At 39.6% G+C, this 134921-nt stretch overlaps 3 protein-coding genes across 3 annotated transcripts in view; 1 reads left to right on the forward strand and 2 right to left on the reverse strand.

Annotated features, from left to right (window-relative positions):
* Nucleotides 1-24238: 24238 nt before the first annotated feature.
* LOC306743090 (TOX high mobility group box family member 2-like) lies at nucleotides 24239-95924 on the forward strand (the record flags this gene model as incomplete). Its single annotated transcript, XM_079225571.1, has 9 exons — nucleotides 24239-24343; nucleotides 51220-51312; nucleotides 59771-59830; nucleotides 73475-73729; nucleotides 88891-89121; nucleotides 91631-91711; nucleotides 93769-94167; nucleotides 94806-94945; nucleotides 95882-95924. The coding sequence occupies 9 exons, from the start codon at nucleotides 24239-24241 to the stop codon at nucleotides 95922-95924; spliced, it is 1407 nt and encodes a 468-aa protein (XP_079081697.1).
* Nucleotides 95925-101240: 5316 nt separating this feature from the next.
* On the reverse strand, nucleotides 101241-110875 carry LOC306743691 (large neutral amino acids transporter small subunit 1-like). The gene is made up of 11 exons (XM_079226238.1): nucleotides 110783-110875; nucleotides 109604-110137; nucleotides 109323-109448; nucleotides 105804-105909; nucleotides 105604-105648; nucleotides 105037-105160; nucleotides 104816-104919; nucleotides 104197-104293; nucleotides 103677-103826; nucleotides 102563-102737; nucleotides 101241-102290 (listed from the first exon to the last, which is right to left on the reverse strand). The coding sequence occupies exons 1-11, from the start codon at nucleotides 110856-110858 to the stop codon at nucleotides 102214-102216; spliced, it is 1614 nt and encodes a 537-aa protein (XP_079082364.1). The 5' UTR covers nucleotides 110859-110875; the 3' UTR covers nucleotides 101241-102213.
* A 9714-nt stretch (nucleotides 110876-120589) lies between these two features.
* Nucleotides 120590-134921, reverse strand: part of LOC306743099 (N-terminal EF-hand calcium-binding protein 1-like) — a gene marked incomplete at its 5' end in the record, with an annotated part of 15432 nt that continues 1100 nt past the window's right edge. Inside the window, 11 exons of the mRNA XM_079225581.1 lie at nucleotides 120590-120708; nucleotides 121739-121830; nucleotides 122000-122077; nucleotides 122208-122320; nucleotides 122553-122606; nucleotides 123737-123816; nucleotides 124028-124286; nucleotides 126888-126985; nucleotides 127181-127206; nucleotides 128055-128163; nucleotides 132706-132730. Of these exons, the coding sequence (XP_079081707.1) occupies nucleotides 120680-120708; nucleotides 121739-121830; nucleotides 122000-122077; nucleotides 122208-122320; nucleotides 122553-122606; nucleotides 123737-123816; nucleotides 124028-124286; nucleotides 126888-126985; nucleotides 127181-127206; nucleotides 128055-128163; nucleotides 132706-132730 (963 nt within the window). The 3' untranslated portion in view covers nucleotides 120590-120679. The remainder of the gene's footprint in view (nucleotides 120709-121738; nucleotides 121831-121999; nucleotides 122078-122207; nucleotides 122321-122552; nucleotides 122607-123736; nucleotides 123817-124027; nucleotides 124287-126887; nucleotides 126986-127180; nucleotides 127207-128054; nucleotides 128164-132705; nucleotides 132731-134921) is intronic.

A 134921-nucleotide genomic window follows, 5' to 3' on the forward strand; every position in this document is an offset into this window, starting at 1 on the left:
CTTTAGAGGGTAAATAATTTCCACAGCGGTGAGGAAACGGTGACTGATTGGAAGCGTTTGACCTTTCAAACTTTGCATTGCTTTAAAAAAATCTTTTTGCATTCTTTGTACTGCATTTAAAGCAACAACTGTCGGTCTGGCTTCAAGATAGATTGAGCTGCAAGACCTTATTATGGAACTTGGATTCAGATCAGATAGATGGATGGATAGCCCAAATACATTTCCTTCAGATTAAACACACTGCAGCTTCAGTAATGATGGCAATTAAAAAAATAAAAAACACAAGCGGAAATCCTAAACAAATACAGATACATTTATAAAAGTTAGTGTTTATTTATTTTTAATATTGTAAAAGAGTGAGGGGGAACCGGAGAGTGGGTGCTGTGCTTCTGTGGCGATGCTGTCGTTTGGGGTGGCTGTAACCGCCGTATGAAAGCAGTGCAGAGCAGCGGCTGTGATTCAACCAATGAGGCACGCTCATCAACGTGCAGTAACGTGCACTAACATGCACTAAAAACAAGTGTGGCCAGCTCAGCTATGTCAACATATCAAGGAAAAGCTCAGATGACAATACACACACACACACACAGAGGGAGGGGACTTATTTCTCTGCTCATGTAGACATTAGTCCATATATGTGCATTGATCATAAATACTATATTGTTAATTATAGTTATAATAGTCGAATACAGCTCCTTTCATCCACTTTTCTTCATGCTTCGAAAACAAGCAAGCTCTCTCATCTGGTCTCCCTCTCTCTATCTCTCTCTCTCTCTCTCTCTCTCTCTTTCTCTCTCTCTCCCTCTCTCTCTCCCAGGTCAAAAATCAAGCTGTTCCACTTATCACTCCCCCTAGAGCCCTGGAGAACTGTGCAGCATTATTCTGTCGCATTTGTATTTTTGGGTTTGTGTATTTTATGTGTTCTGAAGCTGCATCATATTTATCTTAATGGAAATCTTTTGGTCCAGTGTAGTGTGTTTGCCCTCGTTGGCCCCCGTAGAATATAACTTAATTAAATCTAAATTGTTGCATGCAGAATCACAAATGCACAAACACTCAAACGTAAATATGCATGAACAAAGAACTTTGACTCATGCATAATTAAGCCAACTTCAACTGAAGTTGCAAACTCTCTTTGAAATGGATGCATCTATGCCATTATAGGGAAATAATTGTGGCCACTTTCATCCCCTGCACAATTAGTCTCTCTTCTGTGAAGTTGTCAATCAGATGAAGGACAAGAGCAGACCCAACCTTTGTCACTGGAATCATTCCTATGATTTTTTCAACACTGGATTAGAATGAGTTCCCAACAGCTGAATGTCAACATCTCAATGTGTCCTTAAGGTCTATTTCACGTCATTAGTGCATGTCTTTGTGTTGATTCTGTGACACTACCAACATGTGCTGCACGTTGAGGGGCGTCACAAGCAGTGTGTCCTATGAATGTTTGTCCAACACAGAACCTGCTTGAGACAGCAGTTCTATTTTAACACAACATTATTTATGAGCATTGTAGTGTCAAAATGAGCTATACCATTTATATGGAATCAGGATGAGTTATTATCATGACATATATGAGTCATCACAAGGCTGTTGCACAAAATAGACAGATTAATCCAAATATTAATAATTTTATTGACAAAACTATTTATATACAGTATTACCTGGATTGTATTTTAGTATTACCACTTTAAACTGAACACCTTAAATTCCTTTGAAGATTACGATTGTTTGTGCGGAACTTATTGATCATCAAAATATGACACGTTGTTGTTATATTTTAAACTCCACTATTTTTATGTAGGGTTTTATTTTTATAAGTGTTTATTCAAATTAGCTCAATGAAAATGATGAATAAATTAGCTCCATCTTGACCAACAATAATCATAACACATGTTAAATAGCCTCTGGCAGTGGCTTTCCAAAATAAATAATGTTGCTTTTAATAATGTATAATATAATATCCTGATCACTTCTTGACTTTTTGCTCGCCACCAATCATCATAAAGTGACGTCTTGTCTTGTCTTTGGTGCAGAGTCAGTCTCTGTGGCTCTGCAGCGATGCCCAGTGAACCAAAGCTGCAGTTCGAACCCCCCACCCCCAACCCCTCCTAATAAAACTGATTTGCTCTGGCATGTATTGTTTTGGAAAATAAATCAGTCGACTCTTTCCACTTCATGCACTCATGACATCATTTGTTTCCCCTCTTAACTCAATTATTGTCACTTAGTTCATCTATACGGCAACAATGACCTGTAGCTACAGTATACAGGGCCCTTCCCACTCTCTGAAGCGTGACGGAAAGGACTAGGAAACGGTTACGCCTTGAGCCTGTAAGTTTGTCAAAGTTAAATACAAGCGAGCATATTATCCGCCTTATTTTTCTGTCACCCAATCCTCTTTTTCCCGCCTCGAAAATAAGCTTTAAGGTAATTGTGTCATTGTGTCATAAAGCACAGGGAAAAAATGGTAATCCATTAAATTGTACTCAGTGTTCTCTGTTGTTTTTGTAGTGCAGAGCGACACCACAGGATTTTGTGAAGGTGAATTATGAATAATTGCCTTTGATCCAGAGAGCCTGACGAGTAATAACATTTAATGCTATAGCTGATCAATGAAACTGAGACTTTTTATGTCCAGTTTGTCAGAAAGTGCCAGCTTGTTTATTATCATATTCACAAAGAGAAGAGAATTGTGATTCACAAAGGTTATATTGCTGCAAAGTTCTTACATTTACTTTTGTTGACTTTATTTTAACTCTTCACCTTTGTGTTCATCTTGCGCTGAAACATGACGTTGCTGTTAGTTTAGAAGCAAAAAGTCGTCATGGTGAATAATTTAGCGTTAAACATGAGAGGGCCAGATGTTATTGAACACACATTAGAAAAGGTCTTTGTTGTGTCAATTAGTTGATTAAGTATCATCTACTCCCCTGTTGCAGCCAGGAACCTGATCTGTTTTTAAACGGATTCATATTACAGGGACAGTGAAAAGCAAGAGAAAGGGGACTTTTCAATTACATTCAAAATACATGTCAGCATATTTGACTGACTGTCAGCCATCATTTGATCAGGCTTTTACTTTAATTGCATGCATTTAATTAAGTATAATCATTTATGGTGGAATTTAATCAGTGTTGATTCAGCAACACACTGTGTGGAAGGCAAACAGACAGCCGAATGCGTTCAATTAAAGTGTGAGAGGTTTTATCATGAACAATATGTCGGGGTTTAATTAGATTCCTTCCACTTGATTCAACATTTTTATATTGTTTACATGCAGGTCAAATACATCAGCTCAGTAAGGAGGCAAACAGCTGTGTAATAAAAATGGAATTACTGAGGGAAAAATATGTAGTTATTAATGCTAAAAAATGAAACACTGGAAGTAATAAACACGTCTCTCTCATATTTTAAGAGGTTTAGTTGAAATCCATTCAGGGAACTAAAACCCTTTTGTTTTTAAAAACTATTTCTTCCAACATGAAATACCTTGCTCCTATATAACATCTCTAGGATGCCTACTGTGCTGTAGATAAGATCATTTGCAGAAAAGAGGACAATGACAACGAAATACAAGGTTTTCTTCATGAGAAGGATCATGGTATAGGGGTGTGGCAAATCAGGGAAGAACACGTCATGGCTGATAAGACCAGATCAAGAAGAGAAAGTGTGTTTCTGTGGTATTGTTTCAAAGGCCTCTCTTTCTGCCCAGATTAAAATGCAATTAAAACTAAAATGGTATCAGCAGCGATGATCAAATGTTTCTGTTTCAGGTGTTAACATTTTTTCTCTCCAAGTTATATATAACATTTAATTCTGTCACGACTAGGCTAATTTGAACAACTTAACGATAATATATTGTTGGGTACTTCAATCTATTATATGTATTCATTCATTCTATTAATATATGCATGTGCTTTACATGGAAAGTCGGTCAGTTAGTTAACAATCAAATAACTATTAACTAAAGCTCCGAAATATATGTCGGAAAGTAAACAGCATAAAATGGAAATACTGCAGTAAAGTACATCAACATTGTACAACAGTACATTTCCTGACTCCACCACTGAAAGACACAGAAAAGCAGCTCTGAGCTGAACCTTTGTGCTTTTGCCCAGCAGGAAGTCTTCATCCTCCTAAATATTTAGCAAGCACCTGATTCTCAGCTGATGGTCCAGACCGTCCAGACATGACCATATAAGGTCAGGAACATCACAAGACCTGATCCTGCACCACCTGCCAGAAGGCCGCACATCAACAGCGTGTCTCCTTCTCTGTCAGACTCTCTGGTTCACCTGCAAGAAGGAAATGATTTTTACAGTGAGCCAGATTATCCCTGAAACTGATAGAAGATATGTCACCTGTGGATTTGTACAAATCTTTGCTTTGCTGATCAAACACATTTTAATCCAAAACATGAGTACAGATTATAACTGTTATGGAGAATTTCTCTCCATCAGCAAAGCAGGAAGAAGCACGCAGACTTAATTGTTTGCCAACAACTAATAAAGCTAGTGTTGTTTTGAAAACAATAGGATGTAAGGAAAAGGCAGTTATGTCGCAAATGATTATTAGATTTTAAAGGGTTTGGTCAACCAAACGTGGCTTGAGAGCAGTGGGGCTGTACTTGAGAAGATGAACCAACCCGAACATCAATGGGCTCACGGCGAACAGCTGTATACTTCTAGCTGTGCTGGTGGCATGGCTCGAGAGATGGCAACGTTGCCAGTCCACTTTGGTCCGGACTGAAATATTCTGAAATACAACTATTGGATGAATTGCCATGAAATCTTGTCCAGAAATTCATGGTCCTCGGAGGATGAATCCTACTAATTTCTGTGATCCCCTCGCTTTTCCTCTGGCCCCACTATCTGATGGGTTCCCACGGAGTTTGGATCAGGATGAATTGTAATAACTTTGGTGTTTTTTTCATCGAGCGACATCACCATGTACCTTTTAAATTGGTCATGATTGAGAAAAAAAAATTGAAAAATGTATTCCATCAGCCTCAACTGAACATTGTGCCTATGTTAGCATGCTAACGTGCTAAACAAAGTTGTTGAAAAGGATCAACATTGTTGATACATGAATACATTGTTGTGATGATAAGCACAGCCTTATACAGCCACTATGTTTGTAGAGTTTTCGTCTTGCTGTTGTTAAGATCATTTTAATTAAAGTGACTCTTGGCAAATTTTCTGTTAAATACTCTGTGCTCATCTCCACAAAAAAATCCACAACCAGATGTTGGTTTCACGATCAGAACCACATGGGATTTGGCTTGTTATGGTTTGCTTGACAGTACCATGCCGGCCTGTGCTATTCTCACCCCGTGTCATCTCAATGCTAATCCACAAATGAAACGCCACAAATAAACAGAAATAGAAGGCGACTCTGCAGGAGACCGGCATAAACAAAACCTTCTCTTATTTTCTTTGCTGACACTGTTTCTCGGTGAGAAACGGGGAAAACCATGAGGTGGTTTCTTTTATCCTGTGTGCACGACAAGGCGCGTGGGTGTTCACCTAACAGATGGACGCCCTGATCTAAATTATAATCAGGTTATCCAGTGAGAAGAGGGACAGCTCATCATAGATGGGCATGTCATTTGCATAAAAGTACACACTGCTGTGAAAACCCCCATTGCCTGTGACATATGCCTTTAGTTTACTTTATCTAGGAATGTACAGCGCCAGGACAACCATCGTGAAAAAAAAAAGATTCACAACCATTATCGAGAAGCAGTTCACTCCTCCTATTTGTTTTTCGTAAATACCGCAGCTCTGAGTGTTGTTAATACTTTGTGTATCAGTTTGTTCTTGTTTGCCAGACAGTGTTCAGCAGCTGCCTCTGGGGCTTGTCTGCAGTCAAACAGGCTTCCTCCTCTCTTTCTCTGTTTTCTGTCAGTTTTAAGTGATAGAAGACAAGGGTGAGGGATGTCAGCAACAAGCAGCTGTACAGGAGCGTGTTGGTGCTGGTCTCTCAAGGCACATGTGAGAGCTGTCACTTTCCTTCAGAAATCACAGAATCTCTCGTCTCAAAACACAAAAGCAGGCATGATACATCTTTGACCACATCTAATTCAATTTGTGAATACTGTTGAGTGTAAAAGAAAGAACACAATTGATTTCACATTAGTAACATCTATGTCATTAAATGTGTGTGTGTCAGAGTAAAACTGTTAAATTAGAGAAAAAAAAGAAAACAAATCTTACTGTGTTTATTTCCTCAGTTTCCTGTGCTTACTCTTTTGTATCGTAATGGCAATATTTTCACAATGTTCCCCACCATCTGTGGGAATGTGATACCTTTCTATAGCTGAGTGAAAGAGGGGTGGGGGGAGGAAGTGGTGTTCTCTAATCCCAGAATCCCTCACATCGAATCATGCAAATTTGGTGCACTTTGAAGCGAATCCAGCTCCTACCATATGCAGAGTGAAAACAACAATCTATTATGCATGCATTGCACCAAGCTTATGGTAATGTTATTTCACTGCTATTCCTATAAAGTCAAATTTGCAGATGTGCAACATATCTAAAGTTTCTTTTAAAATAATATTTGTCTCATTGCGGTGTGTAGTTGTGAATACCAACGTTTGTGGAGGTGGCTGCCGTGCTGAGGTCTGTTTGTGTGGCACAATGGAAGTGATGTTTGAAAATTGGATTGGTGATATTTTCTTCCATCAATCTGTGTTTAAGAGCTTGTTTTTCCCATATTCACTCTAAGTATGTTCTCATGATTTAAGTTCTGCTCTTCCAGGAGAACAACACAATTGAAAACTTCCTGCAATACAATGCTGTTTGTTTTTCATGGGGTTTGTTACTCCCCCGGCACCAAGCAGCTTAGTGTTCATGATGTCTTTGTCGTGTTATTCATCAGTAACAGACCATGTTATCCTGTCAGAGCAACATGGTGAAGTTAGAGAGCTGCATCAGCCACAAATAAACTTTAATGACCAGGTATATGTTTAAGCTCCCAGGCTGCTCATCACAACAAACTGTTGGATGCTCTCGCATTATATCTCCCCAGCCAAAAAGCTGTCAGCGCGCTTTGTTGCTCTCTGTCTACGGGTGGATTAAGAACACAACATCAATGATATTTCCATTTGTTCAATGGATAATTAGGGCCCACGACATGCCAAGAATAATTTCCCATCTTGGCTCAACCTAATTTGGGGGAGGAATCATGCAAAGTGTAATTGGCAAGACGAGATGTGACTAGTGTCTCCCAAGCGGATCCATGCTTTGCTACAACATGGAGATCTTAATGAAGAGCCCGGCAGCTCACTTGATTATGTTGTGCTGTAATATAAAATCATATGCATAAGCTTTCCAAAACTATAAGTAAACTAAATTAAAACTTAAGTCGTTACTTCTATCTGTCTGTCTGTCTCATTTAATTATTTGTTTATTTTCTTACTTTGCAAAAACTTGTATCTTCAGGTTTGAAGTTGTTTCATCTCTTTCTCTGCCTCTGAGCAGATCCGAAAGTAGAGACCTTACTGAAAGTAACATCAGCAGGTTTGAGACCGCTTGGGTCAGTGTGGGTGGTGTTGAAGAAGGGATGGCGTACCGTTGAAAGGAAACACACACACACACACACACACACATATACACACACACACATGCACACACACACACACACACACACACACACACACACACACACACACACACACACACACACACACACACACACACACACAAGCACACTTTGTGGTGTACCTGTGACAGTACTGTTATGAAAGATGACAGTGTGTCAAGCGGTTTCTTGTCAATTATAAAACATATTTCACACACTAAAGCACTGTTTTCCTGCCGTGTTGCATCCAAACCTTGTAAGTAACAGTTTCGAGGTGTCACTCGACACACTTGATGGCAGATTCTGAGATGGTTAGATATGGAAATCTTTTAAAACCGAATTCTGCCCTTTAAAAATATTGTCTTGCTACTGGCTTGTTCCAACTCTTTTAAGCTATGTGATGTTATTTCAAACACCAAACCAAATGTTGTTTTTTTATCAAATATTCTAAATATTTAGTGAATAATTTTATACAAATTTCCTCAAAATTCAGCCTGACTTTTTTTAATATTCATTTGAAACTTTGGGATATCCACCATGAAATAAAGCTTGTACATTGTATTGACTGGAGTGGAGAGTGCTTTACATATTAGAGGTTTCTGGATGTAAACATATATGACACATATACAACACTGACATATACACAAAATATGTATGCAGTAGACACCGTCACACTCACACAGCCATTATGCACACAGAGCTTCATAGCCCAAGCATATAAATCCACAGGATTTGGGGAATAAAACTGTTAACCTACTGTTGAGAGTAAGTGCAGCTCGGCAGGGGCGGCTGCATATCATGCAGGATGAGAGACGGGACGTGGGGTGGCTTTATCATTCAAACTGGCCTCATGGAGCCCAGTGCTCTCTGCCAGCCAGACTCCAAGTTATTCTATGCCAGTGGAGCATTGATTTTCCACACTGTTAGCTCACATGATTCCCCCTTTCCTCAGAGGAAAATTGCTGCAATGAAAAAAAAAAGACTCCCTGTGATCGATTGGTCCATTGCGCTACTGAATTCAGGTTACAAGCTGAGGGAGATGAGCAGAGAGGGAGAACAGGGAGGGAGAGGGAGCGAGAGAGAGGATGAAGTCGGTGCACAGCAGGGGGGTTTGCATGTTAGTCTCACTGAGGTAAATGAGGACTTGTAAAATTAGGTCTGAGGAGGAATAGCCACAGTTATAAAGCAACAGCAGTAACAGTGCATAGGTACTTGTTTTACACCCTTATAATTACAGAGAATAATCACAATTTTCACATAATTTTGTACATAATAATAACTAGTTGCTGAGTGTATTTAATATATCCTTGCAGATACCTTACACTAGAGTGGAATTATTTATCACTTAAAAATTGTCAACCTGTAATTGCTCTCTTTTAAATCTTTCCAAAAATACTTTACACTTGAGTTTGGCTTATACATTCATGTTTGCTGGGTACTTGCATCAAGATCTTAAAATATCAGTGCAATCAAAGCTGCTCATTGTTTTTGGCCATGCTCTTTTCTTCATGTAACACCATTCTATAGTAAATTTTTCACACATCAAACCATTTCAGAAAAAGCCAGTAATTATCCCAAAGTTCTGGATACAGAGCCAACAATAGTGATAAGCAACGGAACACAACAATGCCGTTTTCTTCCTTGACAAAAAACTTGGCAACAAAGAAAGAACATCAAGTGCAAGGAGACAGCATGGAAATAGTACATGCCATAAACAACCAGTCACTTAGTCATTTACTATTAATCAATAATGTTCTGTCTTCCTCTTAGCCATTACTTCTACTAGTTTTAAATGGTATACATTTTCATTAATGTCAATGGATTCTTCTTTATTGTGCCATCCTGCATGCTAGGTGAGCATCTCACTCAGCCTCTTAAGACCATTATGTTGACAGTGATGCATATGAACTTATCTTCACATGATGAATGTTAAGGATGGAGAGAGGCACAATGGCCCATACAGAAGCTCATCTATGAGTGTGAAAAGAGTTGTGTTTTATCGTGAAACATCACATCATGCATACATGTATATACTGCACATGTTGGATAGATTATTGTTGGCTATGCTAGTGGCCAGAGTTTGACTGATGGTGGATTTTAATGGTGAATGTAATAACGATAGTTTGGCGAAGGAAAAAACGAATTAATTGGCCGATACCTATAAAGAGCTGATGGTGTTGCATTATATAGTCGAGAAATTCACTGAAAACAGGTCAGATAGGAGTTGTCAGCTTGCTGTATCTGCTCTTCATGGTACAGCAAAGTTTTAGCCTATATTGTCTCACACTATTGACATAATAATGCAATGAATGTTTTTTCATGGAGTGGAGAATGTATAATATTTATCTAGAACATAATTTAAAGTCTATCAAGCATATATGGCTGGAGCGCACTGAGTGCCAGCACTCCCCCTCCTTGTCTAAGTGTGAGTGTGAATGGGGTCAGCAGAAGTGACATCATTGTGTGTATGAAGCCTCCATGCAAAACGGTGGTGTACAACCTCAAGTGACTGGTGGCGGCTGTGCAGCCATTGGCCACCATCGGAGCCCAGTTCTGCTGACAGCGATAGTTTGTAAGACAATGTTTCAAAAGTATGAATAGGTCGACCTCAATTAGTGGACATTGTACTGGGGTAGTGGCAGAAGTCAAACACATATCTCAAAACAAATACAATTAATGGCTATATCACACAGTACGAAAACAACCTGATTTTCGCTCTGCAGTATTTATTTGAAAAAATATGTATGAATAGGTGCCCTGGAGGACTACTTTCATACACTATAGTCTTGAATAGCCAAGAGCAGGTAAATATTAGCCCTTCTCCCACCAGCGAAACCCAGATCTGAAGATTTTTTACAACAAAAGTGGACTTTGAATTAAAATGTGTCCACCACATTAATTGTGTTACTATGCGACCATGCCACAGTCTTCATCTGCATGTAGATGAAGCGGCATAGTGCTCTGCTTCGGGTCTAGTTAAGTTGTTGTTGTTGTTGTTGTTAAAATACTTCCATAAACATTTGATGTTGTTTGATTGAGTTTCCCTGTTGCCATGCATAAATCAAATCCATAAGGGCAGGATGATATAAATTAAATACTGCTTTTATTTATTTCATGTCAGAAAATACACATCATGTGAAAGTGATAAGTTAAAGTTATTTTTTTTCAACCTTTTTTACAACATAAATCGCAGTTATATTTAGATATAATATTAAGTATTTTATTGTTGTTTATTATTATTATTATTGTGTGTATTAAAGTAACTGTCAATCAACTGGAGGGGATAATAGTGATTTTTAGTCCTTTATTTTCACTTTGGGGGCTCCACTTATATTACAAATTGAACCTTTTTTTTAAGGAGACGAATGTGTAGATTCCACACAAAACCATTAACCCTGCTTCTTAATCATATGCATTGTAATGAGAGGATGATCTCAAGTAATTGATTAATCTAATCAAGTTATGTAGCTTCTTCCTCGAAAGTTTGCTTGCTTCACCAGCTGTAAGTAACCTTGTCACATTCTCGGTGTATGCAAATATTCATACAAGTTTAGAATCAGCACTTATCACAACACTATTCCAATTATCTACAGACATCTCATCTTGATCTAAAAAGCCAGCAATCATTGTTTTCATATTTACCTAAACTGGGCAATTCCTTCTTTTTGGGGGCCAAAATGGGTGCGAAGCATTGTCACTTTAATTACAGGAATGTAAATATTTCATATTGGCTAAATCAGATCTTGTGGCTGCAACATTCTTGTGAATGGAATTGTATCTGTACCTCGGGACCATTAGTGGCACTAAGTTCTGAGGCAGCCTAGAGGACGGTAATTAAGTCCACTCAGCCGTGACTAAACATTTTTGACATTTTTCCTAGTCCGGAATGAACTGTCAGTGTGCAGAGAGAGTAACCATCTTGTCACTTTGTGTTTGTATAGAAATAGCAGAAAGCTGGGTGCTGCGCTGCGAGTCCAGAGTTTCATATAAGACATTTTTCATTATCCGGGGGAAAAAAAGGAATGAAATACAGAAAAAGAGAAAATGCTGCTGGCTTAAACATGGGTTTGTCTGTCCGTCTGTATGACTGAGATAGATTGAGAGGAAGAAAGACACAGAGTGTAACCCATTTCTAAGTTATTTAATTTCACAACAGTTCTGACGACAGAGCAGCCTAAAATACAGTATGTGTAAAAAATGTTTTAATGTTTCGAGCTCAGAAAAGAAAAGTAGGGCACATTTGACTTTGCTTTGCATCACGGTTTCCTGATGGATCAAAGCTGTCAGAGTAGCCGAGTTTCTCATAGGTGCTTTTGTTAGATCTTCTCTATATTTGTTTGGACCTTCAACCAAGGTATGTGCGTCTGTGTGTACGTATGTGTGTGTGTGTGTGTGTGTGTGTGTGTGTGTGTGTGTGTGTGTGTGTGTGTGTGTGTGTGTGTGTGTGTGTAATAGCACGTTCATTAGCAGAAACTGAGGTCGATTTCAACAAAGTTACTGCATATTGTGAAACATTTTGCATCTCATATTAGTAAGATACCAGGGTACTAATATGTCTCTCCTCTTGTGCGTGCAGATATAATGAGTTACGGTGGTATCGAAAACGAAATCCAGAGATAACAAGGTGACTTTGAACTTGCCTCTGAAGATATTCCACTGGCATTCTTAAGAAGAAGAAAACAACCAATGCCTTAATAGCCAATACAAGCATTCCATCAACTTTGGTATGCTTGAGTAAATTGAATACCCCTGCTTTGCCTTTTGTTCTAGAAAATGCATCAAATTGATTGAAAGAAGCAATTACGGTACCAGGGAGTGGTATTGATTTTATGAAAGTGTGCAATTACTTTAATTGGAATAACCGTGTCTCGATTAGATGTTTGTAGTAGGCTATGTTTAAAAAAAAAATGTCTGCATTTTACATAGTTGTTTTGATTTTGAGCAAATTCCATTTCCACTGCAGTCCGAACTTTGTACCTGATTAGCCTGCTCATTTTCTTCTGTAACAATTTTCTCTGGGGATTCAAACTACGTTCAATCAACATGGGTTCAATGGTAATGAAAAAGGTGAATGGGGACATTAGTGAAATTTATTTTTCCAATGTCACGTGTTGAATAATTCTTCTACACAATGCTGGATTTGATTTGTGCATTGAGCACCCAGCGAAAGCCCTTTTATTAGCAAATAAGACCGTTGGTTTTCTGAATGTGTTGGTTTCCAGGTACCATTCAAATGCATCTTCTGTTTCCTTAATACTGAGTCAGAACCAGTAATACTGAGTCAGAACCAGTAAGAAGGGAGGAACATGAACAGTGAAGTCAAGCCTTAAATCTGGCTGCATACCATGTGACTTGACATGGAGCAACTGAATGAGAGAGAGAGAGAGAGAGAGAGAGAGAGAGAGAAACGGAAAAATAAAGAGAGAGACAAGAGAGAGAGAAAGAGATAGGAATGGAAAATTAAAGCGAGAGACAAGAGAGAGAGAGAGAGAGACGGAAAGGGAAAAAGAAAGAGAAAGACGAGAGAGAGAGAGAGAGAGACAGAGACAGAGAGAAAGAGACAGAGAGAGAGAGAGCAATACCCCTATAAAACCATCTCTGCTTTCAGTTCAAATAGGTCCTATCATCTCCATGACAACAGTCGTAATGGTAACATGGAAATATATTAATGTAAAACCATGGCAACGTTCTCCAATTGAATTAAGCAGCACCTGTGCACATTACAGAAGAAGATAAAAGACAAAAGGAGCCAGCTTCTGCTTGCCAAGCAGCTGTGGCTTTCAGACCTTAAAAACCCATCTACATTTCCTGAACACATTTGTTTTCCAATGTTTCTGTGCGGCAAATTACCGTAGCGTTAAGCGTTTTTTGAGGGTTTCTCTTTCGCATTTGTGCAAACAGATGAGAAACTGGATAATTATGTTCTTTTTTTTTTCCCTCGTCGACTCTAAACCCGGCTCTTCTGCTAGCCGGATTAAGAGTATGTGTGTTTTACCATTAAATCACATAATGGCGGGCCAATCATTCTGATAGGTAAAAGGGCACAGTGTTTGTGCACAAAGAGACATGTTAGACGCACAAACCCCGGTACATTGTGCTCCCTTTCATTCAAAACAGAGGGTGTGAGAGACTGAAAGTGGTTGTGTTCCGTGTTCTTTTCTCTGAGCTGAGCTGAAAAGAGAAAACATTATCTACATCACCATGCCATCAAATCTGATGGATTTTTATCCCTCTCCCCTCCCTCTCCCTCCTCTCTCTCCCTAGCCTCTGTGTTCACTGGTAATGGCAATGTAGCATTCTCTCACCCCAGAAAATGTGAGTCTGTGTGTGTTTGTTTGTGTCCGTGAAAGAAGAAGAAAGAGGGGGTGAGGCTGGAGAGGACACACAGCCTAAGTGAAATTACTCTTAAAAGAATATTGTTGTGTTGAACAACATGTTCAATGGCCATATTTTATTCATGCTGGCAGTCATGACCAACACAAAGCTCCATAGTACTTCGACTTTGGCTCAACTCTATCTGCCTCTGAGAGAAAATGCTCATCCTGTTGTAAGGTAGTGTAGATAAAACTCTAATCTCCAATCTCTCAAGGGATCTGATGAGAAACTATTTTCTGCATCTTGCTTTCCATCGTGCAACAGTGCCTCTCCTTCCAGGCTGACAGAGGTCTAAACCATCAGCACTAAGTGTGCTTACACATTATGCCTGTAGGCCTCCCTACAGGCATCTTCTTTGCAATAGGTCAAAATTGCATAACCATCTCTTTCAAATCATCCAGCTGTTTAATGCCAGGAAGGAGGGAAAGTGGAGATTAACAAGTTCACAAACACTGAAAAACATAGTCGAGTCTGGCTCTCCATCAAACATGGAGTACATCATTGTGCTGCACAAGAACTGTGCACTGCACCAAAAACCTGTTTGATTTCAGTCATTGTACGATGACACTGATGCTCACTTTGTGGAAAATTGCAATAATTTGTCAGATATATTGCAGGCATGAAATTTTTATTTTTATTTGACCGTGAAACACATCTCTCAGTGTAAAGTATATTGTAATCACCGACATTTCTCACCACATGAATCTACATGTTGAGTGAGATTAGAAGGTGATTTATCCCTTAATAAAGACAAGGTGAGGAGGTATTATGAGCATAGCCTTGAATTATGAGTTAAATACTTAATTCATGTTGTACTCTACTGCCTGTTGGAAAAGTGTAAATGTATTTTATTAAATTTCCAGTAAAAAATACATATATTTTCAGTGTATGGTCGATACTTTTGCTTGGATAGACACAATGCCTTTTCCCAGAATGAGACCTTTCTCAGGTCAGAATAATGCAATACTTCACTCAAGATTTAGGGAATTTCTGTCAATCATAAATACATTTGTGGCGATTTCAACATTTGTGGTTACTTCAACTTAGTCAATAAAAAAAATACCTAGAAGTATTTTTAAAACATATGTTTAAAAAAATCTGTAAATCTGCACCATAGCACCTTTCTCAGCAATACCGCAAAAACAACAATTGTACTACTAATAAAGCTCATTTACTTTATTATCCAGCAAATTATATTTTTTAGATGCCTTTAAAATCCATTATTTTTGATAATTATCTGTTTGTTTTTGTTATCAACAAGAGAGTTTGATCTTACTGTCAACCATATTTCAGCACAAAAATAACAGTTTGGATGCTTGCAAACTGCTAGACTGCCAGACATGGCTACACAGGTGTACTATTACCAGCATCAGTAATTGGCCTTACATGCACACGCACACACATACACATGACAAGCAAGACAGAAGTTAGATTTATACTTTAGAAGTACAGTATGTTTCACTTTAACCATTACAGAATAAAACGTTTTAAAAGGAAATTTGCAATGTCCAACCTATCTATTGGAGTTAGTAGGGATATTGTGTGAAAAAACGCCTTGTTGTTGTTGTTGTTCCTGCATCCAGTGACGTGACAGCGATCCTTCAGCATCTGAGCTGCAGATAGCAAACACCGACTGGTGGAGCCTTTGCTCAAATTGCCCTCCGATGCCAACAAAAGGATCATTCTGTTCTGACCACTCACTCTGACCAAACCAGAATTGCCGATTGTTGGAACAATGGAAAGACTAATAACCAAGACATGCTTGAGTTATATTTAGTTTTGTTTGTTTTATGATGAGTTTACAATGCCTGTTTTAATTCGGTGTAGTAGAGTTTTTTGAATTTAGAAGGTTAAACTGACCTCACACAACCTGAACTGTCATAAACATAAGAATAATGAAATGAAGAATATCTACAGAATATAACGATTTATATTATCAGTACGCTGTATTTTTCACTTTTGATGTAACCTGATGTCTCCTTTATTGACATTTTGTGAATTAATTGTATTTTTTATTTTTTAATTATTTTGTATGTATATATATATATCTATATATATATAGATATATATATCTATATATATATAGATATATATATAGATATAGATATATATGAAGATATATATAAAATATATAATATAGCACGCAGTGGGAAATGTATTTCTTCAGTGGACTACATGTACCATCAGTATTGATTTTTAAGGATGAGGACTAAATAATCTGTTGAAATGTGACGCTATCTAGGATAAAGGGTGTGACTGTGGTTTGCTGAAGTGTAAACTTCCCCAATTCCAATGAAAAGCAGGACATATCCGCCCACTGTGCCAACTGCCCTATGATTGGACAATTGTGGTTTAGGGGCGGGTTTAGAAAACCATCAATTGATACTATTGTGAGGTATCAACATCCAGTATAGTAGATGATAGATCATTTTTGTGTAATTTTCCCTTATTGCCCAGTAAATTATAGATATATTTGAGGTCAAATATACTTTTAACATCCTGTATGCTCGGATTAAATAAAACGTTCAAAGTTCACTTGCAGATTTCAGGCCATACAAACCATCTCAATATCTCTAATAAATTTATGGTGGTTCTTATTTCACAGCCTACAGGACCTGGATAGAGGCCAGTGCAGGCATCATCCTTCAACCCAGATAAAGATCAAGTATGCTTCATTTAATCAGTGGCTGGAACATGAGAAGCAAAAGCATTGTTTCACCACCATGCATGATAGAGATTACAGGATCTGCATGTCTTGACTTCAACAGTGAGTGAAAATAGAAAAGGTTTTTGCAGAAAATAGTGCTCTTTTGATATCTGCAGATCTGCATAAATTGAGGATTTTAGTATCAGTTCACTGCGAGGTTGTTAAGGTTAACAACTCCTAAAAAGGGATGATACAAAAATAAAATGTTGACTTCTGACCAAATAAGTTCCAAAAATGTGCATTCACTGGAAAATAAAATGTATTTAATGCGTGTTATTGCTGTTGGGTCGCATTAAGAAGATGACTGAATTCAAATTAGCCTCATTTCTTCTTTTCTCTTTTTCTCCATTTGGTAAAAACATCTATAATTTGAGCAACTCAAAAGGAATCCTAATTGCTTATCTGAAAGGGACAGTGATTGGATGCTTAAATTTCTTTATATAGGGATGACTCACAATTCCTCCGCTTGAATGGCAAACAATGGCAAATGATGCCATGATGCCATGTGTCTGCTTGAGTAGGAATGAGAATAGGTCCTGTTTTCCGACATATGCATAAAACATGCACTCAGTCTTATGCATGAGATAAATTGTATCCAAAAAAATTAAAAACCTGGACAAAAGTCATGAATTGTTTTGGTCACCGAACACTGGCTTTCAAAACAACAAACACTTTCTGTTTTTTATACAATGTAAAAAAAAAGAAACTTTCACATGACATTATCAGCATGTGTAAATGTTGGCCTTTTTAATGATATGAAAACACTGAACTAAGCTTCTGCAGACTGCAATACATCCTTCCCCAAATGAGAGCTGAAATGTTATAGGCAATTAGTAGAGTCTCTAGAATTTCCTTGAAATGAAGTGCTAAATGAAACGTGGTCAGACTGACAAGTCTGCTCTCTTTTTCACTGAAGCTCTCTGTCTTCCTGCAGCCTCCTATGCAGGGGAAAAGGTATACACATCTCTTTAACCAAATCAAGAGGCAATGCATGTAAGGCCTATGGGGATTTTCCTTAATTATTCTTCAGGGTGATTTGCAAGGTGGATGACACAATGAGGACATGATGCCAGTCAAATAAAACACTTGCATGTATCTTCACAGAAAGCTGAGATTCACAGGCGTACTGTACTGTATCTGACTTCTGTTACGGAGTCAGCATATACCATGAATGGATCAAATCAAGAAAAAACTACGGACATAATCTTTTAGTGGTTCAGATGTCATAAGCTTAAAGTTCTGCAACAGTGTACGTGAGCTGACCTCTGAGGGAAACGGTCATGACCTCTTTGTCTGCAGAGCTGCATTGAGGACATTATACGATCATTATATCTATTCCAATAGGAATCTGGGAGGAAGAAGAGGCCGGCTTATGTTTCACGCTGTTAGAACAGTTAGAAAGCCATTCACTAAAGATGGACAATTACATGTTTTGTCCTTGGGGAAATGAATTATCCCATAATCATTATCTTAACTGCTGTTTGTTCTTTCAGGCCAAATTGTTGACACACTCAGGACACACTGCTGGTTCCCATGCCCTGCTGAGACAAGCAGGGTCAGGGCAACCTGGCACAGGGGTCAAAAGTCAGCAAGCTGGGCCAGAAGAGAACCCTCACGTTTCCTCAAGGTGTTTTCTGAGATTAAAAATCTTTGTTTTTGGAAGTCCTGAGGTTTATACATTTTAACCGAGTATCCACCCGACCCCCAAATCAGGGTAGGAAATTTACATATTTTTTAAGGGCCAATTTTTGCCCCCACCTACTGAAATCCAGGGGCATTTCAATACAAATTTGGGGCACTTTCTGAAACTTGTGAAATAACATTTAACCTTTGTTCAAAATAATAAATATACGTATTTAGGCTTAAAGTATATGAGCAATTGTCATCAAATGGCAACAATAAGACTATTAGGCAGTAGTCTACAGATTCAAAGTGTTGCGATTTATTCCCCGCAAATTGTCCCCAAAGGAAAACTTCGTCAACATATTGTATCTAAGAAGATTAAGTTTCATCTCACTTCAATCATTGTTATTGCAGCAAAATGTGATTGTCAAGCAAACAAACTGACCAACATGTCATCAATGTTGTCATTCGAGCTGGATGCGCCGAAGGCGGGACTTGTCTCCGTGCAGGTTTAATTTACGCCTTCCACCATGGAAATAACCACTCTTTCTGCTTTATACTTGTTGTGGAATTCCCAAAAACATCGGAACGTCAAACGCCCTTGTGTCTGTCTATAATATTACCCGTAGCCACACAGCTAGGTGGATGTCACGCGAGGAAGTGCGTCTGAATGACGGCCGCTTCCAGCGCTGCTAGAGGACCTGTAGCCAGTTTGATGCTTTTCTAAAGTCTTTGAGAGGCGCCGTGTCCGCATGATGTCCTGTGTGTTGCGCAACAATTATGGGGGCATTTTTTGCCCCTCTCCTAGTGATATCAAGGGCAAAGTTATATTTCTAAGGAGCAGTTTTGCCCTTTGCCCTTTGCCCTCGTGTATTTCCGACACTGCCCCAAATATATGTATTTTATTATTGCACCTAAAGAGAGTCATGTTTTACTATTCATACTTATTAATTACATTCAAAGACAAGCAGTGCAATTATTCGCAGTACATGAATGTTGATTCTAAGTTAATAAACAATCTTTGACAATTATCTCTTGGCCCTGAGACAAATTTAGCTCCAAATGCCCTGCAGGCTTTCTGTAAAGCTCATTAATGCAAACAGGACAACAGACAGGTTAGTAAGAAACAGAACTCAATGGGACACTCTGTTCAGGGTACTTTTTATACACCTCAACACCATGTAATGGTATAATAATAAACCCTAAACCCTTGTATTGTTAAATAAACTGTAACATACTATATTGTTGCATATATTCATATATTGTATTAACGACAGACTGAACATTCTTACTTTATGTGTTTTTAGAACATATTGAGTGAGAGCAACATAATCAGAGTGAGTTTACACAATAATGGTATCATTTGCATGTACCCGTAGCTGCCCTGATGCGTAGCTTGCAAGAACAGATCAAATTATGCTAAATGTAAAAAAAGTAAAACAGTACAACATGTCCTGCACTTCTCTGTGTGTGTTGTGTACATCAGAAACCCAAACTGGTTGTCATCTGTTGGTATTTATATCAACTGCTAATATATCCAACAACTGCATATACTGTACAAATCTTTACTTGTTTTAAAGTTCAGATCACATCATACAAATAAGTATATCTGCGATAACAAATATAATTTACAAATGCAAAATGCTGCTGATAAGAAAAAATCTTCTGAAATATGTTCCTTTGGCATATTTTCATCACATGTGCGTCATCGGAAGAAGTTAAAAAACAAATTGGATGTCTGTAACACTTTCACCCACAGGACGTGCTGCTATACTTAAATATTATGCCATGTCCTTCTTTTTTTGTAGCACCATGTGAGGCAGTTGATGGAGACGTCTCAATGTTAGAAAAGATATTTAAGCTGTATTGAGCCACTCTCCGAATCTGGACTCACCTAGAAATCGAAGATAAACTAAAAGTGAAACTGCTTATTGTGTAGTCAGCCAATAGTCAATGAGCGAGTGTGAAATGGTGAAGAAAAACACAGAAAGCCTGCTTGGACCACTTCACTGTTTCTCCCTTTCATTGCTTTCTTTGTCATGCTCCCTGTTGTCTGCTGAGCTGCGACCATTCATTTCTGGTCTGCATATTGTTTATTTATTTTATTACAAACAGACCTTTTCACTCGCCAGGCCATTAGGTTTTATTTTTTTACTTTACATTCCTAAGTAAAACAAGACAAATAACTGAATCAATTAAACAACTAGTGAGAGTGTCTGAAACTAGTTAGACCAGCTCCATGTAGATTCATCTTTACATGTTACCTCATGCAGATCGCTGGTCGTTTTTTTGTTTTGTTATATGCAATATCTCAGAAAAAGCATTGAAGGACGATCTTCATTTGCTAAATTAAATATAATGAATACCAGAATACATGGCTATATCAAGTAAAGCAAAACACTAAGAAATATAAAAAAGCAAGATCAAGAAGATAATAATTAAACCCTGAAATTGTCTCAGCCCTATTAATGAGGTCAGCTCAAAGGGTTTCTAGCTGTCCTTTAGAGGCTTTTAAACCAGCAATCTAATGCAGTCCACTTTGTGTTGGAGTGGTTTGCCAAATTGATCAGCAATTATGTATAAAACTATAACACACTGTGTGTGTGTCTGTGTGTGTGTGTATACGTATATATGTGTGTATATGTATATGTTTATTTATATATGTGTGTATGTATACGTATATACAGTATGTGTGCGTATGTATATACTGTATATGTGTATATATACGTGTTTATATATATGTATATGTGTGTATGTACAAGTGTGTATATACACGTGTAAATGCATGTGTATATAAATATGTATATATATATACTGTGCATAAGTGTTTACACACGTCTGTTTATATATACGTATATATATATATATATATATATATATATATATATATATATATATATATACGTATATATATGCGTACAGATACGTTTTTATACATATATGCATGTAAGTCTGTCTATATATAGACAGACAGACTTAAATGTCAATTATTGAATTGATTGTGAGAGCAAATCTCTGACGTGATTGTTTGTGAAAGCCTTACAGTACATATGCTTAGAGGCTAACAGTACAGCCAACATTTAAACTCCAGGCTACATTGTACAGTACTTACTCAGTGTTTTGAAACTGCTTAAATGAGGCATGCATTGGGACTAATGATGTTTAAAAGGGCTGTGATACTTTCAAAACTGTGTAAAGTTTGAAGTGAGTGCAAACGCTGCATCCACCCACTTCTCAAAAAAACAGTACTCTAATGTGAGACTGCTTAATTCTCAGAATGAAAGATGTAACTGCTCAGTGTAAGATATGGACACAATAAAAAGAAAGTGAAACACTGACACAGACAGAGGTTTTTCTTGTTCTTTTACCCTAAAATCATGGCTTTACTTGGTTAAAAATCCCAGCAATGTTCAAGTAAATACAGTATGAGATGATGTATAAGAATGTACACAGCCACCATGGATACTACAGTTGTAGCTGCTCATACCAGCACTTCACAGTTTTCTCCGTAGTATAAAATTAAACTCATGTGGGTGCAAAACAGCAATCAGCATGACTCTACAAAGTTTTTAATTGCAATAATAGTCATCTTTCAATGACATCACAAACTGTATAGGCTTGCTTTTCCCCTCTCTACTGTAACTTTGGGAAAGATATGTTCAGCATTCACTTTTTTATGTTTGATTTAGCTATCCAAGGTCACGGAGGTATCACGTGCAGATTCTGTTTTGAGATGATTTTTGGTTGGAATTAGCACAACCCTCAGCAGTTCTTTTGTTCTCCCACACTTTCCTCAAATCAGTCATCGTTTCTGCAGAACGAACTGAAAGCCAAATTATCTTATCTACCTTTCATCTTCTAAATTTTTTCATCTGCATCACATTTTATTTGAGATTAAAGTAGGGCTGTGTCTTTGTGGAGCACTAATTGCTATAGAGCTTCAGTAATTAAAGGACAATAAAGCCTTAGTAGTAATTAGTTTCTCTTGTTTGGTTGCTAGCCCATCAATTGTGCCTCAATAATACTGATCATTAGCATGCGCCTGGGCAGTGAGGGATGCTGGGAAAGGAGCCCTGCACACACAGCACTCCACATTCCATTCCCATGAAGCCATGGCACCAGGCCATGTGGTTAACCCTCCATGTGCCGGGCCTGGGACAGTGGCAGGCTGTGCCTAAAAGCGAAGGACCCCACTGTAAAACATAGAGGTTGCACTGTCACACAATAGACATGCTGAAATAATGACCAGCTTTTTACATTTGTGAAGGGGGGACATAAGAGCTGCAGCAGTGGGCAGATGCTGCTGTCACAGTTTGTGTAAAAACAATTGTACCCTTCTTGGAGTTGCATTCTCCTCTTTTCACATCCAGGCTCACCTAATGAAAGCCTGTCTGCAATACTGTTTAGGGCTGATAAAGAGGATGTATTATCACCATTTTAATGCTGATCCATCCTAAAAACAGATCAAATTAGGTATCTTTAAACAGCTTCAGGAGGATAGAGCATATTTCTGTGCAGGCAGGGTGTATGGATTGTGCTGTAAACTGTGGCATAGTAATAACGCCAGGCAGCAGAAAATGTGCTCAGTTCTGTACTTTACCTTGACATGATTGAAAGACAATGGTCCCATGGATAGGCCATTTCAACATCAAATGTGCATGCACATCACAGGGCAAGGGTGTGCTATCCATCACATTCAGTGAGCTGTCAGAGGCAGCTCTCACAGCCCCAGCTTCTCACCACGCACATTGGCAACTGTATGGCAATACAAGATTAAACTCCTTTGTACATATTCCATCTCGGAATACTATATTCCGCACACAGTTTAAGAGTCATCAGTGTTAGCTGTTGTGCTTTGTTGTGTGAGGTTAATTTTAGGACTTTAATTTGACATGTTCTTGTATTTTTTTTATCTAAATAACACAACAACGTAAAATACAAGCACAACTGGAGACAAAACACATATGACTTAAAAAACTTTAAAAATCTTAACTAACTGATCACTAGTTAAACTATAAAAGACTGTACCAAAGATGAACTATTTGGCAGTGTCTTTTTTTTTTTGCTTTAACCTATTCATAGGCATTTGAGAGTAAGCTAATTTTGCTTTACTGCCCGAGGCTATAGGCTGTGATAGGTTTATTTATAATAAGGTGATGTCGATATTCAGTTTGTTGTCCCGCAAATGAAAAATGAAAATACATAAAAACATGGTTGAACTACAGAGAGACTACGTGCAACCTCCTCCCATCCACATTGGCACAATACCCCAAATGGGAGCCTTTATGCAGACCTGATGGAGGCAGAGTGCGCTTTATAATGCACAGCCGTGCACACTACTACATTTCAGCTAATCAGAAGCGCGCAGTTGCAGAAAGGAGAGCGGTTGCCAAGGCAGCCACCAATCTCCCCTCCCCCTTCTCCCTCCGTTCCTCTTTCCCGTTTATTATCGGCAGAGGTCGCATGGCAGAGGGAAGTCCGACCACTTCTGTACTGGAACCAATGCAAGAATATGCACCTCCATAACAAAGCCTGTATGGAGTCCTGAGAGCAGTAGGGAAAACAGAGGCTGCGAATTTATGGGCTGTTCAACCAAAAAGATCTAAACAGAGAGGACCAAAGTTGGAGGTTTTGCTTTTATTTGTTCTGGAACAACGGGATAGTTTTGCCAACACGTGTGTATCCAATACATTTGTGCTCTCCCGTTTTGAGTGAGTGAGCGTTTCGCATCCTGGTGCGAGGCTGCGAGGAGGACTGCGCATCACCAGAGTTGGTGCCGAAGTTCGGCCGCGGACGGATGTGAGGGAAGAGTGTACCGAGTGAAACTCCCCCACTTCTTTCTCTCTTTTTTTTGTCCCTCCTTGCTTCGGCGTTGTGTTTGCTGAGACGATAGTGAGTCAAAGACGCTGAAAGTGATTTCATGCCTTCAGTCTCGCACAACCTGAGATGGACGTGAGATTTTATCCTGCCCCCCCGGCAAATGTGGGTGCATGCTCCCTACCGACTGATCCAAGTTGTCTGAGCTCGTTGGACTATTACCACTCGAACAAGGTAAATAACAAAACTGTGTTGTCTCGTGCATTGACATGCTTCACATTTCACCTGTCTCCTTACATGAGCCAACACAGCCTGCAACATGCATGCAATGCAAACGCATGCTTTTGGACGCTTTGTTTTATGTTTTTAATCCACGGGCGCTCACTTGCCCCAAACACACACACAGCTATCCAAAAACATGTCAAGTGTCAGCAAATAAAGTGTCCGGAGCTCCGAGGATGGACTGGTTTTAATTTAGTCTGGAACGGGACGCAGTATTTGTATTCCCTGTTCCTCTAGACTCAAACCTGCAATCATCCTATTTTGCTGAAAGAAAATGTGTTGTCAAACTTTTAGTTTTTTTTCTCTCACCAACATGGTTATTATGTTATTTCCTCGGTGAGATTGTGCAGTTGTGTCTCGCACAAAGCTGGCATTAAGTGTCCCACCCGATGTGGAATACTAGAGGCTGTATAGAATCCATACTGCCCCACTTTGCTCTCTGCTCCAACATCATCTTCCCTCTCAATGATTTCTTATAGCTTATATGCTTTTCCGCTGGGAGTTCAACGATTAAATGGATGTGTGCCAGTAATGTACTGTTAATTACTTTTTAAAGAGAAACCACAGAGTGGCTGGCACATGTATCACTCTTTTCTCTCTCTCTCTCTCTCTCTCTCGGTTTGGACACCCCGCAGCATTTTACCGTGAGACCTGCACTGACTCCATTGCAAGTGCGCAGGTGGCATTTAAAACAGCATTATGAATATTTTGTAGTTTGACATTTTCCGAGAAAAAAAACAAGTCATCATCCTATTTCAAACAACAAACCAGTGCTTAGTAATCCTGTTATAAATAACCGAAGGATGGGGCACCACTAGAAAGAAATCTCTCGATGTAAGAGATTAAAAAAACACCACAAAGTAAGATAAGCTCACAGCAAAAGTTGTATTGAGTTCCACAAACACAATATATATCCAGTGGAAACACTGGAAAAACTGTTTTAAACTGTTAACATAAGAGACTTACAGCTTCCACGAGGGTTCGCAACATCTCAGCCATCGGCAACTACTGAATTGGACTTTGGTGCCGTCACTTACCGTGGTTGCAATATTACAAATCAAAAAGCTCTGGATGTGGACCAGCTTCTGTAGATAGAGAAGATTTGGAGTCCTTCTGGCTTGCTTTCTCAGATAAAGATATAGCTTCCAGGTATGACAGTGAGGGGAATGATGCACAGTTGGGGATGTTTGTCTTTTTCCGTGTGGGCAATGGAAAGTGTCTGTAACTGAACGAAACCTTCCAGTTATCAACTGAAAAGATCATCTCCCAATTTAGAGCTTAAAAAAATGGTGCAACAATAATCTCTGTTCAGGTTTGGTGGCAGGAAGCTTGTTCAGGTGTGAAAGACAGAAACAAAAGCAAACCGGGACGCAGTTTTATTCAGTGACTCACATTCGATCACAGATGAAATAAAGTCGATATAAAACATTTACTGATAAGGCAGGTTTACACCTGTGACACACAAATGGGCTCATATAACTGTCTCCTCCGCACAGGCTATCTTTTTTTAGGTCAAACGAATTAGGATCATCCTCTATGCGGATAATCTGCAGAATATGCTGATATACACACATACACACTGCATGAATCCTGGAAACAAAGCCAGTAGAAATGAAATGGTATGAAGTGCTTTCACAAGGGAGAAAGTGACACCAACTACTGTCACCGATACAAAAGTGTGGCGCCTCTCAAAATTACGAGTGTTCATTTGAATTATTGAAATCCCTCCACTCCCTTCGCTTGAGGGAGTGGGGGCTCTTTCCACAAGGGGAGGTATAATTTGCTATCATCACATGTGTAACACTAACTACCTTCACTAGCGATGCAAATGAGGCCCGGGAGCAGCAGGGATCACTTGGTGTCCTGTTAGCACAGTGCACAGGGTCAAGTTCCGCTCCTCAAGCACTTGTCAAACTGGCTGTGGCACCATAGAGACATCCGATTTGTTATGTACGTTCTGTATCTACGGTTCAGATCTGCCCGCTGCTAATCATGTCTGACAGCCCTGGTTGGTCACATTCTGGCCCAGGTCTCTTTCTGAAGCAGCAGGAAGGCAAAAGGCTTATCATAAGCATTAAGGTCAAATGTTTTTATGGGCTTACTTTGCATATTCATGTGGATATTTTTGTTTGTAGCTTAATTTGTTGTTGAGTCGGTTGCCTTCTAGTTTATCTTAAGAACATTCTTTTGGGATAATGCTATTTGAAAAGAGTAAAAATAAGAAGGAGCTTTTGGTGAGATGGTCGCAATTTGGCAACTGTGTTGAGATTTAGCTCCATTATTCCTTTCTGGGCGATTCAGTATATCCCTGTTTGAAAAAAAAGAAAAGAAAAAAATAAGTAATTCGGAGCCTGTGAAAAGCTCTCTCCTTTTACCGCTGTGAAATTAACAGTGTAATCTGATTTACACACAAGCTTAATTGGATAAAAATGAGCATGTGCTGGTATTTTAGCTTTATAGTCTGTTTATTTGCAAACTTGTTTTTTGTCTACTCTGCACAAACACAAGCTTATTTGAGTAATTATTAAGTTTATGTGACTCCCAAATAACACGTGGAGCAGAGACGTGTTTTATTCATATTAGTTTATGTGCAGGCATGCTTCTTGATGTACTCTTTCTGTCACCTAATTTAATGTGCTGATAATAAACGTGGTCACTAATCACTGTGTGGAGCATTTCCATTACTTTGGCACTGTTGTTCGTGATCGAAATGAAAATGTGAACCCTTTTCCAGCAAAAATGTGTCATCGACTGGTCTTTAAGTAACATGACTTATTCTGCTGGTTAAACTACTTTGTGCTAAGACTGTAATCACTGAAGTTCAGCACTGTCAAACAGAAAAGGGTGAAGAACGCAAAGAAAAGAGAGGCATAAAATGAGCAGAGACACTTCAAGGATAAGATGATTCAGAAAGATCCATAAATAACCCTGAAGATTTCTACTTCAATACTTTCAATACTCATTTTATTTCACTGTGAGTTACGTGTCTTTTATTACTGTGGTGCTCTCCCACAGCCGAGGAGAAATGACAGAGAATAATACCATTAGAACAGCTCTGGTAATATTCAACTGGGCCATGTTTTAATGGTGTCTGCTGCCTTACAAGCTGCATAACACACATATCACTCATATATACTGTGCAAACACCATACAAATTCATACTGCATCTATTGTAGAAAGCATTTTAAAGTATAAAGATGCATTTTGTGCGACACAACATGTATGACTGGAATTGTTGTTTGTCTGACACCTTTAGTTTGCTCTGTGAAATGCAACACAGTGTCTGCTCCTTTATTTGAATACCTTAATCAAACAGTGCTGACGGCTGCTGCTGCATACAGTATAGCAATAGCATAGAGTGCAAAGAGAATAGGGTATGTGTTTAAACACCCGGGCCGCACCCAGCTCATATATCTTCCTAACAACTGATATCTGCTTAGATAGAACATGACTGAAGAGCTGGCTTTGTTAGTTGGTGGTCTCCTCTGCCTCAGATAAGATGGGGTATGATGTACTTCATTTGAATGCCTTATCTCAGTTTTATGTTTTATTACAGGACTGCCTGGTGTACTGTATGCTGTGCAAAGGTTTGATTACTTTATATTAACATATTCAGTCGGTTTCCACCAACTGATCGTCCTCAAGTAAAATAAGCTCTTGAATAAACACATATTTATTGTTAGTGTTGTCTAATTGCAAGCGGTATTTTTAGTCCCTTGAGTACTTACACATGGTTGACAAATTAACCAGTCTGACTATACCTAATGTTCATGTTGAGTAGCGCTCTCGCTATTAGCTAATGACAAACTCTGTGGTTTGTGACAGAGAGACAGAAAGGGAGAATCACAGGATGAGTGAGAGTCAAATGGGTTGAAGTAATCAGTGGCCCACTATGGGGACAGTGTGTGTATCTGTGTACGTGCGTGTGTGTGTGTGTGTGTGTGTGTGTGTGTGTGTGTGTGTGTGTGTGTGTGTGTGTGTGTGTGTGCAGGCTAACTCGGGGCCATTCAAGCGTTTTGCTGACTACAGAATCACAATCACAATTGCTTTCATAGCCCAGTGCAGAGGAAGGCCATGCATACCACAGTAAGGGCCTGTGACACACAGCGAGCAGGGGCAGAGCAAAAACAGCCACTAAATCATATTCTCCCTGCCCCAACACACGGAGGAGATTTTTAATGGGGATTCCGACCATTTGAAATCATTTCAATAAAACTGGAATTGGCTCTGACATTGGCAGTCACATAGCCTGCATATGGCACAGAGATTTTTGCCATATATATAAATATATATACGTATGTGTGTGTGTGTGTGTGTGTGTGTGTGTGTGTGTGTGTGTGTGTGTGTGTGTGTGTGTGTGTGTGTGTGTGTGTGTGTGTGTATTTAACCTCGGTGACTCTGTGTAAAAAGTAATTTCCCCAACCAACCAAAAGGTGTCTACATCTGTTTCTTGTGACTTTTTTAGGGGGATTTTTGCAGACAGACATGAGTATTGATGAAAGGCAATAGAACACGAGATGCTGTAATGCCACACACAGGATCAGGAATAGCTTTTTCATTATTGAAACTCTCCGTGTCTTGTTGTTTAGCCTTTAAATGCAGTGTTTGTGTTTGATGTAAGATATAAGAGTGTCAGTATGAATGTATGCGTGTGGTAGTGGCGGTGGTGGGGGGGCTACCCATGTGCTAATTATTGGCCCTGGCAGTGCTAAGCTACTTCCTCGTTGGTGGGTACCAGTGCGTCCCCCTTAGCGTCTGTTACCATAATTAAGACCAGCAGCCCCACTGTAGTGTGCTTACATTAGTCAGCCCGGGCCTTCCCATGGGGCAGTGCGATGGCATTCTCATTCTTACTGCAGAAGAAGAAAGAAAAAGAAACTGCAGCAGCACCTGCTCCAGAGTAGGCCCCCGGGTGCTTAGTTTAATGTTGATTATGTTTGTTAATGACTGTAAACACTCAAAAGGAAAGACACGTGACAGCATGGTGCAATTGATGTGCAAACAATGCAGTATATCTGTCCGTCCGTCTCTTTAGTGGTTTAAACTTAATTGCACTGACAAGATTATTGGAGCTTTCAGCTGTCCCATCATGGGTGTATAACATGAGACCTCAAAGTAACTCCCAATTTAGTTTTTTTCTGTAAGCAGTAGAAAACAAAGGAAACCCCTTTCAGAGTATGATAGGGAATGCTATATTAAACAATACACCGCAGATATTGTGCATCAAAGCTCCTGAAGAGCCCAGCCCAAGTTGACAGAAAATGTTTCTGTGTCTTATATCATTGTACTTTTGTATCTTTGAGTTTTGACTGTTAGTTTTAAAAAAAGCAATATAAAGTCTTGGGCCTACTCTATGTACTTGATAAATGTATGAATGTACATATGTACTGTGTGTATGTATGCACTGTGCTGTATATGTACTGTATGTAAGTATACATGCATGAAAGGGGATGGAAGCTGGACAAACATTCCCAGTTGTCCCAGCTTCCTGAGGTATGTCCTGTGCAAACACCATGGCCCATGGTATAAACTCCTTGCCAGGGATTTAAGGATCTTTCCCTCCCTTGTTTTCACTGAATACGCTTTACAAATATTATTGGCCTGGGGTCAGTGCCATGTTTGCACTGCGGCCTGATGGAACAGAGGCCATCTGAAAGTTCAATTAATGGTCCAAAACCCAGACTAACACATAAAGTACGTATAAAGTAGAATGATCAGATAGCTCCTAGAGTGCAAAGCATGATTATAGAGTATTTATCGGAGTGTGCCCGTAGATCAATCTAATTATTATAGATAGATTATCAATCACAATACTTTTTTTAGGGTTGCCATTCATTAGCAGATCTTTGACTTCTCACTAAAGCACCGGTGTCTGTCATTAATTCGCTGGCAGGCGTTAATTTGGACTGAGAGGATTCCACTTGAGGAAGACAGGGTTGCTAAATCCATATGAACCTGAATATGCTCTCTTTCCTCTTTCCCCAGCTGTGACTGTCTCCACCTGTCCCTTGTCTGTCAGGAGCATGTGTTTATTATGTGTGACATATTTAGCAGGCAGATATAATTGCCTGTGCAAGGCTGTAATCGTCTGCGTCCAATTCAGTCAGCAGAGACTGCGGGAGCCCACAGAGCCACCGAGGTAATCAAACTGTGGCTCATTCTTCCTCTTTGAGAGCTAATGATGAGCTTCATGATCGTTTACAATGGGCAGAGAGAGAAGTGTGACAGAAAGTACAGTGGTAATACCATGGTTTTTAGGTCTTGCAATGCTATTATCTATGGTTTAAGAATTGCCCCGAGAAAAAAAGAGTAGTGTATGGAAAGTTTTGGAAAGAGAACAAAAATAGAGATAGATGTTGCTAAAGAAAAAGGGAGGTATCGAGGTTAGAGGAGACTTGTGGGTTGAGAAAGGGGAGGGAAAGCAAGAGAAGTAGACCTTCTCTTTGTGTTGTCGACCTATTTAGTCTCAAGCTGGACACGACCCATGTCAATGAGTGATGTCGCTAAGAAAAACAAACAGAGGGAAGAAAAGTAGGATTTTGGAAATTATGACATATGGTCGATGGTGTTATGCTGTCGAGGACTCCGTCTCTCTTAACTAGGCCTCAACAACCTCTAGCAGAAGGGTTCTTAACACACAGGAATGGAAAACTTGAGCTTTATATAGAATTGTTAATAACACAGTAGACAGTAGTGAACAACCATAGCCTAAAGCAGCACTTACTGGCACAACCCACATGAGCCATGCAAGTATGTGTGTGTGTGTGTGTGTGTGTGTGTGTGTGTGTGTGTGTGTGTGTGTGTGTGTGTGTGTGTGTATGTGTGTGTGTGCATACATGTGCGCTTTGGTGTGTGTTGCTGGCACCTTAACAGTGGTGGAAGAAGTATTCACATTGTTTACTTTTAGTAAAAGTAACAGTTCCACACTGTGATACAGGTGCAAGTCATAAAGTAGCTGTGTGTGTGTGTGTGTGTGTGTGTGTGTGTGTGTGTGTGTGTGTGTGTGTGTGTGTGTGTGTGTGTGTGTGTGTGTGTGTGTGTGTTTGTGTGTCGTGTCTGTATACACCCAGTATAGCATAGATCAGAGGGTAATGTATGTGAAAGCAAAAGAAGGCTTGACCTTAACCTTTTTGTAACAGAATAAATAAAAAAGTCTTACATGTAGTTGTCTGGTTATATTTACCAAGGTGTTCAAGAAATCCATTTCTGAGATTTCTGCTGACAGAATAATTCAATTGAGATGACAAAACAATTACAATTAAAAAATGACATCACTGCAATGTCTTTCCAGAAAGTGTCCCTGTTACTCTCTCCAACACAAACATGTAAAACATGTTGTCAATGACAATTTCCCTGAAACCCAAGGGGATGTCTTCATGTCATGTTTTTGTTTAACCAGCAGTCCAGATCATAATGATACTCTGTTTACTATCAGAGAAAAGCATCAAATCTGTACCGCTAGCTGTTAATCTGCAACAACGGGTACAGATAGTCCAGTTACTTAGCAAAGGCATCGGGAATGTCATAACTAGGAACTAATGTTTGCAGCAGCCGTGCAGGGAAAGGGAGTGAAAACTGAGAGATGGTCATGTTTTATTAAGCCTGATAATGCAGCCTAATCTGTGGCTTGGGTTACACAGTGCTTTGTGGGTAATTAGAGATCATGTCGTATGCCTGGCCTGCTGAAAATTTGCACTCCGCCCTAATCCCCTCCTATCCGCCTTTCACCCGCCACCTCCCTTCTTCTCTCTCTTCATTCTCTCCCTCACTCACCCCCCCAAAAAAGAGCTGGCTTCCTGTCAGGGAAACGAACAAATAAACAAACATGGCAGCCATACTTCAGGTAGCTAGTCATCAGAAAGTGTATACCTTGCTGTAAGATACTTGGAAATGTGCGTATGTGCTCAGAATTCAATAAGAGGAAGTTGACAGTGGAGCACTTTGTGGTTTGCATTGTGGAACTTGTTAGATGAATGACTAATGCCTCCTGGCAAGTGCCCCAGGTTTACTATTACCAAAACAATGGCACTTGATACAGAGCACCGTAGCCTTGGTTTTCACAAAGACGAAGCTCAGGCTGGTGTTTTCTTTTGAACCCTAAATGCTGACTGCCCATTCATGCAACATCCCCCGAACACAGAGACACACACAAAGGAAATTCTCAACTGACACGGTGACTTGTTGAAAAAAAAAAACATAACAACAGCTTCTTTCATAGCTCACTATCCCCAAATGTTTCCATTCTTACAAACTGAGAAATGTTTCCCTTTCTAAGGATGAAGATATGGCTATTACCAAATGTACAACAGTCCACGTCTTTACATACACAAAGTTATATAATTACTCGGATTATGACAGCAACTCCATTAAAGAGTCCAAATCAGGTGGAAATTATTATTCAGTTTTAGATTAAAAGCATCCACTGCCTCCCGCCATGAACTCAAGAAACTACTGGTTTGAAGACTGGATGAAAAGCAGCTTTAGATTCTAACTCATTGAGTTGAATTCAGTGTTTCCCCGACAACTTTTTTCACGCTTGGTGGTTTCAGCAAAAAAAATCCCCGTACAGAAAAAGAAGACATGAAAGAAACGATAAAACCAACCATATAGAAGTCACATGCATTCATCCCCTCTGCATCTTAAGTACCACTCATAAAATGTCATCCTACAGTATGCGCTATATGAGTCACTGAAGTATTATGGAACTATTTGATTCCTATGCTATGAGTACACATGATAACAGAATTATCATAGACACAAGCCGCAAATAATGAACAGCGTTCATGGACATGTGGCACTGAAGTCATGCACCTCAGCAACCTCTTCAGAGCCACCAGAGGTCTTATGAGTTGTCATTATTCAGACATAGAGTAGATAAAGGCATAGTGTGTCATAGGGATATATAACAAGCTTTCAAACAGCTCATATACCACCAGGCATGACATTTGCATAAACATTTAGCAAAATGCAAAACTGAGCTATATTCAAAGCATTCAAGTAGCATGGTGATCATCAGCAGAACGAGAAGCTTTTAAGAGTTGAGGCAGATAATGGCTACCAGTGGCTCTTTTTCTCTTTTATTTTTTGTGGGTATGGGCAGGTTAGGAACCAGAGACAAATATCTAAGCAAGAGAACAACAGTGAAGTTGTTAAGCTGCTTGTGTCAGTTTGAAGTCAGGGCCATTTTGACATAATACTGTTTAATTGGCTGCAATGGTTGTCAATCGCGGTACACATGCTCAATTTAATTTTTTTTTTAATATATATTTGTAAAACCTGTTAACATCTGGATACCTCTCCTGTGTTTCGGCTGATATTGCAATAATCATCAGCTATTTGCACAGTGCTGTCTTTATGTGGCGATAAGTGTTCATTTTTGTTATGTTAGTCATTTTCTCAGATTGATGAAACTGTGCAAACTGTAACCACAAACACTAGACAGGATTGTGGGCCAAAAGGTGCTATGATTGGATGTAGGTGATATCACAACAATCCCAAGTTGCCCAATTAGAGCTTCAAACTAATTTTGAACCGTGCACACACACACACACACACACACACGCACGCACGCACACACGCGCCTCTCTATTACACCTGTGAAGCCTCCACCGTCCAACCACACAAACACACACGCACACTTCCCATGTAGCTTCAAGGCATTTCATTTCCTCCCTTCCTATGACAACATCACAATATAATGGGACATGGTGTCACGTGACAAGCGCAAGTACATGGAGCAATCAAATCTCTCTTTCTCTCTCTCTCTCTCTCTCTCTTTCCCTCTCTCCAGCTTGAAGGGCAGAACGGTCAGCCGTTACATAAACTAGAGTTTGTTCAATTACAGAGAAATGTGCTTCGTGGCCTTGTCATAAGCAGAGTGATGAAGCAGATACAAAACTAATTAATTATATGTGTTCCTGAAGGATTTTGATAAAATACCTTACTTTCTGTGCTCACTCTGTCCATGGAACTAAACTGTCGTGAGATATTTCATTCAGGTTTGTTGCTGAATGGGGCGGTACTGTAAAAGAGCATGCCATCCTCACCAGTGGAGATGCTATAGAGTTGTAATATTTGCACTGTAGGACGTGACAAACCAAGAATAAAAGAGTGAAGTACCAAACAGTTTCCCAAACAAGGAAACAATTGCTCTCTGTAAGAGCTGCATGATTATAATAAAATTGTACCTAAACCTTTTACACAAACATATATCAACTGGGCACTGCTTTCACTTCCATGTTGTGCGAGGCTTCACTCATGCTTATTAACAAGCCTCGGCATCAAAATAAGACATACATTAGATTCTTATTCACCTGAATTCAGTGCACCGGGCTAGTGCTGTTCTACTCTGAACTGCAGCCACAACATTCCTGCAGGATGTGCATTCAGAGGCATCATGACCACTCCCCAAAACTGAAGCCAAAACATCTTGATTGCCCCCTGGTGGCTGGCTGACATCCACTGTTAAGGATTCAAGGATAATTTTCCATTATGCAACCCAAGGTTTATCGACGAAATGCATGTCTAGTCCATTTACCACCCAAGAAAACATGACAACACAAAACAAAAGTCCTGCGCTCTGCCCTGTGGTTCGCCCGTCAAGTGCAGCTTGATCCGGGATGCCAGGACTGTAAAGATGTCATCACAATAGTCTCCCATCAACCTCCCATTGCTGGGTTAGCCTGAAGTCTTATTTCATCCATATTATTTTCCTGCAACCAGACATCAGACAGCCAGGAGTAGGCTGAGAGCTGAGTAGCCTCGTGGAATATTAGGTCCTCGCTGGGCTAGCTTAGCTTCCATCTCGGCTTTTGGGTGCTGGTCTGGCTTGGTGGTTGGCAGAAGCTGTGGGTGGTGAGCGCCTCAAGGTCTTCTGTTCTTGATCCAACACACGTGCTTCCCTCTCCGATATTGATGACTGTATCTCTGTCATAGGCCATACTCGCTCCATCCAGTAAGAAACACGAAAAGACAACACCTTAAAACAAAAATGTAGCAAAGTTCATGGGAGCTAGCAGCCGCTGCATCCACATGTCCACCCGTTGGTTTAGCGGACCCTCAGTCCAGTTATTCACTGTGTGTTGCAGCACAGTACCATCGCACAGTTTTCAGATGAGCCTGTAATTAAGTAATCTCGACGCCTTGAGAGTGCGACTATAGCGCACTGAGCTGAGACCAATCTTCAACTAATTGTCCTGAGTTTTAATTTCTAATGGAATAAGGGCCAGAGGGAACGTAGCCTAATGAGATGCAGTGACTGTGTGTGTGTGTGTGTGTGTGTGTGTGTGTGTTTTATCTGTTTACTGTAACCACTGTTGGCCCTGGTGAATAGAGAAACAAGAGTGAGTAAAACAAGATGTTCTGTTTTGATTTTGTTACCTCGTTTCTGTTTATTCTACGAAGCACTCAGGATGTCTCTGTTTTTCCAAACTGTAAATTTACACGTAATAAATGGTAAATGTACCTTCAAATAAGTAACATAATTGATTGTACATTGACAGTCAAAGTATAATAGGCCTTTTAGCGATACCTATGCCCTTTTATACAAACTTGGGAGCGCCTTCTCTTAATAACGGTGTGACATTGGAGACCCTTCCAAAAGTGAGAAGTGCTTTTGCCCTTGGCACTCAAGTTATTGCTCAGACAGCATGGTTGTAGACTGAAAGTGGAAAGGTTGTTTACATAGCCTTGGGAGTGTTTGTGTCATGATTTAGATTCCAGGCATTTCAACATCCAAATAAATCAGTTTAGACTTCTGAGGACAAGTAAACCTCCAAAAGAAGAGATGGTCCAGCTGTGTTTAAAATATGTTAGGTAGTTTTATCTCTAAAGCTCAAGCAATTTTGTTTCCAGCTATTATAGGCAAAGGAAGTGGGGTCAAAGTTCACGCAGCATATGCGCTTCAATGTATTTGCAATAGAGATGTTTAACCTTTATTTACAGTGAAATATTGCTTTTGTTCCAAGTGCATTAGAACTGTGGGTTTAATGACACAATCAGCTTGTCCAATGTCATCTTACAAAAGCAACAACTTTGGCAGCAAAAGAAGAAAAAAAAACTACACACATGACTACATGAATCTTTCAAACACTTTGGTGACTTCACTGTAATTTTTCTACCTTATCGCTTTCGAGTGGAGTTTGCTTTTGCAACTGACTCAAGGCCCTTCCTCTTATTGTTTCAGTATGTCAGAGCATTGTTTGAATGAGGTCACCCATTACCGATCTGGCCTGGGGCCAGCTTGACTTCAGCTGATTTAATTGAATCTACGACATGAGTCAAATTCAAACAAGCAGAGACTGCTTTGCCATGACAGCCTCATTACTCCACATTAAGAACTCATTTCACAATGCATTGTGACTTTGGGCTTGACAAATGGTGAAAAGGGATGAAATCAAATAAGTGAGTACATTTTGGAAGGCTACTCTTGAAATGCTCTGGCTGAAAACACTCCAAGTGCTGTACATATATTTAAGGAGAGCCACAAAATAGTCTTTCTGCTATTTTGTATAAGTTAAAGTGAATGCCTTCTGGGTTCGAGTGTTCCCATGTTTGCTGTCTGCAGTAATGGAATGACATTCAATGCCATTTTCCCTTTTAAATAGGATTTTTGTCAAAGTGTTATGAATCCAACCTGCCTTGTCGCTCAAGCCACAGACAGTGCTGGGAGAGGGGAAAATATGCCAATGAAACCTTTCACTGTAGACGTTACTGTTAGCTGTGAGCAGACCAAATAATGACGCCTTTATCACATCGACGGCGCAACAAACAAGGAAGGCTTTCTTGTGCCAGACCACAAGAAGTGATATCAGGCTTCATAATGTCTTACATTATGTATATAGCACATACGCAACATTCATAGCATCTCAGCTTTGCGCTCACTGAATTTCAGCATTTCATCAGCTCCAACCTCGACAAAATTTCTCAATTAAGCACGCATTCTTTGAGAGCCACTGGCAACTCGGCCATGGCTTTAGGGGAAAAGAGAACATACAGCAGGCTCAACGTGCCAGGGCCTACCTCCACAATAGGGAAGGAAATGTTGAGACTGCGAGGGCTGCGGAGTGGAGATATGGCAGTGTTTGCTTAGGGCTAGGTATCGGGCACAAAAACAAACATGGCCGCCCTTAATGAGCCTGTTTGCCTGCCAAAGGTAAAGACAGCTGTTGTCTCTCGCCACAATGGAGCAGGCTGCAGGGCCACGGAGCATAGAGGAGCACTCTGCGTCTCCATAGTAACACTCACCTTGTGTGTACACAAGGGGGAACTTATTAAGTCCTCTTTACAGATAATTACTGAGTAAAATGTAAATCGTGAGGCCATACAGCACTTTCATAAGGTCGGACCGTGGAAAAAAAGGTTTATTAAGTATGAAGTGAGTCTTGTCTTTAGAGCACTAAACGTGATGTTATCAGACTTTTTGAGGGGCCGTATTTACTTTTTGCGTCCGTGTGTTGGCTCTGCAGATAAATCTCTTTAAAATCTCTCCTGGTAAATAAAAACTGGCGTCTCAAAAGGACCCTAATGCACAGCAAAGGGGGGTGTAGCGAAACCTGAAAAAGCACTTTTCTGCTGTATGAGAAAATTAATACATCTGAGCTGTGCCTGTCCGACTGAATCAGCACTGACAGCTTGCTGCACTCCAAGGCTAATTTTAGAGTAAAACATGAGTGAGATGACTGCACAAGCATTTTGTTGAGAGGAGAGCAGCCAGTAAGAAACTGCAAACATTAAAGGTTCAACCGTCAATTGCATCAGGAGGGCTTCTATTGAAACAAAGCCCTCCCAGCCCCCACCGCTTTCCTGCCATTGTTTACAGTACATTTTGAGCTATTGAATGGTTGACATTTTTTTTCTCATTATTATACTGGCTTTGTTCTGACAAAAGGACTGAAAATGTCACAGACATTATAGTTCATATTGTATGGATGAGTATGCTGTGGACTGGAGGATAGACAATAACTGAAAAATAACTCACTTGATTATAAAACCAAAACACAGATGAAGACATGTACCCTTCATAAAAGAAGGATGTTTGTTGTGCAGTCCAGCCTGACATTTTGGATCATACAATGATTGCTTTTACTCCATTTCTTCAGTGTTTGATTGGTTAAGATTGACTTTGCCACTTAGGTGTCTTAACTTTGATACTGCAACAATGAAAGACTGGAAACCATGCTCTTGAATTAGGAATTAACTGTTCCACATAATTTATGCAAGTCTTAGATTATGTTTGAAGAAGATCATGGAAATCTTATTCAAGCAAAAAAAAAAGAAGCTTGTGGGATATATTCTTTTCTATCTCATTTTTGACAGCATTCACTTTACACTCTTGTATTATCTTTTGAGGAAAAACATTAACATTACAATTAGATTCTGCTTGTCAGATGACTGTCGCTGTGTTGCTGTACAAGCTTGATGCTCATTTCCTGTTTGACTATTTAAAAGAAATGCCACATAACTTAAATGCTGCAGTCGTGTGACTGAGTTCAAAATGCCCCTGACCACATGTTTGACAACAAAGGTCTTTGCAAATGGTGATTAGTGATATGACTGGTTGGCATTATCTGTCCTACATCTTTGCATTACTGTAATACCATATATTGCATGTGACTGCTCCTCTTTGTTAGTACTGCTGAGGCAGCAATCTGGACGTACAATTGGTTGTTTTTCTGCTGTGCAAGGAAGCATTGAGATGTTTTTACCTTCTTTGTCACCCTACATGATAATATAATTAATTAAATCATGACAATAGACAGTCCAGGAATAGATAAAAGGGAGTTTAATGTGAACATACAAACATTTCTCAGAGGCAGAAATGATGTTCGGTTTATTTAAACTTCATTGGGTGGAGCTAAGGAATCACGCAGACCCGGTGAAGTAATGGAGCTGAAAAAGTGAAATCATAGCTGTAGCTGTGAGCCTGCTGAGCTTGTAAAGTCAAATATGAAGTTTATCTATTTATTTTAATGGTAAGATTTACTACTTTTTTGTTCTGTTTTGTGCGTTGTATAGAGTTACAACAGCAGCATGATTGCACTTATACATTGAGATTTAACTACTAGGTAACAGTACAAAGAAATGCCAGTATGACTAAACCTAAACCCATTTCCAGTTAATGAACCATTATGACAAATGGTAATTTTTGCAATTATTTTTGCAGCTGTGCAGGGTTTTATGTCTGCTATTTTCACCCGAATATCATCATCTTTTCGACAGAGATGTTTGGCTTGCTGCATGTCTCCCAGGCTGTAATCTGTTACCACTTCCCCTATTTGTTTGCAGCAGTGTCTTTCAATTAAACAGCAGGGTCAGTTTCTTCAGAGATTTTGTTTTCGAGTGAATCCCCAGAGAGGGAGCAGAGGAAATGGCTGAACACATCAGACACATTTGTCTTCTCTGCTTAGTTACCTTGCAGGGGGAAGATGGTGATACCCATTTCCTCCGTCTAATGTGTTTGCTTTACACCCTATACCCAGTGTCAACATGCAGCTTCTTGACAGTCATTTTTCATTTGGAACAAATAGCTCGGCTGAATAAGCCAGGGCATTGCATAGTGTTTTGCTTTTCCCATCTTTTATCAACTGGTTGTTGTTTTAAATGTGGCAAACTTCTATAATGTTAAGGTTAAAAGTGCACTAGTCAGAGATTATTACTTAATAGCTTTGGTAGGTTGTTGATTGAGAATAAAAAGCCAATTATCATAATAGGATATGGGACATAATGACATAATTAAATGAGTGTGACAGACACACAATAGGCCTGCTCTGTCATCGCCTTAGCCCAGCTCGCTTATTAGAATTAATCTGGCCTAATTAAAAATGCAAATGGCTCAAAGTAATGACGGAGTTTACATGTTTTTTATAACATTTAACTGATTTAATTACATGGAAAATGAAATGGTGGGATGTGCGATTGAATTGACAAAATTCCGGGGTGTTCACCTTCCTCTCGGTTGCCACAGAGAAATTAATATTCTCACATGCCAGGAAGAGAAGGTAATGAGATTACTGCTCTCCTTCCTTCTGTTTCTCTCTCCATCTCTGCCTTTTAGAGGCTGTTGGTTTGGTTCATCCAACCAAGAAGAGCTGTTTTATTGTTATCACTGAAAACATTTTATCTGTATTGTGTGTTTTTTTTTAAAAATAATCAAACAGCCGTGTACAGGAAAGCTCAGAGGTCTTAACAGGCTGATGTAATTATCTAAAGTGTAATGACATGTTGCTGTATAGCCCGCAGCAAGTTGTCAATGTACAAGACATGGTTTGACATTTTTCAGTTTAACTGCAGGAAAGTGTTTCTCCCTTGAGAGGACTTTTGTCATATCACATTAAAAGATACCAAATATATTTTGTACATTTCTGGAAAATCCAATTTAGCAAAAACAAAAATTATGTTTATGTGTATGATGCTGCAGGATGCTCAAGATTAAAGCAAAAAATAGTCTCGTAAATCAGTCATTTATTTTTCTACGATCATACAGTATATCACAAACAATGACCTGTTTGAGTGAGACCAGACAGTTCCTGTTTTCAGCCTTCATGCCATTAAAGGTTTCAGACTAGATTCAGACTGTGTGCACCTTGTACTGCCCGCTCGTTAAACGTGCAGATTGATAGTTTTGCTTACTTGAAACATGTTTGTTTTTTTGCACCTTTCAGCCATGGTTGTAAAAACCCGCTAGTATGCGGTGGACATCCTGTGGGGGAGGAAATTGATTTTGCTGGGTTTGTTTGTTCTGGATGTGACATGCATTGTTTAGTTTTTTTTCTTCTTTTTTTTTACAATTCTGACTTATTGTTTTATTGGTGCATTAAAATATTTAATGGTTGTTATGATTTTACAGCTGTTTCAAAATAGTTTTATGTGAGCCTGTATTTCCCAATCATAAAAGGCCTACAATGTGCAAGAGAAGTAATTTGGAAGTGACAGAACCTTTTTATATTTGATTCACGTGAATGGGCCAGATGTTCTGTTTTGATCTTGATGCGCTGTTTCTATGCCTATTGCACCATCTCCCACCCACCTAGCTTTAAAATCATCATCAGCAATGCAGTTATTCAATGTGTAATACAGAGATGTCAACGTCAAGCTACAAAGTGGAGAGTTTGAGAACACGCTGTGAGAGAACACTTTTTATTTAAAGACCATTTATTTTGCAGCAGGATGAAGACTTACCGACATCAAACTTTGTGTTGACAGGACAGGATCAATTCCAACTGTGTGTCCGTACATCAGCTCAATGTGTTGAAATGGAAAGTATGCTATCGATCTGTGTGCATTAGTGCTCTACAGTAACATAAGCAATGAGTGGCAGAACAAAAGAGGCACTGTGTGTCATGCTGGAGGAGAGGCGAAGTACAACGAGGACAGTTAACTTCATGCAGTCTTTTGGCATTTTATTGTTTATCATTTTAAGTACCAACTTGCATTTTTCTTTCATAAAAGTATTTTTCTCTCATATACATCTGGAACAGATTTGGAATAGTTGGAAATATATAGGCCTATGCCTAATATGCTGTTTTGCCCTGCAGGAAAATAATTTATTAAAGTATATTGTATTAAAAAAAAATATGATACGTCTTGACTTTAAAAAGCTAAGAAGGCCATTAAAGCCGGCTGTAATGGAGGTCAGGCAAGACAGTTACATCCTAGAAGTCAAGTTGCTCATTTATATCTCCATGAGCTGCCCTCACTTACAACCGGATCGTCAGATGAGGCTGGAAAGCATACATCCTGAACTGATATTCCTCCTCTTCCAACTCATACTCTCCCTCAAGGGACAAAACACAATTACTCCATTGTGCCACACAGTACAGTATGTCACATTCTGCACATTTCTGCTAGAGAAAAGATGCAGTGTTGTGTCAGAGCATATGGCATCATGATGAATATATGCTTTAGAGGAGGAGGAGGGGCAGTGTCAGGGCACAAATTGAATGAACTTTAGCGCGGTGATTGGATTAGTGTAGTGTAAACAAAGGGTTATTTCTGTAAATATCCTAATCCCAGGGGCCAGGATTAAAGGCGCACAAACAGAAGAAAATGAACAAAGAAAAGTTTCCGATTGGCCCAATATTTCTGCTTTAGTATGTTAATGTTTCTAGCGTACTTTGTAGAGGAAATACAAGGTTTAAAAAGAAAAAAAAGATGTCAAGGCCACACTACCTTAGATATGGAGACAAACATTTTTGACCACATCTGAGAGAGACAGTTACAGTGTCGAGGCCTTTTCAGTAACTAACTGCACACACTGATGACAGGAAACATGGTGGTGACAAGAAAAACCCTGAGATGCCACACAGAGGGGTAAAAATAGGTGTTTTGGCAGTGAGAAAGAGGGCGGAGTAGAATTACAAACAAGGGGAACATTGGTGGACAATGTCTCGTGAAGGGACTTTCTTCTGCAGGCCCAAGATAGGAAACGTAACTCTAATGCTCTCTTTAATGTTCCCAAGTTGTTCAGATCAATCTCATTTTTGCTTGTAGGTTTTCTGAGAAGGCGACAGCAGCAGAAGAGTATTTTTTTTCCCATAGTTTAACAACAAAGAAACAGTATGCACCTCCTACATCTTCACAGTTAGAAAAGCTGCCCACTTTAACCCATTACCACCTTAAATGTGTTACACATCACACTTCTCACAGTGCCGGTAATATTCCCTCTCAATGCTGACCCAGGGAAACCCCACATGTGTTGTTGGTGTGAAGGGTGATCACAGCTTGTCTAAACCAGTCACTCAATGCTGGCTAAGATCATGCTGCGGCTTCTTGTGTCAAACACTAGCATAAGCTCCCTACAGAATACGGCGATAGTGGATACTAGACATGACTTCCTGAACCCCAAGATGCTTTAACATGACCGTGAAGTATAAGCCACATGCAACTGTCATAAGGTCACCAAACTGCAACTTCGGATATGTTGAATGCATACAAATACAATTTCAACATACACTATTAGTATGCCATGGAAACACATCAATCTTGTTCATTTTATACAGTATAATGTCCAACAGTGGATCCCAAACTTGGGGACCACAGACTGTGTATAAGAAGTGGGAGTGACCCATCGGTTTGAGGATTGCTGTTATGAAGCCTCGAGTTTAATCTTTTGGACGTAATTAACTGTCTTATACTGAAAACACACTGTCAAAGAGTTCAAGTTATAAGACAAAAATACATACAACTCTCAGACAGCATAGTGGAACATACCCTGTTCTATCGTCTATTTGACTCTAAATGGAACCATCATTTATTAAATGGACATCATGCTGTATTGAAGAATACTTTAAACTGAGTATAATATAATTGAGACCATAAACTTCGACAATTTTACTGAAGTAATAAGTCAAGTGAGAAGTAGGGTCATTTTCTTAAAGATTTATATACAATCAGACTTATTTTTGCTACCAGAGGAGTTGCCCCCTGGCCATTAGAAAGAATGTATGTTTAAAACACTTCCCTATTGGGTTCACTTCTCATAACCAGAGATTGCCGTCCGATTGCCGTCCAGTTAAGATGTATTTGATGGGTCAAAAAGTGATTAATGGTATAGTAACATAAAAAAGAACATTGTTCGGTTAGAGATGAAGATCATTTTTTTGACTTTTGCTTTTTTCTCTCGCAAATTCAAGGAGAGGTTCACATTTATTTAATCTGCATTTTAACAGTGAGGCACCCATGTGAACATTGAAACTGGTTTTGTTTGCTATAAATATTCCTCTTTTTCATTTGGGACGTTATTAAGATCCCTTCCGAATGTGCTAACGCTGTGATCTCTCATTCTGTGCAAAAACGTAAACATGTAGTGCTCATAGACTGGCGTGCAAACACTTCTATATTCCTAAAATCGTTAGCTTATTGTGTACTTAACTATACAGAAACAACCCAATATCTACCCATTTGGTTCAAATCGTAAAATAACTCATATTCAGTATCCTGTGTCATGCACCAGGTTTATGTCTGACACGTGTAAACGGCAGTCAAGTCGGCCTTTTCTCACCAGACCACCATGTTAGAGCTAACGGTCAAACTGTAACACCCAGTTAGAGTCCGCTTTTGGCCCTTGAGGAATGAAAAACGATGTGTCCTCAACGCCTGCCCCTCCTCTGCATATCTGCTCATTCATCTGGGCCGCTCATTAAATGGTAATTACCTGTAATTAGTGATTCATGTCGCTTTAATGAAGATGTTGAAAGCTGTTGGAGCCAGAAGGGCTGGCCTTAATTCTGAGTGATGTTCAAGATTAGCGGCAGACAGGAATTCAATAAACACAGACAGATTAATGAAATATTAGCATTTAGCGGGTGGCATAGGTGGCTTGTATATTGTTTATATTTCACATTCATTTTCCTTTTTATTGCCATCAACACCTGGCTCTGGAGGGCAAGTATCAGAGCAGGCTAATGGGCACGATGATGATGAAGCCGTGTGTGTTTAAGTAAGTCTGTGGCGCTTTCGCGGGCGAGTGTAGTGCTCCAGTGTGTGCTGTGCTGAGTTTGTGTGTGTGCGAGAGAGAGGGAATGTGTGTGTGTGTGTTCCCTGGCGGCGTGGTGAGTGTTTAATCTGGCCCGGTGGCGTGCCGTTGGCCCGGCTAATCACAGTGTGTCTGTAGGAGTGCGCTGAGCCAGGGGAGCATGCCGTCGCTAACAGCGCCTGACAGACTCATTAGAGAGACCTGGCACTGAGCTTGCAAGGCACACACGCGCACACACACACACACACACACACACACACACACACACACACACGAAGAGAAAGATACACACTCAAACACTTTGAAACACACTGTAGGAAAGGCACTCAGGCTCAACTGTGCAGACATTGGGATAAATTCACACACTCACACACCTTCTTTTTTTGGGGACGTTCTTGCTCACGCACACACACACTCATTCATATAATCATTCATACATGGGTGTCTGCTGTTTCACCCTCCCTTTCCCACACACGTACAAACACACACACGCTCAGTGCTCCACGTGTGAGAACAAGGCAGGCGGTGACCCCTCGCAGTCGCAGCCCAAACACAGACAAGAGCCGAGAGAGCATCTGGGAAAAGGAGGAGTGAGGGAGGATGGAGGGTGGGAAAAAACGAGAGGCGAAGAGGAGTGTAGAGAAGGGAAGCGTCTGACGCAGCAACGTTTTCTGCCATTCAAATGGTGTGCTTAGACAGGCATATGACATTTTCAAAGGCTAATTAAATGCAGTCAGGAGATCACCTGCACCCAGTCGAAAACCGTAAGAGCGTAAAAGCCAGTATGTTAGCAATGTATCGAATGTCAACTGTATTTACAGCTACTGTGAAGTAAGGCAAGGGTTAGAAAACACTCTTTTTGTCATTGTGTGATAATTAAAGTGAAAAACTATTAATTTTACAGGATTAGGTAGAATGACATTTAGCAAAGTTCAACAAACTACTTTGACAAATTACTTAAGGCTTGCTTGCGTTGCTCTCACAGCGAGGTTAATTGCAGCTCAGCTGCAGGAGAGCCAAGTGGAAACATTAGGTTCGGCTGAATAACAGGTGAATGCAAAGCAGGTCAATACGTAATCAAGTGTGGGCCTGCCAGCTGTTCACTCCCTCTGCTCTGCCACCGCACAATGGACACACACACACACACACACACACACACACACGCACACACACATACACACACTTTGCTTTGCACACAATAAATAACAGGGACAGAGTTAAACAAGTAAACAAAGATTATTATTATTATCTATTGTTTTTTAAGTATTTCTCTCATTTAAATTCAATTCAGTGAAGAATGTATTTGTCTCTGTTCATACAAAACCAGTAGTACACAATACGCTACTAACAATATGGAAGTGTTTGCATGCCAGCTTTCTCAAACTTTTTGGTTTATAACTCCTACATGTAAAGTGGTGTCTGCTTGACACAGGCTGAAAATCTATGAATATACAAAACTAGTGAAATACAGTACATTACCAACTGAGAACACTTGAATCATTAGGAAGGAGTTGTTTTATGTTTTTTAATTTCTTAATTCCAATGAAAAGACCAAACCCAACAATGACTTCATGTGACTAAAAAGTATTGTCTCTAGCCTAAGCCTGATATAGCTCATTTATTTGTGCCCTCTATTGATGTAATAAAATAAAATAAAAAATGATTAATAAGCCACAACGTCTTGGTGCTGTTATGACTCACCACCACACCAAATCTGTATTATTTCGCAGTTAAAAATAATCCCCAAAAAGGCTCTTCTCTCCTGTTGAAGTTATGGTAAACCTGAATAAATATGTGTGTGTACTACTTTCAAGTGAACTGTTGCATGTGTACATATCCAGAAGACATGGAGCAACATTAACATTCATTTGAAGTTGTGATTCTGTCTACCTGGAAAATCTAAATCGTTTTGCTCTGTGTTGCTCTCACAGATAGAGAAGTTGGAACACATAGTTGGTGTTGGTCTTTTCCTTGAAATATATAAGACTTATTCTCTAATACTCAAACACTTGAAAGCAAAACACTTTCAAGAATAAAGAAGAAACAAGAAGGTCCTAATCAAAATAACGCCTGGCTGAATGATGAGAAGTTATACTGTATATTATTCTGCCAGGTCACTCTCTCTCGCTCTCTCGTTCTCTCTCTCTCTCAATTTTAAACACTAACCACCTTGTCGGTGTTTTTAATCTAGCCTAGTAGCTGTAACTGGAACAAGTTTAGCTGACAACCTTGTTTTGTCTAAAAGCTAAATCAAACTGTCTTTAATTTTCTCTCCCACTGCACCATATGACAGGCCAAATCTCCCCCCTCTCTCTCTCTCTCTCTCTCTCTCTCTCTCTCTCTCTCTCTCTCTCTCTCTCTCTCTCTCTCTCTCTTCAGAGTACAATAGCTATTTTGCTCTCTTCTCACCCCTATTCTCTCTCTCACTCTTCTCCAGCACAAGGCTGTGACATTGAGGGAATGTGATGTGATGTATTGTAGTGAATAATGTATTCTGTGAGGATTGTACAGAGTGCGTGGAGCAGATGGCAGCAGGTTGATCTCAATGTGTGTGTGTGTGTGTGTGTGTGTGTGTGTGTGTGTGTGTGTGTGTATGTTTTATGATGACAGTCTGTGTATATGTGTGATGCCCGTGTGTGTGTGTGTGTGTGTGTGTGTGTGTGTGTGTGTGTGTGTGTGTGTGTGTGTGTGTGTGTGTGTGTGTGTGTGTGTGTGTGCTCACACAGAATGGGGGAGGGGACGCAGGAGAAGATGGGAGGGGGAGGGAGGGAGAGTGGGGGTTGGTGTGCATGTGTGTCTATGTGAGCCTCCTTTGTGAGATAAAACATGCAAATGGTGGATTATTTTAATGCAGTTTTTTCTAGAGCCCTGAGCTGTAATCCCTAAAGCAGTTGAAATGAAAATAGTATATGTTTTCTTTCAAACTCTCTCCCTCCCGCTCTGTTTTTTTATTCCCTGATAGGAATTTACAACCACCAGCTGTCTAGGAACGGGATCCTTTGCGCTTAAATTTCTCTCTGGTGTAGTTACAGCCAAAGACTGATGATTACAGCCGGATAGCATGGAATTGACAAATGCTATTCAGGCCTGAACTGCACTGTTACACAGTGGAAGATCATGGTTGGGAAATGTTTCTGATTGAATGGGATAACAGTGTCGATCATAGAAATAGAGCCGAATGCTCAATTTGTTTCTTTGAGTGGACTGCAGATATGAAATATGCGCATTTATAAACACTTGCACATGTGCAAGCCCGCTGGATGCAAAACCCCCAAAATGAGGCTCTGAATCACAGGACTACAGCCCTTGTATTACATTGCTCACATATATAGTTTATCTATAGTTTATAATTTGTCTAAACAATAAAGAATGTCTCAGCCATCATCTGAGCTAGCTAGATTTTTGTCATGCTTTCACATGTGAAAGATCATATTTCACATGGGAAATGTCAAGAGAACCCATTTCTTTGTTGACGAATGCAATGTTTTTTATGTTGTGAAGTACAGAGAACAAGCATTTGTCTGGGTATGTGTTTTCGTTTTTTGGAAAGGATGAATAGGAGGATAATAAGCAGTGGAAAAGCACACAAGCACATAGATAACCACGTTTCCCCAGTATGAAGATGTCCCCTATAGATGAAGCTAACAGATGGCAAAACATATTTACATTCACTTAGGTGATGCATTTAAATGCTGAAGGTTATTCAACAGTTTCCTGCACTTAGCAGAGACTGAAATTCTGAAATGTTCTGAAATATAAATTGTAGGCGTCTGCCGGGTTGCGCTCATACTGTTTGTTTTTGATGGCTTAATCATTCATGCAATTATACCACACTGATATTGTGTACCTTTATATACTGTTACTTCTTATGCCCATTCTTTTCCTACCTGTTGGGAGCAGGTGACGTGAAGCCCCACTCTCTGCTCTCAGGCTGCCTCAGGCCCCTGAAGGCTCATCAGCGATGTGGCAGCAACAAGATATTCAAGGTGGCAAGTTCGGTTTGCAAAGTGCAAAACCTGGTGGATGCCTGGCACCTTGCCTGCAGTACTGTTATGTTACTGAGGCAAGACACCAAAACAACAGCACACATCCCCACACCACAAATGCAAAAACAGTGGGAAAGAAGAGGAACCTCGTTAATGCTTTTTATATGAAAACCTTTGATCAGTTAGTCATTATAAGAGTTGTTGTGCATATGAGGATTTTCTAGAAATATCAAGGCTGAAACAGAGCGTATGAAACTGTACGGAGAAGAAAGCTTGTACATTATTGTCTCTTTCATATTGGGGACAGTGAGCATAATTGAGTAAATGTATTTAAGTATTTGAGCGAGTTGATTCAGCCTCTCTGGGATGGTTGATATTGTACTTAGGAAGAATATTGCCCCAGGCAATTCATTAGTAGTAAATAATTGAGAGGCTCGGATAGTGCTAAGGTGAAACGCCTGTTATTATTTTATGGAGTTTGTGTTCTTAGGGCTCTTCAGTTTAAGAATATAAAAAATGCACAAGCCTTCCTACAAATTACTCACTGGAAAGATTCACAATGGGCGTTAATGTCTAATCGTCCATCTTCCATTGTTTTCCAGCTCTGTAAAAGTGTTTGGCTGCAGCATTATCAATTATATTTCTACGTTCAGTAATGTTCTCTTATGTAATGAAGGATGATATTTTATGTTTAATTTCTTTCATTTGAGACAATTAAGACACAGCAGCTATATACAGTAGGATACTCTCCATTGCCATATTATTTAAAATAAATTAAATATCTCCAACCTTTTGAAAACTTGTAGCTCAGATGCTCAAGGTGGGGTGTCGAGATTGTGATGGAGCTCTCAACCATCCGGGCAGCAGGCCAGTATGCAGCTACATGAATAAGAGCTTATATTAAACAACAGTAGTCCTCAGTGTTGAATGCGCCTACCTCTGTTTATTCAACCTCAGAGAGGCTCATGCAAATGTTGTTTCTTTACATTAACTTAAACTCAACTAGGTTTGTTATCAACTAAAAGGTTTTCTAAAGCTTTCCTTCAAACCCCAATGTTGTTTTTCTTCTCTGTGACTTTAATTTGCGTCTGTGCACGCTTCAACTTAGAAGGAAATTCTCACCTTTACTTGTTGGTTTTCCGGTGATGAAACTTAAAGGCCACTGAGGTTTTATTTAACATCTGGCACACCAACACACCACCACGTGACAACCAATGTCAACCAATGGGGGCGCATCTGAGGGTCTGATTGGTTATTCACAGCACTGCATGCAATATAATAGCGTTATATGTCTAGCTCGGTCTGTGGTCGAGGTGCAAGAGGTGTTTGTTCCACCAGGTCAACTGTTGTGTATAGTTGCTCAGTGTTTTGTAAGATGCTGACACTTGTGGTGGGACTGTTTTTTTTTTTAGCCATCCTCTATGGTGTCAATCTATCTGACTCCATTTGTCCAAAGTGAAATGTTACATGTATTGACATTTGTGACAAAGATTCTTGCTCCCTAGAGCTAGAGGATGAGTCCTTATGACGTTGGATATTCCCTCACTTATCATCAGTCCCACCAGCAGGTCAAAAGTTACACTTTGGTTATAACCTAATGAGCAAATTTCAGTCTGACTTATGAGACAAAATATTCCAAAAACGGTAGTGATCACAGTATGAATCCTTTTCATTTGGATAACAACATGGCGCCACACATTTTTTCAACCCCACACATTTTTCAACCATTCAACAATTTTGTTGCAAATGCTTTTGTTTCCCATTTTCTAATGAGCATTTGAGCCTCATTGGGCCACGAGTGTGTCTGAAGTTCACTGTGTTATGCACTTTTGATAATATGAGCTGATGTTTGCAGGTCATATTTATAATGCAGGTTATATTAGATTACCAATTATCAATGTACGAGCAGTGTAAATCCACTCGTTGCTTCATGATACTCCGAAAGTCTCCAGATCCTTGGCTCAACGCCAGCATTCAGCCCCACGGTTTTGTAGGGGGTTTGTGTATACGCTTGTCAGTGTGTGCAAGAGAGTAGGGAGGTGGGCATGTGGAGGAGGCGTGTTCGGGGTGGAGGGGCTGTCAGCTCATTAACCTCCATTCTTCCCCTTGCATGGCGCTGCGTAGAGTCACAGTGTAGGTCTTGTGTCATTTCTCCTCCCCCTGTACGTGTGTGCTGGGCATGTTGGGCAGAGCAGAGCAACTGGAGAAAGGAAGAAGGAGGGAGAGGTTCATGACATGATGATGTTCCTTTACAAATGCCCTGCTTGTATCTTGCAAACTAAAGCCCCGCCATCTCGTTTCCTTCCCCACTTTTGTCTTCTCTGTTTCTTCTCTTTCTCTCCCTGCCGTCTCTCTCTCTCTAACCACAGGCCCGGTACACTGTGGGTGAACGAGGGGTTAGGCTCCACACTGCCCACCCTCCAGGCATCAATCCAGCTAGGAAAAGACTGCCCACTGCTGTGGTGAGATACAGTAGCCAAGCCCCCAATTTCGGAAACCTCTTCTGTTTGTCAGCCAATTGATTTAAAAAGGTCTACCTCAAGCTACTGACCTGGGCCCGGTGGTATTTTGGACGCTCCAACCAGAGGATATCTTGAGTTGTGAGGAAATTGCTCTTCGGGGAGAGACATATTTACTTAAACACATGAAAATCCCTTTGAGAATACACACAAGCTATCCATGTTTTCCACATACATGAGTGAACACATTAATATAACTCATTATTTTACACTCTCCACCACAATATATGCAAAGATTGCATATATTTGCATTTAAAAACAAGCCCACTTACTGGAATTGACAGATGATGTCAGGAGTTATGTTTCTTAATTGCAGCAACACAAGTGTGAAAACATTGCAAAGGTGCAAAATACACCCCTGTGGTTGTTATCGTCACAGTCGGGTGTGTGACCTCCATAGAAACAAATTAAGTTTGAAACTGAAAGCACTATTGACATCTTCAGAATTCATCTTTAACAGCTTTTTATTTAATGATTAATAAATTACTGTAATACAAGATTTAATTATTTGTAAATTGTAAATTTGTAAATAGTGCCCAAAAATGAACGCGTAGCAGACTTCCTGAAGAAAGATCTCTCAGAATCATATGATGCAATGTTACTTCCTGTGCATTTTAAATCTTTTGTCTGATATTGTTGGTAATAATATAGCACACTTCCCTCTTTAGTAAACTGTAAAACTGTTACGTGTGTTTATATTAATGTGTGTATTACAGGTTACATAATTATATGGCATCTGAAAGTAAACCACAACCTGATTGTCAGTAACAGTACAGTTACAACACTTCCCACCTTCTATAACTGTATGTCTTATGCTACATGTTAAAGTCCATGCCGCGTTGGTGTTTGTAGGAGACCCAGTCAACACACAGATAGCAATCGACTGGTGTATTCCCTATGCTCATAATTATATATTTTTGTTACTGCCAGAACAGTCAAACTTCAGCCTTTTTTCTTCTTCTTTTCCTATTCCACTTTCATACAATTCTGTGCAGAGGCAAGAGAGCAGTAGATTGCGATAAGATAACCGATTATATGTTAGAGGAAACCAGACTTTTTTTTCTCCCTGCTGAAGTTATCTGATGCTGAGGTGAACAGAGGCAAAAGGCTGTGGTAGTGTGACATTTACTCAGCCCTTTATCTTCTCTCATAGCTGTTTACCCCAGTCAGTTAAAAGTGGCTTGTGCTCTGCATCCGCTCCTGCTGCCAGAGAAACCTCACCGACATAGACTCACGCAGAGACTTGCTGCTCTTACTGTACGGCCATATTGTACACACAGACACACAAACCTGCTCGTTCTCACCTCAGACAGTGTGAGTGTCAGGTAGACCGGTGGGATAACCACTTTCCTCCTAGCACCCATGTGACGTTTGGTACTATACTGCTCCTGCTGGGGCTAGTTGCTAATTGCATGTGATGCCACTGTGCTAGAGGCTAAGAAGGTGTTTCCCAGATCTGGTTAGCAGAAAGGTGGAAGGATGAGGGAGGCCGTGTGGTACCACTTTGGTCTGATCATTTTTTTCTGTTATACCTTTGCACATGCCCTTGTGGGTGGCACTGGTTACAGATACATTACACTTTAATGGAAAAAGGCACATTTTAGCAGAAGTTTTGTCCCCCATAGCATAGCTGTGCTTAATTTCATAGCTCGCTTACTTTAGCTCGTTACCTTTACTCTCGTTAGTGCACACACATACTGATTGCTATGTTCACCTCATGGTTACGGTGACTGCCTGCTGACTGCTAACTCCTCTCTCACTACTCTTAACTGGCCCCTGGCTAGTAGGGGCCGCTAGTGGTGACACAGCTGAGTGCATCTATGTGACATGTGTTTTGGACAGTGTGTTTGGCTAACAGCTGACAGTATGGATGGTGCTCAGCGCTAACAGCTAAGAGCTAACGGAACGGTCAGTACATACACTGCTTAGTACCATGTTGCAACTCAGCTGCTGCTACCCGGACAGACAGCTTGGTGAGTTTAATTTTGGTTTCAGATAGATTGTATGAAGTGTGTTGTACGACGACTTGTCTGCATACATCAGCGCCTGTTTTTGAGTTTGAATGAAGTGTGTGTATAGAAGTGGTCATTGCAGAAACACTTGGTGGAGAGATCTGCACTCAGTGCACCTCTAATTGTTACAAACGGTTACTTATTGTAAGTTTATATTTCACACACCACCCTAAGAGGAAGATTCTATCATTATTGTTGTTTTTTTTGTCGGTTTTTGACTGTAACAAAATGGATTTCTTTATGAATATTACATGTTTCATTAATTTTATACCTTATTATTTTAATTATTCAAAAGTAAATTAAAGTAAGAAAAACTGACTTTTTAAAAACATTTTTAAAGCCGTTTACCTGTGAGTTACCATCATAATATTCGATTAATCTTGATGTGAACTCACTAACTAACCGTGAACCCGAGTTCATAGTCGAAACAAAACCTCATTTAGCACGACCCCACCTGGCCTCACACACATGCGCGCGCACACACACACACACTCACACACACACACACACACACACACACACATACACACACACACACACACACACACACACACACACACACACACACACACACACACACACACACACAGCCTTTCTCCTCAATCTCTCCTTCCATCTCTGCTGTTGACTCTTACTTCTGTTTTGTGGTTGCTCCAGTGCAACAGAAAATGGATGAATGAGCGCTTCAGCCTGCTGTTTTATTTTTACACATCACAAGGTATAGGTGAAGCCGGAAGCGGTTGGAACCTGTATCATGTCGTTTGTGAAAACACTTTTTTTTTTTCTCTTTCTTTTTTTTTTTCCAAGCCGTTTCTGGCACTGTGTGTTTGTGTGCGTCTGGAATGCTTTAAAGACCTAATCATAACAAACAGAGCTGATTCTCATTAGCTGTGAACTGATCGCAACAGCACAGAAAATAAAACAAAAATATTTCTGTAGCAGATTCAGCTGGAGAGGTAAAGCAGATAGTCTTAGATAGAAGAAATGCAACATGGCGGCCATTCATGTTTCCAATTCTCTAACTGAATACTTTCTTGGATGGCACAAGGCCAGCACATTCCAAACAGAGCTCCGTGTATCGATATCTGATCATGCCGCTGACCGGAGTACCGGGTGTCCAGATAAACATAGCCTGGGTTTTGCATATGAAAATGAACTATGCAGCAGACAAAGGTGAGAGTACATAAGATGCTGGGCGTTGGTGGATGTGACCCCAGTGCTGCTGCAGAGTGTGCACAAGTAGGTTATGTGTATGTGTGTAGTGTGTTTGTGTGTGTGTGCAGGATCATACTCTCACACCCAGGAAGAGGCCCCTGTTTCCCTTATCTAACGACAACAGAGCATGTGTCGCCATGGCCACAGGCTGCGCTTTTTATGGGCTTTGTGTGTGTGTGTGTATGTGTGTGTGTGTGTGTGTGTGTGTGTGTGTGTGTGTGTGTGTGTGTGTGTGTGTGTGTGTGTGTGTGTGTGTGTGTGTGTGTGTGTGTGTGTATGTGTGTGTGTGCTATGTTCATTGTTTGCCCATGTTCATTGTTTGCTTGGGGCGTGGTGCAACACCATAACTGTTACTATAGTCTCTCATCTCCCTCTTTCTCTCTCCTTTTGCCATGCAACTCTGAAATATATCTACCATAGTTTACGTGCTTGCTTTCTTGCTTGCTTCCTTTCTTTTGTTCTTTCTTTCATTAGTTCTTTCTTTCTTTCGTTCTTTTGTTCACTCTTTTCTTTTTTTTTCTTTCTGTCTTTCCATTCTGTCTTTGTCTTTCACTCTTCCTCTGTAAGTGTGTGTGTGTGTGTGTGTGTGTGTGTGTGTGTGTGTGTGTGTGTGTGTGTGTGAGTGTGTGTGTGTGTGTGTGTGTGTGTGTGTGTGTGTGTGTGTGTGTGTGTGTGTGTGTGTTTGCATACAACTGTGTCTGTAGGTCTGTCTTTCTCATCCTCTCTTCTGGCTTTGAACCGTCAGTGACAAGTTGGGCAACATCCAAATTCAGTGGTATATTGTCTCAGGTTGGGGTTTGTTAGGTCTTACCTACTGCTTAATTGAACAGAGGACGAGAGAGAGAGAGAGAGAGAGAGAGAGAGAGAGAGAGAGAGAGAGAGATGTAAAAAGAGAAATAAAGAGAAGAGGGGGAAGATGATGAAGAAGGGTGCTCAAACAGGCATACATATTGCATGAGCCCCCCCACCACACACCACCACCACACCCCTTTCTTCAGAGAATGGCTGTGTACTGTTCTGGGCTTATTAATTCCGCTCGGTGAGAGAATTATTTTTAGAGACTTGGTGCACTGGCAAAGGCTTTTAAAGTCACAAGTATTACACATTCTGCGTATAGATTCCCTTTTAATATATATTGAAAAGTTCTAAAAGTTTGTTGTGGTTGTTCTTTAGTGTGATGTTGTATGTTTTTTTTGTTGCACTTTTACAGATGTTGCGATGGTCTACTTGAATGTTGATCGTGAAAAAGTAAAATTCCTCTCCTGTCATATCCTGTACCATGCACTTTAGTATGATATTTGATAGGTAGGAAAACCCAGTGGTGGAAGATGTCAGAATTTACTTAATTAACAGTAGAACAGGCAGAATGTAAAAAAAAAAAATCTTAAGAAAGTGAATTTCCCTTTTTTTGAGGTATTTAATAATAGCATTATAAATATTGATGCATCAACTTATAAGCAGCATTAACTTGCCAAAGAAAACTTTTTAGCCATTACATAATTAACAATGCATAATATTTTACAAGCGATCATATGTCTTGTATGTAACATTGTAGTCCTCAGCAAAGTAAGCAGGACCTACGTATAGGGGAAAGGAAGAAGAAAGTAGTATGAAATGGAAATAGTCATTTGGTGTCTCAAACCTTTAATTAAGCACAGTACCTACATACCTACCTACATACCTTCCACTACTCACAAAGCCCTTTGATACAAGCCTGTGATAAATAACCTGAATTGTAGTGTAGTTATTGTCGATATCATCAGATACATAAAAGAGGTTACTGTGGTATTTGTATATTTGAAATCATTAGGTCCAGTTATGTAAGTTATGGCAAATAATAATTTATTTAGCTTCCTACATAATTGGTTTCCTGCCTCTCAAAATGAAGGTTTTTTTTCATCATTACAAGGTTAATTTTTTCTCTCAACTGGTCAGCTGTGGCATTACACAGGCACACCAGCGGTTCATCTCCACCCAACCCCCTTCACAAACAGATGTTGCCTCGAAAGCTTTATGAGGAGCTTATTTGAATTGTCCATCAATCAACAACAATCTTCAGAGCAGTCTGTAATTTGGCCTCCAATCCTGCCATCAACTGTCTCACCAGTGCGCTCCAAGATGAAAAGATCCCAGCATTGCATCGCACCATTAGCACTGTGTAAATAGTACATGTTTTCCCTGGATATGCTAGTTAGCATTACTTCCACCTTGTGGCTTCATTATTTTTGAAACGCTCAGCTTTGTCGATGATTGCAAGGCATGACCTAGTTCTGGGAATCTCTCTCTCTCTTTCTCTGTCTCTCTCTTTCACTGTCTTCCCACTTTTCTTCCTCATTTGCTCCTTCTCTATGTCTTTTTCATTCTCTCTCTGCCGCTCCACCTCATTTTCTTCTCACACTGAATCTGTCTACCTCTTTCTTTGTCATTTATTCATTGTCTTTCTCCATCTACTGCCTCAGCAATGCCTTCATCCTTTTTCCCCCTGTCTTTCTGTGACTCTCATCGTCCCTCTCTCTCATGTATGCATTCTTTATTTCTCAATTTGTCTCCCTTCCACAACCTATTATTATTTTCTCTATTCTCACATCCCCCTCTCTGCCGCTCAATCCTTCTTCCCATGTTTTTATTCCTCTCTCCCAGCACCACGTGTGTCACGGAGGGAAACATCGCGAGCAGTGGTCCCTGCTGAACAATTACCATGCAAAGCAATCCAAATAGAGATGTTTGCCGAAAACAACATGTGTGTAATTACTGCTTAATGAGGCCCTTGTCTCAGGCAGAATGCCCAATTAGACTGCCGATGAGAAAGCGATGCCAAGGCCCAGTGAAGAAGCAGAGGTAGAGAGGGGGAAATAGAGGGAGGGAGGGAGATGGAGAAGTAGAAGGAGGTTGTAACACGGAGAGAGGAGAGTGGAAAGAAAACGGTGGAGAGAGAAGAACAAGAGGGAAAAAATGAGAGAGAAAGGGAACAACAAAGAAAGAGAAGATGATTTCTGCAGTAAATGTTGAGTAATGGCAGAGCTGATAGCATTGAACCGAGGATAAATTGGCATTTTAAGTGGGAGAGCGAGGCTGTGCAAAGGAGATCTATCGAGAGAGGAGCAGGGGGAAATAGCTTTACATTGCAATATATGGGCAGCCATGTTGAAGCACAAAATGGCTGACCTTTCCAGGCTGTCTTTGGCCTTTTTGGGGAATATTATTTTACAAATGTAATTTGGGGGAAATGAGCACTGTCTGACTTCATTGCTTTTGGTAGAGATGAAAGAAATAGCAATCAGGCTTTGCGTTGAAGAATCCAGTTTGAAAAATAAGCTAAAATACAAGATCAGGCAGCGTTTTGTGGTTAGAAATGACTTTATTCGGTGATTGTGCTCTTTTCACCCGAAATAATCTTATCCTAAAGATGCTCTCAAAATGGCTTTGCATCACCAATAATACCAAAGTGGATTTCAGCGGAATGAAATTGCTCAGTTAGCGAGGACAAGAGGCTTTCATGTGAGGAGCTAATAGTTTATTGCAGATATGTCATCAAGGTCAACATCACTTTGGCCCTCTCAGTGAGCTAATGTTACTTTTTACTGCAGTGTTGATTGACACCACCATGCTTCACTAAGCAAATGAACGTCTGTGACTTCAGCAGGTAGCATTGAACAATTAGTGTGCAGCATACAGTTTCACTTGATGTAAATGTGTAGTTTTTTCCCGCTCGTGTCAGGCTTTTGGATTGCCATGTGAGGTGAAGATGGGGTTTAAATGCAGTGCTCAGTCTCAGTTTCATGTTTGCGTTTGTGGTTGAAGGTAAATGTAATCATTAGAATAACCAAGTGAATCCTCACAAGGGCTTCCATGATATGCATCGTTAACCAACCATTGCCCTGAGGCAGGCACTCATTTCCCCGGCCGTTCTCCTGCAATAATGTACAGTAATTTCTCTTTCTCACCACTCTCATGCTCATTTAGCTACTTCGACATTTTCCTGTCTACCAGTGTAGATATTAGATATCACCCCCAGGAATTCGGCCCATTTCCGTCCATTAGTCTACCTAGTTATTGTTTTGAGAACGTATATCTCATGATCCATTTGTGTTCATATCTGGCGTGTGTTTATCTTTCGAGCCTTCAGTCCCTTTCTTCATAGGCACAAAGTGGATCACCCCAAACAAAAAAAAAGCCCCCCACCCCACCGTATCTTCACATCTGAGGAATTTGACGTGGAATGCTATCTAGTTTGATCATGTTGTCTTTGCTGTCTTTCCCCGAGTCTTTGCATTCACAAAGAATGACCTCAGCCAACCAACAAAAAGTAGGGTTTATTTAACACGTTGGGTTTCCTGTGTGTGTGTTCATGAACGTTATTATCCAGTCCAGTCAAGGTCTGTTCCATTTGCTGCTAGTGTGGTATGAAAAAGCTTGATGTGTCTTTGAAAACCAAGGTAATTTCACAATACAGCTCTTCTTAACATGGTAGCAGTTTCTCTGTCACCTTGGCACTGCACAAGTTCAGTTGCTGAGCCATTTGTGTGGCAGAATGTAATTTTCTCTGGAGCTAAAAACAGAATGTGCTGCTTTTTTCCCCTTCATTTATAGCTTGCTCAAAGCTGATTTCAGCAGAGAATTATTCAGGACTTTAGCTTAAGAGCAAAATATAACAGGAGTAATTTGTTGCATGTTGGGGTCATCTGGTGACCGGGTGTTGTTTCGCAGCACCCTTGGGGGTCAAGGGTCATTTGCCGTGTCAAACTGTGTTTTGGCTCCGGCAGCAAGTGATCTTTCAATGCCTTGTTAGCTCGATTTGAAGACACAGCATGTTCCCACTGTGCGACACATGCACACACACTGGGTTCACAGTCTCAAAGACACACACACCCTTTGCTACTGTACTCACAGTTTCATTCACACTCATTCGCTCTCAGACACACAGCAGAGCCCACAGGGAAAAGCCCATCTCCCGTCAGTGTGCTCATGTAGCCTAATTACCGGCCCGCTGACGAGCAGTAATTACCCACGCTGCCATGCCACCACGAGGTTTAACCAAAGTGACAAAGTCATTAGTCTCACACTTCAGGCCACCCGTAAAGAGCTTTTCCCCTCCGCACCACCTCCACGGCCCCCAATTCTCAAACCTCCTCTTGCATACCATGTTCATTTCTCCTTTCTGTTTCTTCCCACAGTTTGATGGTGACAACATGTACATGAATGACAATAACCAAGAGTTTCGGTCACCAAACCAGGTAAGACGACCCCTGTATGTTTTTCTATGAACCCCACAGACTTGTATAAGTAAATATCTGCAGAAGCTGACGTGTTGTTAGCTTTCGCTTTTGCAGCTGTCGGCATTTAATGAGAAGAGTTTATAGAATTAAATGTTCTGGTAAGTGTTGGAAAATAATAAATGTTTGCCAGTTGAGGAGCTCATTAACTGAAGATATGGGTTGGTTGTAAAACTAGAAAATAGCTATATTTTATACTAGTTGATGCAAGTGGAAAACACAATCACACAGTCAGTATTAACTGTTGTGGTCAGTATTAACTGTTGTTGGTAGCACATTGACCTCTGAAAACAATGTAAATATGAAGACTTATCTTGCTTTTTAATCCTTATTAGCTATGTGTTTTTTCTAGAGGATGACAACAGATTAGTATCTTCAAATATGCACTATCATTTGAATATATATATATATATATATATATATATATATATATATAAATATATATATATATATATATATATATATATATATATATATATATATATATATATATATATATATATATATATATATATATATACAAGTTCATAAAATACCAGCAAGTTGATATATGTGTGGTTACTAGAGCCACCACCAGGTCACAATTGAGTTTTTCCAATACTTTTACTTTGACAATAAATCCTCCTAAATACGTCAGAATGTTAGCATCAGTTTTTAAACTGTTGCTTTTTGCCACACAGCATATAATCGAGTTTTGTGACCAAGGGTAATCTCGGCCGCCGAACTCTTTTATGTCCAGATGAACTTAGTGACAACATCAACTGTAGTCTGGTCTCATCGTTGAAAGTTTTAATAGGTGTCTGAAATGTATATGAAAAGACGCAGTTTGTCAGATCATTAATTCTCTCAAGCTTCTCTAAAGGTCGTTATGACAACATTATTAAGCTTTGAAATCGGAGCATCGCTCTAAAAAAGGCGTCCTTGACTTTGACTCTCCCGTGCTAAGTAGGAAAAACACTTAATTCCTCGTAAGCTAAAGTATCCCTTTAAGTCCACAAAACATGTGCCGTTTGATAGAGGATTTTATCCAAAGCACTTTAACATAACATATATCTATACCATCAAAGCGATTAAGCCATGACAGTGAAAGTCACTAACAGTCACCAGCTCTAATGTGTCACCATTACCAGCTCATTGAAGGACTGGTCCCAGCTCTAAGTTTGTTTTGAAAAGACACTTTGGGTCACCAACACATGCTGGATCACCGACCAAGTTGCGCTATTTGACGTATTGGTGTCAGAATTGTGTCCCAGTCACACAGTCAGCGAGTTAGACAAGCGCGGCACTGAGTGCTCCCAGCTGGTAGATGGGAACACATGGCTGGACATATGGCAGAATTTGCAGCTCCAGAATTTGTTGATCCAGCAGCGAGGCCTTCATGTTCTGACAAAACAAGACGAGGTGGAGCCTCCTCATCAATTAGCGCCTTGCCAAATACTGTCAGAGAGTTACGGGTCGAGGCCGGAAAGCTGGGGACGCCGGGGCACACACACAAACACACTCTCACACTAAAGCACACACTTACTGTAATAGGAAATGACACATTCTCTGACACAAAGTTATTCATTAGTCATAAGCACATGCCCACGAAGACAGCCTCAATTTCAGTTTGTTTCACTCACATACTGTACGAACTGTGCACACACATACAGTGTGTTCATCCTTCATAGGATCCACGTTGACATGATTAATTCCCTTGCCCATAGCCTCATCGTGCGTTCATCGTGAACGCAGCATTACACGTAACGATCACCAATACCCATACGCAATCCTTAAAGAGTCACTTCACCCAATTTACTAAAAGTAAATAAAACATTTCCCTCTTATCTAAGCGGTGTCTGGACATGCAAATAGTTTTGGTTTTATGTGTCAAGAGCAGAGGTTAACAATAACAATAGTTTGGAGCAGGAAAAAGCAGAGAGCCGATTGAATCAGCCCAGATTTTCTATCGCCGGAATAATATGTTCAAGGTCTTTTCATGGAGTGGAGACTTGCTTTATGAAAAAATTCTCAAACTATCTAAATAAATATTATTTGTACTAAACATAACTTGAAGTCTAATTTGCAACCCCACTGCAGATATTTTCTGCAAAAGTGTCCTTTTTTTTCATTTTGTGTAGGGAGCCTCCATGCAAAACAGAGATGGATGGCAAGAACGATGCATGTGCACATAAAACACCACACACATGTAGACTCTCATAAATCCACATACACACACACACACACACACACACACACACACACACACACACACACACACACACAGTCAACCTACAGCTATAAGGTTGTCTTTCCTTTGATGTTGCGATTGACTGACTGTAATGAGGGGTCAAGTGGGAGCTTTAGCAGCTTATTGTTTGCTTATAGCACACATCACAGACTATGAGGTCCATTGTTGTTCGCCACGTTTCCTTGTCTGCCCTAATTATGTCACTTTGTATGCATACATGGGTGCGAGCTGATTGGGATAAATGTCCATCTTTGTAGTTTCTCTGCAGCAGCGGTCATGTGTCAATCATTGACACCCTTTCCAGGTTTGCAGTGTTGTGTCAATAAATACCTTCTTAGTGGATAAGGCAATTTGGGCTTTTCAAAACATGCCAGTCGCAGTTGATGCTCTGTCAGCGCCGTCAAATAGAGGCTTAAACACCAGTTCTGAATAGCCCTCCAAACATAGAGTTCACTGTTTGGCATCCCATTTTTTTTAATACAGCAGATTTAATTTGAAGTTTGGAAAAGGTAGGACGGGCGTCTTCCATTTTATGTTTAAGGTTGTATAGTTTCAGCCCTGATGGCAAATAACAAATTATCTTGATATCTAGACACAGCCTTTACCATAGGTTTGACCACATAGACACCCTTAACCGCCCTTTATTGTTCGAGCTTGCCACATCATTACATTCTGGTTCGGTTTGTGCATATTTCCTTGTAATTTAGCCTCTTTGTCCTCTGGTGTTGGGATCTGGACTAGAATGAATCATTTCTGTGGATTTCAGCAGTACTTGGGTACAAGCCACGTATTTGCAATGGTTAACCTGCCAATGGGTCTGAAGAGGTTAACTTATAAATATCTTCAAAGCCACCACATTTTATATATGCGTCATACAAAATTCATCACTCTGACTCCTCGCTGTACATGTGAGTCAATCATTTCTTAACCGATGCCTAATTGTATGCAGTAGCTGAGCAGTAGTTTGTTACATACAGCTAGCTTTTGAAGTTAAATCAGACAAATTACAAGTTGCAAATATGGAATCATTTTATGCATCCATTTCAAATTGTGATGACTGTCTAGTGAATATGCTGAATACATGCCTTCTAGTGCGTATGTATATTATTATTTGTATGCGTTTCTTTTATATTTTATTAAGATTAGCAATGCTTCTAAATTAAACATGCTAAGATGGAAAGTAGTAGCAACTTGTTCTCCTCTGTTTATTGTGTGTAAACAGCACTGCAGCAATACTTTTACCCACGTACAGTATCTTCACAATGGTCAAACATATTGTGAAGGAAGGAGGCTGTATTTCTCAATGCAAGTTTTGACACTGTGTCGAGATGCCCACCCGAGCCTTTACATGATGTGTGCCTGTGAATAAGGTGCATGAAGCCAGAACAGAGACTCCTTTGTTTGCATGTCTGGGGTCTTCCACAGCGTACACACTGAGGTAGCAGTTTGACACAGCCAGGAGATTGCATTACACATAACATCTCTGGGCTTTTAAAAAGAGAAAACCGCTAATCAGAAACAGCTTTAAAGGGGCCGTTTACTGTATGCTTGGACACAATCTGTCCATTCAAACAAGATGTTTTCAAGGCTTTGAATACTCTATGGTTTCTGCACAAGATATGCTGAACATATGGAGCTCCCCGACTTTTTGATATTGATGTTTTCCATTTGGTTCATCTGTTGAGGTTTCAGCCTATATGCAAAAGTGTAATTATTTGGTTGATCAGCCAGCGTTGTATATCTACCCACACACAAAGCGACGGGGGTAGTTGGTTGAATTAAAGTTGATTAAATATCTCCATTATCCTGATTGACTAAGAATGTTCTTGAGAGCCAAACAGAGTATGAATCACTCACATAGACTTTCTCCAGAAGCATAGTATAAAACAGACTTCATCACAGATTTAAATACATGAACGTCTGGCAAGTGCTGATTGACTGCTGATTCCCCGGTTATAAAAACAACAGAGCTTTCTATTACGAATGTAGTTGTTATGTGTTCTTGTCATTTCTTGCAAAAAAAAGGTTTAAAAAAAGTGTTCTATTAGTCATTGCAGAAACCAGTCACTACTGAGGCTAAAATAACCCCTCCTAAATTAAAAACTTGAACATGGTTTCAGGCTGAATAATAAGGCTGGATAATCAGGCTATGTAAAATATTGCTAACTGCAGAATACATTTTTGCAGCACTTAAATAGCTGCATGAGAACGATCACAACCAAACCAAAATGGCTGCCTCCAACCATGCCCACACATTTACATGTTTTATAAAGAACAATTAGCTTTCTTCATTTAGATTCATATCAGACCTGATCTGATTGATTACGCAGACTTGTATCTCCATGTGTATTTCTGTGTTTTGGCTGGCTTCTCACTCTATAATCAGTCTGGAAGCATGTCCATGTGTATATATGTGCATACGATAGATTCGTGAAAATTAGAGACAGAAGAGGGTAGATTCTGAAAAATAGTGGGTTAGGGAATTTTAAAGAGAAAACAGGCCAGTGGCAGGAACCGGGAAAGTAATTGTGTGCGTCTCTTCAGCTCTTGTGTTTTACTTGTTGCATTGTGTTCCTGTGCAGGAGAGAAAACTGAGCAGCCGCAGGTTTCAGCCTGTTTGTGTGTTTTCTGTTCCAGTTGTCTTGCTGAGCCGTGCGTCTCTATCGATTTGGCCGGCTGCAAGAGAACAGTAGCTGATGGTCGAGATTAGAATAGAAACCTCACTTGTTGGATACAGGCTCTCTCTCTCTCTCTCTTTCTATCTCTCTCTCTCTCTCTCTCTCTCTCTCTCTCTATTTTTGTATATTTCTTAACTCTGGCACGCCCTTACTCTGTCTCTCATTAACTGTCTTTCTCTTTTTTGTCTGGTTTTTCACCCACGCTTACCCAGCTGCCATCACCTAAAAATGTATATACACACTACAAAGTAATGGTATTCATAAAATGTAATAACTACACGGTAAAAAAATTAAGTTCAGCTCACAACTTGTAAGTCATACAGCTCTGATTTCCAGTGGACTTTGTTCTAGTTCAGCAGTTTCAGTTTTGTTCCCTTATATAATATGCTGTCTATTCAGATTCAGAAATCTTTGTTTTGTTTTCTTGCATTGCTCTCAGTGTTGACTGAGATAAATAGACATCAACATCAGCTAGGAACAAGGACAACAAAGCTGAACAAATAAAGGTAGCGAATAGACAGTATACAAGTATGTGAATATGTAAATATAATAGTATATAAATACATATAAAAAAAACAATGATACAAATGTAACATATATACAAGAGTTCTGAGAGTTGTAAACAAATAATACAAATAGTGCAAATAAATAAATACTAAATATACATGGACTGGATGATTATGTACAGTATGTACATGTATATAGATTTACATGTAGTGTTTATAGTGTGTATAATTTATATTGGTAGCGACAGATGATATGTACATATTATGCATTGCAGCTTTTGCTGTCATGCTGAAAGCACATTCGCATTGAGGATCTGTGCTGTTGATCAATGGTTGTAACATTTTAGTTGGAAGCACTTAAAAACACACAGTATGAGAAATGGTTATTATGGGCATGTTCATTTTGATTACAGAGAAGACCATGTGACCTCTCTGTAATTTAACAAGAATACACATCTGAAGTTTGTTAATAAGTTAAAACAACTTAAATGCATAGTTTGGCATTCAAGGAAAACGCACTTCTTCACTTTCTCTCCCAGAGTAAGATGAGAAGTTTAATAGCACTCTAATTAACCTAAATATTTTGAGTTCAGATATGAAGGTGGTATAAATCTTATATATTTGAATAATTTATTCCCCAAATGTCTTACTATTTAAATATCAATCAAATAAAAGCAAGATGCATAATTCTGCTATTGATAGAAATCCAGATGTTGATTGCTTGTAGAGTGTGTCTTCCACACCACCATCAATGGATGGTCTCTCTCTCCCTCTCTCTTGCTCTCTCTCTCGCTTTCTCTCTCTCTCTCTCTCTCTCTCTCTCTCTCTCCCTTTCTCCCTGTACCTCAGTACACCCTGGCTCTGCACATCCAATGTGGGCGATGCTGATGTGAAAAGACACCGTTACTTAACAGTGACTCACAGTGCACCATTATACCCCACCACCACAATTGCAACACTCTCCTCACTTTACAAGCAACCAACTTCAGTGAAAGTGTTTCTCTTTCTAACCCTGTTCCCTTCCTCCCTGCATCCTTTTTGTGCAAAAAAAAAAAGTTAGGGGGACATTTGAGACAAAGGATGAAAAATGAAAATTGAGGGTCTGAGAACGCCAACACACATCTCTCTCCCTCTTTGAGGCCGTACGGAGCCGCTGGCAAGGTCGCAAGAATGAAGAAGAGATACATACTGTACGGTGTCTATTTAGATTTCAAGAGAGCGTACAATTTCAGTAGCATGAATTCAGGCTGAAAACAGTTTTCAACTCGAAACCAGCACTGGGGCATAACTATCTGAAAACAATGCTGGAGGAGCTTCAGAGAACATCAGCACAGCACACACGCCCATGCTAGGAGGGATTGGAAGTTACATTTGTAACCAAGGATCGGTAGTTCTTTATGTAGGTCAGTCCATGTCAGCCAATAAGTCCAATTACCATCAGCCTCTGAACTAGACCATACTATGACCGCTGCTCTGCTTTCAGGGACCACAAATGGATGAAAATTCTCACACTGCAGCAGAGTCAGGATTTTATTTAAAAAATGTACACATGATGATTTTACTGAGATTGAGAGAGTTGAGAGTTTAACAACAGTTTGACAAAATATTAGAGGGGAATGTTCAACATGAGGGATCAATGGTAATGTGAGATGTCAACATTTCCCCTTCGTTTGAGGAATATGAACAGATTCATCTTTTACACGATGTCTGACGTTTTGAAGAACATCAAAACAACTCAATGTCCAACTCTTTTTGGCGTACTCCCTCGGTCCCTCCTCAAATGCCTAACCCTCAGACAAGCAGCACTCCCCCCACTAAAAAACTGCAACTTATCAGCAGCGAGAGTGCACTCAATGATTCATACACTCTTTTAAGAGAACTTGAAACCTTGGCTCTATTTCTGTCCCAGCCTCTCTCTGTATTTGCTGCACAGTGGAGCAGATGGATTTAGTGGGACTAAGTAGTTTGATATTTCTATTGGTTTTCTCCGTTTATTTTCACTCTCTCTTTCCCTCTATCCCAGTGATCTTTCTCATCATATGGAGACCAAGGTCATGGCTGATTGAAATATAATAGAAGTGTAGACATCTGGCCTAATACTGTGGGAAGTTAAATCTATTTTAATGGCCCCTGCCGCAGTGGATTCTCTCTGATGCACTCTTGCGCTTCACTGACAGTAAATCACAATGTTCTCTTATTACCCTGACTGGAATGAGGGCATAGAGAAAGAACAATGAGGGATCCACATCATTTGTTTTCACCCCTCCCTTGCTTTTTCCTCTCCTCTCTGCTCCTCCTCTCCTCCCCTCTCCACTCCGTTTGCGACTCATAAAGCAAGGGGCTTAAAGAGAGTGACATCATGAAAATAAAAATAAAGGGGATTATGGGCGAGCTATTGTGCCATATGTGATTACTGGGGCTTCCATGTTCCCTTGGGGGGGATGAGTGACTACGGGACAACATATTTTATTTATTTATATGATTCTCTCTAATGAATAAGAATAGGAAATGTGTGAGACCACAGTATTGCTCCCCATTTCAGAAAAAAAATGCAGCCTTTGGTTCAAACATTGAATAATTTTCTATTTCTCTCGGTTCCGGTAAAAAAGATCAGAGATATTTTTTCACCCTTCATCTTTGATCTATAACTGTGAGTTTGTATTATTATTATTATTTTTTTTTTTAAATTGAACACACTTAAATGTGCACACCTTTTCAAAATACCTTCTTTGCAGCTGTGTTTTTAGAGTTCAGATACAATCCAGCACAGGTCCACCCACATCTGCAATGGAGAGTCAGGTCCTTTTTACCCACCTAAATGAGATCCATTTTGATGTGACATTTGAGAGAATTACCAGTGCATGGGGGAGCATGGAAGAGGTTAGCTCACTCCTTTGCTATTGGTTGAAGCACACCACAGCCCACCTTTGGTAACGGGCTCTGCGAATGACCCTGAGCTACTATCAGTCGTGGTAAAACACCCCCCCTCCTTGCACACTTCACTTATCCCAGTTCTGTCTTGCTGTCAGTCAGCCCAGTCGGTCTGCTATTGCATTCTCCTTCTATTGTACGACTCTGTCTGCTTCCCTTGATACATCACCCAAATGGAGTTCCTTGTCGTTTCAACGCCAGGTCAGATAGCCTTTGTGGACCCTGCAGACTGTCACTTTAATGGTCACTTGTGCAGCACACCTCAGCAATGTTCAACACCCGCTGATGATGAGTTTGATTTCTACCCTTTCTCGGCTCTCCAAGGTTGATCTTTGAAGGTGAATTTTGAAATTCCCCATAAGATGTTTTAAAGATTTACTGTTGCCATCCGTCTATCTGAAATACACCGAGTGGACGTGAAGACCTTTATGTATGCATGGCCAGCTGTTGTTTGTCACCAAAATCATGCTGCTGTCATTTTTTTCTCACAAAGTAGCATATGGCTGGATGACTTTCCATAGGACACTGTATACTCATTCAAAGTTAACGGTTTTATGACACGAACATTGTTTTTTTTCTGATTAGTTATTTTTCAAGCATTTCAGTGTTTTGTATTCCAGGAAACACTTTGTTATCATAGCTTCAGTGACTGACAAATTCAAAACTATCAAAGACAGACAGCTCTTGTCTTTGGACAATTTGGCCCCCATCAGCCATGACAGGCTCTCTGGTGTACGGTGCAACGTATTCATTCTGCTCCCTTTGACAAACACATCATTGTTCCCAGATGAGCAGTCTTCAACTGAACACCTTATCGGCCATGACTCCATTGCCAAGCTAATGACTTCATCTCATCTTCCCAGGCATTTGTGTGAAGAAAACTTTTAGCTGATATTGATTGATTTGTTGACACTTAAGAGGCCTTAATTACTTAAGATAACTTGACAAGGTGGAACTTTATGTAAAGGAGACTTTTTCAGCCTCAAAGTTTTTACTGTGCCTTCCAAACAAGACATGTACCCCAATTTTTTGAGAATTTAGAATAATGCCATGAGGATGTTAACATGTTTGTTCTGTGTCCACAAACCAAGCTAAAGATAGTGACAAACCAGGAAAAGGATTACATGCGAGGGAGAGCTATAGAGCTGTTTTCTGATATGAACTTTGGACAATGTCCACACATGTAGCACACAACAGGAGATTGTCTGTGTCAGACACGTTCTCGCGTTCTGGAAATACGTTTGGTTCAGGCAAAGGCTGGCGCCTAGGTAGAGCGTGCAGGTGGCAGGACATGCCGCGCATTACACAGCAGTACGGAGCCGGTTCGTGATTCGGTCATGCCAAACCTTGAATTTCTCTGATGATTTTGGTGCCTTTATTAACAGAACTTCCTAAATCTCGTCAATCTAGTTAGACATGTGTGTTGTAGTTTTCAGGAAAATTACCCTTCTCCTTAACCCTTGAGTGTTTTGTTTTCTTAAATGTTTTCGCCACCACACACAACAACACGACAAAGCCCGGCTCTATTGAAACATGGGCTCAATCAGACATTACACATACTTTGTACTCAGGAGCTTGCAGGGTAAAGTCCATTTATCATTGTTATTATTATTATTTATTGTCCTGTCCGAATGATTTGTACATTTACGTTCTTCCAGCTTTACAGGGAAATATTAAAGGTTGCAATCCATGTGTGAGAGGAGCTTGCTTTTTTTTGCCTTAACAATTAAACAAAAAAACAAATGTACTATGTATATTATATAGTGAATCAACTTAACTTTCTTATGGTATAAATGAGTACGCTGTCTCCAAGAGAGCCTTAATACCAGGCTGAAAAGCAGTATTTTGGTTGCACTGACACACCCTGGAGTATCACTACAGCAAGGTGAGAAGTCACTCAAGTTCAGCAAGAGCGAGATTTTCAGCTGCTACTGTTCTTTAAAGCAAACAGATGTATAAGTTGGGCCACGACCTCCGTTCCTGTAAAGTGAAGCCAATGCAAAAGTGCATTCTATCTGATGTCATCAGGGGTCAAGTCCTCTGGCTGCAAAAAAGATGCCATATTGTACAGAAGTCTATGAGAAAATAACCCAACTTCTCACTTGATTTATTAACTCAGTAAACATTGTCAACATGAGCTTATGGTCTCAGTTGCTCGACTCAAGTCTTCTTCAATACAGCATGATGTCTTGAAGGAGCATTTGACTCAGCAAATGTAAGTAATTGTCGGCTCAAAGCAAACAGCAAGTTTAGTGAAAAGAAAATTGTCTTCAGATTTTTCTTAAAACCAGTTTGTGTTTTAGGTGATCTAAGTGTAGAACATCAGAAGTCGTATACTTTTTGTCAGTCTGAATCTTCCATAAAACTCAACACTGGGGGGAATTATCTCCGTCCTTTTTTCCCCAGAGAACCAGGGTCTGCTTTATGTATGATTGTCAATATGCCACAGAGCAACATCTCACATCTATAAACTAAGTAAAAGCAATTTGGTGTTTTGATGTCTTATCACAAGTGATGTACAAAAGAAGCTTGCTGCTGTTCCGTTGAAGTTACAGAAGGAAAATAAGGAATTCATTGATTTGTAGATTCTTCAAAGGTCCAAAGGAATGTCCTTGTCCAGGAAAATGACAGATTTGCTTAAATTTCACCTCTAGAAGGGAGAGGGGGAAGGTTAGAGAGAGAAGGCTGAATCAACATTTGGCGTCTCTTTCTGACCCCTCTCTCTTTTATCCACTCTCCTCCATGTCCTGAAAGACAGTATATTTATGAATTATTTATCTATTTTTGAAAATATTAAACTTGTGATGTCCTTGTCCTGTGTCTTATCTCCAAGGGCATCACAAGAAGCTGTAAAGAAAATAAGAATTCACCAAAGCGATGAAAGGCACGGTCGTAAAATAACCTCTGACAGCATTTAAATCTTGGTACATACGTCGACGTGTTAACACTCTCCTTCTCTTTCATTTCATCTTCATAGCAGTTATAAAGGGTTGAACCCCAAGTTGAGCTTCCTAGCTCTATAGAGAAGCAGTGCCTATGTCAATGAGACAACCAAAGACTAGTGCTCCATGCTCCGATTGTTGAATTTTAGATGTTTTCAGAGTCCTGCAAAGGGGTAAACCTTGCAGAGAAAAACAGCTGTATTAGCCATTTGTACAAATGGTCAAAATCCTGACTGCAGTGTTTATGTTAATTCATTTATCCGTAACCAAGCAGGTTGCTTTTTCGAAGCCTAACTCACTAACCAATACTTCAACATGGTGCTGGAAGAGGAGAAAACAGTCAAATCGTATTTGTAATAGTGTGACAGATAAGAAAATTATGTTCTGGTAGGTACTGGAAAGCCATCTACTTTCTCTTTTAGATCTGAGGACAAAAATGTAATTATTGATTAATCCTCTAATTATTTCCTCAATGAATTGATTAATCTCTTAGTTTATAAATATAATTTAAAAAAAAACACACTATCCACATTTCTCAGAGTCTAAGGGGACGTCTTAAAATATTTGTTTGGTTTCAAAATACATAAATATTCAGTTTATTATATATGAATAAGAAGCAAAATATTAATTTTGAGAAACTAGAACCATCAGATTTGCTCCAGACCCACAAACCAGGGAGATTTGTTTGTCTTTGTTTATTGAATGTAACCTAACGCATTATGCTTGTTAACAATAATAATAAACAATGACAAAAGACACATTTGCAAAACCTTTATCATGGGAAAAGGAATTGTCAGTGATAATATTTCTGAGCAAGCACCAAGAGTGAGTGTTATGGGAAGAGAAAACAGCACATCACCCTCTGATAGTAAACTACTCCATTTTATTATTAGTATTTTCTCCCTAATGATAGTGCACATTATGAGACTTTTATCCTATCTTCAAGCACCAGTTCTGCTCGTGGGGACATTGTAGCTGTTCCTAGACGTTTCTTGCCATTTGTTTGCTAAAAGTATTTGTTTGCAAGATGAATTGCTGCACTGGCAGGCGAGATGACAGCCTACACCAAGATGATATTGAATTGATTTCTGAAATGTTGCAGAACGGACTAGTTGATGTGTACCACGAGACATGAATAATAAAAATTCTATTAAAAAGCTCTTGAATGGCTGACACTGGAATATTATTTGTGATGATTAATTTTCTTCAGTCATTATAAAGGGGAGTTGGCATCAGATTGCCTCTGACAAAATTGCTTTTCATTCCCTTGTGAATACCCTCAGTATGCTTTTTGAGAGCACAAAACCATATTTCTCAGCCTAATATTATGTCAAGATAGGCCCTGGAAAAGACAAGCACAGGCTTCGCTCATGTATCACCTTATTAGTGCCATAAAATCTGTGCTGTTTTACCTGCTGGGGGTCATTTGGACTTGGAGAAATATGAGGTTTGTTCAGTCTACTTCTTTGTTCCTAAAGAAATATGATTGGCATCATAATAATGAGATTATAAAATAGCCACTGAGTGTCAATGGTATTTAAATTTGATTAACTGTATTTTAAAGGCGTGCAGGCTGACAGTGTGTCGCTTTAAAGCTGTCAAGATTTCTAAAGCAAATTATTCTGTACAGCAGCTGTTGTTGTCTAACTCTAATTAATTTGCTGTGTATGTTTGTGTTGAATTATTTCTTTACACTTTTGTAAGCATAACAATTTGCATTTCTAATTATTTTCATTTTCAGCAAAACAGTCAGAATTGACTGCTGCAGTTCAGTGTCTGCTGCGAACACAAATGTGAACAACAAAGTGCAACAGGTGCATTTTAAAAGCCAATTATGGAGCTTTTTAATTACTCCGGAAACATCTTTTGTTTCGTAGCAGTTCCTCTCCCGCGTCGCTATTGAACTTCAGTTTGCCATTCAAATGCCTTGAAGCAGTACGGTTGTTTTCTTTAAGATTCAAGTGATACAACCAGCTCCTTATTTTATTCATGCTGTAACTAAATGCTGCACTGTTTTGAGACACAGGTACAACATTCTTCTGTTGTTCTGTTAATGTGGATTTTCTTCTGCGTGCTTCCTCCCACGTTCCAAAGACTTGCAAATTATTGTCGGTGGGTTTTAGACTCTAATTTGCCCATACGCGTGGAAGACTATCTGGGACCTGCACTGGCATTTTCCTTTGTTTTATTAATATGCGTTGGTAACAAATTAGCCTCTTGTAACCCTGAAAATGCAGCAAAAGTACGCATATGAGTAAAGGCTGCTGTGATTGCAGTTTTATTATCTTCTAAAAAAAATCCCTTCTCTGCATTTCCAGAGCTACTCCAGTCACGGAAGAAGCAGCAGTGGCGGAGGAGCAGGGGATGAAGACTACGAGATCCCCCCCATCACACCCCCCAACCACGCCGACCCTTCTCTGCTGCACCTTATGGAGCATGAATCAGGTTACCCTTTCCACTCCCTGCCTCACAACGGACTGCTCAACACCTACTCCTACCCCGAGCTGCCCGCCCTCATGATGTCCAACATGCTAGGTCAGGACACCCACCTCCTCTCTGGGCCTATGCACTCGGTGAGTACACCTTTTTTTTGTCTGTCCCCTTTTAGCTGCGGCCCTTTGTGATCATGCATGTCAAGGGCTGTGGTGGGCTATTAGTCTCTGTGGTCAAAGGGCTGGAAGTCAGCCAGCAAGAGCTGAGCAGTGAACATTTTCTCTGAATGTTTCACAGGTTTGTGTTGTGGAAAAATTGTAGATAAAAACACATCAAATCAACAATGCAGCAATGAGACAGTGAATTTAATAGTTTGTCAGTCTGCCGTTCTCAATAATCTCTGATTATTTCTTTTTAATAGCAAAGCGTTCTTCTATTAAAGCGATAATTAGCCCGGTTAGAGACCAAGGAAGCTGTCTTGGCCAGAGTGTATAATACATGCAACATTTATAAATATGAGACGTTTGCAACACAGCTCGTTTAATATCAATTCAGCTGCACAACTCAAAGATTTCATTGCCTCAAAGTGAGCCAAGAAAGGGAACAAGAAACTCGGCGCTGCACATTTTCATTCGTTATGATCGGCAAAGCAAAAGAGGAACGCGGAGGGACGGAGGGGGTGCAATGTTTTGAACAGAAAATCTTGAGGAGAGGGGGATATCCCTTGTCAGCTGATTTTTCTTTTCAAAAGGACGCTGAGGACCCCCACTCCCCCTCCAGTAAAGGGAGTTTTTCTTGTGTTAAACATGCTTCAGACTGAACATGTAAACACCCCTGGCGAACACATTCAAATGCTTTAATCATAGGATCGAACCAGATGAATTATAGATGGCCTGTGTGGTGAATTATTCAACGTTATATACTTTCATCTGACATAAATATTACTTTTTTCTCTCTCTGCCCTCCATCATGAATATTTATGCTTTAATGTGAGTATCCGTGGCATTTATCCTCCGTTAATCAGGTCTTATGTGATTTTCAGAATCAAACTGCATATATTGCAAGCTTCATTTTTTTCCATGGGTGGTAGCTAAGGCCTCCATTAAACCCAGTCTTCAGGATTAGGTCACAATCCATTGGCTACTGTGCTGAATATGCTCGGTGCAGGCGAAAAATCTTGTTGACTGGAACATTTTCAGTCAATCTGTTTTTGAAAATCCAATACAATAATTTGGATGAGTCGATTTTAGAGGATAATAACATACAAACTGGATGCATGTATGCAGTATTTACAGTAAGTATAAAGTGTATAGTTATGTGATGTCCACGCACCAGTATATGTAACAAAGCAGCCCTTTTTGTCCAGTAGCATTCTCGAAGGAAACGGAGAGAGAGAGCCTGCTTCTTAAACAGCTTTTGTTTCACCTTTGCAATTATTTATTTTCAAATAGCCCTTCAGGGTAATGTTCCATTTTCTTATTTCACACCCCCTTTTCTCATAAATGAACCGTCATTGCAATAAATCACCGCACAAACAGAGACTTGCACACACTGTGAAAGGTCCAGAGATTTATGTAACACATTCATGTTTCCCACTTCCACATTTTAGTACTACTCTAGCAGAGCCTGGCTAATAATAGCTGCTATTAATATTTCTTGTTGCCTAGCAACCCCAGCAAGTAATAGCTTACTCTGGAAAATAGATGACCGATAAGGAAGAAGGAGGGGGTTGGTGGGGGTTGGAGTGTGTGTGTGTGGGGGGGTGGGGAGAGGGGGGGTTCAATTCATTTATTATCTCCTGGGACAAGAGGAGCTTATTTTTGAGGCTGCGGAATAGAAAAGTAGGCTATATATTGAGAAATATTTTAAAGCAATTGAAGATGACGTTATTTTCATTTTGGTTCCATTAGGGATGTTTCATTTGATGTTGCCCCAACAAAGTCAATCAACCTTAATTTCATACTGATAAAGGCGTAATGAGGAACATTTAATTCATGCCTGCCGAATGCTTAAAAAATAATAAGGGTTAATGGAAATATTCTCTCTGTGAAAATAAAGACACAAGCCTTTACCTTTGCTGTATTGTATTTAACAGAAGCCTTTTGGTAAACCAACAAAATTGGAAGAGATAGCTAGCAAAACGCTAATCGTTCAACTGTCTTCTTTCACCATTGCTGAAGAAGCAAATGAAAAGTCAACAGCGTTACCTTAAGGATACATTCCTCTTCAATAAAAGCTATCCTTCAGAGCACATATAAACCTCCTACAAGTACAAGCTCAGCTGGAGCAACAGATACGCTTCATCTCAAGGGATGTTGTTGCTGGTTTTTGTACAACATTTAGCCCGAGGCTAACGCTCTGTAAACTTCTCCCTGCTTTGGGATTCTCTTTTTCAGCGCACATCGATCCTACAGCAAACACAGTTAAATCATTTCAGCAGTGAGCGCAGTGGACTGACCATCATCTTCATTCTGCATACTGTACGCACACAATCAGTTCGTCCCGGTAGTGTTTAAGTCTGTAATTTCTGCTCATTTATAGCTCACTATATAGCAATCTAATGATTTCTGGCAAGCAGAACATCATATGTCTCTACAAAAGCCCTGTTTTTTTTCCAGCTAAATGTATTATGTTTGACAACCTCTTTTCCATCTAATTATGACTCCACAGACAGAATAAATATTAGCTGGTGAATCAAAAGCACCAAGCAGATGGGGAAAAAAACTGGTGTCAAAAACTTGCATTGAGTATTAGGCAAATATCAAAGCTTGAGCATTTGATGTACATTGCGGTTTGGTTTTTCTATTTTTATTTTCAACTGGCAGAACCGGCACTTTGTTCAGGTGTAGGGTTTGATCCTTTCTGCTGCAGTCGCATGTTGTTCATAATAGTCTTAACTGCCAGTTTTGAACCATTTCTCAGACTTGAAATTGCACCATTTACAAGAACTCCAACAAGCAGAAGGATCATTGGCGTTATAAAAGAAAGAGCTGACAATCAGAAATGCTTTTACATTCTCTTAACTCCTCCCTGCAACGCTGACCTACTCTGTCAGCTCAAGGAAGAAAGGGTCAAGTCTTGGATGACTGGATACTGCGAAATGTAACGCATCTTCATGCGAGTGCTCATTGCAGAGGGAAATTCCCCGTCTCACCCTTAGCTGTCAGCGTTCCTGCCACCCCAGCGCTCAGGGAAAGGGTGGCACCCAGGGGTCCCATGTTCAACAAGCCCCTTGATCGTTCAGGTCTGGCTGAGACTACAGCCGGGGGAGATGCAAGCAAGATCTAGCGCTTTGAAAAAATAAAGGAGGAGGGACACTCCCCAGCAGATGGTAATGAGGGGTCGTGGAGGAGTTTGCAGCACGGCCCCAACATGGAGCCTTGAGGGGCGCCAGCACGTTTAAATATTGAAACAGAGCACCAGCCCCTGTCTCATTACCAGCATAATGAGGCTGGTAACGGAGGAGGAAAGCCCCTGCTGTCAAAAAAGCAGCTGCCAGTTTTACAAGTTTATGTCACACATTCAGTCAGATGACTCTTGGTGGGAAGTTTGTTCAGTTTTTGTTACATACCACAAACATGTGGTGCTATATTAATATTTTTGGCAAGATGTGTGGCGTGTGATAGGCCATCGGTGGTCAATTTTTTAAGTTGGGAGAAGCTATAGTTTAGATATGATGGAAATATTGTCAGTTGAAGATACTCCTTTGGTTATTAATTGATTATTTGGGTTTTTGTTGTTGTTTTTTGTTAACTTGAGGGCAAAATAACTTCATAGCAAGATGGCAGACACACTCCTCTGACATGTATTACTTTATAAAGCTGGTATTGGAGCGTCCATATAGATTCATGTTGGTGGCCACCTGATAGAAATATGTGTAGTATTTAATTCCTTTTAAATCTATTTCAATTTTAACTAAGCCCTGAGGAAAATTCTGGATCTTTAGCTGCTAATTATTTGACTTCCCTGGGTAGTTGCTAAATTAGTTTTACTGCCATTTGGTGCTGAGCCTGTATGATACATTCGGATTGTTTTCTACTAAATTCACTCTACATTTCTAGACTGTACCAAACAATACATTATCAAGATGTAAAACCAAAACATTAGCTAAAAGAGTCTTTGTCGGCAGGGTTGCATAAACATAGCACCCACCCTCCAGCCCCCCCTCAGGTCAACACTGTTCCGTATTTAGCACCTTCCAAATGTATGACACAGAAACACTGAGTGTATTAGTGCATGGCTGTGCAATAGTGCACAAGTACAGTATGTGTATGCGTGTGCTTTATTTCCAGGATCAGTCTTTGTCAGAGTCACTGATTGCTACAAGGTTATATGAGCTTGACTTCATTTAGACTGTGAAAGGAAATTTATTTTGCATCACTTGGCATTTAGGACATAGACAGCGGGAAAAAAGGCCATAACAATTTTAATGCAGCAACATAAAAACGATATTGACTGCTGTGTTTGACAGCGGAGGGGGTAGTTAGATAGAAGCACAATCTAGCCATTAAAAAGATCCAATGTTGAGACTAAGCCTATCAACATTGTTCACAAACTTGTTATATGCAGATAAATATATTGATACAAAATATAGAAATGAAAGTGTTCACAGTGTGAATCTAGTGGCCGACTATCCTTCAATCTAATGGGAAGTACTGCCTTAAAATAGACTTAATGAAAAGAAGAAAGAAAAAAATTGCAGTTTGACTTGACTTGCTCACATGCTCAGTGCAGCTGGATTTCTTGTGTTTTTTTTGTTGTTTTTTTTTAAATTGAAACAGCAATCTTTTTTTTCAATGTAGGTTTTAGACATATCTCATATGACCTGCTTGCTCTACTGCCTTTCACTGGGATAGAAATGACATCTCTGTGACGTTCCCAGATAAATCACTTTGTGTAACAGTAGAAATGTTTTCTGTTTCTGGCTTTTCATTTCACAAAAAGACAGATGCCCTTCAGTGCTGCACTCCACAACAGGGGTGAACAATGTGTCTTGTATCTGTCAAGAGAAATGACAGCGAGATAATTGGTAGGGCACTCCCGTTTCATTTAAACTGAAACAAATAGGCTTCCGAGAGAATTGAGCTTTAAAAAAGTAAAGCTTTGTTTTGTACAGCTTATTATGCAGGCTTCGGAGTGGAGTAATGAAGAAGAGTATTAACAGATTGAGCATTAAAAACAAATGCACATTCATTGCTGCTCATGAATATGCATGCCACTAATTCAAATAACCTTAGGCGACTGTTACGACTAATGAATATTTAAAGCAGCTTGGTCACAGAGATTTGAACATTGCGTTACAGCTGACTTTCTGGGATCATCTTGTACAAGGGTAAACAATTAGGAATGGCAAAAACAGATTTCAGTGGTGATCAAAATACATCTGGAAAACAATATCTCATGTTGTCATATTAGTTACGGGCCATTGCCGCTCCAGAGGGGAACGTGATGACATACGAGAGGACAGTGAGAGGAAGAGTTGGCAATAATCATAACTATTAGTGGATTATTAATCAATTAGTCATTCAACGAAATATTAATTGACAGCTATTTTGAAAATCTAAAACATTTATAAAGCAAAAATGTTAATTATTAACTGGTTCCTTTTTCTCTGTTTTTTATGATTGAAAAAGAAATAACTTTGACATTTAACAGCTGAATGGTCATAACAAGCCATTTAAAACTGTAACTTTGATGCGCATTTGTCACTATTTTCTGCCATTTTGAGGATCACATTAATAATTGATAAATTGAAGAAAAAAACGAGTCAATAAAGCAAGTAATCTTAAATTACAGCCCTTATGAAATTTCGTCAAACTTGATAAGTCAATTTGCTCTGTCCTCAAACCTCCTGAGTCGGCTCAGTCAGGGAGCTTCAGGGAGCTTCAGCAAGCAGCGCCTAACAGAGCGGGACTCACCCTCAGAGCCGGGTGACCCGGGGCAGAGTAGATATGTTTACATTTACCACGCTGGTTTTGAAAAAGCCCGACATCCTTGAGTGCTGCAAGTACGAGAATCCCGTACTGCCCACTTAAAAGGAGGCCTCTGCTGCTTCCTTTGAGAGATCAGCATGGTGACTCGTCCTCCTCGCCACCACCGCAACGCTAATTAGGCCCACTACAAAGCCAGCCTGTGGGGATAATGTCCCATTATTAGAGTCATTTGTTTCAATTAACCGCTCTGTGATTCTACAATAGTATGGCACAGCCCAGTGCAAAGAAGCCATTACTCTCGCCCAAGGAACCACTGAGGTTTGGGACAAAAGTGTTTGTAAGACGATTTTACGGATACCTGCTCCCGCCAGCGTTGGTGCTGCCAGGCTGCGCTTACTGCCCAGTCATTGATGAGTTGTTTCAGCACTGAGGGAGCAAAAAAAGTCCAGGTTCATATCCTTTTCTCTTTTTTTAGCTTTTAAAGACTGGTTATATTTCTGAAATGATGGATTCTTTGTTTGTGTGAACTTCACTGAGAACAGATTGAAAGTTAATATGAGAATTGTAGACTTAAGCTATAGGTTGTTCTCGTTTCCATGCTGAGACCCTTGTGGTGTGCTGAACTGCTATTCTACTACTCTATAATTACTCTATATTGCATACTTCATGCTACTGCAGTCATTTTTAGACTGCAGTGATGTTACTTGCTGAACTCTGGCTTTCTCCTCAGCTCGTGCATTACTCTTGTGACTCTAAAATCCTAGATTTTGTAGATTTGAGGAGATTGCCTAATATATTCCCATCACATCAGGAGACAAAGAAAACAAATTGCTTTGACAGTATTTCTCCCCTATTTAAGACTTGTGAAATGACAATTAGTCGAGTGCGTTCATAGCAACCAACAAGCCACCTTGGTAATAGTTGTTTGTGCACTTGTGTACTGCTTTCTGTTGGTCACAGCTGGAAGCTGAACAAGCCTACTGGTTGCAGGTTGCATAAGACATGAGTATGAGAGAGATTATGACTATGATTTTGTTGCCTGATGTAAGAGGAATAACGTTTGTATAAATGGCTTTGATGTCGGTTCTTCAGTGATTCTTCAAGCACCAAAAAACATTGTGTCTACAAAAATGAACTTCTTTCTTGAAGTATCCCTCTTTCCAGATCATTTGCATATTGTTTTTAGGAGCTGCAGGCTTCACTGTAAACTACCTCAATGTTTTTGGACACTTAACAGCAGTAGTACAAAGACACTTATCAACTCCAAATGCTCCCGAATACGATATCTCAGAGCACTTTTAGGTCCTTTCAACACTAGATAATGGAAACTTCGATTGTTACCAAGGGGTTGCTGCCCTGTGATGCCTCTGTTGCCAGGCTCTCTCATTGGCTTTCTCCCCCTGCTGTGTGGATGTTTACAAAGAGACATCACCAGCTCACATTAAAGGGTTCAAGTTGTCCCCTCAGGCTGTTGCTATGGAAATAACCCTGCTATGGTCGCTCATTCATGTTTGATTAATTGTTTTTTTCTGTGCTGCTGCCTCTACAAAGACCTCATCATGGGAACATTTCATCTTGAAAACAAACAATAGAAAAAGATGAATATGTCCAAATCTGTTTTATTTGGACTTTGAAATATTCTCTCCTCCTGCTGCGTGGCCTTTTTATGATGGACATTCTGTGGGGATGAAAGTCTTAGAAATTGTATTAGTGTTGCATTAATGTTAACAAAGCAATGCCTGGGAAGCCATGCAATCATTCAGACCATTTTACCTGGACTGAGGACAAGCATTTTGCTTTTTTTCCTCTACTAATTTGCACTGTGCAGTGCAGTGCTGAGCTACAGCAACCCACTGGGGCCAATTAGGATGCCAGCAGAGCCAGGAAGTGCATAGCAGATGCTTTTGCCACTATTTATTAAAATCCAATCTGCGGGGGCCCCCCAACAGCTCGTTAAACCACCGTTAATCTAATTAGCTCTCACTTGCCACTGTTTTCACCACATTACCAAATACAAGGGCCTCAACTTTGCAATTTTAGGCTGATTAAGTAGGTCCAGAGCTCTTAGGCAGAGCTCATAGGGAGGAGCTACTCAGAGCTGTCAGTCATTTTCCAGAGTTGGATAAATCATACAGCTTAGTGCAGCAGTGACTTTGGGCTTGAGTTTCAATTAAAATATCTGCAATATTGGAATATTGCTTGAAATCAAAATCCACAATGCCTGCTCAGTTGTGCCAGAAGACATGTTTTAAAACATTAATAAAATACTCCACACCATAAAAACCTTGTGTATTTGCAATGACATGGCACCAGAACTGGATACATAGCCCATAATGGGCTCTTTATAGATCAGGCCTATACGATACCCACTTATGTCCTTTGATGTCTTTTAGATCACGATCATGAATCTGCACTTCCGGTTCATTATTGTTTGGGCCGGGATGTGTTTTTATTTGATGAGTGCTGCTCTCTGAACAAGTGCCTGGTTCTACTCAGGGATCTGTGCGGCGGCTTTGACATTCAGTCCTGCTCATTGCTTACAGATGGGCAGTCTGACATGGAGCTGTAATCGCTTCCAGATGAGTATATATTTTAAGACATATTCTAATCTATTAAGCCTCATGGTGAACTAGATTATGAGAATACACAGTGACAAAACTAACACAGTGACTGTAAAATAATTGAAAGGTAGTATAAGTATGAATAAATTATAGGAATGTGCAGTTTAAGTCAACACGCTGTGTAATATTCAAACAATTTTAACAAGCATCCTGTATTTTGGATTCCAACCATGACGTTTAAAGGCATTCTTAGTTTCAGAGAAAGTTGAATCGTTCAGATCTCAAACAACTTTGTTTACGTTCTCATCGTGCCTGCCAACATGTTGTAAGGCCACATTCTTGACAGCATTACACACAGGGGCACTTTGAAATGTGAGGTGAAACCGATACCTAAATGCAACGAAATGCATGTAATAAATACAAAAATGTAAGCCCACATGATCCCCTGCCCTAATTAGGGAAACTTAACAAAGACTTGCTTACTCCTTCTCAAAACCCACTCTACCATGTATTCCCTTCTCCAAAATCATTGGATCACTCAGTCAGGTAGAAGACTTGATGTTGTAATTCAGTACAAATACACAAGGTTGGAAAAACTTTGGATTGTATTCATCATTTATCATACGTTTCTGTGCTGCCTGCATCCTCGCAAGCTGCAGCTAACAACTAGATGGATGATTCGGTTGACAAACATGCTTTTACATTTTTAAACCCGCTGACTTTGTATGAAAGACGGGTGCCACAATAACTTTGTGCTCTGATGTTTTTGTTGCGCTACACAACCTTCAGGAACCCACTTATTTAAGGCTGCGAGTTATAGCTGGTGGTGAAAATTGCAGAAAAATTATACATGGCATCTTAAAATTACATTATTCTCACTGCTGCTTCTCTAACCACGGCCATTTATCTATTTATAAACCCACAAAGGCTTAGAGTCTGTAACAGCTGCACTAAGCTGCGCTTCTCTTCAGTATGTTGGTGCAGAGAGGTCCGTACTGAGATTTATTACAATGTGCCACGTATACAATTTTTACAATTGTAAAAATTCACTCTCAATAAAAGGAGTGTGTATATTGGAATTAGATTAGTCAGGCAAACAAAAACAGTGGTCAAAAGATTGGTTATTGCAGGTTTAAAGATGACCACTAAAAAATCATGCTTATTCATTTCAATACACTAAAACAGGGTTTAGCTGCCAATTCCTCGTGTCTGGTCTGACCAAATTGACGTTGCCGAAAGCAAGCTGCTATAAATCTGTAATTGCCACTTGTGACCACAGAGGTCACTGTTTAGCAAAAGCTTTGTGTCCGAAATCGGTCCCTTGTTCACTCATTGCCCACTTCCTGTATAATAATAGTAATCAGCTGTTAATGCTATAGTGAGCTTTAAATTGATATTCTGTTCTGAATCATCATCTTGTGTTGTCACTGACAGGTGTAGTGTTGGATGACTGTAATTTTTGCATCATTGCATTGTGTGATTGTTTGCAGAAAGTAGTGTACAAACCAAGGACATGTATTTTCAGGCGCTGAATTCCAAATTGAAAGCATATGCAGAGCAGTGGCCCTTAGCTAGCCATTGGGACACACACACACACACACACACACACACACACACACACACACACACACATACAGTGTGCACTAACAAGCACCAGCTAAACAAAGCAAAAGACAAGCTCTGTTAACAACACACACATGTCTTCATTCTCTGCTCAGGCAGACATAACCCTCCAATAATTGTACATAGCAAAAAGTTTTTTTCCAGTATTTTGGTGCTCTGAATTCTAATTTTAACACCTTTAACCAGAGGAGTGATACTTTTAATTCACAATATACTGCATGCCATATGTCTCTTTCATGCCTCTTAAAAATCATACTTTAAAATGTTTAATTTTTAGGCAGCTAAATATTGAGAAAAACAATGCAATATGTGCTCTCATTACTGAGAAAGTCCCCTAGTTTAAACTACTTTTATTGGCTTTTTTTCCAAGCCGGTTCTCAACCAATTGTTGATTGATATTCTTGAACTGCTGTTTTAAAAGAGCCTCTTCTGTATCACAGTCGGCTGCCGAGTGGTTCTTGTCTCATTCTTCAGGCACATTCAGACAACATTTCCCTGCAAAAACTAGCATGTAAAAATGGGTTTATCGTGTTTTCTCTGTTGAAGCTTGCACACTTACTCTGGACCACAAACTATACAACACACTGAAAGCCTCTATGTTTGTGTGTATTCCTATATTACAGTTGTTTGGCTTGAAATCCACCGAAGTGTTATAGACTTTGGAAATGGATGGCATTGAGATTTGACTTGGTGTTGTAATCTGCATCATGCTTTGCTGTAATGACCATCACTGGAAAAAGAGAAAGTGTATCCGTGCATCACCTCTGAGTAGTTCCTGTTAGTTTTTATGGCCTTTTGAAATCGATGTGCCATGCAGCACTCTCTACTTTGCTGCTCAGTGTATATGATGATGACGGTGATGATGATGATGATGATGATGATGATGATGATGATGATGCATATATTCAGGAGGCTGTGATTGGACAAACACTTTTATATTCTCCCATACTATTACCTGATTGTATTGTCTAAGTTAATGTCTCTTAAACTCTGTGAGTCTCTGCGCCTGCGCCCGTCCTTCTTTTTGTTATCAACCCTCTTCTCTCTACATCACTCCTCCTCCCTTTCTCCTTTTATCTGCTTCCTCTACACATCAACCCTCTCTCTCTCTTTTCTTTGCATCTCACACTCCTCTCTCACTTCCCCTCTCTCTCTCTCTCTTTCTCTCTCTCTCCCTGCTGTTTTGATAGTGACGCAGTTATCAGGCTGTCAATTCTAATCTTGTCTTGCCAGTGCAGTGCTGTCCATTCAGAATTACTGCTCCCCTCCTCCCTATCTGTCTCCCCACATCCAGCACCCTTCAGACAACAGAAACGCTGATGAGAAGCTAAGCCTGACTCTATAGTCCAGCCTTTTGCTAGTAAATTAGTAACCTATGTACAAAATAGATTAAGACCGTACTGCTCTGTACAGGACATGGTGGTCTTACCTAGCAACAGAGGTGTGCTGTTTTTGGCTGTCTCTACACTATGATCTTTAAAATATAGCTGAAGTGAATTTGTTTTGCAGCATCAATGTTGATCTGCTACTTAAAGGGGAAGTGTGTCCTCTTGCTTGGAGAAAAACGTCAAAAATGAAAGAGAAAATTATACTTTATATATTCTGGTGTCATTACTTTTTCTGCAAAGACCAAAATGTGTACATAGCACTAACTTTTGAATACTGCCATGTGCCAAAAACTGGCATCAAATATTTGGCTCAGATTTGCAATATTGATTAGAAACATGCTTCTTTAAATCAAAGTTGTGCAAAATTTTTGCCAGAGTTCTTGTTGGCTGCTTTTGTTAGATTTAACGTTTGAGAAGTCTGGCTTCTTTTGTTAAAAAGGAAAAAATATATAGCTCAATTCTTTTTTTAAGAAAAGTATTGAGAAGGTACTGTAAATTGGGCTTTTTTTTACTGTTCACTTTTAGGTCACATTATTTTCCCAATTGAAAGAATTGCAAATCGAATTTAGATTATTTTATTTTCATCTAAAAATAAAAAGTCAAATGTGAAAGCTAGAGAAGCATAAGAAGACAATGACCGAAAGCAGACCTCTGCAAATGTTTGCTGCGGTTTATGTTCCTGAAATGAAATGTGACATCATGTCACATCATGATATCTCGAGGACAGCTACAGAGATGCAGGAGAGGAGATAAATGTCCAAAGGTCCAGAATACACATTTTAGACTTCAGGATCCAGTGTCAGAACATAAAAATCAAAGAGCTACTTTACAGACTCATCATTTTGCATCAACAGTCACACAAAGAGAAATCCATTGTAGAAAAGGACCAGATAACCAATCTCTCCACTGACTCTTTCAGAAAATAGACCAGAATGCAGTGCAGCCGCAAGATGTTGCATTATGAATAAGGGATGTGACTCTTTTTTTCTCAAATGACAACAACAGCCATCATAATCATTACTGTTCTCTGCACAAGCAAGAGAAAACCGATGAAATATAGTGGATATGTGCTGGCTATTTGTTTATCCACTAACAATAATGTGTAATTTGTAATTGTTCCAATATATGAGTAATTTCAACTGAAAATTGTTGTTCCTTAATTATATCGCCAGGTTTACGTCTACACTGGGATCTGTAGGCTTTAGCTTGTTTCTTTTCGTTTTTCCAGAAATCTGACAATATTCAGGTTGTGCAGTTAGTGATAGTGTGGGCTCCATGGTAACGTTAGCTTAGACAGCTTGACACACATAGATACACATTTTAAATATATAGAGATTTTGTAATAAATACACAAAAAGTGTTACTGCAAACTTAACTTGTTTATTGAGTTGTAAACTAAATTATATGAATGTGAAGAAACACAACAATGCTTGTGTTCACGCCATCGACTGTTTTAAATCCTCCCTAAGCCAATGCTGACGTAGACATTGACAGGTTGGGGCATATATCTCTTTAGATTTATATTTATTCATTTCTGAAGGTCTTTTGGGAAATGTAGGAAACCACTGACAGCAGTAAATGTTGATAAGACAGGCTGACAGAAAATAAAAGTAAATTGAAAATCCCAGATTGATTATGTATGTAACAGACGGCGAAGGCTGGATTTGTCCTTTAACTGTTATACTAGTGAGTGGTTTCATTTTATTGTACTCTTTTAAGCCAACTGTTTTCTTTGTGTCTTTCGGCTTTATTGATATTTCTTCTGCCCTCCTATAAATTCACAAACATGAATAATGAGAGATACAATAAGAGAGGGAAATAAAGAAATGGAATAATATGCTCCTTGCTCTCCTGGTTGATTGCATGTAGCTGCAAGCTGTTGTGTGCCATTGCTCTTTCCTCTGTATGAATACATGTGAATTTTCCTGCAGATTATTTAGCCTTCTTTTTTTCTATTTTGTCATTCCATTAGCTCTACCTTCAGTTTATTCTATTTTCTACTTCAAAGGCTTGAGTGGAACAGATGTCGTTTCAAATGCCTGTCTTCTGCCTCATTGCCTAAAAGTGAGGGATGATTATTTTTTAATGAAACCAGGCGTAGTCACACAAAAAATGAATATTACCTGTAAGCTGTGAAATAGACAAGCAATACTTTCGCATCACCCTGAATGAGAACATCCATTCATTTCGGCACATCACAAAAGCCATTTTGAAGTTTTTCTTCAGCTGCCAAATGTGCTCCTGGACCTTGAATTTTGATTAGTTAATTTCATGCTGTGTAGAATACAGTGTGTTGTTTGGCTGCAAATGCTTTGCTGAAACAATGCAATTTTCAAAGGCAGTCATTTCCTGTTTTCCAATTGACAGTTAAAGGAGAAAACATGGCTGTTGCTTAATCCCGTGATAAGTATGCATTAGACGGATGTGAACGTCTTTAAATGTCCTCAAGTTGCTGTTTGATACGTGCGCAGGGACAAATCTTTTTCATGGTTTGTTCTCCCTCCCTGCTGAGTTTTAACACTGAAACCCAGCATCAACGGATTATAAAAGAGAATGTTCAAAGCTGTTTAAAATTTCTAAAATGCAACCTGATGAAATAGGAACTTGGCCTTGGATATGGGCTGCCTTTGCCAAAAAAGGAGTTCACTCTCACTTCAGTCAAAGCAATATTTGAATAACTCTCAATAACCCCTCACCCATAAATAGTGCACATAAGCATCCTTCATTTTACATAATACCAATGTATATCATTATATATTCAGCATGTCATTATATTTTCTATTATATGGGTGGAAATTGGATTGTTATTCCTTGCCTTTATAGCAACCAAGAAATTTAGCTGATGTTCCACTGATACTAATAGCAACATCAAGCCGTCACTTCTTCCTCGCCATCCTCACTCAGCTGCACCTCTTCTCTCTCTTTCTCCTTATCTTTCTCTCTCTCTCACTCCCTGCTCCTTTCCTCTCCCTTCCTCTCCCTCCTTCTCCCATGCTTGATGTGTTCTCTCCTCAGCAAAGAAGGAAATTTCCATATAGAATCACAACCAGGATCAGGTGACCTGGATTTGACTCCTCGTCAAAGCCCTGCACAGAAAATGAAAATGTATTCATGTGTATTTGATCGAGTACATCACACAGATGTGTGCCGTTTTTGCCTCCTGAAAATGTAGTGAGATTGCAGTGTGTTATTGTTGACAAACCAACTCGGTACATCCCATGAAAAATATAGATTTAATCTTTCTTTTTTTTTATGGTCTCCTCATAAAGTTGAATTGTTTGTGATCTACATGAAAGAGAGAAAAAATAAAGAGTGAGAGCAAACCTGAAAATACCCATGAATCCAGCAATTAAACTGATAAAATGATACCAATAATTGTATTATCCCAGGAGTCTCTTCCGTTTGGCCAGTTTCTCCTGAACTACACCTCCCTCCCCCCTCAGAGGCTGAACTCTCTGGCGTCTCACTGACGTCCTGTTAGTCTTCATTCACCCATGTCCATGAATTGATCTGTTTTCTCTTCTCAGAACAGGCTGCAGCTGCTCTTCGTAGAACTCTGCTGCTTTAACCCTCTTTTCAGCGTTAATTGAATGTTCTTGTTGGCAATTTAAATGATACTCTGCATCATTACTTCATTCTGATGTTTTTTTAAATATACTGTATATATTTAACATTGCAAGAATCAAGAATATCTTATCCAGTTCATAAATACACTAAAAGCTGATAGGAAAATAGTTATTTTCATGAACTGATTTATGACCAGCAATGTCTCTTCCATCCCTCTTTCTGCCTCCAGATAAACAGTGAGAAGCGGGCCTCTTCAGAAATGATGAAGCCCAAACCCAAACCTCAAAAGAAGAAGAAGAAGAAGGACCCCAACGAGCCACAGAAACCTGTGTCTGCCTATGCTCTTTTCTTCAGAGACACCCAGGCGGCCATCAAGGGACAAAATCCCAATGCCACCTTTGGGGACGTCTCCAAGATTGTGGCCTCCATGTGGGACAGCCTAGGAGAGGAACAGAAGCAGGTGCAAAACATGCAGACCTGGAATATCTGAAACAATAGAGTGGATGAGGGAAAAAGGAAATCTGTAATGGATGTGGTGAAAAATATTGCAAAGACACGATCAAGATACATGTTATAGAAGAGAAAAATTAAGTTTTTAAGTGGAAGGACTATCACCTCCACATGTGACACATCTTTGCACAAATGTACACACATGTATTACTATATGTAACCATACATACATTGTCTTGCCGGGAAAAAAAAAAATAATTGCCGGGAAAATCTACATGAATGCACGCACATACACTGACACAAACACATGCACACATTCTCGGCTAACCAGTAGATGGCATGTGTGCTGCAACAGGCAAGCAGCCTTTCCCTGGCATTATGCGCTGTGTAATTACCAGAACATTGCTGTGAGATACAGTTTACCTTAATGAGCTAGTTCCTCTCTTTCTAAAGATAATCCATCCGTTTATCTCCAGTCTCCTGACTCTCATAAAAATGATTTTCTTTCTATATTTAATTCAAGCAAAGGGAAGGAAGGAGGAGTATTATGTGCAACAGCAGCTGTAAAACAGTCTGAGACTAACAAAGTTGGCCTTTTTACAGGCAAAAAAGGGTCAATATGTGAAAAATAGAAACGCACCTGGGGAGATCTTAGGAGTCTACGACTGTTTTTTATGCAGTGGGTAGATTCACTCACACCCACATGCCGGTGCTCATCCGCAAAACATACCCTCAGTGGTGCTCTACTTGTTTTCAAATTCCACAATGCAAAGGGTTCTTCTTAGTTTTTCTCAGCAGTGTAGCTAAAAAGGGTTTTCCAAAAATATAGTGGAAGAAGTGAACATTATCTTTTCTGCCAAATCAAAGCTCCAGGCCCCGGTACAATCCACACTTCCTGTGTCCCTCCAGTCGTCTCCGCTAATGCCTCCACATCATGCATCTTCATTGGCCCTCTGACAAGCAGGGATGTGTGAACTTCTCATTTCCACTCTCCTTATTTATATCTCTCGCCTGCTATTTTGATCCTGCCTAGAATACAGAATTAGTGACCCCCCCCTCTCACTATCGTCTCGTCCTTCGATTTAGCTGAAGGGCATCTTGGCTATCCAGGAAGAGTGGTCTATTGTTTTTGTAGCTATTTAACGTCCACTCCAGCGCAACAGTAATATGCTAATGATGACAGAGTTATTGGGGGTCATGGTGTGTTGTGTTACGGGTATTCAACTCCAAGAGAAACTACATTTGTTTGCCTCTTTTGCTATTAGCAATTATCTTGGGATGAGTACAGTTTACTTTTCAGAAAGGATACTGTGTGAATGCAGTATTACAGAATATGTTATTTTCCAAAATGTTTCCTGTGGAGCATAAGCTCTGTGGCATGTACATGGAGCACACAAAAATAGGACCGGCTAGCAAAACTCAGTGCTTTTAGAACCGACCAAATGTATCTGTAGCAACAAGTATGTAAAAGTGTTAAAAAAAAAGATATTTTCCTAATTTAAATCATCAAGCATTTTGGCATTTTTACAATATTTTAATAAGGCAAAGTGTTGTGTTTAGACAACATTTAACATTTGAGAAGCTTTGCATCCCTTGCAAAATGAAAAAAGGGGTTTGTAGAAAAAAACATGTTTTTCTCAGACTGAGGTATTGATGAAATATTTTATTTTGGTATTAGCACCAGTGCTTGCGTCAGCAGGAGTATGAAATAAGATATCTAGCCCTGCATAAAAAGTACTTTGCATGCAAACTTTGGTTTTCAACTGACAAACATACTTCTCTCTCCTTTTTGTTTTGCGTAATAGTCATCATTTTACCTATAGCTCTTAAAGCTAATAGCCCCATTTCAGAGTCTACAACCCACACAGACAATGCCTGGGAAAAAACCTGCAAGCACAAACACATCCATATAAGCCGACTTTCTTTATGGAAACACTGAGATCATTCAAACCCTGCCGCAGCCGATAGTTGTATGACACAGAGGTTCATATATTACACTAACAATATGGAAGACAGTTTCAAACAAAACTCATATACATGCAGAGATCACATCCTAATGTGCCAAATGACAACAATCATTCTGGTGAATCACTAATGTCAGTCGGTATGCTGATAGGAGTGTTATTGTGAAGCTAAAAGGAGAGAGAGGGAGAGAGAAAGGGAGGGAGAGGGAGAGAGAAGTTCCAGTTCATTTCTCTAGGTGGATTGGAATGGAAATGATGTGTTGCTACGATAGATGGAGACACATTGAGATGAGGGAGTTTTTAGTGCTGTGATGAGGAAATAGAGGTGTTCTGTACCATTGGTTCTGATGGAAGGAAACATTAAGGGCGTGCATGAGTGCGTGTGTGTATGTGTGAATCATGTGTTTAAGAAAGTGTTAGATAAAAAGTATTTGTGTGTTACTGTGTGTGTGTATTTAGAGACAGACATGTGTGTCTGCACATTTATGAGCATGTCAACCTCTCCTCTCACCCGAAGCCTCTGGTTTTGATTTTTTTCTCTCTCTCTCTTCACAGGGGTACAAGAGGAAAACCGAGGCGGCTAAGAAAGAGTACCTGAAAGCCTTGGCCGCGTACCGAGCCAGTCTGGTTTCCAAGGTAACGCTTATGACACACAGGCCCCGGCTAAGACTGATGATGGATTGGATGGAAAATCCCTGCTAATGGGCTGGGTGGGGCTTCCTAGGGATGAGGTGTGGAGGGTGGGGGTATCTGATGCAAAAGAGCAGTCTGTATTTGGAACAATACCTGATTTCCATAGGGTGCAGATGTTGGGGGTTGGGGATTGTAGTTGGTATGGTGATATAGTTGGGGGAGGGGTCAGCACAAGCATATGGCCAAAACATCTATGAGGGATGGAGGAGAGAAAATGATTGCTCCCTCGTGTGCTATACAAAATATCAGGTTTACGTTTTATGTGTATCATTAGAAAATGCAAACCCTTAATGTAACTTATCCCAGCAGACACCTGTGTCATGCTTTAGATCATCGATTCCCACCATCTCATCGTCTACACCAGGAAGTCCATCCAAATCAACGCAAGCAATCATAGGCTTTTCTGCTGCCTTTCCACCTCTGACACCTTCTTGCTAATTCAGATCTATGACATCCTTTTTGCCGAGTGAATGATGGCGTCTTGTATGCACCAGCATAGTAGCACCTGGGAATAAAGAAAGGCAAGGAGGAGGGCTGTGGATTGCATTGTTTAGTGCCGTCTTGTATTAACAACACACAATGTAGTGTGGAGAAGATTTCTTTTGTCATTCCATTTGTTCTGCAAGCAAACAGCCTCATTTCTCTGCCCAATCTCCTGCATATATATATATATATATATGGATATATATATGCATATATATGTATATATATATATATATACATATATATGCATATATATATCCATATATATATGCATATATATTTATATACATATATATATATGTATATATATATACGTATATATATGTATATATATATCTATATATATCTATATATATATAGATATATATATATCTATATATATACACATATATATAGTTTTATGTGTGTGTGTGTGTAGTGAATGTGTGTGTGTGTCTCCTTTTCCCATCTATCTGTCAAGGTGTCTATTGATCATTACCTCGGTCTCAGCTCTATTCATACAAATGGGCTCCATTACCTTCTAATCAACACTGATGGCTGGAGATGAGCAATCTGACAGTTTATCATAAGGGCCTGGAGGGGGTGGGGCAGGGTGGAGGTGAAGGTGGGGGCATTCTTGTAGGTCCTGCACCTGCTCGGATACTGGCCAAAACGAGAAAGGTCAAAGTTTGGATGTTTTCCCTGTTTCCCCATCTGTCAGCGTGTCTACATGTGTGCATTAAGTGATGGACTGAAAATGAAATATCTACAGTCTCATTACACAGTGAGCGTCAATATGCTGAAAAAGATTTGCTGTTGGGAGCTTTGAGGGTCAACTGTCCTGTTAAAACTACTGGACAGCTGCACCAGGCAAGCCAGACACACACGTTCACTCTGTCAGCTGCTTCACTGTAGAGAAGCACAGCATTTTGACAGAATTGACCAGTACTACTGAGGAAGGCTGTGGGGAAATATTTAAAGGGGAATACTGACATTTCTCCACCTGGGTGTTATTGACATATATTTTTCAATAAAGTATTTTCACCATAATAACTTTTCAGTCATCACCCAAGTGTAAATGTAACATAATATTAAAGGACTAGTTGGACTTAGTGGAAAATCCAATTTATAGCCAAGAGTTAGATAACCACTCTCAAGTCTGCTCAGTTCAGACAAACAAGGGGTTACTACTTGCCTGGCTATCTTGTTATCTAACCGTGAGCTAGAAAGAGAATACGTGTATTGTATTTCCCAAACTTTTCTTATAAAAAAAACAATCCAACAAAAAGTAAGGACAGAAGTAGTTCCTTGGAATCCCTGCAGCTGTTGTAGCAAGCAACACACCACTTCCTTTTCAACTTCCTGACATACTACAGTATAATAAGAACCAGGTTCCAGAATTTCCCTTTACGATTCAGGTCAGGGCGGCAGTTTTGTTTTAAGATGAATGGGAATTAAAAGATGATTGATGAAGAGATGATTTACATGTAATTAATTGAAAGTAAGTTATGTCATTCAATTTTTTTATTCATCCACAGACATACAATGACCCAGAACCAAAAAGTGCCCAGCAGAACAGCCAGTCCTCCCACATGCTGCCCCCGAAGCAGCCCCTGTACAGCGTGCCCCCCCAGCCCTCCTCACCCTACCTGGGCCCGCCGGGCTCCTTCCCCCTGTCAGACCTCCAGAGCTACGCAGGGCCGCCCCGCCACACCCTGGCCCAGACCCTCAGCCAGTCCCAGATGCTGCCGCCCAGCATGAGTGCCTCTCCCCCATCTCCCTTCCAGATCAGCCCACCCCTGCACCCCCACGCCCAACTCTCCCTGCATCAGAGCTCCCTGCTCAACCAGCCAATCCGCATGCAGCAGTCGCAGCCAATCATCTCACACCAAATGGGGCTCCAGGCGGCTCTGCATTCCCCTCCTCTTAGCCAACAGGTGGGTCTGGCTATTATTGAGATAAAAAAAAGAATCATGAAAATGATGAAACACATACATCTGCTAAAGCTCCTCGAATGATCACTTATAAAATATATCATTATCTCTTATTATTTATCACCTGTAATCATATGCCTTACACTTTTCAATTGTTGCTAAATACTGATAGATAGCACTTCAAAGCATTGTTGATATTTCTTAGAACCACAGGCCTGTAATGCTTTTCTGCATTATTTAAATAATATCCAATGATTTCATCAGTTGCTGATAAAAATGGGACAACTCTCAGTTCAATCTCATTGTATTGTGTAACAGGCCTCAATCGCATTTTAGCATATATATGAAGAAGAACACAACACAGTCTGCAAAAATGGGTTTATAAAGTTGACTTTTTTCCCTAATTTAGTGGCAAACAAACTATTTTCTCCTTTTTTTCTGATGTTAAAATGTCTCCAATCCAGCAGGGGGTTGTCATGGTGGTGTAAGAAGTGGGATTTTAAGACCCGTTTTAACCAAGCAATGAAATGAGAGAGAAAAAAGTGCTCACACAGTATCATGGCTCAGCAAACTCTAATGGCTGGCCATCTCAAAGCTAGAGCGATATAACCACTCTCCTCGCCCTCCTCTCCTGTCCACAGGGGTTCTCCCATATTCAGGCTGATTACCAGAACAGTGTCGGGGGCTCACAGTCTCCAGGGGCCCCAAACCCAGGGCATGGCCAGAACCCTGACTGGGACAGCGAGTACTGCAACAGGGACTGTGGACCTAACCACTGCGGGTGAGCACGTCACACATTGTGTTATGGTGGTAGTGAATGTTGTGCGATGGACATGATGGTTAACAAAAATAAATCACATCGAGTTAGCCAAAAAGATGGTCCAGAATATAGATTTCTTGGCCTCTGTAGATCCAATCCAGGACATTTGATTGTTGAGAATATTAAGTATTTGTCTGACAGTTACTCATTTTCCAAATGAGTTGCTCTAAACCACTTCACTTTCGCACTCACAGACTCACAGACAGTATTAATCATAAACTGTGATTCCTCTGCTAAAGCAAAGCATCTCCTTGAAATTGAAATGAGTATTGCAGCAGTAGAACAACGCTATTACCGATCTTGGAAAAAGTGTGACATCCAATTAAGTTTCCCTGTGTTTCGCTCAGCACACATTGCCTTATTGAATCAAGCTATTCAAGCAGGTACAAGACGAATGTTGCGTTGTCTCACACCTGAAACTTAGTGTTGCTTCTCCGAGAGGCAGCAGAGCTGGAAGTCTGTGTCTCCTGTATTTAGAGCTGATTCATCTGGATGTCAAATGGGATCCCGCCTGGGTCAAATCATGTTTGATGCTCTTTGAAGTACATTGAGTCTTTGCTTAAACCTTTTCCCGCAGTGTCAGATCATAGTAGTTTGGAGTTTTGGAGCGCACTGAATTATTTCCAGTGTGTCAGTAAAGATAACTGGAGAACAGAATTTGACGTTTCGAGTTGCAAGTGATCTGCATATTCTGACTTTTTATTTACGCTGATTGATGTCTGTTGTTTGTCGGCAGCTTTTATGTTTTGGAGCTGCTTCCTTAGCAAGGTTTTACTTGGAATAGATTTCATCATCTGGCTGGGATTTCCTGGTGATATATAGGATCAACAAAAGTCAATTATTGTATGCACATGTATTCAGACATACATTATTGTAACACAGCTTATTCTTCCTCAGCAGTGGCATGGGAGCTCGGGACAAGCCTCTCTACCTCACTTGAAGTTGAAAGACCTCCAAATGTCAGACTCCAGGGAGCTTTCCACCATAACAACAACGTCATCGATGTATCTGCTTCTACGCCGTTTTTGTTTTGTTTTTTTGTGACAGATTCCGAAAATCCCAAAGACTGCTACAGTAACTTCACCTATTTGCCAAGCACTTAGATCGGCCAGAAGCCTGAGGCACTTCTCTTGCTTTTTTTCCTTATCAGTGAACTTTTCACTTTTCCGCGGGGGCAGTGAGCTTTAAGCTCGTGCCAACATACTGGAAATGAAGACCCAAAAAAAAAAAGTCTTCTTATTCTTTGTTGATTTTTTTTAAAGATGCTCTCTCTCCTCTTCACTCCATTACTCTGTTTGCCATAGATTGGCCTCATCAGGGAGAAGAAATGCTCTAAGCATACTAAAAGTGTAGGGGTTTTGGGTCGACAAGCTAATGCAGGAAACTAGAATATAGTCACCTCAGCAGGGGTGGATGTACTTCAGGACATACTGAAACACCCTAACTGAGTAAAAGCAAAGTGACATTTTAAAGAAGATAGTCACATACACTTTAAACGTTTGTAAATCATCCTCGCCCCTAGTAAAGGACTCCCTCTTTTCCTTTTCGTTCTCACAGAGTGATTGTAAATATCACCACAATGGATCCGTCTTATGTGTGTATTTAGCTGCAGTCCCTTACTTTCTTTTTTAAAAAAACATTCTTTTCGTTTGGCTATGTGATTTTCGTGCGGGCGGATTCAGTGAGGGAATATACACACTAAAAGTTGTGTTGAAACTGTGTTCACTGGTCTTGTCTCTCTCCAAACGAGAGAGAAATGCAAAGACTGTAAAACGCTCCATTTCCTCCTTGACTGGCAGTGCTCTGATAGAGAGTGTCACTCTCTTCATATGGCCTCAGGACGTGACAGAACTGTAGAGGTCAAAGGTTGATACCTCTCCTTTTAGCTCCTCCTCCTTTTGGTCAATAAGGACCGCCCCCACCTGTAACCCCGCTCACCTTTCCTTAGTCCTGACACCACTTGTACAGGTGAATTAAAAAAAAGTTGCTAAATGTGAAATGTTACTAAAGAAAAAAAAAACATAACAGTGGGTTTTAAAGTTTTTGACTAGTTTTATTAGGTGTTTTAGAATTGTGTTAAACTCATCTTTATCATTTTTTGTGAAGAAAAATAATTCTAAAGATATTTTGTTTTTTCACTGTAGCAGGATTTTTTTGCGTTTTGGAGGAACAGTCATGGGGTAGATATTTTAAGTTTGTGTATAAACCTGCCAAATGTACTTCTTTAATTTGTAAAGCCAGTGATGAGAGAACCCATTTTGTTTTGTTGAATATCATATGTTTTACGATATGGTCATTCTATTTAATTTGGTTACAGGTTTCACATCTATTTATGAATGATATGAAGTAACATTTTGGCTTATTTTCATCAGGGTGCATTATTATTGTTATTATTATTATATTATTATATTATTATTATTGATCAAACAACATTATTATTAGAATAATAAATATTTTTTCAGAAATTGTTGTTGGTGCAATACCAGTGTACCAGCATTAGATTCATTTTGTGTCACAAATACTTCTTTTTGTTTTCTTTTGTCTGTAATAAAATGTTTAAAGTGGAGAAATTGATGGTTATGTCTCTACTTATTATATCATTTTATTTACATTTCTGTGTCTCAACACATTTATTGGTAATTTGATGAGATGCACCTGATAGCTGTGGCAGCTTGAAAACATACCTTTGCTTTCGCCCGTATGTGTCTGAGGTTAATTAGGAGAATAATCTGTGATGTTGTAGGAAAGTTGATGTGGCTGCTGTCACATGGCTCATTAAGTGAGGAGTTGAGGCTCCACAATGTCCCTTTATTAAACTTTAACCTTTCCACATTTTTTTTGTTTTCACAAAACCAGACATGATCAATATCGAGCAACATTTTTTTCTGCCAGTTGGTTGTGTTTTCTGGTAAAGGTGTGATGATGAAACTCAGAGTTGATGCAGCAGTACATGGTCTTTCAGAGAACCACCTGAGAAGAAAAATAGGACGAATAAAGGTAGAATAGAAATGGAATATATATATATATATATATATATATATATATATATATATATATATATATATATATATATATATATATATATTCTCTCTCTCTCTCTCTCTCTGCACCTTTGTGTGCTTCTTTCTCGCTCTCTTTCACTGTCTTTCTCCATGTCTTGCTCACTCTCTATGATGATGATGATAACGCAGTGCCCCCTAGAGCTGATTCATGAAACTTACCTTACTTACTTGTGTTTTCCATTCCCCTAACCTGAAAAGAATCAGTTCATTACAGCTCAATGGCTTACAATATAATACCTTTATGTCTAAATTAAAATGAAAGAAGGCTTTTCCCCCACCATCATTACCCTTTTCCCACAACTGTGGTTTTACTGGGCAGCTTCCAGATGTGAATGTGTGTTACCGGGTGATCGAGAAATGGAAAAAGTACCCTTAAAATGAAAAAATAAATGAAACTCAACGAAAGAATAACATTTGTGAGCAGATGGGACCCCAATATCCCTTGAATGCCGACTAAGGAGGACAACATTAAATATGTCACACTTCAATAAGCTTTAAAGGCAGGGGTTTTATATACAAATACTGTTGTACTTGAATACAGCTGCATGACAGCAAGATGGTGTTGGACTGGATCTTTCTGCTGGTTTACCATCTCATATTAGTGTTCCTCTACTGCCATCTGCTGGTGATATGTATTATAGTTTATAGTCTCTGGTTCCAACATAAAAAACTATCAAACCTAATCTCAACATCAGGGGGAGAATATCCTAATCTGTAGGATCCTAATTTCTCATGTAATGGCTGCTCATTAGAGCAAAACACAATTTAGACTTTAACAATAAGTATGTCATGAATAAAGCCAAATAAATAGAACCATGATGTAAGATTTTAAAATGTACATTTTAGGAAATTGATTTTGGCTTTCTATTTATTATTTTATTTTAATACCTTTATTTTGAAACAAGTCACAATGCTCAGTGACAAGTGGATTTATTTCACTGACAAAATGTTTCTTGTTTTATGAAAAATAGATCTTGAAGGCTCAATACAAACAACTAAATAATTTATGAAGATTGATGTTGATGATGAATGTTTGCTGTAAAGTCGATCTCATCTCAGCTAGTTATATCATTGATTTGATGCTGATTTAGTTTTGCCCAGGGTTATTTAACAACACAGATAGCTGGCCAGGATACCTTACATCTTTACATTGCATTCTAACATACATTTTAATATATAATAGCAAAGAATGAAAGCATTTCATTCATATTAAAGATTGCTACTAATAAACACACTTAAGTATGTTTTAATTGTATTTATTTATGTTTACTTTGTCAATAACAAAGGTCCAGTCCTTAGAATATTAAATTTGACTCCACTATATTCTATGTACTAATTTACTATTTTCCAAATCAAATAATCTGATCAAGTCCCCGTTTGCAGAAGATATCAAAATAGTCCACACGTCCCTTCTGCAATATTGGCTCCTTGCTTGTCCAATCTCCCATCACTAATATTGTCCCCAGTAGCTCTGATACTGGTTCCATCAGGAGCCATTAGACCCTCTCATTTCCTCTTCAAACGGATATGAACTCTCCTGACATCAGAGGCTTTGGCAGCACCATTGTCTGACAGCTAACAAACAAGACAAGACAAACAAGAGAGGACGAAGCATTTCATACAGATCACTACCTAAACACTCGATGGCTGATATGATAGCGCCGTTGGCCGACTTTTTGAGAGAACTGTGCTCATGAAACATCCTCATTTGGATAGAAGCTATCTTGTGCTTTGGGATTGCTTGTTCTATTAGACACTGTTATCTGCAGAAAGGCTGGGGTTGGCCTTTTGTTAACTGATGCAAGTATATTAGGACGCTGCGTTTACGCAGCAGTGAGGAATCTGATTCACACACACTGAGGATCACTTCTTTTGTGTGCTTTACAAATCACCAACAACCAATAACTTTGAACAAAAATATGTTTATTGTTACGTGTACCCTCCATGGGCACCGAAATACAACAGTTACAATAATTGACACAGGTACCTTCAATTAAAAAAAATGTAAAATACTCTCTTATATAATTTTTTCCCAGAACACTTTTATTAGGCAAATAGGTTCATACACACAGTTGCACTTTGTACACAGCGTTACGGTACAATATGCATCACATGAGACATATGATGGGGTCAACAATGTGTGTTTTTAGACACACTGTGTTTCAATGTGATCTGAATTATTTCAGATCTCATTGAAAGCAGCTATTGTGCTGTTAATTGTTGTGCTTGTATCTATCTTACGAATAAATAAGTAAAGTACTAGTACTATAATATTTACTATGGTAAATTCACTAATTTACTTTCCACCAGAGGTGATCTGATAATATATAGAAAATAACCCGAAAAAGGCATATAACTGCGTATCAGTAAAAGTTGCATTTTAATGTTTTTAAATCATGGTGCAGTATGTTCCAAAATTTGTATTAAACTTTCATATCGGCTTTTCTTTCAATCTGGTGTAAACATTAGATGCCCTTATAGGAGTTATTGTCATTAGATGGTCAATACAGGTAGATTTATTTCCACTGCTGTAATTTTAAACGTTGAATTTTGTTGTTTATTGTGAGAACTTGGTCCAACTTCCATTAAAAAATATAATGACGGTTATAGAACGCTTGTGTTTCATGTAAGAGAAATGCCACATTTCATCTGTCGCTGCAAAAATGAAGTTATGACTTTCAGCCTTTCCCTCATTCTGCTGCTTTGGCTTAATTATGTTGGACAATATTTAATTTATCTCTTTGATGTCTTCAACCAATATGGAATATTATTCAATGTCAGCTCATATATTTGATTTGACAGTGTTCTGCAAAACTGGGATTGTCTGATTTTTCAGGGGACTGTTTCGGTTCTGTGCAAATTTCAGAAACTTTTTCCAACTAACATAACTTCCACCCTCCTTCATTTCCATCTGAGACTTTTTTTTCCTCTGGGATCTTGAGTAGATTGACAATGTTCTTTCAATAACTTTAGGAAAACCTCAGATATTCAGTTTAGAAGTAAGATTTTATGGTAAAATATAAAAGCAAAGCTGATGTCACTAAATTTGCAACATTCATTCTGGTCTTATAGTGACAATAAAAAAAATAAAAAAACAGGATATCAGTACTACAATTGCTGGCACAGATAATATATACAAACAACACAAAACACTAACACTACAATGGAGTTTTCTAAATACAACCAGAAGGACATCTACGCAGGTCTTCAGTTTCTTACAACAATGCCTCACAAACAGATGCTGGTATTTACTGTCATTTCATCAAATATCACCACATATGGAGCACTGCATGACTCTGACATGGTTTGATGTGAGAATAAAAAAATACAAGAAACAGACCTGCTTCACAGCAACACATCTTCAGGAAATATTACATACTCTCCTTCATCTCACGTTAGCTTGTGCTTTCAGATAGTGCTGTGGATTCATTTTGAATGAATGCAAACAAAATACAAATATTAAAATCAGTTGTTATTCACACAAATATTAGTAGCATATGAAAACAATGTGATCAGTGTTCAGCTAGTTAACCATTGCCTCCTCCAACCCTGGCCTTATGTGTACACTGTTTACTGTGTCTTTTACTTCAAATTAGTTCATTAACTGTTGCAGAAAGTCCTTAGTTTAAACTCACAGGTCAGTAACTTTCCTATTCTATAAAACCATAAACTATATTAAACTATGTGAGGTTTGTAGTTACCAAATGTCTTGTCTTGCTAAGCTACTTATCTGGACACGTTAGCTGAACAATACACTTGCATGTTAGGCCACTAGAGTATCTGAATGCAGCTTCTAACACTGTGTTGGCAGCACATCGTTATTCACCTTTTAAGATCAAGGTTTCTCCTTTAACTCACTAGCATGCAACATGCAAGCATGTTCTCGGATATTAAAGGAGATGTAATTGTCCAATTTAGAACATCTGCAGTGTTTTCAAGTTAGGCCTTCATACTTTTTAGGCTACACAAGATCATGCGTAAACCCTCCTGTACCAAGATTGACAAGCTTATCAATATCAATTTGTTCCGCAGTTACATGCCTGGTTCGTTAAAGTTTTAAAAGAAATAGCTTGAGCTAAATCACAAGTGAATGAATGTAGACATATGCTCAGAATGTTCAGACGAGAATATTGACACAGTCCATCGTGTTGTTCAGTCTGTCCAGTGTTATTCAGCCGGCTCACGTTGCTCCCTCTCCTCAGGAACAGACATGAAGATCTTTTGACAGAACATGGTGAAGATTTCTGAGGAGAAACAACTCATCAACATCAGCCCTGTCTGTTTTCTTTTCCTAGGTTACTGCAGGTTGTAGATTTAATTCAACATCGGATCAACGTCTTTCGTTTGCGTCTTTCCCGCCGACTATATAAACAAACCACATGTATCACTGCCCACGACTGCACTCAAGCAGATATTCTCACATGAATTTCACAACAAACTGTAAGGAATGCTTCTCGGTTTTGCCTGAACTAATAGACAAAGACGGTATTAAAAGAAACAAAGAAGTCTCACTTACCCAGCATCTTCTGGATCACATGAGGTTTCTTCCACTTGTAGCCCAGTAGGTACGCCGGGATGCCTGTGAGAATGATGCCGCTGCCTACCAGGCACTCAAACGGAGCGGCCCAGAAGGACACGATGATCATGAAGACACAGCCCAAAACAAAGGTCACGGGGATGAACAGATACACCTGGTAGAAAACAAGAGGAGGGTAGATAAAAAGCCTACTAATGACCTTTAAAATTGAGTTTCAGGAAATGTTACTTTTTTTATCGTCGCTGCCATTAGTTATTATCAGTAATATGTTGTAAAATGATACAAGTATATCTATATAGCTGGAAAAGTGGAAACACAACTATAAATGTCATAGAATGAATCATGTAAAATCATCAAAACAATGCAACTTACACTGATGATGTAATGAGATAATGATACAATAAATCGTTGAGGTAATTTGCCTTATTAGGTTATTATTTTCATTTTCTGCTACTTTATATTTTTACTCCACTACAATTCCTACCGCTGTTATGCTGCTGCATTGATTTGATCAGTTTAGTTTATTGTCACTACAAATTCAGATCAATAATACAAAATAAAGGCAATAAATAAATGATGATATATCATTATACTATACTATACCATTCCGCATAATAAGTACTTTTACTTTAGTGGTATTTTTTTGGGAGCTATGTATTGCTTGTTAGAGGTTCATCTTATAAAACAAATGGGCTGAGAGCACTCAGGCTGAAAGCAAAGATGAAAGACTGGTCAACCAAAGTAATGTTCCCATGATGGAACAGAAACAAAGAGCCGTGTATGCGTGGAAACGCCACTCCCTCCTATTCTGAAAACACAGTATGGTTCCACCAATAACAAGAGTAGTGATACAATGGTGCTTTTATTATTTATTTATTTTAAAGAAAAGAAAAGTGGATGCTCTATGAAACCAGGAGACGTGTTGGTGTTTTCGACAGACAAGGAAACTGACTGAGGTTCAGATAGAGTAAAGGTCTGACATAACTTGTATATGTCGCAGTGAGTCTTAAATCCTTTAAAAATGACTTTTCTTAGATAAATCTCCAGAAAAAAAAGTATTTACAACACAACCTGCCAGACATGTTTACTGTACCTTAATGGGCCTTCTGAGCTCGGGCTTGGTAAAGCGAAGCCAGATCATACCGGCGATGGCCATGCCGACACACAGCCAGGTGAAGAAGCTGAACAGATTGATGACAGAGAAGATGTCCTGCGAAATGGAGTACATCATGGACAGCAAACACTGATAGAAGACAAAAAGAAGACAATATATTAGACTTAGCATATAAACATACACATGTTGTAATCTTGAAGTTATTTGGAAATATGATTTAAGACTAATTATTGTGAAATTTGCAAAATGCTCTCATGCTGAACATTCAGAGAGTTGTGACTAGTTTTAGAGGCTTTGACAAAAGGAATATTGTCAAATAAAAACAGTTAAAATAGCCTATAGCCGCGATATATACGTCAATAAAGGTCATATTTGACTTAGTGGATTTCATCACAGGTTGTTGAGCTGATTTAACAACAAGAATTTCTAAAGGTGATCATTGTAAAAAAAAACATAAAAGTAACTGTCAGATCAAAGCTGTTAGTAGCAGGCGTCTTACTGTGAAGATGAGAGATGGCACTGGTGTGAAGAGGTCTGTGTGGACCAAACCCAGAGCAGCAGGGAGTTGACCCTCTCGAGCTCCAGCGTAAAACAACCTAGAAGAGAGAAAGCTCTGTAGCGGTTCTTTTGGCCTTGATAACATTTTCTAACCCGTAACCGTCTCAGATCTACCGTCATATCATATAAGAGTGCATATCCTCCCTACATTTGAGAGCGTTTAACACCTTAAAGACCAATATTTGACTCCAAATCTGTTTGCTGTTGCCTTTAATTGAACTAGATTCAAGGATAGTAATCCATTTCTGCATCTCACTACTGCATTTTACTTCTTAAACTGCACTGCAACTTTTACTCTATTTGTTTCTGTTTTAAAATTAATGTTCTTAATTGTTTTTAAATCTTGTTTTCTTCTGCATTATGTTTTGATGCTTTTAATGGTTTTATGTGAAACACTTTGAATCGTCTTGTTGTTGAAATGTGCGATACAAATAAACTTGCCTTGCAATTTTAACTATTGTAAATAAACTGCGCTCCAAAAACAATCTGGTTTGCATTTAAATATGCTACAAACTGGTGTATTAGCATTAAAATGCTACTTAAGTTGTATTCTCTCACACCTTGCTGACGTGAACAGGGATCCATTGACGGCTCCAAAGCAGGACAGTCCCACAAAGACAGGAATCAACCAGGACATCACACCAAGATGGTACTCTCCAAAACTCTGTCAAACAGCACAGCATGTATGAGAAAACACAGCCGACCAGCCAGATGCAACTGATGGCTTTGACTTAGAGTCGGCCAGTTGCAGCTAACTTTATGACAGAAAGACAAAGCTCACCACGGCAACGGCCTCAGACGCGACCATCTCTTCAGGAGAGATGGTGGTGAAGTAGGCCAGATTGGTCAACACGTACACCACCGTTACTATAGGCATGGATATGATGATGGCCAAGGGCAGGTTCCTGTGGAGGGGTCAAAGGTAATTTGAGTAAAGAAAACCTACCATATTTTTGTATAATATCTGATTGTTTCCATTGTATTTATGAGCTCAGTGATATAATTTCATGCATTCCAGTCGGCAAACGTGACCACAGTATTTCATATCTGATTAGTGTCGTAAAGTGGTCAGCCGTGCTAAACTTTACAATATTAAATTAAGAAAAGCAGCTGCAACATTTAACTATGCAATCCAACACTTGTCAAGAGAGCTGTGCATTTAGCTCTAGAGACGTTTTTGAGATTGCTTTTTTATTGGATTGCATTACAATGTAAAGGGCATCATGTCCCTTTGTGTGCTGTTTCTCCATGCAATCAAATGATGGTAAGCAAGCTCGGTCATGGATGAGGGCAGTCATGCTGTTGGCATGTACAATCCTTAAAGCAACATTCATCACATTTATGTCACCTCTCTGGATTGATCATCTCCTCGGTCACGTAATTCAGGTAATTCCTAAGAAAAGAAATAGAGTTAAACAATATGTTAGCGATTGGGTAAAGACTGGAATTACTGTATGTTGTATTGCAAAGCAAACAGTTGGCAGCTATCAACAAATTAGTTATATTGCTGGTCTATAATTACATCAAAATAGGTCACAAATGCCTCACCAGCCTCCGAAAGCAAAGAGTCCACTGTACAGAGCCAAGACGATATTGTCCACTCCCAGTTTGCTGCCTTCAAATGCTTTGTCTGGTTTCAGGTACGGCACATCACCTGCACACACATACAAATAAGATTAAGTTTAAGGAATCTAAGACACCTGAAACTCTCTCTCCAGTAACAACTTTAGTTTATGAAGTAATCGTGTGGTTTCGTAGAAATTAAAGGGATTCTCATTCAGGGCTGCGACCCTCTTTAATTTCCCCTTTTGCTTCTGTCGCTGTCTGCCCTTTGACAGCCTTGACATTTTCAACTCGCCAATTGGGACTCTGTCTGAACCCGTTGCCTCCAGGTTTGAGCTGCTTTGATGTCCTGAAACATAATCAGGTCCTGTCCAGCTGACATTTCAAATATCTTCCGTAAGTAAACCTCAGTCCTCTCATTTATCCACAGCAGTTAGCAAATCCAGTGTATCGTGTGTGTGTGTCGAGAGAGGCCAGGTTTTGTTTCGACTATGAACTCGGGTTCACGGTTAGTTAGTGAGTTCACATCAAGATTAATCGAATATTATGATGGTAACTAACAGGTAAACGGCTTTATGTTTTTATGTGCACTAACGAGAGCAAAGAGCTAAGGAAGGAATCAAGCTATGGAATTAAGCACCGCTATGGGGGACAAAACTAAAATGTGCCTTTTTCCATTGAAGTGTAATGTATCTGTAACCAGTGGCACCCACAAGTGCATGTGCAAAGGTACAGAAAAAAATTATCAGACCAAAGTGGTACCACACGGCCTCCCTCATCCTTCCACCTTTCTGCTACCCAGATCTGTGAAACACCTTCTTAGCCTCTAGCACAGTGGCATCACATGCAATTAGCAACTAGCCCCAGCAGGAGCAGTATAGTACCAAACGTCACATGGGTGCTAGGAGGAAAGTGGTTATCCCACCGGTCTACCTGACACTCACACTGTCTGAGGTGAGAACGAGCAGGTTTGTGTGTCTGTGTGTACAATATGGCCGTACAGTAAGAGCAGCAAGTCTCTGCGTGAGTCTATGTCGGTGAGGTTTCTCTGGCAGCAGGAGCGGATGCAGAGCACAAGCCACTTTTAACTGACTGGGGTAAACAGCTATGAGAGAAGATAAAGGGCTGAGTAAATGTCACTCTACCACAGCCTTTTGCCTCTGTTCACATCAGCATCAGATAACTGCAGCAGGGAGAAAAAAAAGTCTGGTTTCCTCTAACATATAATTGGTTATCTTATTGCAATCTACTGCTCTCTTGCCTCTGCACAGAATTGTATGAAAGTGAAAAAAAGAAGAAAAAAGGTTGAAGTTTGACTGTTCTGGCAGTAGCTAAAATATATAATTATGAGCATAGGGAATACACCAGTCGATTGTTATATGTGTTCTTAATCTTCGTGTCTGACTGGGTCTCCTACAAACACCAACGCGGCATGAACTTTAACATGCAGCATAAGACATACAGTTATAGAAGGTGGGAAGTGTTGTAATTGTACTGTTACTGACCAGGTTGTGGTTTACTTTCAGATGCCATATAATTATAGAACCTGTAATACACACATTAAAATAAACACACATAACAGTTTTACAGTTTACTAAAGAGGGAAGTGTGCTATATTATTACCAACAATATCAGACAAAAGATTTCAAATGCACAGGAAGTAACATTGCATCATATGATTCTGAGAGATCTTTCTTCAGGAAGTCTTCTATGTATTCATTTCTGGGCACCATTTACAATTGCTCTGTCGAATCATTAAATTCTGTATTACAGTCATTTATTAATCGTTAAATAAAAAGCTGCCTTGCTTCTGCATGGCACACTTCTATACCTGTCACTTTCAAATGGTAATGAGTCTGCTTTCCGTGAGGCCTGTATTACACACACACACACACACACACACACACACACACACACACACACACACACACACACACACACACACACACACACACACTAGTCCCCTCTCTGAAAGACCACAGTGTGACAACAGTCGACAAGCTTCGCCGCCTAGTTTCCATGGTAACACAGTGTGGAGCACAATGGCGGTGGGTGTGGCCTTGCTAAAAAAATGGGAGGGGGTGGCAGGGGAGTAGCAGATGTAGCATGGAGCAGACGATGGACGCACTAACTTCCTTTGACTGGCATGACTGGAGCTGATTCAGTGGCTTTGCTATTTCATATATATTGTATATATATGCTTTTCAAAACTGAAATACATGTAGCCAAGATGGAGTTGACATTGCACTTGTGAATCATATCAGCAGTTGCCTCCTGTTAAGAACAATCATATGGGAGATTCAGTTCACACTGAGATTCATTATAAGGACAATTTAATACTGCAGGCAAAGAAACGGTCTCATATTTGAAGCATCACTGTTTCTAAAATGTCCACTATTTCCCTCATGTTGTCTATATCAATTATATCTGTTACATATTTCACATATTACAGGATATGCAGTACACATATTTATAGAGGCTACACATTTTACAGAGGAGTCATGTATGAAACCAATTGTTCTCGTCAGAGTTCAACCTCAAAGTACAGCCATGCAGACACACATGTATGTATGTATGGCTTCACACTCGCTCAGACTCAATCACACGGCTGCAGACAGACAAGCCTTGTGTCCAGTTAACTGTTAACAAACTGAAAGGAGGGCAGTCTGCTTGGTTGGGCTCATTAGTGTTAGTCAACAATTTGTTGATCATTAGAGACAAAGGAAATAAACCTGCAGCAACAGTGAGAGACTGAGATGATAATGTAGATAACTATACTTTGATAAAAACATAATTGTTTTTTTATTTTATTACACTTTTAGGACCATTATTATGGTAATAAAAACTAAAAGATAAACAATTGGGAGATGGATTAGCACACTGTATACAGCTGCATGCTGGGAAATACAGACCTATCATATTGGATGATAGAGAAAGCAATATATGTAGTCACCCACCAAAGAGGGTTTGGAGCAAAGTATGATCGTACATCAGTTTGTTTTTTTAATCTGAATCTATAGAAGATTTTTTAAACCTGTCAGCCATTGGCAACAATACAGAAGAGTTTTACTGAGAATTAAAGTATATTGTATTTGGCTGAGGTAATTGCACTATGAATGTTCATATTGACACATGCCTCATCACACATACATCAAACAAGAACCTTTATTTTTCACACTAAAGTCAACGTTTTTTACGTGGACAGTCTAACAATAAAGTTTTACAAAAGATGTTAATTAGTATCACCTTGTCTAACTCGTCCAGTCAACTGAGCATCAAGTTGTGATCCAGATGTTTCATTGGAAATGATACCAGATAATGAGACTGACTGAACTACAAAAAACAATTGCTGGAAATTTATATCAGCTTGAGTTATATCATTAGTCTGATTAATTGTTGTGTTATTGTCGCTGCTTTGGGGTTTACAAGATCTCTGAATGAGCCTGACCACAACAAACTTGAAACCTCTGCGGCTTCATCAGTCGATGAATAAGTGGGACTCACCTGTGGAAATCTGGATAAAGCCAAAGAGGATGATGATGATCAGGGCTACTAGTTTGGAGGCTGTGAACAAGTCCTGCACCTTGGTGGCCGCTCTCACACTGATGCAGTTTACAAACGTCAGGGAGGCTGCAGGAGGTGGGGAGAGACACATAGAAGCTTACAAATTAGGTTGTCGGGGAAGAATCACCAGAGATTATGAAATAAGTGCATTTGTATATTCATCATCTGTGAGGAAAGAGAAGCATTTGCAAGGTTCCCCCTGGCCAACAACCCCAACTCACTTAGACACATGCAGGCAATAAGTTTGGCTGCACTGTCAGGCACGGGGCAGTCTGGGTACAGCGGTTTCAGAAGGTAGGTGGCGAACACCAGCGACACCACGTACTGTGAAGACGGCCGGATGATGAGCATCTCCACCCACAACTTCAGAAAGGCCGCCAGCTCGCCGTACACCTCCAGGATGTAAGTGTAGTCGCCCCCCGACTTGGTGATGGTTGTGCCGAGCTCAGCGTAGCATAGGGCGCCCATGGTCGAGATCACGCCACAGGCAGACCAGACGATTAGGGAAAGCCCAGCTGAACCAGTCTCTTTGATCACGCCTGTTGGAGTGACGAAAATGCCAGAGCCAATGATGGTGCCGATGATCATTCCCACTCCATTGAAGAGGGTGATGCTGCGTTTGAGCACGATCTTCTCTCCTTTGGCGGGCGGGCTGTCGGTCGGGCTTGTGGCAGTGGGAGCGGGGACCATGAGGGTAGATGGAGACGCGGGTTGCTCGACAATAAGACCATCTTGGTTTGGGTCTGCTTCAACTGCTGGAGAATAGAGGGGACGGCAGACCAGCAGATGAGAGTTTCACATTTGAGGCTACACCATTAAGTGATCACAAAAAAAAAGAGAAAATCATTAAAGTGACAAGTGTTTTTCTTTGCAGAGATATTTGAGGCTGTGATTATTTTTAATAAAATAAAATACCCAACTTTTATGAAAACAAGAAGAAACCATACATGCTTTTTTGTGTCAAATAGCATGGGATAGAATTATGATTAGGGGTGATTATTCCCCTACATTCTGGTAATTTAGGGAAATGTCTGGCATGGACTGCTCAAAAACAGGTAACGGGCTCATCCGAGGGATTTTTTAAACCTGTTTCTGAAGAAACTTTCTCACCTTATTCCCCTCTCCCTCTGTTAATGTACACACACACATTATCAGATAAGTGTGCTCACACACCCAGTAAAACACAAGCTCTATTTGTATGTATTATGAGTGACATTTCTTCTTCACCTGCCACCTCGGCCACCTGTCACTATCACCACAAAACACCATGAAGCATCTCAGAGCCACATCAATCTGTAGGTAACTTTGCATGAGACAATGTTGCATCAGAGTGCATGGCGGACTAATGCGGCTCTGCGCCATGTGGTATTTACAGAACTGTGAGCATGCACTGTACCTACCTCCAATCTTCTCCTGGCTTGCTGCCTTGGCAACGCTCTCCCGGCTGCTCCGTGATTTCAGCTCCGGCTCAGCCATCTTCCTTCTTAATCTGGGTCTCCTTGTCTTGTCTTTTTCCTCCTGCCCCCCTTTTCCTTTCTCCCTTTATGTCCCCTTCCTCCTCCTGCCTGGATTTCCTCTGTCTCCCTCACACACACAATCCCCCCCCCACCCTCCCTCTCCCCCAGGCCCCCCAACCCGGTCTCTAGCCCTTCCTGATTCGTCCTTTCTCACACACATGCACACAAACTCTCCTCTTCATTTGCACACACTGCCTTCGTCACTCAGACGAGAATTCATCTGACCCTGATCCTCTCCCTGTCTCTCCCTCCCTCCGTCTCTCCAGGATACAGCAGGGAGGAGCTGAACCTTTGTGATGATGCTGCTGAGCTGCTGCTGCGTGAGCCGACGCCCACTCCAAACGAATGATGGGATAGCTTAGAGGGGGAAGTAGGTTATTGGCAAGCACCATTTGGAGGGGCCACCATGTGACGCTGTAATCTTTTTGTGTGCCGCCTAATCCAGTAGTATACAGTATGTCCATGTACGCCTGTGTGTGTGCTCTCATGTCAGAGTGTATTAGGAAGGATGTTGTGCTCTCTCTAGGGCTGTTAACAAGGGAAAACAAGTGTCTTTGTTCTCCTTCTGTGGTGCAGAAAGATGACACCGGAGAGAAAATGGAGACTCTCTGGCCGAGGTCAGTGCACATAATGCAGAATATGATGATGAGGCACAGCATCATATTCAGTGTACTCATACTGCACTGTACTTTAGATAGAGACACTAGTATGAGTCACATAAAGAAATAAGAGCAATAGATATTATAGCGGTTTCCAGACAGTTTGTAAAACAAATTGGTGGATTTAGAATATAACAGTCTGATATGAGACTGTTAACTCATTTGGAAGGCCGACAGCATCTGAGATGTTAGAATTGTTAAAATATTAAAGATTGCAGCTAATTTCATTCCCACAATTGACAATTTGTTCGGAGCGCTTCAAAAGAAAAAGGTGAATGAATCATCAGTATTTTTTGAGAGTTTTAAGTTGTTATTTGCCAAATTATAGTATCATATCAGGTTGATTTCCCCGAATTTATGTCAGGCTCTTGACTTGAATTTAATTCGTTACACGTCCTCTTTTTAACCACTAGATGGAGACTTAGACATGTTTCAAATTTGAGATTTGTTTTTAGGCTTTAAGGGTCAACCAATGCGGTATAAGGTGACGCACAAGTGGGAGATGGTGTACTTAAAATGATTTGCAGCTCAAGTTCTAATACATGTATTTGCTTTGTAGCCTTTTGTGAAATAACCACCGAGTGTACATCGTGTCCTCTCAAATAAACTGGTGTAGTCTAAACCAGGTATGTATGACTCAGTGTTAACTTCAGTTAGATACATACATTTCACACCCAGACCCTATTAAGCCTATAGAGATTAATCAAATGATAAAATATAAATTACCCGACAATACAGACCACTAGAATACACCTAAATCATAAACAAGTCACATAAAGAAATATGGGAGAGGAAACAGTGGAAATGCAATTTAGCCTGCAATAGAAAATATGCGACGGCCATAACCAGGCTGGAGGCTTGCTCGTTGTTGGATGAGTGGCTCTGATTGAAGGCAAGTGCATCCTTCTCCATCCAATGAGAGAATGACTCACCTCAAATTGAAGACAAACCTGGGAACAATTGAAGAAACAGTGTTTAACTCTGCGCACTTCTGCACTACAGTTCAGGATCCTTTAACAAACCATAGAGGGCAGCAGTACGTCATTGCAACTTCTAGCCTGCATAATTCAAAAGAGAAGAAGAAGAAGTAATCCACGACCTACATCTTCTTCCCTTTTGGCTTTACTCCCGGACTACCAACAGGGAATGCTGCCCCCTACCGTACCGGAGTGTGTAGGGATAAGCCTATTAACCCTCTTTCAATCTTTAAATAAAGCCCATTGTTTGTCCTCTGTCTTTAGCAGACTATTCTGTAAAATGTAATGTTGAGGGTTGAACATTATTATAATAGAAATTATTAGCTTCTTTCCGCTGGCCGTCACTCTGACTAACAATTAATCAGACGCGTCCATCTGCACTACTTGCACTATTACCTCCTTTCTGCACTAATATCCCAAAATCATTGTCCATTATCATTGTTCTTAAGTTGATATATTATTCGATATATATATTGTACATTTTAGTTAAATGTTAATGTTGATACTTAGTTTCTGTGTTCTACTCTGTTGTCTTTAATGCCATGTTTATCTTGTTTATTTATATATATGTGCACATGTACGACGAGAGCAATGTGTGGCCAATAAATCTGATTCTGATTAATGAAAATAAAAATAACAGGCCTAATAATAAGTAGCATTATGATACTTGAGCATCCCTAAAAGAGTATAATCACTTTAATCACTTCAACTGGTGCAATATAAATACGTTTTCAAATACTTTTTATTCTGTCTGTATATATAATACTTTTTTGTGGATTATTTACTGTTTTCTATTACTGTTTATTTATTTATATTTATATGACTTGTTTTTATTTTACTGTGTCTCTTGTGTGCAATTTACCTGCTGCTGTAATCCTGCAATTTCCCCACTGCGGGACTAATAACGGATTAGTTTAATGTTATCTTAAATCGCCAATGCAATGGACCTTAAATCACATGTGTATTTGCACGTCATGACTCTGCGATCCAGATATACTTATCTGATCCATAGAGACTCTGCGCACTTCTGCACTACATATTCATGTTTGCAAAAGAGCATTCTGAGAATGAGCCCCGTTCTGTTATGCTTCCGCTCACTTGCATTACTAGAAATGCTGACAAAGTCGACCTGCGATCACCAAGCTCCGCTCTACGAGCATCTCAGCTTCACAGCGATGAGCCGCGGGCCGACACTGGCTTCCGCCAGGGCACTTTCTGCCGCGAGTCCGGGGACTTTCCCCTGGGCGGTGTGAGAGAAACCAGGTCCCCTGTGTGTAGCCCAGATAGCAAGTCTTCTGAATGCACGGAGGAAGAGGTGGGCTCGCGGAGTTTTAGTACGGAGACACACAGCACATAATCAACATCATGGTGTCGCACAATTTTACAACTGGTTCCACAGTGTCACTTTAATCAACAATATACGTATGTAATGCGAGATGATCTCTTACAAAGATTGTCTCCGTCGTTTGTAAGTAGCTTAGTTCTTGACTAAAACTGTTCACAACCCGCAAGGGCTCATGGGATAGTTAAAGGCGTGGCTACCATAAGTACGCTATTATTCATTTTAGTTATTTATTTATACAGGCACAATCCTGCCACAGCATTACATTTCAAAACGCGACCGAGCTAAAAAACCATTTGTTTAATCGATTAGGACTGTAATCTGAAATAGATCAATGAAATCGGTGAAAGTCTTATCAATTATATCTGAAATTCTCACAATAAAATAGCACGTATTTAAGCACGATCCTATTCCGACCATTTAAAGGTATACTCTTAAAATAGCTGTACAATAATTATGATTTTCTTAATTCTCTCTTAATACTATATTCTTACATCTATGAAGGTGGAAGATCTTTGCAGTCCAACGCTACGTTTGCAAACTATCACTGAATCTGGTGAGGAAACGAACAGAAATAATAAGGTACTGGGAGAAATTCTCTCAGGGGAAACCAGGTGGCGCAAATGGTCAGCACCACTGAAACACAAGCACATACAAAAAATGGAGAAATGACTTAAATAATATGACTAACCTACAGCTTGCATTTGTATGTATTTGAATTCACTAATAACCATTGGTGGAATAGCTATTAATGTATTTACTCAATCAAAAGTATGCTATATCACTATAATAATAATAAAAACTGCATGGGGCCTACAAGTAAAGGCTATTAGTTCAAAATAAAGATTGGATTATGCACAAAAGAGCATTTAGGTGTATTGTCATATATGCTACTGTTTCTTACTATACATTACTTTTATCATGGATGTATCAATGTGTAAGTAGCATTTCAATGATGTAGTTGGTTCAAGTGGAGGCAATTTTCTTTATATACAACTAGTGTGTTCAGTCTATAGTAAAGTAAAAGGCACAATATTTCCCTTTCAAATATTGTGGAGTAGAAAATGGCACTAAATGGAAAGTAAAACACAGAAGCCTCAATATTGTACATGAATAAATCAATTAAATATCATGATTAAATAAATGTCCCACTGCTTGTAACTTTGTACTTGCATGTCTCAGCAGCACATTGTGTTCCTGCTGGTTTGTAATTGTAATAATAATAATACAGGTTCTTGTTGATTGGTATGGTTCATAACCCCAAGAAAAGCTTTTCTTGATCCATCATGCACTTACATGAGGTAACATCATAATGCAGGTGAAGTCAATGGTGGTATACAAGTAAGTACATTTACTCAGGTGCCTGCAAAAGTACAGATATAAGTTACTTTCATAAATATTACTAATCTTGGCAAATTCTACTTCTACTCTACATTTAGGAGATCATTTTTCTACTTTCCCCTCCGTTATGTATTACCTTACAGACTGATAACTAAACACAGAACATAAGATCTATGATAATGAAAGTGATCACTACAGCAATTGTGTGTGGGGGGCTTGTTTCAGAGGTATGCCCGCATAGCAGAGGTTATCAGGCAATGATTGCTCAAAAGTGTATTGCTTGCACGAGTCGCATGATATGATCATGTGTTGCACCGGTATGATGGCACATTAATTACTGCTTGTGCCGAAAACAACGACAGATGTTGATAGAAAGACAGCCCACACAGAAGGGAAAGCTGTGTGGAGTGTTTTTTTAGGCAGCATTATGATAGTCAGCATCTTACAGGAGGCTCATATTCAAAAACAATGAATTTACACTTCTTATGGATTTAAATTAAGATAGTTTGTGCTCCATCTCCTTCAGTACCTTCTGGAAGACAATGGTTTGTCATTTTTTCACACAGAGTTTAAAAATAGATGGCGGTAACCAGAGGCAGAGGAAGAATTAAGTATCAATTCCAGTGGAAAAATACTCAGTGAAAATACACAGGCGTGTTCACAGTAAATGTACCCAAGTATTGAAATATTAAACAGCTCATTGTGAAGTGTTAAATTATTGATGAGTAAAACATATTTTATTGTTGAGCTGGTCCTGGTGCCGCTGAGGCTTATTAATATGCCATTATACTGTTCGGGATTTTACAACACATGAAACAACAGCAGTGTGTAATAACCATCATAACCATAATAACTATCACTAAACTACAACAATGACACCTTGTATCTCTGGGGATTTGCAAATCAAATGAAGGATTATTTTTATTACTCAGGCTGTGCATCTGATTCTCTATTCTCATTTTATTTTCCATTTTTTTCTTGCCTTAATTTATGTTTGGCCTTACTATTTGTACTGCTCTTCATTGCTGTTTTCCTCCTGTCTTTCTTCTCGTATCTGTAATCCTATTTCACAGGCTGCTTCAATCTCCTCTGTTTTGACCTGTTAATCCTATCAATTTCTATTCAGAATCTTTAAGTGCTCACTCTCTTTTCCATTGTCTCCACCCATTCTTCTCTAATTTTCTTGTCCTCTTATCCGTCTGACTCCTCTCTCCCGTCCTACGCTTTTCCACAGTTGATTTATCTTTTTGTTGCTTTGCTCTGTTTGTAAACGAGGAGAGACTTTTTAATGTGCAAAGTTATTATATATATATATATAGACTGAACCACACATTTTCCTCAAGGGACTTTACACTGTGTACAACATACAAAAGTCCTTAGACCCTCAATTTAGGTAAGGAAAACAACACAAATCAACCCTTTAACAAGGAAAGACAATGTAAGAAACCTCAGGAAGAGCAACAGAGGAGAAATCCCTCTTTTGGGCAAAAAGGCATAGCAGTGAAACAGAGTTAATGAATCAATAATATAGAGATATCTATGTGGATGGGGAAATGTAAACTTGTGTCTTTTGGAATGAACATGAGTGATTGTGTGTGTGACATTTATTTCCTCCTCCTTCATTTACCTCTCCCCCAGTTTTTTGTCCTGTATTTCACAGTGTCAATGTACCATCTCTCCACTCTTCAAAGAACATCCAATCCCCCCTCACCTCCCCTCGTTTCCATCACCCACCCACATTCCTCTCTGTTTAATCAGTCTCTTCATCAGGCCTCCTCCACCCAAACCTCTTGCATTTCCTCCTGATAACCCCACTCCGCCTGCACAATATGATGATGTTATGAATTGGGATTATTGTAACTCCCTCATCTTCTTTTCTTCATTGCTCCCTTATCTTTATATGCTGTATTTTACCAGAGTGTGTAATGTATTGTCTCTCTTTCTGTGATCCTTGTGGAGCTATTGGCTCCACGTCCTCGTGAACCGCTCCACCACTCTGTGGTTGGTCAAGTGCTTTTTAGTCGAGCCAGACTATCCAGACAGTGACTCAGTAAATAATTACCAAACGTGAACTGTTCTCCTTTCAATGTCAATTACTACAAACATGGAAAGATTGTTTTAAGTAAGCTGATGCTTGTTAAGCAGGGGTACAATTTTATGCTTCATTTTTCAGTCTTCCTTTTTGGCATCTTTCAATTCAAGACCTGAAACAGCAAGTAAAATGCAATGATGTGCTTACTGTAGTGTCTTTGTACTTATTCCCTGATGTTTACACAAGCCAATTCAAAGAAATAAAATCCCTCCATCGCTCTTGTTTATGGGCAGAAGCAGGAACATAACCATACTGTTGAATGTCATCATTTCGGTTTTATACCAACCCATTAAACTGAAAAACAATCTTAAAAAGCTCCACCGTTGTTCTGCTCATGCAGCTGATGCACTCCTCCACACGCATTTGTATCATCTGCCGCTGATGCCACAGTGAATGTGTGCCCAATAAAAGTATAGAAATCGGAGCCCATCTGATAAGACAGATCAAACGCCTTCTACTTCCAGAAATATATTTTGTGCCTTGGGCCGTCAGTAATCCCTCCTTAATAAAACTGTCACCGAGCTGGCCGAAAAACGCTAGAAGACATGAAACTGTACCCGTCGCTGCATTCTCTGAATCCATACTCCAAGCTCCCGCCTCCTCCTCTTCCACATTCCACCATCCATGCTGCTGATACCTTATAACTTATCACAAATGTGGCCACTGGCGTGTGAGTCTGTTGAGGATACCGGAGCTCAGGCTTTCTGCTCGAGTTTGCTTCCATTTGGCGTCAATGTGCCGTGACAGTTGACCCTGGATGTACTCTGTCTCGTCACACATCATGTATTCTCTCTTCTAGTCCGTTCATTCGCTCTCACCCTGTCTCAAACTATCCTAACCACTCATTCTTAATTATACATAAGCACAAACACATGCACATACGCTGCTAATTGACCAAATAGTGACATCCAGGCGCTTTAATTATCGACAGAAAAGCCTTTTCTGCTAATGGGTTCCAAACACTACAACTGGCTCCTATTTACAGGCAATTCATCTGCATATTGACTTCTCTTCTGTCCACTTAACATGTATTTTATATTTGTATTATTGACTATTATCTGCACAATTAAACTGCAATAGTTATTATAGTGTTGACATCCTCTTTGGGAGACCTGACTTGTTGTTTATACATGGAACATATACAAGATGTTTTTTTAGCCCACACAGCTGGCAGTTGTTTTGGCCTTGATATCCTGGCAGAAGCCTCACTGTCACTGAGGAGAAAATAGCAGTAGGGAAGGATTAGTGGATGAGATCTGAAGCAGCAGAAGCATTTCTCTCCATGAGAGGCTGCAGTTGTAAAATACCTCCTGCCTGCACCATCTTCTCTTCCTTCAGCTTACATCGTAGAGAAACCTTTCCATTTACCGTTACCTTTGTTGGGACCTGAAAGGTGGTATAGCTCCCTGCCTGCTGGAACTACAGATTTAAGGTTTAGATTAGGTTTCATATATAGGAATCATATATTTACTTCTACTTCATGAGACTGATCTCTTTTACTTTCAGCTGCAATGAGAGGTAACACCGTGCACTATTTTCAATGTCTGAATGATCAATTCAGATGCAATAATATAGTTAGCACTGAGAGGAAATCCTCATATTATCATCTTATATTATATTGCACCTCAATTACGTATTGGGAGAATTTGAAGTAAAACAATTACACAACTTGAACTGCTTACTTTTGGGAGTTAATACACTCTGGTATAAAGAAGCTGTGAAGACAAATATATCCTGATGTGCAGACATGCAGACTTTGAATGTACTGCGGAGATGTTGTGCTTAAACGCTACAGGTTAGAGTTGATTAAAGTCGAAGAAATCGAAAAGAACACATTGATTCAACACAACAAATTGTTTCATTGCGTTTTAGACGTTTCTCAAAGGTTCCAGCTGCTGCTGATATCATGAGTTTATAGGTATTTAAAGACTTATTCAGTAAAGGAGATGGAAAATAATGTCTTCTTTTTTTAGTTTCTTTGACAGCTGTTGTACATATCAATTGGATTTGAATACCATTTAGAATACAGCATACAGGTGAAGCCAACTCAAGACAGTAATAAACATAAACACAATATGAGGTGGCAGCAATACAGTGGACCATGTTGGCCTCACCATTAATTTACTAATACATATGTATTATGTTTTCTATTTAATCACAATGTATAAACACTGCACTCATCTTAAGCAAGAGGACAATCATGTAATGTCATCAACAAGTCATGAACTTTATTTCATGCCAGAAAACAAACATAGCATCCACATAACAATTGTATATTCTTCATAAAATAAATGATAAAATACAAACACATTCTTTCCTCACAATATCAGAGCAACCACCACTCAATGTACTATCATACTGTACATGTACCAATGTTCTACAACAATAACTTACAACTTACAACTTTCCTTAACTACAGTTCACAATCTAAATAGACTTTCTGACTAATGTTATAACACCCAACTGTTTAATTTCTGTACTTAAAATATAAACTTCTATGTTTGTGTGTACTGTATACTGACTACACACTGCAAAATGTAAAACAATGGCTTTTGAGTTTTATTTCTAGAGTAACAATACAGGCAAACTGCAGACTAACTTATTCAATTGTGATTGTTTGCTGACGTCTCACTGCACTTCAGTGCAGCTCTTACCAGCAGTTAATTCTACCTTTTCAACTGACAATCAACAATAAAATGTCACTTCTCAACAACTAGGTCCACGTCTCATATTTTTCTAAAGTGCAGGAGTGACACAATAATGATAAAAGTTTAGATGTGGACCATAATCGTTCTTGCTGTCTAAGCCATCAGCTAAAGGACGCTTTCTTGAAAAGCTTTGAAGGAGACAACAAAGCACAATACCACGGAGAGAACAAGGGGAAATGCAGGTTAACCCAATCACTATATCTGATGTTGTCTGCACTGAAGAATGTGGGATGGATAGTGATGGCCGGGCAGATCAGTTGTCATTCACGTGTTTCTGTTTTTGTGACATCAGTGACATTATATCTATTTTAAGAAATGTTTTGATTGAAATATACTAGCACTGAGAAATAAGAAATCATGCAAATCTTCTCTTTCGAGGTCTTATGGTTCTATTAAATCAGAAGCAAGAAATGTGCCTGTTAAATGAATGTTGGCACAAATCCTCATCACATAATAAAATATTGCATTACCTTAATTCTTTCTCTCCAAGGTTTTCATTTTGTTTCACTCCTTTTTTATAACCTCAGAGCACAGCTTTGCAAAACAATCCTGGACATGCCATGAGGAAAAAGTGGATATCAAAGAACAAAAATATAAAACAATTACACAATCAGGTCTTCTTCCTGCTTTTATTGTGTTAAACAGCAGCAACTTGGTCCTGTCAGTTGTTGTTCATAATCCACCAAGAGGCTGTTAAATGAAACAATAATTAAGCATCAATGTTTCGTGTTATGGCCAAACAAATGACAATGACAACAGGAAGATAAGCTAAATATCAACATGTATTTCTATTTCTCCTTAAGAAAGCAATGGCCTTCTAAAATATGAATATCTAATGCAGTATTTCTGACACACTAAACCTGCATTAACTGTTTTTATTTGGGAATTATTTGGGAATTATTTGGGAATATTTTGAGAATATGTGGCTCTTTAGTTGCTAAATGCTCCACTATGTTCATGCTTGTTCCCACAAATTATTTCCCCAGCAAGACCCTCAGATAATCCTTTGTATCTTGAACTTGGGCCCTATTCCTTATTGAGTTAGCCAGATAATTTTCAGGATAAGATGACGCAGGTCAGGCTTTTTGGTTCCACAAAGCAAGTTTGGAAAAATCACCATAGCGACACATCCAAATCCCTTAACCTGCTCCAGCGCAGGCTAACTGAAATTCACTGGATAAGGTGGCGACTATTCACAACACGTTGGCTGTGAATGCAGCATTAGACTTTGCCATGATTAGCTGAGAAAAAAAGGCTGTTCCTCTGAGTTTATAGTGTTAGAAGATCATGGAATCTGTGTTCAACTATGCTCCTTTTTGAAGAGGAGCGTGCATGCGCAATTAACCAGATGACTGACGTCTTGTTCGAATTAACGAGACTGTTTGAGGGCGGATCAGCGTTTGAGGAACCGGCATAGCCTGACGTCAATCATCTCGGTAATTTAAGCTGCATAATAGGACATTTGATGGACTTTGTTGAACCACGTATGAGGAATAGGGCCCTGAACCGAAAACCTGTGTTTATTGTGTCAGACACATGCAACAATATTTTTTCCACAAGGCCATGCTATTTTCACTCATTCTCACAGTTTTACTGAGAATAGTTATCATTATTTAACAATTTGTTTTACCAAATTGAAACTGGATTTGTGTGAGATTACGTGCATGAAATAGCAGCCTTCCGTAAAATAGATGTAATTGTCTAAAGGTCTGGTTTCTACCTGGGAGGAGCATGGTGGAGACCATCTCCGGCTCTTCCAGTGAGTCGATAACGCAGCGCTGGAAGGTCTTACTGATGGACGACTGCAGGTAGCTGAAAGTAAAAAGAGGGATGACACAGATGAGACGACCATTTTCCTCTCAGTAACGCAATAATGCTTCAAAGAGAGCCTGTGAGCAGCTTGAGCACATTTTGGTTCAGCAGTTATATCCTTAGACATTTTTTACCAGTCTAATACACCGTGAAGTTCTTCTGAGCCTACCTCATCCAGGAGAGACGGTCCTGCCAAAATTCGTACATGATGAAGCATGATCTGTCTGGCAGGTTTTGGACTGAAACGCTAAAAATAAAAAGAGTCAGAGAGAAAAAGAGGGCAGTAGGGGTTATCTCATATGTGTGGGAAAATTGAAGCAATTTGATGTGGCTGCATCAAATCACAGAGAGATCTGGAGGCAGACAAAAGGACATACTGCAGGTTGTTTAGCTGGCTGCTGGTGGTATCTGTGTAGATTTTAAGAGCTTGTTGAAACTGATCCACATCCTTCTCCTTCACAGACATTTGTCTTTGGATCAGAAGTATGTTCTGATGAGAAAAAAAACAAACCAGAGTCATAATCACATCTTCAAATAAAATCAACAGATAAGGTTTGGATTTCTAGTGCATTGCATATGAAGAATAGCAGCTATTCAAAGATATGATATATATTAATCCAATATTATTACGTATAAAATGAGTTTGTTTCTGTGGAAAGATATCGTGCATAATCTCAATTTACATACTATAATAGCTATTATTCAGCAGACACAGGACTCACCGATTTATACGTCCCTGCCAATGTGTCCTCTTTGAGAGGTTCAAGATGTGGACTCTGAAAATGCGGGCATAAATATTTCAGTCAGTCATGAGCAGAACAAGAAATGCAGCAGAACCGACTCAACCAAACCAGAAAAAGAACGGCATCTAGTTACTGCCTGTCACAAAGTATTGGCTTTCACAAGGCAGAGATCGCTATATTTATATATCTTTTCACAAGGCAGAGGTCGCTATATTCATATTAACCTTCCAATCGCCTCACTGTAGCCCGAAGAACTGTGGTTACACTTTATTCTTGTCGGCATGACCAAGATAAGAAGAAAAATTAGTATTCAAAAATCATTATCCTTGCAGTGCTGATATCTAACCTAAGCAAATACCTCATCCATAATTAAAGATGAAAACATTTAAAAATAAATAAATCCCACCGGAGCACCATGAAGCTATTTGTGTTCTTCTTCAGACCTACAGGCAAATTGCTCGTGGATTTATGTACATTTGACAAAATTCAACGTCAATCTGTTATCCCAGTGCACCGACGCATCAATATCTGTGTGAAGCGCTGTGAATTTGAGTGAAGCGCAGCATATATTCACAGGCTGATACTTATGGATGACCTTCAGCTTGGGTAGTTCAATACCCCTTGTATTGTTGGCCTCAACAACCACATACACTTTGCACAAATCATTTCCTCTGACAACATGTACCACAGGGCAAAAATCTGCAGACACAGCCTGGCTCTTACGGTCTGTTTGACATTTCTGTCTGTAGCAGCTGAGCCTCTGTAGTTACACCTGATCCTCTCAAAGAGCAATTCTCCCTCATGAGACAAACCTTTTGGCTGCACATTTGAGTCTTTCTAACACATACAACTGAAACTAAAGCATGCTTGTGTAAACCGCATCAGTATAAGGCTGTGGCTCATTGAAAGAGCTTCAATTATTTTTTGAAAGACTTTTCAAAACTCCATTAAAAATTCAGAAATATGAGTCCTACATGTATAATATAATACTTTCTAAAGGCATAGATAGACATTTTGGCAATTATACTCAATTACTTTCTTGCGGAGAGTAAGAGGAAAAGATTGACACCACTCTAATGTCTGTCTAAATGTGAAGCTAGAGCCAGATAGTGAGCTTAGCTTAGCATAAAGACTGGAAGTCCTAAAACAGATTTTGTACAAACCTCACACTCCAGTTTGTCTATGAGCTGCTCCAATTGGTTGATCTGGGAGCCCCAGTGGTTGTCTGGCTCCACGCTGACCCCTGACCCCAGAAACACAACATCAGCACAACACATGAAGTCTGAACAATGACAGTATATCAAAGTGATGCATGACTGTGTTCTGGATGACCTACTGTGAGTATCCTCCTGGGCTTAGTCGAAGCAATATGCCCAGTTCAATTTAGAGTATTTTGCCAAACTTTTGCCCTGATTTACCTCCAGCATCTGAATCGTAATGTTACTGAAACGTACCTGTGGTAAGCATGCCAGAGTAAGGGTCAGTAGGGGAGAGACACATGTTCTTCTGGATGCGTCGACTGGGACGTTTGGCCAACCTCTGGATAGACAGGTCCTCAGGTTTCTTCAGTATCCTCCTTTCAGTACTGCCCTGGTCATTGACCGCCTCCATAGCGCAGTCCATTGATGACTGAAGGGACTGCAGCTGAGTGGAGGTCTCCCTCAGCATGAAGCGAGTCACAAACTGGCCCAGCACTGACGAACCATGGTACTCCTGAAAGGATGGGTAAGGGTAGAGATGAAGGACAAGAATCAGCCACAATGTGGGGGGATGAAATACAATTCTAAATGTTTTCAACGTTCACTCATTTATTATCTGACGGTAATGTTGTGTTTTTGTTGTTGATATGATGATTGTTTGTTTGTTAATCTTCAGCTTGAGTGATTAAATCAACTGTGAAGGACGCTGCAACTCCATACGCGCAATTGATTTTTGAAACATGTTATGCTTTGAGCATGAAAATTGCTCCTTCTCAGATAATCTTCTAATTCACTGAATACCTTGTATTTTGAGTGTCTCACTCCCCCTTTAAAAAGGGAATAAGATCTTCATTTAACAAGTATCTTATTGGAGTTAAGAGGATCCAAGTTAAAATAGCATTATTTTCCAACTACTAAAAAGGAAACTTGGTGTCAACATGTTACTGTGTACATTACCTTAAATTAATACATCCACAGACAAAAGGTAATAATGGTCTATTCCATGTCTATTGCCAGTTTGGAAATTTCTATAAATTACAGTGTGGTGGTTGCTGCTTTTCTTTTAGCTAAACTCAAATTGTGTGGATAATGAAACCCATCACCATCACCAGCATCCAAAATTGAGTTCAGAAAAAAATGACACATTTGAAAAATGACCACCACGCTTGTTGTGATCCTTCTTTCTACACTCTCCGTTTTCTCGGCAGCAGAAACGCTGCACTACGGGAGTAATGAACCTCAGTCCTTTTCTCAATTCCTCCTCCATTCATTTACGAGACAGAAGAGCCGCCACATCGCAGCGGATGTTTGCTTGTGATCTCGGGGGAAACACAGACAACACATTTTAGTCTTTGTTTTTCGAAGCAGTATGAAAGCAGTATTAACTGTTAATGTAAAAGTGTTATATGTTACCCATGCCTAAAGCTATGTGCCTTGGTGGTCAATTGGGCATTGCTATAGGATCAGTTTGATCTTTTCTTGAGCAATCTCAGTATGGCTAAAAGGGCAGCTGCTCTTCAGGGCAAAGAAAGCTTTTTGACCATCTTATAGCAACATGAAAAATGCATGAGCTCTAGTAGACAGGCATGGGTGATATCGAGAAAATTACAAGAGAAAAAGAAAAAGACAATGTCGGAGAAGATGGATATACAGAGAAAGGAGATGACACAGTGAAAGAGAAGCATGAGTGAATAATAGACTCAGATTAACAAAGAGGAAAATAAACTGAAAGAAAAGGAGATTAGAGTATCTGTAGTATGGTTGAGTGTTTGTGGTTGCAGTGCTTTAGAGGACATATGACGTCAGATCAGTTGGACAGCTCCGGGGTTTGTCCGCTTTAGTTACTGTCATCCACGCTATGCTATCGCCTTATGTCCCATCTCTTCATCAGGAAAACCCACTTCCTGCAAGTCGCAGGCTATATCACAAAAAACAACCTCATAAGAAGTCTGCATCCATTCATAGTCCACACCCGATTCTCTTCCCTTGTCAGATTGAAATACATATTCACCAGTCGTCTTAATGTCGAGGGTAGCGGAGATCAATACAAAAGTGAGCTGAGCTATTGATTATGTCATAGTGGAAGTTCTCTGATTTTGATCTCCACTGTGTGTGCCTAAAACAGAATGATTACAGCCCAGCATGTCGGGGGCAGACACTTTAATCCCATCTCCTGAATATTCAGCCGACTGCTCTGCTCGACCAGGCTTCATAAGGAGTTCATAATGCTCTAATTAGCATGTTTCACAATTCAAGGCTGGTGATTTCATGCTATGCTGTGTCTCGTTATCTAGAAGCAAGTCACGGTGAGTACAAGTTTCGCTCTTTTGAACAGAGAAGCATTGATCTCCATTTCAGCTCCTCAGCTGGTGGAACCAGTCATGACTCCAAACATATGAAAACATGTAATGATACTAGAAACTGGATTTAAAAAATGAGGGAAAACATAGTCAATGCAATTGGATGGTTGGCCATGACATTAATATCTTTAATGTCATGGTGGCTAGATGATGAATCCTACTGACTTGTGTGATCCCCTGACCTGTCCTCGAGCACCACAGTGAAGTTTACATTTGTCATTTTAAGTAAATGGACATTCATGACTTCCGTAGGGTCAACTGTAATAACTTCATCCATCCTCAGACATTTCCATGAGTAGCATCATAAGGTCAATTTTTGTTATTGTATACTGAAATAATAACTTCAGGGCTCTCAAGTTTTTAAGACAGGTAAGAGTGACATATCCTCCTCCTCCTCCTTTTAGCATAGCACATGCTGTAAGGTTCGATGAGCTCATGTTTGAAAATGTATTGTTATTGAGGAGAGGCAGAGCATATAGCAGGCAGACATGTGGGCAGTTCTCTTTTCTTCTGAATAGCCGCCCGCCACGGCAGAGTGACCTCAAAGACCTCTGGGAGGGTTTCACACTGACAGCTGAGGCACAAACAAAAAAACAGCCTGAAAGTCTGAATGCTTGGCTGGATAAGGGATGCTTACACATTTTTCTGAAAATGTTCTGAAAGCTATAACATGACGATGACATGCAACATTTGAATAATGTCTTGCTGTGCAAATTTCGACGATGTGGAGCTAGGTGAAAGCCATAATCACCCACCTCTTTAGTTTTATCCATGGCCTTCAAAATGGCCACATTTAGCTTATCCAGAGCAGACAGGACGTTGACGTATTCCCCCAGATGTGGAGTGAAGTACTCTGGAGGAGAACATACACACTGTATTAAACACACTGATAAGTGGGGTTTTCTTAACACTTATGGTCATCATCAGACAACACTAAAACAATTAAGCATTTGGCTTTTGTGATACATACATGTGATCGTATGTGCTGTCAATAAAGTTTTAAACATGATTTCATGAGCAAACTCAAGCAAGAATGACACACAATTACCTGAGAGTTTGTCTATGTCCAGGTTGCTATATGAGGCAATGGGAAGAAGACAAAAAGAGAAATGTGACTTTTTGGCAGACTTTTTATTTAGCAAGTCAAAATGTTAATTTGTCCAATACTTTGGTTACTAATGACATTTCCATCAGCTTCAGCTGTACTTTATGTTTTGTGTAATACACTAAGATGGTGAACATTACACCTGTAAAAATTATATCAACTTAGCATTTTCATTGTTAGCCTTTTCATTCTGTTTGCATGTTATTATTTAGCTCAAAGCTGTAGACTCTTGTCTTGTTGTAACGAGATGCAATGGTATTCTTTACTGAGAGGTGTTTAGACAAGCCATAGACACAGGAGCACAACTGCCTTGCAACTAAACCTAAAAGCACTTCATATGTTTGCAATATGCTGTAATGTAGAATAATTGACTTGATTTGATTAGACATTGGCAAAGTAGGGCCAGATGTCTTGGAGATCATAGTATTGGTGTTTCAGTCAGTATTATATGATCTTTTTAAAGATGCTGGCTTTAATTATGTTTCCTTTAACATTTAAATGAATGCACAGCACAAAACCTCCTCTTGGGTATTTTCTATTGCTATAGCATACACCAGATGTTATTTATTCCAATAAATGTTTTTCAAAAACCATTGGCACACGCAATGTTTCGCATGTTTCACAATCTTATTTGTGATGATCCGTGTGCATACAGAGCGCTGCAAATTCTGAGGCGTTAATTAAGGCTCTCTATGGAATATTGACATAATCTTCACTGAAGTGAGGCGTTGACATCTCACTGCCAGGCAGCAGGGGAGCAGGATGGGCTACAGATGGCAGCAGAGTTGGAGGACGTCCAAAAGAAAAATCAGCTTACTCTGTCTGCCGCCTGTCGATGGAGCCGTACAGCTCCTGCATCTGGTCGTCAGTGAGGATACCATCAGTGAAGTACGACTGGAACTCCTCCAAGGACAGCTTCCCGTCGTCTGAAAGGAGACCGTGAAAGTTACACATAGCTGTAGCCTGAAAGGTTTTATCCCCTGAATGAGGAGTTTCTCCATAATTTAATTATAATGTTAGAAGGCCACTTTGTCTTCACAAGGCTATATTAATTCCAGTGATAACCTCAGAGGTGCTGCAGCAAATGAAAATGTTTCCCATCAATAAGCATAGTCTCAAAAACTGACTTAATTTAGCTCTGTCAAGGATAAAACAACACTTTCCAATAAAATAAATAAAACTTTGGCAATAAGCTCCTATTCTGCAACCCATTAATGGAGTCTATTATTATTTGTTTGTGATGTGATACAGCTAGAAATCCAATTATTGCTCTCAGGAGTAATAATTACCAAATAGAGTGGCACATTTGCTTTTTAAACGACACTTTTATTTCCTTACTGCTGAAACCTGATACTGCATAATAATATACCCACTGTTTCGATTTCTCCTTTTTCAATCCACATTGGCACAATTTGCACATTAACCACCCTATTCCAGTGTGTGTTAATGTGCTGAAGATATGCACAGTCTGCCTCGATTAGCAGCATCTTGTGCTGCAGGGCCTGTGGGGTCCTGAGGAAACGGGAGCAAGGATTAAGGGCTAGTTTTACGAGTCGGAGCAGAGCTCACTAGCTGACTAACTTCAGACGGTAATGAGATCTCGCCTTCATCTCCCCAGCTTCGCTCTGTGAGCAGAAACCTTTTGAGACTCGGTTCCGCCAGGAGCCTGATAGGCCTCTGTCAACAGTAAATCATATCATCTGTTATGTTTGCAAGAACTATTTTGACTTTTTGCCAGCTCACTCATGGCTCTGGACAAGATGCAGCAAAGGCTTGTAAACAAAAATGACAAATTTCCAGAAGAGATTTGCTTCTGATTTGGGCAAGTTGTATTCTGTGTTTAGTAAGTAACATTAACAATGAAAGTGTTTTATCATTACTTATTAATCATACCCTTGAGATGGAAATCTATGAGTTTACTTCTCAAATGTTGTGGTCTGGCTACGTTAAACCTAAGACGGAAGATAAAGCTATCACCATAAATCTCTTCTCAAACTTCTCTGTAAAAATCTTCTTCCACATGGTGTGGGAGTAAACACAATCTGTTGCACCTCTGACTCATTCTCCAGCCTTCTCCATCAGAACTGCTTTAGTGTAGATTCACACCCGATTAGAAACCCAAATACAAGTTACAGCGCAGCTCAGATGGCCCATTATGCAAGCGTTTGCTTTTTCTCAGAGAGCAAAGCAGCAGTTAAAGAACGGTTGAGCTTCTAGCGATACAGACAGTGTTTGTCTCATCTATGCAGCATGTGCTTGGCCTGGAAGATGTTGTTTCCAAATACAATCACTTAATCAGAATGTGCAGAAGTAGGCTCTGGAGGAACTTAATGACAATTAGTATGGAAACGATTAGTCAATTAATTGTTTAGTGAGACTCTCCTCAACTGGAATTTATACAGTGTTGTAGAGTGTTTATTACAACTTTTAGCTGACTGAACCTTAACCATAACTTTACTATACGGAAACCAGATGACAAACATTTAGTCCAACATAGATTAGTCCATTAACAATTATTTGGATAGTCGGTTAATTATTGTGTCATTTATCAAGCAATTATAGCAAACATTTGTCACTTCCCTGTTCTCAAACGAGGGATTTTCTGCTTTCTTCTTTTTCATGTCAATTATTTTTTTTACATTTAAAAGAAGTATCATTGTTTGCGACATTTGTATTTACCATATGTATAAAAAAGCTTGTATGAGAGCAGTCTACATATGTGTCACAACATGCACAAATTACTATAATCTGGAACATTACAATGCACAGTTTAATTGTCCTTCTCTCCATTATGAATTTGTACTCAACGTGGTTTAATACAGTGAATTGTTTTGTTTAGCCTTGTGCAACATTGTTTCCACTTTGTGAAGTTGTTTGGTGTCTTTAACGTTATGTTACAATGTGATATATCGATGACATTAGACACGCTCTTCTGCTGTTCTGTGTGAGGAAAAGAGCTGAGGACTTTCATCAACATTCAGTTTCAAGAGAACGAGATGCAATGAAAGAATATGCAGATTTTGCAGCAACTGATCCCCCAAACGTTGTGACTAACAAGTGTCAATACAACACCTCTGCAGGGAATTTAAAGTGTTGCTAAGACGGATGATAGATGAGAACCTCGTGGCAGAATTGAGGCAGTTTACGAGTTTTAATGATCTCATTTCACACTACTGCAGCTTTAACTGCAACTGCAATGAAAATCTCTCTCTGTTGAAGCTTGTATCTTATCAGGATCACATCTTCTTGAGGGAATCCTAAAACTAAAAGTGCTAAAATAATAATCACCAATAGTTCATAAAGCCATAAAGTTATTTTTAGGAGGCGTATGAGATATAATACTGAAGAGTAGACATATACAATAGATAAACTCACCTTAGTGAATACAACGTAGTGAATCAAGTTCAGAATTATAACGTTAACTGTCACTAATCTGCAGTATATCAAGTTTAAACAAGGAAAGCAATTAATTGTACATGTTGTCCAAATTCCAACTTTAAAAAACGTTTGGACTAATTAATGGTATAATTTTGTTGATTAAATTGTCAAATGTACTACTCACAAATTACTTATTTTGTTCATCTCTTCTATCCCGAGCTGCTGCCCTTCTATACATCACAGCATCCTTTGAGGATTCTGCAGTCGTATACAATCATCTCTGCTGCTGCACGGCATACAGCATTAATTAAAAGGCCGCAAGGATGTGAGGCAGAAACCTCACAGTGGTGATTATTATATATGGGTCAAGAAAGAAAAAGAAAAAATACCCTACATTTAAGTGGAAACTGTTTTTCAATAAAACAATACTGGCCCACTATTATAAAACTTGTGCGTTATGTGAAACCAATTAAAGGCCTTAATAAATATTTGTTCAGCCCACTGCTTGTTACAGCAATTCAGCTCCAATGACGACACTTATCAAAGTCTCCTGAAGGCAAATCCGTGACTTATCGCGTTTAAGAAAGAGTTCACTCATTTTAGAAGACTAAAATATAATTGCTTACTTATCAGTGTTTTTCATGCCTGCTATTGCTATTTCCAGATGACAAATCAGAGTTGCAGTGAAAAATTGAATTATTGTATCACTGTTCAAATCCTTGTGTACATCTCTGAGCTCAGTGAGCAGCAACATAATTGTATTAGAGCATAATCTCAGCAAAACAATAGCAAGTAAAAGCTTTCAGTGTCTACGTCATGTTCTTGTATTCTTACAAGAATACAAGAACAATTGTTTTGCCGCTTTAAAAACATGTTCTTCCTCATTACAATAGCGTGGAGGACTAAGAGTGCGGTTGGTTGGTAGCCAGCCCTCATTACGTGGTAAAGCCGCAGTGCTCGAGGCGTATCATGGCGGCCCACTCAGTGCTGATTGGTAGGAGGCACTTCTCTCTCGGGTGCACGACTCAGTGTGTTCATGAAGACGAGGAAGCAAACAGAGCTCAGCTGCGAATTGAAGATAGCCCCGACAAACATACACCAGAGTTCTCCTTCCTCGCTTTATCTGCCTTCTTGCTCCAAAGGCTGAAAAATAAAAGCTTTGTGTGATGCTGGAGGGCAGCGTGGTGGACAGAAAGAACACAATTCTATTAAAATGTCACCTATGTTGAGTTGTCAGCCGCTGTGTTCCTCTTCTAACTCAAGTAAGACACAACTGAAAGAGATACAAATCCTGTCTATCTGCGACGGCTTATTCACAACAGCATCTTTTCACGGCTTTTTCATAATTCTTTTTTTTCTTTTTTCAATCTGAATATCTCCACACGAGCTGTGACGCACCCCAGACGACCCCTGCTCATGGCGATACATGTAGCATCATTGATCCTGCTCTTATGTAACCCATTTGCCGTCCCCTTGGGGAAACCGATCACAGTTTGTCGATACTCTACATACATTAGTCTCTTGCCCCTTTTGCATTTTACATTCCATTAAACGGAGGTGCAGTGCATGAATAAAAAATGAAAAGCAAAAACCTTTTCATGTTTGTCAGCACTGTTTTTTCATGCACAGCTGAATGCTATTTAGGGTGAGGGAAGGGTTTCCTTTGGGGGGGGGGGGGTTAGCATTAGGTGGAAGTCGCAAGTGAATTGGTAGAATTATGGGTAAAATATATTGTCTACTGAAACCACATTTCTTGTATAGCACTATTGCATATATGTTGAATTATGTGCCGTCTCACCGAGGATACATCATTGGAAGTCACTGAGATGAGCATTGCATGGCGAGCAACAGCATCAAAGGAGTTCATCCTGTCAAATCCAATCACATCCCAAAACCAAAATGATGCAGCTGTACCTGACTGTGGTTATTTATATCCTCCCTACTCTGGTCTCATGAGGATGGCACTGAAACATAAAGATCCACCACCAGACTCCCATGAATCCCCTCAGAGCTAAAACAAGCCACCTCTCTGAGCACAGCCATCAAAGTTGTAGTTTTAATTAGCCTTGTGATCAAATTTGCTGACTCACCATTTTTGTCTGCTCGGCGGAAAATCTGCAATTAGAAGAGAGGATCATGTTAAAGTTTTTTTTAGGTTTGAGTGCAGGCACAAATGAAAAAGAGACAGAAAATAAAATGTTCAACATACGACAACAGCAAGTTTTGAGAAATTAAAAGTAAGAACATAAGAGCTGTTTATTTTTGGCATATTCTGTTTTTTTTTTTTTCATGCACAGAAAAACATTGGAGGAGCTGTAATTTCCATATTTTAATGACAAAACAAGCATGAGACATCTCAGGAAATGAAAAACTGACATTTATGTGCACCCGTGAGGAGCTTTGGAATAATAGCTTTTATATTATCATGCTGAGTCTATGATGTTTCCTTGGTTTGTGCAAACACTAAAAGCAGGAAGAAACTGTCCTTTTTGTTAACTGTTTGATGCTGTGAACACGGTTATAAATGATCTCTGATATATTCAACTTAATCTCCTGTGTAACATCAAACCGTGAGAAGTCAGATCCGTTGGTGGAGTGTTTTGTGTGAGATCAGAGTGGCACCTCTTTCATTTCAGAGTGGGTGTCTTTTCTGTTTAATCACCCTGTGGACCAATAGTGTCCAGTGGCTGGTTGATTAACTGTATCGTCAGCGTGCGTTCACATGCAGCTGTCATCTTTTGAGCACATCGGAGTGTGAGGCCTGGACATGCTCTGCTCACATCCCATTATCTCCTTCATTCAAGGCACATCTATACTGAGCCTCAAAGAAAGCTATGCAAGAAAGAAATATATTAAATGTGTGTACAGAATAAGACATATTGCAAGTATATATCTCAGGAACCTGTAATGGTTCATTTTACAGTGCACTATAAAGACTACACTGCATTTAACATGTTTGCTGACCATTTTCTAACACATGCTATAGTTTTAGACATCCCCTAAAATTCATGGTGGTATAAAATCATTTGACTCTTGAAAATTGATTATATTTATGTGTATAATCAGTGAACAACCAAGTTGGCTCTCATTTATTACAAAGCTGCATGATTATTGCATGTTTATGCAGTTCATGGGCAGATTTTTGCCTCAAAACAATAATGAACAAAAAATAATGCAAATGTGATGTTTACTACAAAGGATTACACAAACTAGAGCAATTATTATTGGGACTAATACCAATAGTAATCGTGAAAATATCAGATCATTGTTTTTAAAGGAAACATTGATTGTTAGCGCCATTAGCTGCTAGCCACTGGCTCATGTTGTGAACTGTTAAAAGGCAACATGTTCCAAATGGTCTCAAGTATATAGATGTTGTAGTGAATGCACTCAAATGGGGGTAGTACCCCAGGGAGTACTTGAGATTTAAAAAAAAAAATATATATATATATATATATATGTATCCTTTAAAAATAGTTATTTCATAAATATTCAATAATATATAAGTTCTTAAACTGAATTGTATATATTGTATATTAAATCAGACACTGATGGCACAGCGCTGTGTATTACCTTGTTTTTTCAACCAAAAATGCTTTGCGCTGGTTAGGGGGTACTTAGCTGAAAAAACAGGGATACATCATTGAAAAAAGGTTGAGAACCACTGCCCTAAACCATGCAACACAACTGATTTGGCCCTTTAACTCCATGATGACGTTTGGATGGAGGTGATGGTGAAGCTCTATAACATTTGGGAAACAAATTGAGAGCAATAAACATCGGCTCCGGTGAATCCTGAGAGGAGATTTATTGGCCTTTATTCCTCCTTTGTGCTGTTCGATGGGAGGTTGGTGGAGTCGATGGAGCTCATCTCACAGAACCAATGAAGATCATTTATAGCTACATGGATTATAGGTTGTAATTTCTATCCCTCTGATTGAACACAATAAAACTACAGCAGGAGGAGGAGTAACTGTCTGTCAAATCAGACAATGCGTCCTTCAGCTTAATTATATAAATAGACAAACAGACTTTTTTCTTATAGAGACAGAGACCCAAAGAAAAAAAAACCTGTAATGAGTCTCTCTAGAGTGAAAAAAGAGCAAATCAGGCTAAAAAATAAAACATTAAAACCCTGCAGGTGAGTGTGAGCACCAATGTGTTTTAGGTGTTTGGAAAACAGAGGAATAAAATAAAAATAAATCAGTGCAATTCAAAGGACAGCTGAGTTAGATAATGATCACACTTTTACTTTCTGCAGCTGTTAAAGAATAAATGGCCATCCATTTGCCACTGTAATATATAC

This window comes from Taurulus bubalis, assembly GCF_910589615.1.
Source record: "Taurulus bubalis genome assembly, chromosome: 11".
Classification (NCBI taxonomy): domain Eukaryota; kingdom Metazoa; phylum Chordata; class Actinopteri; order Perciformes; family Cottidae; genus Taurulus; species Taurulus bubalis.

Excerpts from the sequence above, each read along its gene's own strand:
- LOC306743691 (XM_079226238.1), bottom strand. The coding sequence starts at position 110,858 with ATGGCTGAGCCGGAGCTGAAATCACGGAGCAGCCGGGAGAGCGTTGCC. Across the intron at positions 110,138-110,782 it reads AAGCCAGGAGAAGATTGGAG|CAGTTGAAGCAGACCCAAAC; the intron begins GTAGGTACAGTG and ends TCTATTCTCCAG. Across the intron at positions 102,738-103,676 it reads AGCTCAGAAGGCCCATTAAG|GTGTATCTGTTCATCCCCGT; the intron begins GTACAGTAAACA and ends GTTTTCTACCAG.